General features: G+C 43.0%; 2 protein-coding genes across 3 annotated transcripts; one reads left to right on the top strand and one right to left on the bottom strand.

Annotated features, from left to right (window-relative positions):
• Positions 1–6,419: 6,419 nt before the first annotated feature.
• Positions 6,420–75,803, bottom strand: PLA2G4A (phospholipase A2 group IVA). 2 transcript variants are annotated; one of them, XM_069968965.1, is made up of 18 exons: positions 75,711–75,803; positions 57,699–57,803; positions 52,076–52,157; positions 49,097–49,245; positions 47,142–47,255; positions 41,650–41,687; positions 40,810–40,954; positions 39,351–39,487; positions 37,102–37,324; positions 31,131–31,245; positions 25,338–25,475; positions 23,634–23,723; positions 22,829–22,894; positions 21,596–21,838; positions 20,354–20,538; positions 18,817–19,012; positions 17,169–17,326; positions 6,420–6,699 (listed from the first exon to the last, which is right to left on the bottom strand). In XM_069968965.1, the coding sequence occupies exons 2-18, from the start codon at positions 57,729–57,731 to the stop codon at positions 6,577–6,579; spliced, it is 2,235 nt and encodes a 744-aa protein (XP_069825066.1). In that variant the 5' UTR covers positions 57,732–57,803; positions 75,711–75,803; the 3' UTR covers positions 6,420–6,576. The 2 variants fall into 2 exon arrangements, with proteins under 2 accessions (XP_069825066.1, XP_069825067.1); XM_069968966.1 differs by lacking the exon at positions 75,711–75,803 and adding an exon at positions 72,552–72,624.
• A 43,831-nt stretch (positions 75,804–119,634) lies between these two features.
• Positions 119,635–127,574, top strand: PTGS2 (prostaglandin-endoperoxide synthase 2). The gene is made up of 10 exons (XM_069967430.1): positions 119,635–119,768; positions 120,235–120,351; positions 120,450–120,593; positions 121,603–121,746; positions 122,117–122,298; positions 122,397–122,480; positions 123,314–123,560; positions 123,766–124,052; positions 124,663–124,810; positions 125,663–127,574. The coding sequence occupies exons 1-10, from the start codon at positions 119,717–119,719 to the stop codon at positions 126,067–126,069; spliced, it is 1,812 nt and encodes a 603-aa protein (XP_069823531.1). The 5' UTR covers positions 119,635–119,716; the 3' UTR covers positions 126,070–127,574.
• Positions 127,575–144,179: the final 16,605 nt, after the last annotated feature.

Below are 144,179 nucleotides of genomic sequence, written 5' to 3' on the forward strand. Positions count from 1 at the left end.
AGGATGGCAACATAATATGAACTTTAGTTTTATGGTTTAATAAGCTGATAAAAGAATGTGTTTGGCATCACTCAGCCTTTGAAGTCAGTCTTAACCTCAAACCCCTAATGAAGGACGCATCATTTGTGTAGTCTGCCAAGCAAGGGGGGGGAGGAAACATTTCATTTTTTTGCTATTAGTCATTGTAAACCGAGAATCCGAATCCGGGAGTCATAAACAGAGATTACGCTCTCTCTAAAATCTGATCTGAGGGAGCGCGTGGGTTCTAGGATCTCATTTAAACTTTGCACTAAAAGGATTTAAAACCATAAGTCTACGTAGATATCCAAAAATAGCCTGCGGCATGTCGGTAACGTCATCCCCCCGAAGAGAGCGATTAATCATACATAGTAAATCCACGTACAACGTCAACGTTTAGCAGTCATCTATATTACAATAAAGAAAACAGCTGTAAGGTGAAAGTTAAGAGCTCAACCACATACAAAAAGTTAATTACCCCATATTATACACTTACACAGTGACACCCTGAGAGTGGAGTGCATAGATAGGAGCTTTACTTGATCCTGATTTGGTTGATTTCTACGTTTACCGTTCTATGGAGTTACGTGTAGGTACAGAAGCCCATGAGTCCATGATCGAGCCTGGTGGAAAAGTCGTCGGCTGGAAGAGGAAGACAGGAAGAAGGGATCGGGGAAAGGAGATGCCGAAAACTTTGCAACCTCCTCTAAATATATAAATGTGGGTGAACATTTTAAAATTATTCATGGCTTTAAAGGGGAACTCCAGGTGGAGGTTAAAAAAAAAAAAAAAAAACTTCTGCAGAAGCATATACCATTACTTTCCTGTCTATCCCATTTTTGAAACTACCAAAAATCCATTTGTTTGGGGGGGGGGGGGTTGTTCTGTATTGTGTTTCTGTCCTTCCTGGTTTGGCATTTCCCAGAATGCAATGCTTTCCCTCAGCTGACCATCACAGCCCCCACCCATTACAATCAGTAAAATTAGTGCAGCACCTGCTTCTGGTCGGTCAGAGATGGTGAATCAGTCAGGGGATTGGTTTATCCAGCCAAGCCTCCTGTGACATCACGCCCTGCCACCTGTCTGTATCATCAGCAAACACACACAATGTGAGACAGAGGCATGGAAGATTTGTCTCCTAAGGGTGGATAGCAGAGGGAGCAGGAGACAATGTGGATTGGCACAGGGGACATTTTTTTCACTTTTTGGATTTCTATCAGCTACCAGTGTGGCAGAACCACACAGATATGGTAATACATTGTATAGACACATCTATATAACTTTTAATGTACTTTTAATAGAAAACAAGTTTTTCTTTAAGTTCCCCTTTAAGTGTTCTTGTCACTTTAAAAAAAAAAGTTTTGACATCCAGTTTTGATTGGTTGGGTTTTAAATGTTTAGCCCCCCACTGATGCCATGATTATCAGATTTAGTGTTGGGAGGCTTGCTGTGATCTTGCTGTGTCTGGTTGCAGGGGACGACCTCCATAGACATATAAAAATACAGTCTGGGCAGGGGGTGGGGGGAATATAATAAAGAGTGTATACTTACCGATCCCAGTGCCCCCACAGTTCCGCATCACCGTTCCTGGATCCCCACCGGCATCCTCCTGCTCAACCTCCTGCAACATCACAACATGGCTGATGGACGCAACGCTGGGACGGGACACCGCTGAAGTCACTGATTGGCTGAGCAGGCAATCCATCAGCCGGCGGGTTTTTTCCTTCAGGCCATGACGTTTTCAGGAAGCTGGGCAAAAATTACTTCCGGCAGGGGTTTAAGAGCTGGTTGACTTGGCGCTGCTGGGACATTCTTTATTATGTTACCCCCTGCCCGCACTGAATTTTTTTTTGTTTTGGCCCAGAGTACCTCTTTAAGACACTGGACTGCAACAAGACAGTAAAGACATGTAAGTAAGCTAGGGAGTAAAGCACTTAGCCTAGTGCTTTTCCCAGCTCAGTTGGTGGGAGTCTGCAAAACAAGATCCTGACCAATCGAAACTTTTGACTAGAGAAATGTAGTGTCAGACATGGACCAGACTGAACCAGAGAAAGTTAAAGGAGAAGTCTGGTGAAAAGTATTGTATTGCCACTCAAACGTTATACAAATCATCCATATACACTTATTACGGGAAATGCTTATAAAGTGCTTTTTTTCCCTTGCACTTACTACTGCATCAAGGCTTCACTTCCTGGATAACATGGTGATGTCACTTCCTAGATAACATGGTGATGTCACTTCCTGGATAACATGGTGATGTCACTTCCTGAATAAAATGGTGATGTCACTTCCTGGATAACATGGTGATGTCACTTCCTGGATAACATGGTGATGTCACTTCCTGGATAACATGGTGATGTCACTTCCTGGATAACATGGCAATGTCACGGCCCTGACTCCCAGAGCTGTGCGGACTGTGGCTGCAGGAGAGGATGATGGCAGGGGGATACTGAGGGACACAGGGCACTGGAGGGATACTGAGCATCCCCCTGCCATCATCCTCTACAGCAGCCACAGCCCACACAATACTTTAACCCTGCTGCTGAATATGCTGGGAGGGGCTGCATAATGATGCCACTGAGCCACCAACATTACATAAAAAGACATTTTATTATTACAGACTCCTGATATATAGATCTGATAATTTCCACGTGCTAATAATGTAAAAAATAAAAAAAGTAACCTTATCTCTCTTGTATAGGGCCACATCTGTTATGAGGCGAGATACAGGAAGCATCTTGCCTCAGGCAGTAGTTTGCAAGGTCCCTGCAGCGCTCACCCCTACACACACCTACACACAGACAGTACACTCACAGCTAGAAGAATTACAAGCACTCACAGTGCCCCTGGTGATGACATTATATATTTGTGACCATAGAGTGGTATTATTATTTGACCTTTATATAATATTGGTTTCAGTAGATTTTAAGTAACACAAAGACATGCAAACTATTACTTTTGATTGGCACCATCTCAATTTTTGCCCAGGCCCAGAAAAGCTAGAATAGCCTTATTCTTCTAAACCGGTTGTAGGGAACCTTGGCTCTCTCTGGCTGTTGCAAAACTACAACTCCCATCATGCCTGATAGATGTTCCCTACCCCTGTTCTAACCAATAGAGTCATAAACAAAATGGCGACCATCAACAGGTTCCATCAAAATGATCAAATTTTAATAACTTTATATTCAAAATACATGTTAAAGTTTAAATAGTCAGTACAAACATGTTTCTATTACACCAAGAACTTATAAAACATTCTCAGGTTATTACATAGTAACAGGTAATGTAAAACAGTAGAAAAGTAGGGGAGGTTACCGCCACTCATTGGAATGTGCAAAAACCGTACGCTTATCCGGTCATTTATCTGTAAATACAGCCGATAGGGTACGTAGGGGATATGTTGTAAAGTACAGCTGTAAATATATAACTGGGACTACATACAGTATATCACTATTCAGTTTTATGACTTCACTACATTATTTTATTTTATATTATTATTATTTTTTTTTACTATAAACTTCATTTTCTCCAGAGGGAGAAAAAAGTCTTCAAATCTACTGGTGTCAGAAAGTTATACAGATTTAAAGATTACTTGTATGTAAAAATCTTAAGTCTTCCAGAACTTATCAGTTGCTGTATGTTCTGCAGGAAGTGGTGTATTCTTTCCAGTCTGAGGGCGGGTTCAGACTACGGAATTCTCAGATAAATTCCGCTGAATTCCGTTGCCTGTACGCACTCACGGCCGTGCGCCTCTCCTCCCGCGCCATAGACACCATTCTATGCACAAGCGGATTCCGCATTCCGCCAAAATAATTGATACGTCAATTCTTTCGGCGGATAGTGAAATCAGCCAGTGTCTATGGAGCTGCCGGAAAGGCGCAAGGCCGTGAGCGCGTTCTAGCGACGGAATTTATCCGCGAGAATTCAGTAGTCTGAACCCACCCTAAAACAGTGCTCTCTGCTGCCACCTCTGTCCAGAGCAGGAAAGGTTTTCTATGGGGATTTGCTACCACTATGGACAGTTCCTGACATGGACAGAGGTGGTAGCAGACAACCTGGAAAGAATACACCACTTCCTTCAGGACATACGGCAGCTGATAAGTACTGGAAGACTTAGAATGAATTTACAAATCTGTATAATTTTGTGATACCTATTGATTTGAAAGCAACTGTTTTTTTTCTGTGGAGTACATCTTTTAGGCTGGGTTCACACTACGTATATTTCAGTCAGTATTGTGGTCCTCATATTGCAACCAAAACCAGGAGTGGATTAAAAACACAGAAAGGCTCTGTTCACACAATGTTGAAATTGAGTGGATGGCCGCCATTTAATGGCAAATATTTGCTGCTATTTTAAAACAACGGCTGTTATATTGAAATAATGGCCGTTATTTACTGTTATTTGGCGGCCATCCACTCAATTTCAACATTGTGTGAACAGAGCCTTTCTGTGTTTTCAACCCACTCCTGGTTTTGGCTGCAATATGAGGACCACAATACTGAGTGAAATATACGTAGTGTGAACCCAGCCTTAGACTGTAATATTTAGTAACATTTTTATTGTAGCATTTCACCTTTCAAGAGTCAGGTTCCGTCCACACTTACGATGCTTCTTTTATGTCAGGTTTCAAATGTTTTCTAATTGGTCAGAATAGTAGAGTGTAGAAAACCTGATCTATGACGGAAACTGAGAAGGATCAATCAAACTGATGATAACTGATCTCTCATAGCGTCTATAAAAATGGAAATAACGACAGAAAGCCTTAGTGTAGTAATATGATCCCTGTATCTAGTATTATAAGCAATGCTGCCTTGTGTATGATTTGCATCCTCCTTGTCTTTCAGATACCTGTGTTTCCACTTTCCCTTTCTACAAGGGCCTGTGACCAATCTATATCCTTAAGGGGTTATCCAGGCTCCATGGCTGCTTTCTTCCAGAAACAGTACCTCTCTGGTCCTCAGTTTGGGTGTGGATTTTGCGGCTCAGTTCTATTTAAGTGAATGGAGCTCAATTGTAATACCACCTACAACCGAAGGACAGGGGGTGGCGCTGTTTTTGCAAGAAAGTAGCTGTGTTTTTTCTAATTTTGCATAATAACCATTAAACCGAGGGGGAGGGGCAACGCCATTGATCACTAGATCTGGGGTCCTATGCTGGGAAGGAACTAGGAAGACACTCAAATATGCTCACAGCCACTCTATTTAAAGGGAATCTGTCACTAGGTTTATGCCACCTTAAATGAGGGCAGCAAAAACTAGTGACAGGAATGCTGAACAGATTGGTGTATTACTTACATCATTCTGTACAGCTGTTCTCCTAATATGCAGGAGAATGAGATTCGTACCACATCCCTCCCCGCGCCCTCCAGCTGCTGATTGACAGCTATCTGCCTATAGACAGCATGGATAGACAATCGCAAATCAGCAGCCGGTGGGTAGAGTGTGCTGGTGCTCATGAATATCAAGGACTACTGGGCTAATACACATAATGGAGAGAACCACTTATTTTCCTTGTTATTCAGGAGGAGATCTCTGAATCACATGCAAAGAACAATATAAGTGATACATCATTCTGTTCAGCTTCTCTGTCACTAGTTTATGGTACCCTGAGATAGGACACCATAAAGTGTTTAAAGTGTTTTTAAAGTGTTTAAAGTGTTTTTAAAGTGAATGTATCATTGGGTCTAGGCTGAAGCACTGGAAGCGGGCAGACCCACCCCCAGTGGGAAGAAACCCCCGCCCCTCTATGACGCAGCTCCATTAAAATGAATAGAGCCATATCATAGTGTGGTGGGGGTTTCCTCCCACTGGGGGAGGATCGGCCAGCCTCCAGTGCTTCAGCCCAGGCCTGATGGTAGATTCACTTTAAACTCTATGGGACTAACCAGAGATAGATGTCTGCTGTATTTGGTTATCTTCAGCTATACCACAGATTTTTCATAGAGAAATAGCATGCATGCTAGACCGCCACTCCGTTTAACGACTCCCAATATTGCAATTGGCGGGAGCCCCACTGGTTGCACCCCATATTAAACTCTATTCAGTGGATAAGTGACGACTGGTCATGGGATGCTGAATCTGTAAATTTTATCTATGTAGCAGAAGAGAGTCCTTGCTAGGAGTCCTGGCGATGCATTAGAATGCAGAACATGGACTGTTTGCCGGCTTACCCAGCCCAATGCATGTGAATGCACAGATAAGAATCTTATCGCCTATCCTGTCATCTCAGGGTTTTTCTGTGGTTGCAGATTGTCTTTATTCTCATGCTATGATTCAGCACGATCAGGATATCAGAGACAGATAGTATTAGTGGTGAGACTTGTGCAGGAAATGCTCTAGGTACAGTACATGGGTACAGCATCAGTCCTTCTATCATGAGACAAGATTTACTGCACGGGGAAAACGGGGGATTCGTCTTTTAATATTCACTTATTTTCAATACAAAAACAAAGAAAGTAACAAGAGTATACATATATATGATAAATAATATTCCATGTTTATACATCTGTGGGACATGTGACTCTCATCCACATACAGCACAATCCGTCTCCCATCACATTAGCTCTGGGGTTTGCTCTTGTTAAAGTATTTCCGAGCTTCAATGTTGCTGAGGGAAACCGAACACCGGGACGGATGCTGCCTCCTGTACTCAATGCTTTCCTTAATGGCTTCCTTTATCACCTGCAAAATAATAAGGCAGTTGACATTAAAAGGGTTATCTGGGTAACAAAAACCATATTCTAAACAATCCCCTTCCCAATTACCACCCTATGTTTAATATGCATGTATAACCTAACTTCCATCCTTTCCCTGTTTTTTTCTCATCCTTATCTGCTCTGAATGTCTAAAATCTTCTACTCTGGGTCCATTCTGACCACGCTCAGCTCCCTCTCCCCCCCCTGCCTTTGTAATCACAGGACATGTGGTCTCCTCTCTCCCGGGGGGGGGGCGGGTTAGCTGTCAATTGACTTGGTAACCAACCCCAAGGAGACATTATCATCTCTATGCACCTGTGCTGCTTCCATAAACTTACACGTGTCCCTGAGACTAGGTTTCTGTAATATGACAAGTTATAGTTCTATCTCTGCTTGCTGTGAATGCAGGCATATGTACCTGTCTGTGTGTCTTAGCTCTGTATATTGTAAGTGTTATGGATGAAAATAAAATGTTTTCATGCACTCATTTCATTCAGCAAGCAGAAATCTTAAACTACACTACACCCCCACCCCTAGTAAACAGATGTCTGTTATGCAGCACGTATATCTATAAATACATAACCATATACAAAAAAGATAAACTACATGGCTAAGCCTAAAGTGCGTCATATAACAAATAAAGTGCAAGTGCAACAGATCCACAAGGCAAGCCAACTGGGTCAACAAAGATTAAACAGGTAAAAAGGCAAAATGGCTGGTGTTCCTCGGAGTGAGTGAAGGAGAGGAAATGCCCACGCATTTCGTTCTACAGGAAAACTTCCTCAGGGATGCCGGTCTGGACTTTTGGTGTTAGGTACCTGACCAGTATAAGTGAATGGCACCATCATGGAGAGTGGGAGGAGAAGCTGCATGCTTTCTTCCTCTCCAGGCTCATTCAGTTGGGATCCCGACTAAAGATGACTGAAGCTCGAGCACACTCATGTTCTTCCAAACCCATACAACCTTGGATAGGGTGGATACAACCTTGAGGACCACCTGGAAAACTGGGATACAGCCATAGCCATAGGCTGTATCCCAGTTTTCTAGGCGGTCCTCAGGCTGTATCCACCAACTCCACGGAGCGGGCAGACAGCGGGAATTAGAAGCCGATAGTTCAGGTTCATACGGACACGAACCTCAGCCGGTTTGCTCATCTCTACTGATAAGTACTGGGAGACTTAAGATTTTTGAATAGAAGTAATCTGTATAATTTTCTTTTACGATTTAATTTCTCTGGAGTATCCCTTTAATGCACCAGGCACATCACAGGGATCACTAGGAAGATGCTAGCATCTGTCTATCAATGCCTGTATGTGCTTTCAACACTCACGTGAATTATTTATGCTTTTTGTATATATTCAGGAAGAAAGGAGGTCCAGCACCAATGGTAAGATATAAACTGATAAATCCGGGACAGTCACAGAAAGCAACAATGGGGTCGAACAAGGCTATATGCTGATAGGCATAAACATTGTATCTGTCTGTGACTGTCCCGGATTTATAATAAAGTATTGTGGTGTCCCACTAGGGGTGTTACTATTATTCACACCCTTCGCAAAAGTCTGTACTTTTTGTGGTCGTTTTACAGTAAAAGTAGTATTTAGAGTTGACCACTAGATGTCGCTGTATTATATACTATGTAAGGAAGCTGCACAGCTGAAGGATTGCAAAGGGTAATTTTATTTGTGTGTACCAGAATCTGTGAACCAGTAGGATTTCTGCTTTCTTCTCTCCATTCTTCTATTTGCACTGTTTTCACCCAATCACAGTGCACCCTACACGCTGTAGAGGAAGTTAGTCCCTTGGGTGGGGGAGAAGCAAGAGCTTTCTGTTCGGAAGAGTGTGGAGAGAGGACGAAAACTAGAGAGCTCTCCACAGTGGTCATGTCTGGGCCCTGGCCCTCTGCCAGGTCCCTGAAGTTCAGTCTTAGCCAGTGCCCCGCATGGGTAGGACACAGGACAGCACACTGTCATCAACTTTCCCTTACGTACCCACACCAAGAACTTTGCAGTGTTAAACCTCTTAGGAGAGGACCAGCCAACAGATAACCTCAACTCATGCCATGGACAAGGAGAAGTCACAGTGCAGGACAGTATCCACTATAGAGCCACAGAGCCAGGAACTGATCCGGGTGGAGCAAAGTTGCAGTAAGCCTATGAACTCCATCTCGCAGCGCAGGTGTCAGCAGGGAACCCTCAGCATTCCGCTCAGCCCAGGTAACAGGGTCTGGGACCTGTGTCACCAATTAGTACGGTTCGGCCAACGCTAGTGGGCATAAGGTGGTGTGAAGACTGAAATCAAAGGACAATACACAGGCACAGGTGTTCTTCTACAAGCATTCTTCTTTATCCTCCAACATCTCGGCAGAGCACATTTCTACATGGGTTGAGACTCTCACGGCATCCTCCTCTCTGCTACTCTACCTCAGCACAACTCTATCAACACAACTATCTCCTACTCAGCACTTACAGTATCTCACAGATCTAGTTGTCTTATGTTCAAGTCTGTATTGGAAATTTTGTCAAGTGTATATCGAAGTCCTCCTGTATTACGTGCTGCACATTTACAAGTAGTAAACCAACTCAACGCTATCTCAAGAGTCTGTGGTCATTCGTCACCACCTGCACAGCATATACACAGAAACCTTGGGACAATTCCCCTTTCTGTGGATGGCGGGTCCTGCTATCTGGGAGGGTCATTTTACCACTCAGGCCATCCGTGACTACATCATCAGTGACACTATCACAAGGGACCCAGTAGCAACCCAGCAGGACACTGACCACAGGGGAAAGGGTACAACCGGCCTTATCAACTGAAAGCAGGCGTGCCATCACACCTGTGTGCCTCTACTGTCTCTCACAACTTCCTAACGTGCAATGTCTATTCTATTGCTAACATGGATTATAAAGACATCAGGGAAGGCAGGCTACTGCTAACGCTGCATGTATAAGACAAGGGATTGATGGGCCCTGCAGTTCCTGCCACTGCCATTGGGGACAGCAGAGGGCTTTCTCACCAATTACTGCTGCCCCTTCATGACAAAAATGGTAAAAAAAAATCAACTTACATTACAAAGTTACATAACTTTATTAAAGAAATGTAAAAAAAAATATTTGTCGGACTACCCCTTTAAACACAGATCTAAATCAATCGTTTTTCCCAAATTCCTTGCATGTTATTGAAGGAGAAAAAAGATCCCTCAAGTATAATATTTACAAGGTTTATACACCAAACCGTGGATTTTGTTAATAAGTCATCGCTCGGTTTGGGCGACGTTCAGATATTACAACAACACACAAACCACAAGCAGCACAAATATTCCAGAACTATTATAAAGTAATCTGCTTATATAACCTTCTAATAAAACCGCATATGTGATGGATCTGCTTGGGATTGGAGCCCAGTGCTGATATATACACCGTGTTATTATATAATACTGGAGAAGCATTGATAAGGCGTGCATATAAACGAATGACACAAAGCAAAGCGGGGTATCCCATTACCCCAGCCACCCGGAGGATTAGGTGCACGTGCAGTATAACACATAATAAAGATTTATAACTGAGACTGGACTAAGGGAGCATTAACATGTATTCAGAGTCTGTGAGATAAAAAAAAATAAAAATAAAAAATAAAAATTTAATTTTTTTTTTTTTAATTGCAAAGATGCATTGGTTTTGTAGTCAATATACTATATGACTGATGTTATGGAGATTTATAGAAAATCAGGACATTACAGTACATACATAAATTAAAATATTTATATCTATATCATAAAAATCTCCTCACTGCAAACACAGGTGATATAATTAGCTGCAGCAGAAACGGCAGTTGGAGCCTAGGCAACCAATAGGATTACTGCTTTCATTGTCACAGGGAGCAATGGTTGCTAGGGCAGCTGCCTCACAACATCCACAGTAATAATTGGTAGACCCCCTACTCCATCTATACAGTACTTGTATATACAGGACCCCCTACTCCATCTATACAGTACATGTATATACAGGACCCCCTACTCCATCTATACAGTACATGTATATACAGGACCCCCTACTCCATCTATACAGTACATGTATATACAGTGCACCTCTACTACATCTATACAGTACATGTATATACAGGACCCCCTACTCCATCTATACAGTACATATATATACAGGACCCCTACTCCATCTATACAGTACATGTATATACAGGGCACTACAGGTATACAGGACCCCCTACTCCATCTATACAGTACAGGTACATACAGGACACTGCAGGTATACCAAACTGACTGGGTAACACTGCCACACCAGACCTGACCAATACCGCCATACTGTGACTGGATAACACCTCCATACCAGACCTGACCAATACCGCCATACTGTGACTGGGTAACACCGCCACACCAGACCTGACCAATACCGCCATACTGTGACTGGATAACACTGCCACACCAGACCTGACCAATACCGCCATACTGTGACTGGATAACACTGCCACACCAGACCTGACCAATACCGCCATACTGTGACTGGATAACACTGTCATATAAGACCTGACCAATACCGCCATACTGTGAATGGATAACACCGCCACACCAGACCCGACCAATACCGCTATACTGTGCTGGATAACACTGCCATATCAGACCTGACCAATACCGCCATATTGTGCTGGATAACACTGTCATACCAGACCTGACCAATACCGCCATACTGTGACTGGATAACTCCATCATATCAGACCTGACCAATACCGCCATACTGTGACTGGATAACACTGTCATATAAGACCTGACCAATACCGCCATACTGTGAATGGATAACACCGCCACACCAGACCTGACCAATACCGCCATACTGTGACTGGATAACTCCATCATATCAGACCTGACCAATACCGCCATACTGTGACTGGATAACACCGCCATACCAGACATGACCAATACCGACACACTGTGACTGAATAACACTGCCATACGGGTAAATACAACCCTGCAGGTATACAGGACACTACAGGTATACAGGACCCCAAAACTATACACTACAGGTGCACGGGACCTCCACAAAACTATATACTACAGGTATACAGGACCCCAAAACTATATACTACAGGTATACAGGACCTCCACCAACTATATACTTTAGGTATACAGGACCTCCACCAACTATATACTACAGGTATACAGAACCCCAAACTATACACTACAGGTATACAGGACCTCAAAACTATACACTACAGGTATACAGGAACTCCACCAACTATATACTACAGGTATATAGGACCCCAAACTATACACTACAGGTATACAGGACCTCAAAACTATACACTACAGGTATACAGGACCTACACCAACTCTATAATACAGGTATACAGCACCTTCACCAACTCTATACTACAAGTATACAGGACCCCAAATATACTACAGGTATACAGGAACTCCACCAACTCTATACTATAGTTATACAGGACCCTCAAACTATTTACTACAGGTATACAGGACCCCCGAACTATATACTACAGGTATACAAGACCTCCACCAATTATACACTACAGGTATCCAGGACCCTCAAACTATAAACTACAGGTATACAAGACCTCCACCAACTATACAATACAGGTATACAGCACCAACTATATACTACAGGTATACAGGACCCCCAAACTATACAGTGTAGGTATACAGGACCTTCACCAACTGTACACTGCATGTATACAGGACCTCCCTCAACTATACACTACAGGTATACAGCCCCCCCAAATACACACTACTGGTATACAGGACCCCCCCAACTATACACTATAGGTATACAGCCCCCCCAACTATGCACTACAGATATGCGAGACCCCTAAAAACTATACATTGTGGGTATACAGAACCTCTCCAACTATGCACTACAGGTATACACTAATTCCACTGATTAACTTAGATGAAACAATACCTTTAGCTTGGCCTCCTGGGCACCTTAGAACAAATCTAATTAACACACTGACACTTTATACCCAGGCAGCGCCGGGTACATTTTCTAGTCTATATCATAAATATCAAAGTCTGTCTGTCTGTCTGTCCCAAATAGCCTGAACCGTTTGACCCCAAATTTGGCACACAGATACATTGGGTGCCCGGGAAGGTTTTAGCGAAGGTCCCGTCCCCGTCAGATGTACAGGAGAGGAGGGGGAGGGGGAAGAGCGGTGCCCCATAGAGATGAATTGAAAAATCTCCTCACTGCTCACACATAATTAGCTGCAGCTGCCCAGAGAAAATGGCAGTTGGGAGCCTTAGCAACCAATAGGATTACTGCTTTCATTTTCACATGGAGTTTTGGTTGCTAGGGAAGCTGCCTCACAATAGATCCACAGAAATAACTGGTAGACCCCCTACTCCATCTATACAGTACATGTATACAGGACATTACAGGTATACAGGACCCCCTACTCCTACTATACTGTACATGTATACAGGGCAGTATTCCCAGCTGCTGCTGCCCTAAGCACTAAACCTTAAGACGCCCCATCCTCACTCACCAATTAGCATCAGGATAGGTAGGTAATAGCTCCACACGTCACATTTAACACCGCCACACCAGGCCTGACCAATACCGCCATACTGTGACTGGATAATACTGCCACACCAGACCTGACCAATACCGCCATACTGTGACTGGATAACACTGTCATAACACACCTGACCAATACCACCATACTGTGACTGGATGACACTGCCATACCAGACCTGACCAATACCGTCATACTGTGTCTGGATAACACCTCCATACCAGACCTGACCAATACCACCATACTGTGTCTGGATAACACCGTCATACCATACCTGACCAATACTGACACATTGTGACTGAATAACACTGCCATACCAGACCTGACCAATACCGCCATAGTGTGAATGGATAACACCGCCACACCAGACCTGACCAATACCGCCATACTGTGAATGGATAACACCGCCATACCAGACCTGACCAATACTGACACACTGTGACTGGATAATACTGCCATACCACACCCGACCAATACGGCCACACTGTGACTGGATAACACTGCTATACCAGACCTGACCAATACCGCCATACTGTGACTAGATAACACCACCACACCAGACCTGACCAATACCTCCATACTGTGACTGGATAACTCTGCCATACCAGACGTGACCAATACGGCCACACTGTGACTGGATGAATCTGCCATAACACACCTGACTAATACCACCATACTGTGACTGGATAACACTGCCATACCAGACCTGACCAATACCACCATACTGTGACTGGATAACACTGCCACACCAGACCTGACCAATACCACCATACTGTGACTGGATAACTCTGCCATACCAGACGTGACCAATACGGCCACACTGTGACTGGATAATACTGCTATACCACACCCGACCAATACGGCCACACTGTGACTGGATAACACTGCTATACCAGACCTGACCAATACCGCCATACTGTGACTTGATAACATCGCCATACCAGACCTGACCAATACTGACACACTGTGACTGGATAACACCGCCATACCAGACCTGACCAATATCGCCATATTGTGACTGGATAACACCACCACACCAGACCTGACCAATACCTCCATACTGTGACTGGATAACACCGCCATACCAGACCTGACCAATACTGACACACTGTGACTGGATAACACCGCTATACCAGACCTTACCAATACCACTATACTGTGACTGGATGAATCTGCCATAACACACCTGACCAATACCCCCATACTGTGACTGGATAACACTGCCATACCAGACCTGACCAATACCACCATACTGTGACTGGATAACACTGCCACACCAGACCTGACCAATACCGCCATACTGTGACTTGATAACACTGTCATACCAGACCTGACCAATACCACCATACTGTGACTGGATAACAGTGCCATACCAGACCTGACCAATACCGCCATACTGTGACTGGATAACACTGCCACACCAGACCTGACCAATACCATCATACTGTGACTGGATAACACTGCCACAGCACCTCCACCAACTCTATACTACAGGTATACAGAACCCCAAACTATACACTACAGGTATACAGGAACCTCACCAACTATATACTACAGGTATACAGGACCCCCGAACTATATACTTCAGGTATACAAGACCTCCACCAACTCTATACTACAGGTATACAGCACCTCCACCAACTCTATACTACAGGTATACAGGACCCCCTATACACACTGACACTTTATACCCGGGCAGCGCCGGGTACATTTTCTAGTATATACTATATATACTGTATAAAAAAAAAAATATATATAATATGTAATAGAGGTGACATGGCCTCTCTGCTGTCACCAAAGTCTATGCTGGGAACTGCAGGGTTGCACGAGCTCTAAGCCTGGCACAGTTACATATTAGTAGAGCTACTGGACAAATATCTATACTAATTTTATCCAGAATGTTTTTTGCATGTGTCTCCGTACCAAAACCTCATTGGTGAAAAATTCTCATTTTATCAATAGCCAAAAGACAAAAGCATCCAGCTGGGATATATAAAAAATGCAAACAATTGTTAATCCCTCCATAATATATGCTACACATTAAGGCTACGTTCACACTACGTAAATTCCATAGTAATCATGGCCATTGTAACAATGGCCGTGATTTCTACGGTATTTATGTAGTGCTGCAGGCTGAAGGGATCCCGGTCGGAGTGTATACACACGGTATACACTCTGGCCGGAGTCCCTAGCGGCGCCACGAGAAACTGATATATCTGTTTTCTGTGGCCGCTATTCAGTGAATAGCAGCTGCAGAAAACCCTGTCAGTTCACACAATGGAGCGTCAAGCTCCGGCCGCACGCTCCATAGTGTGCAGTGGGGAGTTCTGATGATCAGTCAGTGATCAGTCAGTGGCGCTAAAGATCATCCGGCCGGTACTGCAGTACCGGCCGGGATGATCCTCTCTGAGACCGGTCGTTCTGTGACCCGGCCAGGTCATGGAACGGCGGCTCTCATACTACATGTGAACATAGCCTAACACTACAAAAGGTTCTTTAACAAGCTTGACAAAGACCCAAAAGGACACATTTTTAATAGATCAATAAAACTATTTTTGCACCTACTATACCCCATTGGATGCTTTAAAAAAAAATAATCTTAATTTTTTTTCAACATACAATAAAAATAAAATAAGTTTGCAACAAATATTCGTATATAAAAAGTTAGCACCCAAATAACCATAATGACTTAGGGCCCTATTCCACCAGCAGATTATCGTTCGCATAATCGTTAACGATTAACGATCTCAAACGACCGCTATTGCGAAAGACCTGAAAACGTTCACTCATTTCCATGGAACGATAATCGTTACTTATGATCGTATTTGCAATAGTTTCTTCTTCGCTATTTCTTCGCTATTGCGTTTGTATCAACTGCGAACGACTGAACGACGTCTTATTCAATGCGAATGATTTGCGAACGTTTTGGGAACGAGCAACGATAAAAATAGATCCAGGTATTATAAAGCAATCAACGATTTCTCGTTCGGTCATTAATCGTTAAATGCATTTCAACCGAATGATTATCGTTTAGATTCGAACGATTTAACGATAATCTTAACGATAATCGTCTGGTGGAATAGGGCCCTAAAACACTGAACCAGTGAGTTCCTAGGCCAGACTACTGTGCTTACGTCCATGGGGTTTGCTGTAAAGCATATCTCTAAATGCTGTTAAAAACAAATCAGGCAAGTTGGATGTCTCTATAATATTGTACTAAATTAGTCAGAAAATAGAAACAGAATGAAAGAAACAACTTGTTTTAGTATCTGATCAGTAAAAAAAAAAAAAAAAAAAAAAAAATCTACATTCACTTTAAGTACATTACTTGTGAAGTATGTAGACCTCTTAAAGGAAATTTGTCAATAGAACCCACTGTTTAGCCATTACTATAGCATCATATTTGGGTGAATGGAAAAAGATTTGTGCTATTAAGGGGGTGGCCGCCTGAGGTTTGCCTCAGGCGGCAGAGACGCCAGAATCGGCCCTGGTTAGAGAGGTTAACCAAGATTAAAACATAGCTGCTTTCTTCCAAAAACAGCGCCAGGAGAGGAGGGGGGACCTGGAGAAAGTCTTTTTGAATGCAGATAATGGCATATTTGCCTAATAAACTTAATTACAAAGTTTCTTAAAAACATCTGTACTATTGATTTCTGGAAAAAAAATAAAAATAAAAATGACAGTGACTCTTTAAAGAAAGCAGCTATATTTTTCTACTTCTAGGCAGAAGTCTATAGGTGCAGGGCCCCAGGCTATTATTTCCTTCTAGCACAGGACAGTGCAGCTGGACCTTATCACACTGCGACCCTCCCACCCACATTCATCTCCTCTCACTATAAATATTAGCAGAAGCATACCATAGATTTAACAGAGTGAAGAAAACTAATAAATCACATGTCCAAATAGTATACATACATCTATGTTGTTGAGGGTATTGAACTCCATGAGATCGTGCAGCCTCTTAAATGCTTCGTTTGGGTATTGGAAATTGAAGGTGGAGAACGGACTTTCAGGGTCATCGAAAATGTCAAAGTCAGCAAAATCCTTTTCTTCTGCAGTTTCTCTGGGGACACCTATAAGAAATCATAGTAGTATAATACACACAGTATCCACCGCAGTAACACTACATAATAAAAAAGACAGTGACACTCAAGGATGGGGAGAGTAGTAATTTGTTTTCATATGAAAATATGCATTGTGATTGGTGTATTGTAACATACATATAGTGTAAGGTGGAAAAAGCTCAGTATCTAAGAGCCAAAAAGTTTTTGTATGCAATATGGCTAAATACATGGAGTCGCTATGAAGAGATGCTGCCCCCAATGCTTTTTAACTTGTCAGCAGCTAAGAGTTACAGGTACCATTGGAAAGCTGTCAGGGTATAAAAGCAAACTGTACCTTTAATGGTGCGGATGGTGGTTGCAAAACTTATAAAATCACTTTTTTAATTTAAGTGTCAAGAGGGTGGAGCCAAGGTGCCTAAGTGCCACAGCCTGGCAGGCCTCCTCACTCACCCCTATATCCCAGAAGTGCCTTGACTGATGTGAAGAACCCTGTACATCACTCATGGACGGCCTGGGAGGTAAGGGTAAGGAGCAAAGAGTTGTGCCAGGCTGGGGCACTTAGGCGGCTTGGCTCCATCTCCCTGACGCTTGACTAATAAGTAAAAAAGTCGACAGTGCAAAGATACAGTTTACCTTTAATGAGCTTACACATAGTTTTTATATGTTATTTAGAACATATAAAAAGTTCTTTTTTTTGTCAACTTTTTGTTTGACTTAAAGTGACTCTGTACCCACAATCTGACTCCCCAAACCGCTTCTACCTTCAGATAGCTGCTTTTAATCCAAGATCTGTCCTGGGGTCCGTTCGGCAGGGGATGCAGTTATTGTCCTAAACAACTTTTCAACTGGAAGCCCTGTGCCCAACGTCGGGGCTTAGATTGTGTATGCATTAGGCTGGCACAACCTCGCTGTCCCTCCTCCCCGCCCTCCTCATCATTAGGAATGCTCCAGGCAAATTGCCTTATATTCATCAGCTGTGTCAGCCCAGCACATGGGCTGAATCACTAAAGCACCTGTGCAATGTTCAGACAGGAGAAAATGTTCCAGTGGCATTCCTAATGATGAAAAGGAGGAGGGACGGAGGGGTGGTGCAAAGTTAGGGCACAGATACTCCCGTAGGGCACGGGGCTGCAAGTTTAAAAGTTGTTTTTTAGGACAATAAGTGCATCACCTGCCGAACGGACCCCAGGACAGATCTTGGATTAAAAGCAGCTATCCGAAGGTACAAGTGGTTTGGGGGGGGGGGTCAGATTGTGGGTACAGAGTAGCTTTAAATTCTATCAAATAGTGTCATGTTAGCATAGATTTACACGGGTACAAATAGATGATATTACAAGTCTTGACTTATGGGATATAGACAGACGGCAGACGGACTGTATAACTGACCTACTACCTAAAAAATAAGCGGCACCTGTGCAAACAAACAACAATGACAAGGCAAAAAGAGAAAAAGCACACGCAAAACGAGGGCTGCCCTTCTATGATCTGTGGGAACATACCTGGAGCTTTGTACTTTCTAAACTTAATATTAGCCAAAACAAAATGAATCACGGTGGGACAGTCTTTTTCCACTGACGGGTTCTTAGGTCGAAATACGTAACATTCCTTTAACCCTTCCCTGTCGAAGACGTGTGTGTCTATCTTTGGAAACGGCAGCTTATTCATGCGTGCCCACTTTTCAGCGAGTAGGAGTTCCTGCAGCGGAAGTAAACAGTTCAGATGTTTAAAATTCTTCGAAGAAGTCAAAAGTTCCTTATCATAAAGATGACTTATCCCGTGTACAATATGCTGCACCGGCTCGGGAAAGTTGTTCATTGCACTTAAAATATTTATCTTTAGCGATGAGCATGTAAAGTAACGCCAATCCGGACACGGAGGAAAGGAGCTGAATCCTCTCTGTTAAAGGGACCCAAAGTATGATTTATTGTATACACCGGTAATTGGTAAAATAGATGAAGAGTAGAGATGAGCGAACCTGGAGCATGCTCGAGTCCATCCGAACCCGGTTATTCGGCATTTGATTAGCGGTGGCTGCTGAACTTGGATAAAGCCCTAAGGCTATGTGGAAAACATGGATATAGTCATTGGCTGTATCCATGTTTTCCAGACAACCTTAGAGCTTTATCCAAGTTCAGCAGCCCCAGATAATCAAATACCGAACATTCGGGTTCGGATGGACTCGAACCCGAACCCGGTTTGCTCATCTCTAATGTAGAGTATAACATTATTATTTATTATTATTTATTTATAGAGCACCCTTAATTCCAAAGCGCTATATAAGTAATGGAGGTAACAAACAGGAACAATACAAGATTAAAAACACATTACATGAAGGCAAATGGCAAACTGGTACATGGGGGAAGCGGACCCTGTCCGCGAGGGCTAACAACCTATAAGATAACCTGGTGACAATGGCGACCGTCAAGGAGTAAAATATATTAGGTAGCAAGTAAATGGTAGCGGTAGCAAATAAATGGTTAAAAATTTTAAATAAAACTTGACCACAAAAAATATTTTTTGACGTCAGAGGAAGTGCTATGATTAGCACGAAACAGCTGTAACGATCAGTGGAGGGTGCTGGCGTGCCATGCCGTTGTCTGCTATGGATTGCGATTTTTAAAGGACTCAATAAAGAAAGTTTTTATGGTGAGTGCACTCTCAATTTTTCTTCTATGACAAGTATTGGATGGACTATGTTTATTCGAGTAGTTTGCACCACCTGAACTGTGGCCACAATCCGTTCCCCTTATTACCTGCACAACCTAATAAGAATCCCGTCCTTATTATCCCGTAGTGCCGACTACTCTATCTACATTCTTGCTGTATGCAAATTAGCTCTCCTTTAGAAGAACCCTGAAGTAGCTGTCTACAGAGAGATGACTTTTCCTGCTGGAGGACATCTTTCTTCCTCCTGGAGGAGACGTCATTTGCATACTTATACCAACGGACAAAGAAAACATCACACCTTGTGCTATAAATAGTAAAATGTGTTCATCCAAGTGAAACGGCGACATTTAAAGCAAACATTCCTATTACCTTGAAAGGGGGGCTCGAATCACTGGGTCTTGCAGAAAAATCAAAGGAAATGATCAGATCAACTCCTCGCTGAGGCCGGAGGATAAGAGGATATGGGAGATTGAATGTCAAACCACTGTCCACAATGTGGATTTTCTTGCTTTTCACATCCAGCGGTTCATAGATCTGTTCAAACTCATCTGGGTCTGTAATAAAATTGAAACTGACATTTAGTTTTATAAATTTAGCTAAAGAGGTAGTCCCAAGATTACACATTATATTTCATAACTACCACAGTAGCAGCCATAGAGGCTGCTATGGGGCCTTCCACAACAGGGGGGCCCACTCATGCAATACACTAGGTCCCCTGAGCCATCATCATTTGCAGCATCAGGTGGCCGGGCGGGCCGTCAGGGTGCTGCATATGTCCCTTAAACTGCAAGCGCTCCCAAAAAGTATTTGCAGTTAAATGGTAAAGGCTATGCCTACATTTAACGGGTGTGTGGTCAGTCGGGGGGAGGTGTCAGCCACTTCTAGTTACGCCTCTGTACACAACTAAACACATTTTTCTTAAAGGAGAACTATCAGCAGGTTAGATAAATCTAACCTGCTGATAGCCCCCTACAGCGCATGGGGTGCCGAGGAGGTAGGTATGTCTCTTACTTTCCTCCTCAGCGCCGTTTCCGTGCAGTCAGTAGTTGAATCAACGGCCCAGAGCACCATTAAGAGCACTGCCCCGCCCTCATCAGCAGGTTAGATTAGTCTAACCTGCTGATAGTTCCTCTTTAATTGGAATCATATATAATATGCTCCAGGGTCTAAATATTGCTGTTACACACTTGTTATGTTGCCCCCTGCTGTTCTTTTTATTCCCTCTTAGAATGTCAACTTAAAAGGTTCAGTGCTGGTGGTCACACATGCTCAGTAGCTCAATTTCAAACAGGTAGCAGGATGATTGCTGCTATTGTGCAGGTCAGATAATAATAAGAAGGGGCTTCCCCTCATCAGCACTGGACACAGTAGGTGGACGATCTGGAACAGGGGGTGCGTACCATATGCAGCAATATTCAGACACATGTGAAATTGTTTTATTTCAACTGATTTTTTAAAATGTTTTTGTTTATTATTTAACAAAGAATTAAAAAAAAAATACATACACACACACACACACACACATATATATATATCACACACACACAGTATATAGATAGATAGATAGATAGATAGATAGATAGATAGATAGAGATATATATGAATGGTTACCTGCAACTGCAAGATCAGTCTCGTCCTCATCCACAGATTCCTGGGTAGAGAGAAGTGCTAAAGGCGACATTGGATATGATGTATTTAAGTTTAAGCCCAGCATAAAGTTGTGCACTTTCCCCGCTCTTCCTTCACGAGTGTTGAATAGAGCGGTGTCGCTAACTAAGGCCATCAGCATGCGCTGCACCCAGCTGGCTTGACTGTTTCTTTGATATTCCTCTTCAGCTTCTTTATTTTCACTACCTGAATGTGATCAAGAAAAAGTCATGCAATAGAATACAGTCCAAGCTGTAATGGCAAAGACCCAAGGGAAATGCTTATAAGCCCCAACACAAGGAACCCTGATTAGAGATTAGAGAACATTTCAAAAGTTCAGTTCGGCATGTTCCCCAAACTTCAACATAAAGTTCGGGTTCGTTCGAACTGAACCCTAAATAAACTGCACTGAAATAGCTAAACAATTGTAGGGGTTTAGCTGTTTTAGTGTGGTTCCAATTTGCATATCTATACTTACCTGTCTCCCACCTCCCTCCCTCCACGCGCGTCTTTCTTCTCCAATCCTATCAAAAATCCTGTGACGCCAATCCCTGACTGAGACAGGACAGTGCCGTAGTCAGTAACTGGCTGAGCGGGCTGTTGCTTTTGTCTCAAGAGTGACAGCCTGCTCAGCCTCTTACTGGTCGTGACACTGTCCCGTCTTAGTCAGTGATTGGCTGGGAGGGTTTTTTAATTTTTTTTTAAATTTTTTAGATTCCCAAACTTCTGTTCTGTATTCCAAACGTGTTCCGGACTCTGCAAAAAGTTTGGTACTGTATCAAATTTTTTGCAAGGTTCGAAACCAATCTCGGTTTGAGAAGTTCGGTTCGCTCGTCTCTAATCCTGGTGTCTTGATGATTGTCAACAATAAAACATTGTATATTGAAATTTCCTATAATAAGACTACAATGGCAACCAAGTAATGTTAGTTTTTTTTCCTATTTTGAACCATGACAACACATCAACAACATTCCCATAGGCTTTAATGGAGTCTTACCATCATAGACCATGAATAAAATAATAACAATAAATTGGAACCAATAAAAGCTGAATGTTTAGTGATAAGCGGGTACTTAAAAACATTGACCCCATAAAGGTAATTTTCAGTAGACAACACATCACTGGTGCCTCTTAAAGCTACAGTGCCTACAGGTCATCTGCAGAAATTTTGTTTCAAGAGAATAGAAGATGCTTTACCTTTAGGTTCTTGCTGTTCGTCGTCACTGTCATCGTTGTCCACTATGTGCTTAGGTTTTAGGTTTTCTAAATGGAAAAGAAAACTTTATTATTTTTATCCCAAATAACAATCTTTTGGCCTCCATTTGTGTGGGTTACATTGGTTTTTAAGTTTATTTGATGTACGGAATAGAGCAGTATACATGTTTTTTGGGAGCCTATGTATATCGGATGCGCCTTAACAGCATTCATTGTACACTAGGTATACAATGGAGGTGTACATCTGGGAAATTTCTTGATGTAGATCTTCATCAGACACTGCATGAATTCTAGAATGTGTAAATTCTACGCAGCAGATCCGCAGCAGATTTTATCTAAATAACTTAACACAGCAAATCTGCACCATCAAATCTGCTGCGGATCCTGTACGTGTGAACGCACCCTAAGGCTATGTTCACACTACGTATGAGACCGGCCGTTCCATGACCCGTACCGTCCGGATGATTTTTCCAGCCACAGGGTTCTGATGCGGGCGCAGCACACAATAAAGCAAGCGGCCGGAGCCGCTCGCTTCATTGTGTGAACTGACAGGGTTTCCTACGGCCACAATTTATTGAATTGAGACAGCAGAAAACTGACATGTCAGTTATTTGCGGTGCCGCACGGGATCCAGGCCATACATCAATAGGCAGTGTTCCCAGGAGAACAAAGTACGGCTGTTGTTGTTGATGGCAACAACGGCCGTACTTTTACGTAGTGTGAACATAGCCTAAAACTGATTGCCACTATTTTACTTTTTCGGCATGACCTAAAGCACTGTGGTTACCTATTTCTTCTTCCATTGTGGCACCTTTGCTTTGGTTGGAAACACCAAGAACTCTGTTGAACAATATTGAAAAGGCACTGCCCCAGACGCCTAAAGAAATCCAAAAAGAAAACAAAATACATGGGAAATTTTTTTTATTTTTGACTGCAGGGTAGAATTTACGGCACAGCACCAGAGGCAACTATTACAGGTTTCTTACAGTAAACCACTTATAAAGTGCTTGGAAATTACAGTATGTAGGATAAGATAGACAAAGTCTATGTCAGTCTATTTTTCAGGAAGAAATTCTACATTTTAAAAAAAAAAAATGATATCATACATTCCAACCATTTCCTATACAGCTGCGGTCATATAGAAAATAATGAACATCCTATGCTTACCTCTCCACGCTCCCCCAGTGTACCCCACTGACTGATGCTAACTTCACTTCCGAGACTCATCTTGGGAGTCACAGCTGCCTCAGCCAATCACAGGCCGCAGTGCTGTCCCATCTCAGTCAGTAGTTGCCTATGTGGTACATCGGAGAAACCACCAGCAGGACATCGAGGGAGCACAGACAGGTAAGCATAGGATGTTTATTTTTGTTCAATATGGTTTTGCTAACGTCAGACAATCCCTTTAAGGTAGACAAACACTTTCAATAACTGTTGGCCAAACACTTGTTTGGCTGACAATTATCTCTCCCAATCTCCCGAAAACACATAGATGGTCAGCATGGCTGTAAATCCATGTGTCTTTTATGGGAAAGGTTAAAGGGGCACTCCAGCGGGGGGGCTATTTTGGGATCTGGCCGGGGAGGAGGTGGCTGAGAGAAAGGACGTCCACTCACCTCCCCGGATACAGCGGCGTGGCATCTCAAGTCCGCTGAGCCAGTCCGTGACAGAGCCGGGATCTGAGCGGACTTTAAACGGATCCCGCCTCTGTTACTGACAGGCTGAGCGGACTTGAGACGTCACGTCTTGGGCCCGCGTCAGACATCAGAAAGCGCCCGGGAACCGGGGACGGGAGCGCCGCGATACGGGACCCGCCGGCCAGATCCAAAAATAGCCCCCAGCCCCCCCCCCGGGGGTGTAACCCCTTTAAGCTACAACTCTGGCGGCAGCTTACCTCTCCTAGAACAAAATGGTCGGGCATTAAAAATCCAACATGCCCAGCGTTTTACTCCACCAACATCATCTGTCGGTGGAAAGTCGGATAACCACCATATACTCTAGAAAGACAGCTGACCCTGCCGAATTCAGTGGATTCGGACAACTGAGAAGTTTGGGCACCTTTAGAAATCTAATGAAAATACTCTTCTCAATCAACTATTCCATTCATTCTCTTCAACCGGTGCAGAGTATTAGAGAGAGTCCAACCTCTTTTAGCGTCACTTTACAGCAAGAGATGACTGGAACCTGGGATGGTGAGTAACATTTCATTCACTGCCCTAGGCCACCAGGTATTATAGTAGTAATCCCACAACTTTCTTGTCAATGGTGTTAACCTTCACTAATCTACACCCACACAGGTTATTACCCAATCTTTGTTTGATCTTAGTTTAGGGCTCTAATTCAAAAGGTGTCATATATTTCAAATAACTTCAATGGGAATGTCAGACATCATGTTTTAAGTACACCTTTATAATAGTAAGTTTGACAACTAAAATGTGAGTATAGTAATAATTACCCAAAGTAACCATTGTTTGCCGAATGGCTTACATACCCATTAGAAAGTGTAGTGGATATTCCTCATATTTCTTGATGACAGTACCCATATAGAACTTGCTTCCGAAAAGCTCTGGAGACATGAAGGTGCCATACTTTGCCATCCCTATCTCATAGGGGGTAAATTCTACCCAATCTGCGAGAAAAGAAAGAAGAGTCTTTGTACTTGAATGTGTACTTACAAGGGTATTACCATCTCAACATAACAAGCTCTGACCATTAGGAGACCCCCCCCCCCCCCCAACTAATCCAGAGAATGGGACACAGTCAGCACCAGAATGAATGGAAGTCTTACTACACCTGCGCTTCATTCATTCACTATGGGGCCAATGAACATTTCATGGCCCCACAGGGGGTGTGAATGAAGCTCCAGAAAAGTTGAAGTGTGAAGGTTCTAGCAAAGAAATCCCCACCAATCAGCCTGGATAAGGCAAAACAAGGTGAGATGAGAATACCACTTTAGGGCGGGTTCACAAACTATGGATCCGCAGCGGATTTAAAGCTGCAAATTTGCAGCAAAATCCACTGCAGATCCTTAACTGTCATTTTCAAAGAGATTCCATACTCGTAGGAGGATTGTCCCCTGGCTGCGATTATGTATTAGTCAGGTTGTAATAGTGAGGCTGTGCAATGACAAGATGTCCCCCAAGAGCAGGGGTGTCAAACTTGTGACCCATTGTGAAACATTGTCTGAATCACTTTTTTCATGGTTTTTAACGGCTTAAAACATAAACAAATTTCCACATTGAATCAACGGTTAAAACCGTCTGCATATTCTCTGAGGGAATTCTCACCACAGGATTGGTAGGTAATAGCTCCAGGCGTCACATTAAACACCGCCACACCAGACCTGACCAATACCGCCATACTGTGACTGGATAACACCGCCACACCAGACCTGATCAATACCACCATACTGTAACGTGATAACACCGCTATACCAGACCTGACCAATACCCCCATACTGTGACTGGATAACACCGCCACACCAGACCTGACCAATACCGCCATACTGTGACTGGATAAGACCGCCACACCAGACCTGACCAATACCCCCATACTGTGACTGGATAACACTGCCATACCAGACCTGACCAATACCGCCATACTGTGACTGAATAACACCGCCACACCAAACCTGACCAATACCACCATACTGTGACTGGATAACACTGCCATACCAGACCTGAACAATACCGCCATACTGTGACTGGATAACACTGCCATACCAGACCTGAACAATACCGCCATACTGTGACTGGATAACACTGCCATACCAGACCTGAACAATACCGCCATACTGTGACTGGATAACACTGCCATACCAGACCTGAACAATACCGCCATACTGTGACTGGATAACACTGCCATACCAGACCTGAACAATACCACCATACTGTGACTGGATAACACTGCCATACCAGACCTGAGCAATACCGCCATACTGTGACTAGATAACACCGCCATACCAGACCTGAACAATACCACCATACTGTGACTGGATAACACTGCCATACCAGACCTGAACAATACCGCCATACTGTGACTAGATAACACCGCCATACCAGACGTGACCAATACTTTGTAGCAACTTTCCTCCACTCCAATCACTGGGTAAATAGGGCGCAGGTCCAAGAACGTTACAGGATAGGTAAAAAGATTTTCTATTTTTAAAACACAACGCGTTTCGAAGTCGTGCTGACTTCTTTCTCAAGTGTATAATACCAAATGTTTTTTTCAACGTCTATAAAAAGGTAGTTTGCACATGCCCAGTAGCAGCAAAGAAAACAGGTGCATTGCATGCTTAATGGATCACACCTCCCTTTTGGGGGTGGATCACATAACAAATACATCTGTTAACCATTTAATACAAAAGGGCAGTGATAAAAGCAAAAAACAAAGGACATAAAATACATATAAACATAAAAGAACCTATCTTGTATTCTCAATCGTTTCGTTTAATCCCTGAGGTGTAAGTGTGGATAATTTAAAAATCCAAAAGGATTCTCGATTTATCAATTGTCTATATCTGTTTGGATGGTTTTCTGGGATTTGTTCTATTATAGTTAGGGTTAAATCTGTAGGGTCACTCTGGTGATGAGTTAAAAAATGTTTAGATACACTATGGAGAAGAAATGCATTTTTTATGTTGGATCTGTGTTTATTCATACGTGACCACACTGTCTGAATAGTGCGGCCCACGTACTGCACCCCACAGCTGCACTCCAATAGGTATACAACAAACTGAGTGGCACAATTAAGCTTACTACGAATAGAAAACAATTCCCCTGTAATATAGGATTTAAATGAGGTAACCAGAGTCGGGGGCATCCATTCACAGCATAGACAGCGGTTTAACCCGCATCTTCTGGAACCCAACTCAGTAGATACATTCTGTGTTTGTTCCGAAGTCCTATCCTGGATGCTTCTAAGTCTACTGGGGGCAATATGACCCCGCATGGTTTTAGTCCTACGAAAAATAATATTGGGCCTCTTTGGAATTACCGATCTTAATATTGGATCATTACACAGAATGGACCAATTTTTTTGTAACCGATTTTTAATTACTGACACTCCACAATTGTACTCTGTAACAAAGGCATAATTAAATGGGTTATTTCAAGGGGGGTTTCTATCCGTTTTTTATTAAGACTCTTTTCTTTCATATTATTTAGGATCTTACTTTGGGTAGTCTTCATATTTAAATTGTATGCATTTTTTAGGATATTTTCGGGGTAACCCTTACTTAAAAATCTATTTTGTAATATTTTAGCCTGCGTCACAAAATCTTCTTTGGTGCTACAGTTTTTCCTTATTCTTTGATACTGCCCAAAGGGCACATTTTTTAACCATTGGGGTAAATGGCAACTGTTATACTCCAAGAAGCTGTTTAAATCCACAGATTTAAAGTGCGTTTTAGTAATAATACTGTCCATATTTTTCATTACTGTTAGATCCAAAAAGTCTATTTGATCAAAACTAAAATTTAATGTAAACTTGATTCCCCAACTGTTGTTGTTAATCTCATCCACAAATAATTGTGCCTGCTCCTCTGTTCCCGTCCAAATCACAAATAAATCATCTATAAAATGATGTGAGAGTCTTCCTTTACTCCCCTGCATTTGTCTATGCTTTTGCAGACCTCACACATTGGAGCGCTGTTCACATTTATTCCTACAGTAATCGTGACCAATACTTTGGCTGTCCAGGCATGATGGGAATTGTAGTTTTGGGACAGCTAGAGAGACGCAAGTTTGACACCCCTGTCCTAGAGGATGTCAGGCAACAGGTGACCACCCAGTTATAAACCAAAACCTATCCTACGTTTCCATCCCCTTGCATCATCAACCCATACCATACTCCATAGTGGAGTTATACTGAACTCTCCCACTTCTACATTTCTATGCATTTGGCTTCTGGGTATACCATTGTTCTAAATGTATGCATATAAATGCTTTATGGCGTAACACCAAACACTTTATACTACGAATGCTAACACCTTTTAGCTTTTATTGCACCCATTAGAAACCATGCGTCTGGTAGCGGAGGTGTGCGGCTATACCCAGCAGCACGTATACAACTCCTTTAGCAGCCAATCACTACATACGGCTACATTAGATCTGTTTATTAGGTGTTTAGTCAGACACTTCCTCCAAGATTTGCAATCATTGGCTTCCTACGTCAGAACAAAGTGTTTTCATTCTATAACAGCTCCTACCTTATAATGATGATGGGGCCTCCCGCTGACGTCTTAAGAGTCAATTAAGTTAAAGTAAATGCAGTCAAGGACTAATAGCCTGGGTCAGATCCCCGACAGACATTTATGGGATAATAGATTTTTAATGGAAATTGTTCAAACGCTTGAATACGTAACAGGGTGGCAAGGCGAGACCATGCCTTTAACTCTTTCCGCAATTTAGGAAAGTACGAGCGTCATGCCGTCAAGTCATAAAGAGTTGTATGTGTAAGAGCAGGACGTTATGGTAAGATGATAGGTCTACTGGAATCATGTGATTATACATCATACGTCTTGTAAATCAATGCAAGTGGAAGACGAGGAACAAGTATGTCATACATGGAACCAATAAAAAAAAAAGATTTCATGCAAATAAGTAGCTTTGAACATGGTTTTGGTTGCAAAAATACTGTGAACATAGCCTTATACTGAAGTTTTGCCCTGTGTTTGTGTGATTTGTATTGTATAATACTGGTGTCCAATCTTAGGCCCTATTTACATGTTCCCAATTTTCTGTCCACAATCCGCAAAAAAATCATCCGTAGTTTCATCCGTATGGTCTATATTTTTTAACAGATTCAGTGGAAAGTACTTGTAAAAAGAAGGAATGGTCAAAATGATGATGTATTTGTTACAAAGTTAACGTCTGCAAAATATACGGATCTCATAGGTTTCTTTTAGGGTTTCCGTGACGCAATTACAGTCTGCACTAGGATTTGTCTTTGTTTTTGGGGCAAGGATCACAGATTTTGCAGATAAGTGAATAGGCACATAGATACCAATGGCAAATACATTTTGCGGACATGTGAATGAGGCCTAATACTTAGTTATCATGGTTCACGGCCGGGTCCTGTACCAGATTGGAGCCATGGGCTGTTCACATGGAAGTGTACATTAGTGTTTGCATTTTGTCCAGGGACAATGACTGATCTTAGGAAGAAGCCAGTATGTGTGACGGGCAGGGTCATGGCTGGGAGGAGTCTTGGGAGACAAGAGAGTATAAGACATATGAGAAGCCTCTAGCGCACGAGAGGCCTGTTGCTTCTGAGGTCTCTGCTAAAGGTCCATGTGAGATCAATCAGGATTGCCAATTAGCTAAGCAGCCAAAAGGAAACTTCTTTGGTAAGTAAGCGCTGCAGTAAAGTTTACCAATGATGATGTGTGTGCCTCCCATATGGGAAGTCTACTCGCTGTTCAGGTTGTGACATTACACAATAAAACTGGCCGATGGTCCGGAAAGTTATACCAACCTGCACCTCCGCCCAGCGTGCCTGCTCACCAGCCTGCCCAGCACCCCTACACCGCTACTAGGGAAGCATTCTGTATACAGATCCCATTAACAAGTGTAATATAGTGATGTGCAACCTGTAATCTCTACTTCTTGTGAAACTCGAGTGTTACGAAATCTGGAGTGTCACATTGTAGTGTGTCTTGTAGTTTCACAACAGCTGGAGCACCGCAGACACAGTTAAGAAATGTATGTGATGTATAAGACATACAGTGAGTAAAATACAAACAGCTAGGCATGCTGGACAACAGAGGCGTAACTATCACTGTAGCAGCCATAGCAGCTGCTATTGGGCCCACCGCATCAGGGGCCCTGTTGCCTGCTCCTGCAATAAACTGCCCCCCCCCCCCGAGCTATCATTATTTGCAGCCTCAGGTCCTCCCAGGTTCTCCAAATGTCCCTTTAACTGCAAGCACTCCTGACCAGCCTTTGCAGTTATGACTAGACTTGACGGCCTAGTGGTCATTCGGGAACGGGGGGCCCGGATCAAAAATTTGCTATGGGGCCCATCCATTTCTATTTACGCCCCTGCTGGACAATATAATTCAGCCATGATAACTAATGGGGGAAAAGTATTTGCCACTAGGCACCTAAAGGCCTGTGCCTGGGGCGGCAGTGTTGGGGGGGGGGCACTTTAGTGATGTACATATTAGTAGATTTTAATATGGATGATACAAGGCTGCTATGTGTATACATATAGGTATACTGGGTGAATTATGAAAACCTATGACATAGTACCAGTATATTCAGGTACTTAGAAAGCTCACCAGCAAACATAAGCTCTGACACATCCGGCTTGACATGAAGACAGGTGAATAGCGGCATCGGACATTGACCTTCGCTTATTTTTTCCTGCATGTGACTTAACTTGCTGTGCATTCTCTGTTATAAGATAAAATAAAAATCATCATAAAAAAAGGTCAATACAAACAAAAGTCAAGTAGTGATAGAGCAGGTTAAGGAACTAACTTTTTTTTTTTAAATATGCAGGGGGGATCCTGCAGGGCTCTGGGATCTTCTCCCAGCTGACCTCACAACCTGGTTGAGTGACTGCTGGCTCAGCCAATCAGTGACTGGAGCGGGACACTGCTGCAGTCATTGGTTGGCTGAGCGGGCAATCCATCAACCGGGAAGGCAAATGCCTTCTGGTGGGGGTCCTGGAACTGGTGTAGCGGCCCCGGCATGTGGAGAGGTAAGTTAGCATTTTGTAATAACTTCCCCACTGTCCCTGCCAGCTGCCCAAAGATAAAAATGGATGGACTTCTCCTTTAAGAGATTTATACTAAATAATCCCCAATGTGGCTTCTTTATTTTCGTAAGTTGCCCTTAGTTCTGACCATCTTAGGGCACTAACTGAGGTGGTCGAACATGGCCAGTTCAATCTGCGATCTCTTGGTTTCTCCAGAAAGTATTTGGAGTTAGGGTACTATTACATGGCCCGATAATAATCTGCTAGATCGTTGCTCGTTTACTGGGCCTATTACACGGCCCGATAATCGTTTAACAAGGGCTGCATGGACATTGTTGCCGATGTCCTTGCAGCCCTTGCTTAAACTGCATATATTACCTGTCCATGGTCCAGGGCTCCTTTTGCAGTCTGCTTCTCCCCGGGTCCAGCGCGCTGCATCTTCAGAGCGGCCTGTCTCAGCAACCAGGCCGCTCAGCCAATCACTGGCCAGTGATTGGCTGAACAGCCTGTCAGCTCTGACAGGCCGCTCTTAAGCTGCAGCGTGTGGGATCCAGGGAGAAGCAGACTGCAAGAGGAGCCCTGGACCATGGATGGGTAATGTATACACTTTGCAAATCGTCGGCCGTGCATCGCTGTTAGACATAGCCAAACTATCAATACTATAAATACTCAGCTACTGATTTCCCTGCAGAGCCACTACGGGAGAAAGCATTACACAGTGCCTGTTCAAATCAATGGTTTGATTTTATAATGCAGCACGGGTCCTCCAGAGCAAGAAACACTGTTTGTAATTGCTCTCCTACTATGATGAAGAGATGAGTATCCTGAACAGAGGACCCTCTCTATTCGCTCACAATTTCCCTAATAGGGTGCATGACAATAAGTCTTCTAAAATAGAAGCAACATAGTAACAAGACGTCCAATAGAGCATTCATTCATGCAGAAGTCATTTTACAGCTGTTTTATTGTACTCGTCATACTTTACATGAAGGTTTATTTGCATAGAGATGTTATAATTTTAGACTCTATTAATGCGAAAGGACATTTGATCTCTGTACACCGTGTAACTCAGGCCATTTCGTTTGTTTAGCTTCCTGCCTCATTTGCCCATGCCCAAGGCTTTGGTTGAGTATCACCCGTTTAACGGCCATTGTTGTCACTAAAATGAATCATTAACCATGTGATTTGCTTTATACAAAGAGCTGGTACTGGTACATGATCAAGTGTATTGCTTCGACTTCCTCTTCTTGTTCATCTAATAGACCTCTAGTCATGGAATGTCCCAAAGTTTGGCTGTGTAAGAGCACAAGTTTGGCCCAGGATAGTTAAAGGATAACTCCGGTTAAAACAATGAGTATTCAGCTATAGGTCAAAAACATGGAAATCTAGCGACCACTTACAGGTGTTATTCAGATAGAGAAAAGCAGAGATCGCAGAGAGAACAGGAGCACAGAAGACAACTACTCGCCTACTCCCCAAGTGCCGGCCGGCTCATATGTTCACCGGTACCCAGAGGACGACACCAGGGAAACGCGGAAAGGTAAGTATAGTTTCTTTATATGCACTTCTTCTCATCCGGATAACCCCTTTAAATTTAATTATTTCTCCATGACTACAACACTGATTGAAGGGGCAGGGGCAGTCCCATTGGCCAAACTCCTGCCGACCATACAAATAATTATATACTCTAAATTGCTAAAAGTTCTAGGGCCTAGCACTTGCAGGTTGCCGTTGCACTTTCCTGATTATGTCAAATTATTTGATACGTCAAAATTCTGTAAATGTTGCTCATAACTTTTTTTTTTTTCTAATTCCAAAAAGTTAAAAAGGATTTAATGAGAGTTAAAGGAACTGCCCACGTCCCCCACACTATAAATCCTTCTTATTACCTTATAGCTGTCGAATAAAGCATTAACATACTGTGCCTGGTAGTCTGCAGTGAGGCATCATTTTAAATTACAAGCTTTAATCCTTACACTTGGTGGCCAATACATAGGCATAGGGGCAAAGCCGCATGTAGTCACGCTGCCTTCATCCTCCTCCCGGCCACACAGGTTTGATTGGCAGCCTCATGTGTCAATCAAGTCTGAGTGTCTGGGAGGAGGGCGGGGCAGCGTGTTACATGCTGCTCTGGCTCCACCCTTTACCCACTTACTAAGTGTAGGCCTAAAAACTAATCATATCGAAAATACAGTAGACTATTGGGTACAGCGTCAAACATTGTGCCCGATAGCTATAAGTTACTGGGAAGGGTTTACACAGTGGGAGAGTCGAGACCTGATTCCCTTTAACAAATGTATCCTCCAATGCAAATGAACATAACTTAGCATTTTATGGTCTAATTTTTCACCCGCTTCTTATATTGCTAGCAGCAGGGACTACAATGGTGACAGTATGAAATAGGATACTGACTTACAGAAGGTACTTAAAGGAGAAGTCCGGCGAAAATTTTTATTAAAGAATTGTATTGCCCCCCAAAAGTTATGCAAATCACCAATATACACTTATTATGGGGAATGCTTATAAAGTGCTTTTTTTCCCTGCACTTACTACTACATCAAGGCTTCACTTCCTGGGTAACATGGTGATGTCACTTCCTGGATAACATGGTGATGTCACTTCCTGTATAACATGGTGATGTCACTTCCTGGATAACATGGTGATGAAAGGGGGAAACTGAGGGACACAGGGCACTGGAGGAACACTGAGCATCCCTCTGCCATGATCCTCTCCAGCAGCCTCAGCCCGCACAGCTCTGGGAGTCGGGGCGTGACATCACCATGTTATCCAGGAAGTGACATCACCATGTTATCCAGGAAGTGACATCACCATGTTATCCAGGAAGTGACATCACCATGTTATCCAGGAAGTGACATCACCATTCTATCCAGGAAGTGAAGCCTTGATGCAGTAGTAAGTGCAGGGGAAAAAAAGCCCTTTATGCGCATTTCCCGTAATAAGTGTATATTGGTGATTTGTATAACTTTTGGGGGGGCAATACAATACTTTAATAAAAATTCTCACCGGACTTCTCCTTTAAACGTGTCCCATTCACTTATATGTGCTGTTAGGTGAATTGAAGCATCTCAACGGTTTTCCTTTCTATTATTGTTATTATTATTAATTTTAAATTCCTAATAATTCAAACCATGAGATTTTTAATTTTTTTTAAATTATTTTATCCTTTTATTTTATAGTTTGATGCATTATTTACTACGGCTATAGCTTCAGGCTAGGTCATGTTTTAATCCTTTTCATGTTTCACTACGTCCCTTTGACTCTTATTTCCTTTTAATTCTTGTTTGTTTTTACACCTACACACACTCGAGCGCTATGGTTCTCTTGTTTTTTGTTTTTTTTGGAATAATATAGTAAACGCAGCTATGACACATTCACGATGACTGGGCAAAATCTCCAGAACCCCAACTGACTCTGCAGCTACACGTGTCAGGAGGAAATCTTAAAAGGTTAGAGCTCTACGAAAATGGAATCAATAATACTTTTAATCTAGCACACAATGTCCATAGAGGACACAAAACTCGTTCCAAAACCACTTTTATTCCAAAACCAGTGGATTGTGTTGTATAAAATAGATTTTAGATAAATTAGTTATAAAGGGGATATACAGCGTAAAAATGCTAAATGCATGGATACTACACAGCACCACACCTGCCCTCAGGTTGTTTGTGGTATTACAACTTCATTGACTTCAATGGCTGAAATCCCACACCCAAACTGAGGACAAGAGAGGCGCTGTTTCTGAACGAGAGCAACTATGGTTTTTCTAATCCAGGCTAAACCCTACATATTTTTACAGTCTGGGACTGGGCTATAACATAAAGACCTTTTAATGATAAATTTGGCACTGATCTGGTGTCTTCTGCCAGAAGCGCTGCAATGATGTCACATGTATTGTTTACATGATGCAGTCAGTCACTTGATTCAGTGCAGTACAAGCAGGAAGAGACCTCTGAGGCTACTGATTGGCTGCAGCTAGCATTGAGTGAGCATGCTCAGACACGCATAGTGCTCGATCGAGGTTGATTCTAGACCGAGCACCTTGTGGTGCTTTTTAAATATTGGCAAAACTGTGTGTCAGTACAGTAGCACAGGTATTTAAACACTGGTATCACCATTCATTATGATGCCGGGAGCTCCAAAACGGTTTAAGGGTGCCTTTAAGGCCTGTTCACAGTTCTAATTCTGTAGTGTGAACAGGCCCTTACAGTGAAGAACAAGAAGCCATACTTAACTATCCACACTCCTCCTGATGCCCTCCGGGGACGGCTCCAGTCCTCCACTAAGTGACAGCCCACTCAGCCAATCACTGGCTGCGGCGGGACAGCACAGTGATTGACTGAATGGGCTGTCACAGAGCGGGGACGAGTCGGCCCCAGAGGGGAACAAGAGGAGGGTGGACAGGTACAGCTGCTTTATTGTTTTTCACTATAGCATCTGCATAACATCTTAGGTTTTACAAAACGCTGCGCAACACACATTAGAATTCTGGTGGTATGCCGTCAATTGCAATAATCCTGCTGGAGTTCTAATGTGTCTTGCAGAAACCTATTACTTTTTTTGCTCACATTTTTGTATATTTTATTTAAACATCCCTTCAAGGGACAAAACATTAAAAAATTAGAATGAAAAAAAATAAATAAATAAATAAAAAAAATTTAATAGGCTAACCAGGCACCCTCCACCTTAACCAGGCTTTGAGTCTACCATTGATGCCAATGGGGTTTGGTACTCGAGTCAAAAAATGGTTAACTCAAGTAACGAGTACTTAAGCACTCCACAATCCGTTGGGGCCGTTAGGAGCACTGACTGCCCCCATAGTGCCAATCCGCCTCTGGCCTGATGATGGTGATGAATGGGGTGGGCCGGATTGGCCCTATGGGGGCGGGCAGTGCTTATAACGGTCTCACTGAACCTTGGAGCAAAATACTAACTGCACTTGGACGGCACAGAGGAGGAAGGTAAGAGACATACCTTCCTCTTTGGTGTCTCCTGGGCAGTAGGTACATACTGTATCAGCAGGTCAGATTCAGCTAACCTGCTGATAGTTCCCCTTTAAGTTTCCTAATTTCTAAATTCCCTGCAGCCACACTGGTCTGGTGTTGTCAGTTGACCATTTCTCTCCTGTATTCTTTTGGGGATTTAGAGGGCAAATGTCACAGATTTGGCCGTTTTTTTTTTTTGTTTGTTTTTTTCTCCCCTTAACTTAATTTCCGTGTACACTGAATAATACGGGTGAGCCTAGAATGAGACGTCGCTTTTATAAATCTATGATAAATGTTTCAAAGACTAAGACTAAACTGTTACAGCTCAGCAATACGTCACCATGCACCTGGCCATATCGGAGAAGAAATTCCTGGAAAGCAAAAGGCTAGATGGAAGTCTTCCTGCCAATACCATTACAGGCGTCTTTGTCATTGGTGAGCCGAGGCGGGATAGAACATTTCCCTCCTCATCCGTCAACTGCAAATGTACAAACTGACAACTTAACTATATTAAATGGGAAACAGACACAAAAAAAGAAATCTTACATTCTGGATGAGCGTCTCCCCAATCAGCATGGAAAAAACATCGGTGAATGTAACGGGCTGGCCGGCGCTCTTCTTCTTCCATAACGCTTCAACATAGCGCTTGACCTTCTGGGGTGTCAGTAAGAGAAGGGGGCTGTAGCTGACATTGTACATCACCTCTTGGTTAATTTCTTTTGGACCTTTCTTTGGGAATTCGGGGTGAGAGTAAAGTGTAGACATGTACCTGTAATACAGGGGGACAGATCAGAAATATAAACACCTCATGTGCATTGCAGCAAAGCACCACTATAATAAAGAAAGATAAGCTGCAATACCAGAGACGGCCACTGAACGAGAGTGGTGCTGTTTCTAATCTCATGCATCTACAACTTTTAAAGGGGTACGCTGGCAACATTTATTTTCTTTCAAATCAACTGTTTTTAGAAAGTTACTTAGATTTGTAATTTAAAAATCTCAAGTTTTACAGTACTTATCAGCTGCTATATGCCCTGCAGGAAGTGATGTATTCTTTCCAGTCTTACACAGTGCTCTCTGCTGCCATCTCGGCCATGTCAGGAACTGTCCAGAGCAGCAGCAAACCCTAATAGAAAACCTCTCCTGCTCTGGACAGTTCCTGACATGTAGGACATACAGCAGCTAATAAGTACTGCAAGATGGAAGACTTAAGATTTTTCAATCGAAGTAAATGATAAACTTATAACTTTCTGAAACCAGTTAATTTAAAAAGAAAAAAAATGGCCGGAGTACCCCTTTAATGCTTTATTTCTTGTGCACACTATAGTATCTGACAACTACCACCAGACTGGCTGGGAATCAAATGTGTTTGGGGGTCTTCTAACTGTTCCTCAATAGGAGATATCAGGGTCAGGATGGTTCAGCAAATAGGGATTTCAGCATACTCGATTCTTAAAGGGGTATTCTACTCAAACATAACTTTTTATATGTTGTCCATGGTGAGACTAACAATTCCTTCCATACTTGTTATTATCTATTCACTCTCCTTCCGTCAGTTCTGAGCTGCTGCTTTCTGCTAAAGACCCAAAAATTTGGATGTGAGCTTTTTTCTCCATCTCCCTCTGCTCCCCCTCCCCTCTGAGGCTGCTGATGTAAACAAGTGCCTGGCTGGCTTTATCTGCAACATTTTAGCTTCTTTGTAATGCTGGAAGGGTTATACTGAGGTCAAGATGCTGATGAACTCTATGATTCACCCTGCCAGCATTATAAAAAAGCTACAAAGTTGCAGATAAAGCCTGCTAGAGACTTGTTTACATGAGCTGTCTCAGAAGGGAGGGGGGAGGAGGGAGAATGAGCGAATGAGCGGGAGCTGGGCGGCAGCTGAAGGGGTTAAGCGGCCGGCAGAATTACATACACGCAGCGGTCGTTCAGACCGCTGTGTGTATGTAGTGAAAGTGATCTGCCAGGACCTAGCCGACTCGCAGCGTTATTACCGCTGCGAGTCGGTACGTGTGAAGCTACCCTTATTTTGAAAGGGTTTATAAGGGTTTTTTTAATACTTTTAAAACTTTTTTTTATAAACATTTTTTTTTTACACTTTTATTCACTGTAAAATATGCAATCATTAGATTGCATATACTGATAAATGCTATGCCTTAGCATAGCATAGATCAGTGTTATCAGCGATCTATGTATAGAGCCTGCCTGAGAGCAGACTCTACACATAGACTGCCGATCCGACAGGACGGAGCTTACCCCCGCCTGTCGGCACATGCAATTGGGACCCCCGTACTCCCGATCACTCAGTGACAGATGTTTGATCTGTCACTGAGTACCTTAAACGCCGCGATCGCTGTAGACCACGGCGTTTAAGGGGTAATGAGAGTCAGCTGCGGGATCACAGCTGCCTCTCATTACCTCCGGCCCTGAACACTGCTGCGGTCCCGCTCACATTAGGAAGCCATGTCAGTGCAGGAACGTATATATACATTCTTACTGCACGGGGTATGTGCAGTAGGAACGTACATATACAGATTACTAACGGGAAGGGGTTAAAACAATAGAGAAAAAAAACCCTGACCCTGAATACGTGAACCTTCTTCAGAGTATAGTTACTATAACGTGAGTTAACACAAGTATGACTATGAGTTCACCATGACCACTTCCTTTGGCAGAGTAAGTAGTCTCACTGCTCTTACAGTAAAGAATCCTTTACTATGTTGGTATAAAACCCTATTTTCTCTAGACATTGAAACCATAACTAGAATATATATTTATTAAACACATATGTTTACCATGTGGATCCAGATAAGCCAGCAAGGTACGTGACACAGTCCAGAACTCCTGATTCAAACAAAGCCTTCATCACCCCAGAAAAGCCAACCATGGCTCGGAACCCGCCTCCAGAGCCAAGAACTGCAATGACCGGGACCTAAAACACAGTAGTAATAATAGATTTCAGAGAAAACCTAGGGCTGGTTTCACACTATCATAATTATATCTGATGCCTGAATTGTTTTTTTTTTCCCTTCTGAAGAAAAGTGAATTTGCATATTTTTCCCATAAAGCATTGCACAAAAATAAGTCACTTCAATGAGAATCAAACTACATCAAAGCCATGTCTCGAACTTTTCAGCACCCTGCTCTGTACTGATAAGGAGCAGCAACCCTTAAAGAGTGGTCTACAGATGGATGACTCTTCCTTAAAGGGGTGTTCCACTCAATCATAACTTTTCATATGTTGCTGCCCATGGCGAGACTAACAATTCCTTCCATACTTGTTATTTTCTATTCAGTCTCCTTCCTCCAGTTCTGAGCTGCTGTTTTCTGCCAAAGACACAAAAATCTGTGTGTAAGCTTTACTCTCTGTCTCCCCCTCCTCCCCCCTCCCTTCTGAGACAGCTGATGTAAACAAGTTCTTAGAAGGCTTTATCTGCAACATTGTAGCTTCTTTGTAATGCTGGAAGATTAATCAAAGTGAGTTTATTAGCAACTTGACCTCATATTAACCCTCCCAGCATTATAAAGAAGCTATAGGCTGGGTTAACACTACGTATATTTCAGTCAGTATTGTGGTCCTCATATTGCAACCAAAACCAGGAGTGGATTAAAAAAACAGAAAGCATATGTTCACACAATGTTGAAATTGAGTGGATGGCCGCCATATAACGGTAAATAACGGCCATTATTTCAATATAACAGCCGTTGTTTTAAAATAACAGCAAATATTTGCCATTATATGGCGGCCATACACTCAATTTCATCATTGTGTGAACAGAGCCTTTCTGTGTTTTTAATCCACTCCTGGTTTTGGTTGCAATATGAGGACCACAATACTGACTGAAATATACGTAGTGTGAACCCAGCCATAATGTTGCAGTTAAAGCCTGTCAGGAAGTTGTCTTGGAAGGGAGGGGAAGCAAGGGAGAGAAAAGCTCACACACAGATTTTTGTGTCTTCAGCAGAAAGCAGCAGCTCAGAACTGGGGGGAGGAGACTGAATAAATAATAAGAAAGAAATTGTTCATTTCACCATGGGCAGCAACATATAAAAAGTTATGTTTAAGTGGGATACCCCTTTAAGGAGGTGACTCAGCTTAGTATAGGATAGTGTAGTTTGGTTTGTACGTTCTAATTTGCACAAAGAAATCCTAAAATAGAACTTTATATATGATCATATTGTACTCTGAGCTCTAGTGTACTCTACTAAGTACAGCAGGAATACAATTCTGGACTGTTGTGAATGACAACCTACATCTCTGGAAGTAGAATACAAGTCTTTGCTCTGTTCGGGTCCCAGTAGCTTCTTTATTCCATCGATAACCTTTTGTTTCCGTTTCTGCCGGTAGATTTTTTCTTGGTCGCACAGAGCCATGCTGAACCTCAGATCGCAGGACGAACTGCAAACAAAAGAGAAAAAGAGAACGTCCATTTCCAATTAACATGTAGGCAATGGGAGACAACATACTAGCAGCAACATGCAAGTACGACACTGTATATATACAAAGACAAACAGGAGAGGACTGGGAAAGTCACAATGGAGACATTTACATTTCTATTAGGTGTTATACACAGTGGCCAGGTTTGGACAAGTTGATCAATTTCTCAGTATTCAGCCAATGAATTGTAAAACCTTTGAAGGGGTACTCCATCAAAAAAAATTCTTTCAAATCAACAAAAAGTTAAATAGATTTGTTATGTACTTTTTCCAAATCTCAAGCCTTCCAGTACTTATCAGATGCTGTATGTCCTACAGGAAGGGGTGTATTCTTTCCAGTCGACACAGTGCTCTCTACTGCCACCTCTGTCCATGTTAGGAACTGTCCAGAACAGTAGCAAATCCCCATAGACAACCTCTCCTGCTCTGGAAAGTTTCTGACATGGACAGAGGTGGCAGCAGAGAGCACTGTGTCAGACTGGAAAGAATACACCACTTCCTGCAGGACATACAGCAGCTGACAAGTACTGGGATTTTTAAAAAGAAGTAAAAGGGAATAACTAAATAACACGGGATATATGCAAAAAAGTTACAACACTACAAAAAAAGGATAAGTATATGTACATTGAAAAAGCACTAGACTATTATGATGCATACCATTCTTCTAGAGAGAATCCTAGGAAAACTTCTGTAACCTAATGGAGGACAAAGGTAAGTAGAATATATATTCACATATGATTGGACACAAGCAAAAAAAAAAAATAATAATAATATATATTTATTGACAGGGTGGTGGACAGTATGTGTAATAGGGTTATGAAGGGGAAGATTTATTAAACATGGTGAAAAGTGAAACTGGCTCAGTTGCCCCTAGCAACCAATCAGATTCCACCTTTCATTCCTCACAGACTCTTTGGAAAATGAAAGGTGGAATCTGATTGGTTGCTAGGGGCAACTGAGCCAGTTTCACTTTACACCATGTTAGATAAATTTCCCCATTCATAAACCTATTACACATACTGTAACCTATATTATATATATATATATATATATATATATATATATATATATATATATATATATAAATATACTAGAAAATGTACCCGGCGCTGCCCGGGTATAAAGTGTCAGTGTGTTAATTAGATTTGTTCTAAGGTGGCCAGGAGGCCAAGCTAAAGGTATTGTTTCATCTGAGTTAATCAGTGGAATTAGTGTATACCTGTAGTGCATAGTTGGAGGGGTTCTGTATACCCACAATGTATAGTTTTTAGGGGTCTCGCATATCTGTAGTGCATAGTTGGGGGGGCTGTATACCTATAGTGTATAGTTGAGGGAGCTCCTGTATACCTGCAGTGTACAGTTGGTGAAGGTCCTGTATACCTGTACTGTATAGTTCGGGGGTCCTGTATACCTGTAGTATATAGTTGGTGCTGTATACCTGTAATGTATAGTTGGTGGAGGTCTTGTATACCTGTAGTTTATAGTTTGAGGGTCCTGGATACCTGTAGTGTATAATTGGTGGAGGTCTTGTATACCTGTAGTATATAGTTCGGGGGTCCTGTATACCTGTAGTAAATAGTTTGAGGGTCCTGTATAACTATAGTATAGAGTTGGTGGAGGTCCTGTATACCTGTAGTGTATAGTTTGGGGTCCTATATACCTGTAGTATATAGCTGGTGGAGTTCCTGTATACCTGTAGTATATTTGGGGTCCTGTATACTTGTAGTATAGAGTTGGTGAAGGTGCTGTATACCTGTATTATAGAGTTGGTGTAGGTCCTGTATACCTGTAGTGTATGGTTTTGAGGTCCTGTATACCTGTAGTGTATAGTTTGGGGTCCTATATACCTGTAGTATATAGTTGGTGGAGTTCCTGTATACCTGTAGTGTATAGTTTTGGGGTCCTGTATACCTGTAGTGTATAGTTTGGGGTCCTGTATACCTGTAGTATATAGTTGGTGGAGGTCCTGTATACCTGAAGTATATAGTTGGTGGAGGTCCTGTATACCTGTAGTATATAGTTTTGGGGTCCTGTATACCTGTAGTGTAAAGTTTGGGGTCCTGTATACCTGTAGTATATAGTTTTGTGGAGGTCCCGTGCACTTGTAGTGTATAGTTTTGGGGTCCTGTATACCTGTAGTGTCCTGTATACCTGCAGGGTTGTATTTACCCGTATGGCAGTGTTATTCAGTCACAGTGTGTCGGTATTGGTCATGTCTGGTATGGGGGTGTTATCCAGTCACAGTATGGCGGTATTGGTCAGGTCTGGTGTGGCGGTGTTATCCAGTCACGGTATGGTGGTATTGGTTAGGTCTGGTGTGGCGGTGTTACCCAGTCACAGTTTGGTATACCTGTTGTGCCCTGTATATACATGTACTGTATAGATGGAGTAGGGGGTCCTGTATATACATGTACTGTATAGATGGAGTAGTGGGCCCTGTATATACATGTACTGTATGGATGGAGTAGGGGGTCCTGTATATACATGTACTGTATGGATGGAGTAGGGGGTCCTGTATATACATGTACTGTATGGATGGAGTAGGGGGTCCTGTATATACATGTACTGTATGGATGGAGTAGGGGGTCCTGTATATACATGTACTGTATAGATGGAGTAGGGGGCCCTGTATATACATGTACTGTATAGATGGAGTAGGGGGCTCCTGTATATACATGTACTGTATAGATGGAGTAGGGGGTCCTGTATATACATGTACAGTATAGATGGAGTAGCGGGTCCTGTATATACATGTACTGTATAGATGGAGTAGGGGGTTCTGTATATACATGTACTGTATAGATGGAGTAGGGGGTCCTGTATATACATGTACTGTATAGATGGAGTAGGGGTCCTGTATATACATGTACTGTATAGATGGAGTAGGGGGTCCTGTATATATATGTACTGTATAGATGGAGTAGGGGGTCCTGTATATACATGTACTGTATAGATGGAGTAGGGGGTCCTGTATATACATGTACTGTATAGATGGAGTAGGGGGTCCTGTATATACATGCACTGTATGGATGGAGTAGGGGGTCCTGTATATACATGTACTGTATAGATGGAGTAGGGGGTCCTGTATATACATGTACTGTATAGATGGAGTAGGGGGTCCTGTATATACATGTACTGTATAGATGGAGTAGGGGGTCCTGTATATACATGTACTGCATACCTCCCAACCGTCCCGGATCCAGCGGGACAGTCCCGGTTTTGGGGTCATGTCCCGCTGTCCCGGAACGGCCCCCATGTGTCCCGCTGTCCCCCATCCCTGCCCCGGCGTTCGTACCGGCAGCTGCAGCCCTTACACTGTGAGCGCTCCTAATGAGCGCTCACAGCGACACCTACTGGCCGGGCGTATGTCCCTCCTGACGCTGAGGAGGTGATGCACAGGCTTCTGGTGCAGGCTTTCTCTTCCAGCCCCGCGGCGCCCGCACTCCTTTCCTGATTGGCTCAGATGATGTGAGAAGAGTGCAGGCGCCGTGGAGCTGGAAGAGGAAGCCCATAGCTGCCAACAGGTATGACCCGGTAAGCCCCGCCCCCATCGCGATAAGCCCCGCCCCCTGCACCCACCCCACGGCTAACTAACCAGCAGAATACAACGGGCCAGAGGAGGAGAGACGCCATGGACAACAGGAAATATGGTAAGTACAATGGGTCAGTCTCTTACCATATTTCCAGTTGTCCATGGCGTCTCTCCTCCTCTGGCCCTGTGTACTCTGCTGGTTAATTAGCCCTGCGGTGGGTGCCGGGGGCGGGGCTTACTGCGCCGGGGGCGGGGCTTACTGGGTCATACTGTTGGCAGCTATGGAAGCCTGCACCAGAAGCTCCACGAGATTGAGTAGTAAGGGGCATACTAAGGGGGTACTTAAGGGCATACTAAGGGGGTACTAAGGGGCATACTAAGAAGGTACTAAGGGACATACTAAGGGGGTACTAAGGAGCATACTAAGGGGGTACTAAAGGGCATACTAAGGGGGTACTTAAGGGCATACTAAGGGGGTACTAAGAAGGTACTAAGGGGCATACTAAGGGGGTACTTAAGGGCATACTAAGGGGGTACTAAGGGGCATACTAAGAAGGTACTAAGGGACATACTAAGGGGGTACTAAGGGGGTACTAAGGAGCATACTAAGGGGGTACTAAAGGGCATACTAAGGGGGTACTTAAGGGCATACTAAGGGGGTACTAAGAAGGTACTAAGGGGCATACTAAGGGGGTACTAAGAGGGGTACTAAGGAGCATACTAAGGGGGTACTAAAGGGCATACTAAGGGGGGTACTAAGAAGGTACTAAGGGGCATAATAAGGGGGCAATAAGAAGGTACTAAGGGGCATACTAAGAGGGTACTAAAGGGCATACTAAGGGGGTACTAAGAGGATACTAAGGGGCATACTAAGAGGGTACTGAGGGGCATACTAAGAGGGTACTGAGGGGCATACTAAGAGGGTACTGAGGGGCATACTAAAGGGATACTAAGAGGCATACAACATAGGGGCCTTCTAAGGGACATACTGTGTCCCTTAGTCCCCTGTGAGTCACCGAATACCTGCAATACAATCACCTATAAGGTCAGCAGGTGCACAGCCTCATCTACCGCTATATGGTCAGTGCTGAGGGAGAGGACTGCTCTGTGTATAGTGGATGTTATGTAGTAATGGTATAAGGGGGGGATAAGTCCCTATGTGGTGAAGATCTGGTGATATTATTTGTTTATTTAATGGTAACAGGTGATGCGGTTATGAGGGGCGTGGCTACAGGGGGCGTGGCTATGGGGCGTGGCACATTGCCGTGACTGTCCCTCTTTCCTCTGCGCAAAAGTTGGGAGGTATGGTACTGTATAGATGGAGTAGGGGGTCCTGTATATACATGTACTGTATAGATGGAGTAGGGGGCCCTGTATATACATGTACTGTATAGATGGAGTAGGGGGTCCTGTATATACATGTACTGTATAGATGGAGTAGGGGGTCCTGTATATACATGTACTGTATAGATGGAGTAGGGGGTCTACCAGTTATTACTGTGGATGTTGTGAGGCAGCTTCCCTAGCAACCATTGCTCCCTGTGAAAATGAAAGCAGTAATCCTATTGGTTGCTAAGGCTCCAACTGCCGTGTCTGCTGCAGCTAATTATATCACCTGTGTTTGCAGTGAGGAGATTTTCCCATTCATCTCTATGGGGCGCCGCTCTTTCCCCTCCCCCTCCCCTCCTGTACATCTGGCGGGGACGGGACCTTCGCAATAACCTTCCCGGGCACCCAATGTATCTGTGTGCCAAATTTGGGGTCAAACGGCTCAGGCGTTTGGAAGTCTATAGAGGACAGACAGACAGACAGAAGGACAGACAGACAGACAGACAGACTTTGATTTTTATGATATAGATATATATTTATTTTTTTAGAGAGAGAGGGAGGAATCAATATCGTATATAATAGTGATTCTTTACTATTACTGTTACTATACCTCTCCTGTCCTCAGTTTGGGTGTGGTATTGCATCTCAGTGACTGGAAATGAATTGTAATACTAACACCCAAACTGAGGGCAGGGGTGGTGGTGTTCTTGCAATGAAATTAGCTGGGCCTTTTCTAATCCCGGATAAGCTCTTTCATTTCAAATTTCATGTCAGGAAATGTACGTTGCCCACATGACAGGCTTTCCTATTTCAAACTGCTCTGTTTTACTGTAAAACATTACAGTATTTCAGAGTAAACAGGCGGTATGGGATGAGGCGCCATCTTGGCGGTGTACCCAACCACTGTTCCTATCCGTGTATAGGGAGAAACCAGCCAATCAGGCTAAGGTGGAGTGGGGACCAGCAATCAGGGACTTCTAGATGGTACTTCACCCTTTAGCTCCGACTCATAGAAACATAAAAGATTGTTGCAGAAAAAGACCACTGGGTCCGTCTAGTCCGCCCTTTTAGTATTTACCTTCTTATTATCTTAGGATAGATATATGTATACACCAGGCATACACTGTTGTTATAGATTTTTCAACCACATCTGCTTGAAGTTTGTTCCAAGTATCTACTACTCTTTCAGTATAGTAATATTTGCTCATGTTGATTTGGATCTTTCCCCCAACTAACTTAGCTGCAAGAATATTTGCATTTTGAACTATAACCTTGTCCCATCCGTTACCTTATTGAAGGTAAATGGGACTTCTCGTTTCTCTCCGGGCTTTAGTGATGAGATCTTGAATGTTGTTGTGCCCAGTGTTTCATCCATCACATAATTCGCATCCATTAGGGTCACCTAGGAAGAACAAATTCATCCTCAAGTAGATGATGTGATGAGAATGGAGTGAGAAACTCAATGGGGGACATTTAATATTGGAGTGTAAACCGTGAGATCTCTCTACAGAATATTTATCTGTTTTTTACCCAGTAGGACTAATTTAAAGGAGAGGTCTGGCGATTTTTAAAAAGCAGCCGGCAGGGGGGAAATTGATTACAAGTACGGACTTACCTCTCCCTGCGCCCACAGAGAGCAGCGGAACCGGCCTTGCGAACCCCACCGGAAGGCATTTTTCCCCAAATTGTGATGACATCACGACTCGGGGGGGGAAAGGCCTGACCTGGCTAATGGACTGGCCACTAAGCCAATCAATAACTGTAGCGGAGTCCTAGCCCAGTCACTGACTGGAGATCCCGGAGCCCGACGGGAATCCTGCAGCAGGTCCTGCCTCCCACCGCAGGCATAGGGAGAGGTAAGTCCATACTTGTAATCATTCCCCCCCCCCCTGCCGGCTGCCTGATTTTATAAACCACCAGACTTCTGCTTAAACAAACGTTTCAAAAATCCATGAATAGAATAAAATTGCGCAAACATATTCGCCTGGCACTTACTAGACCCCAGCCTATAGTTTGTGCGACTTTTTTTTTTTTAAAGTCGCAAATGTTAAATTTGGTGCAAATCCCAGATTATGCAAATTCATTTTAGGTGAATACTCACAAAATATTAGTCTGTCGAATACTGTTTCATAAATAGAACTTGGACCAAAAATGGGTGAAAAATCCAAGTATTTACCTCAAAATAGGCACAAAGCCCTTGATAAATGTCCCTTAATGTGAATTTAAAGGGAATCTGTGAGCAGTATGTCATGCTCAGAGATCTAGGGGGAGATTTATCAAACATGGTGTAAAGTAGAAGTGGCTCAGTCGCCCCTAGCAACCAATCAGATTCCACCTTTCATTCCTCACAGACTCTTTGGAAAATGAAGGGTGGAATCTGATTGGTTGCTAGGGGCATGTTTGGTAAATCTCCCCCCTAGTGTCAAGAAGGCGGTGCCAAGTTGCAGCATGCCTGCCTCCTCCCTTGTCCCAGTCATTTATATAATGCGGGAGGGTATGGAAAACATGAGAACTTAGACTGTTGATATACATTGCAGCCTTCAGTCTTATAAATATAAGTTAAGGGTCTCCAGTGTTGTGCTGGCCCACCCAACGGAGGACTGGAGAATCCTCCGGTGGGCCCCCAGCTTTAGAACCTGCACTAACACTGACTGACATGCTGTTTCTCACTGGTTCTTCATTGGTGGGCCCCAGAATCATTTCCTCTGGTGGGCCCCAGATATCCCAGTCTGACACTGAGGGTCTCCCAATGTATAACTCCGACTAAAGGCCAAACCATAACTTGAGCAGGGTTTGATGCATACAGCCAGTGTCGAACTGGCCCACCGGAGGACCGGAGGATCCTCCAGCGGGCCCCCAGCTCAGAACCTGCAGTAACACTGACTGGCATGTCATTTCTCACTGGTTCTTCATTGGTGGGCCCCCCCAGGATCATTTTCTCTGGTGGGCCCCAGAAACCCCAGTCCAACACTGAGTACAGCCAGCGTTCTCCTGTTCTTCTATCACACATATAGATATAGAACTTGTCCTCTTTATATATTATCGTTGGATGTTGTTATATGAAAACAAATGCCCTGGGGCGGGGGTTCAGTTACTAAGTAGTGTTAATCACGGCTCCTACTGACAGAGACGGAGAAATCTACAGGTTTCATGCAGGAACATGCCGATGCCAGCAGAAAGCAGCTCAGCCACGTGTGGCCTCTTTATCTGGTATTATCTGCTAAGACATAACGTTCACCGTACCTCCAAAACATTGTCCTGGTTGGGATCCAAGATAAATTCAAAAGACTCGTTCCACACGGGATTAATGTCATTGTTTATGTGTTTTGTTCTCTTCCTGCCATCTGGTGCTAATGCTATATAGAGTTCCACATAAGGGTCAGGTGTGTCAACTGCGAAAGAAAAGAATCAAGATCAAAGGATTCATGTAAGTAAATGTAGATCTACAGTCTTAGGTTATATTCACACACAGCATAACAACAGCCGTTGTTTAGCAGCAGCCTTTGTTGTACTTGCCGAACACCGTCCGGTGTTAGTAGGTTCCTGCGGCCGTCAGAGCTCTGACAGCATCAGGAAAATTTATTTCAAAATGGGCCATTCGGGAGGTGTCTGGAAATTGTTGTTGGTGCGGCCTGTGCATGGGTGAGGGTGGACCTCAATCATTTCCATAGAAGTGGTTGTGTTTCTTTTATGCTGATCAGTTTGGGTCAATTGTACAAAATAAATAAACAAACAAAAAAACAAATTTTATTGAGATTTTGGGGCTGATTGTTCCTGTGAGAAAATTGTCAACTTTTTGTCCATTTGCCTTGCCAGTTTGGTGTGCCAAAATATTTACTAAAGGTGTGCGACACAATTTTTTAAAAAACCCAACAAACCTGTCATTTTTGTCCAAAAACTTGCCAATTGGGTGTGTCCTCAAAACCCTGCCACAACTGACGGATTTACTGAGCAAAATTTCATTTTTTTTTTTTGTCAAAATCTACATTTTTCAAAAAAACCGACAAACCTGTCATTTTGGTCCAAAAACTTGCCAATTTGGTGTGTCATGGGTGTGTCCTCCAAAACCTGCCACATCTGACAGATTTACTAAGCAAAACATCATTTTTTGTGTGGGTTTTCTATTCTAAAAACCAGGTCACTTATAAAGTGGCGGAATGGTCGGGTTTTAGTTTTGTCCAGTTAAAAACTTTCTAGATTTACATAGGGCCACATTGATTAATTTTTACACAACAAGTGCCGCATTGTTAGTAAATGAGGCCCAATGTGTTGATTTAAAGTGTCACTGTTGTTATAACTTTCAAAATCTAAATCAGCAGTAGATGTGATATAAAGCAAGTTTGCAATTTACATTTATTATTTATTCTGTAGTTATCATGGAAAACATGTCACTTCCTGTTTTCTGACTCTTTTTTTCTTAAAAAACAAGAAACAGTCAGAAAACAGGGAGTCCTGTGTATCCCAGGCCATCTGAGCGCTTACAGAGAGAAGGCAGTCATGTGACTGATGGACACATTGAGCTGTGACTCTCTGTACTGGCCGGAATTTCTGTGGTTAGTCTGTTTTTTTCTCAACCAGCACAAGTCAGAAAAGCTGCCTTCAAGAGACTGGACCTGGATACAGTAAGTATATAAAGCTGTCTTCAGGAGACTGGACCTGGATACAGTAAGTATAGTTGTTATATAGCAGCCTTCAGGAGACTGGACCTGGATACAGTAAGTATAGCTGTTATATAGCTGCCTTCAGGAGACTGGACCTGGATACAGTAAGTATATAAAGCTGTCTTCAGGAGACTGGACCTGGATACAGTAAGTATAGTTGTTATATAGCAGCCTTCAGGAGACTGGACCTGGATACAGTAAGTATAGCTGTTATATAGCTGCCTTCAGGAGACTGGACCTGGATACAGTAAGTATATAAAGCTGTCTTCAGGAGACTGGACCTGGATACAGTAAGTATAGTTGTTATATAGCAGCCTTCAGGAGACTGGACCTGGATACAGTAAGTATATAAAGCTGCCTTCAGGAGACTGGACCTGGATACAGTAAGTATAGTTGTTATATAGCAGCCTTCAGGAGACTGGACCTGGATACAGTAAGTATAGCTGTTATATAGCTGCCTTCAGGAGACTGGACCTGGATACAGTAAGTATATAAAGCTGTCTTCAGGAGACTGGACCTGGATACAGTAAGTATAGTTGTTATATAGCAGCCTTCAGGAGACTGGACCTGGATACAGTAAGTATATAAAGCTGCCTTCAGGAGACTGGACCTGGATACAGTAAGTATAGCTGTTATATAGCAGCCTTCAGGAGACTGGACCTGGATACAGTAAGTATAGCTGGTATATAGCTGCCTTCAGGAGACTGGGCCTGGATACAGTAAGTATAGCTGTTATATAGCTGCCTTCAGGAGACTGGACCTGGATACAGTAAGTATAGCTGGTATATAGCTGCCTTCAGGAGACTGGACCTGGATACAGTAAGTATAGCTGTTATATAGCTGCCTTCAGGAGACTGGGCCTGGATACAGTAAGTATAGCTGTTATATAGCTGCCTTTAGGAGACTGGACCTGGATACAGTAAGTATAGCTGTTATATAGCTGCCTTCAGGAGACTGGACCTGGATACAGTAAGTATAGCTGTTATATAGCAGCCTTCAGGAAACTGGACCTGGATACAGTAAGTATAGCTGTTATATAGCTGCCTTCAGGAGACTGGACCTGAATACAGTAAGTATAGCTGGTATATAGCTGCCTTCAGGAGACCTGGATTTCTGGTAAGTTCAGCTTTGTGTTACAGCATGATAACAACAAAATAAATAATGTATACTGCAAACTTGCTTTATATCACATCTACTGTTGTTTTAGATTTTGAAAGTTATGACAGGGACACTTTATGTATAAAAAATGGATATAACATCTGTAAGGGTAGGTTCACACTGCATTTTTGCATTCCATCAACCCTGTTTTAGTGTACGCTAAAGACTGGGGAGGAAAAAAATCCTTTTTGGAAGTCAGTAGAAGAACGGATTCAAAAGGATTGCACACAATTGCATCCATTTTTACCACCCCCATAAAACCAATATGTTAAGCGGACTTCAAAAACGCAGCGTGAACCCAGCCTAAAACATTTCATTAATCACAATGACTGTATGCCAAGCTGTAGTGCCTATTGTTTGCTAGGCACACTCAGTGGGTAGCAAAGAGCATAACGTCACTTACGCATATCGCCGAAGGTTCCTTTGGTAACATTCTTAGCTCTCAGCACAGTGACTGTAAATCTGTGTGAATATTGATGTTCAACCTGCGGGAGGAAAAAAGTTCCGATAAATGACATATAATACTTCAGGTTTTTTTCACACCAGATACTGTACTATGGGCAGATTTATTATGTCCCAGTGTCTCATGCTGACCGTGCGTTATACTATGAGACTGGCCTCATAGTATATTGCGTATTTTTATCTTTTTAAGTATTATATGTAATCTTTATCACTGTCACACAAAGAATCACCTAGTACAATATAGTACTGAAACAACATCTATGCATTAAGCTTAAAGGGAATATAAAAAATTGCAGGAGAAAAATCACAGGAGAAAACTAGCTTGGTGGGGGTCCGACTGCAGGGACCCCACCAATCAAAAGGTAAAATTTTAGTGGTAATGACGGCCACAACTCATGATCATAAACAGAATTTGCGGCTGTGATTACCCATAGATGGCCGTTTTTTGGTGCTAACATGTCGTTTGTTGTGGGAACAGGGCCTTATACTGCACAATACTATGATTATAGGGTTTATGATGCGGCTTTATGGAGGGTCGGCTATAAATAGCACATTGTTTGTCTATGGAAAACTTTCTCAGGGTGTTAGGCAAATATTACACTGATCCAATTAGTCAGCGTGTATTCTATGCCTACTTTATGTATATTGTAGGAAGGAGAATCAGGGGAGTGATAGACAGTAGGGGGCCATGGCTGGACTACTCCACATTTATCTCACAAAGAGGAATCGTCTATGACATATTTCTGTTTCCAATTTTCTCTTTAGAACGTACACTGTGTGTGTGTGTGTGTATATGTGTGTGCGTGTGTGTGCGTGTTGGTTCAGCAAGACTGTGCATATGTGGGTATGACAAAGCTGCATTTGTATATGGGTACAGCAAAATTGTGTCAGTATATATTTTGGTGCAGCAGAGCTGCGTTTATGTTGTTGCAATACATCAGTGTGTAAGTATATGCTGGTACAGCAGAGCTATTTGTTTACGTAGGTATATTAGAGCTATGTATGTATAAGAAGCCTCTGTGTGTCTGCAGCATAGCTGTGTGTGAATGTGTAGAAGAGCTGTGTATATTTGTATATGTGCAGCAGTGTGTGTGTGTGTGTGTGTGTGTGTGTGTGTGTGTGTGGTGTCCCCCTAGGGGTGTTACTGTTGTTTACACCCTTCGCCAAAGTCTGTACTTTTTGTGGTCTTATTGCAGCCAAAGTAGTATTTAGAGTCAACTAGATGTCGCTATATTATGTATTGAAGAGTAGAAGCTGCACAGCTGAAGTGTCTCAAAGGGTTATTGTGTTTGTGTATACCAGAATCTATGAGCCAGTAGGATCTTTTCTTTCTTCTGTCCTATCACCTCTTCTCTGCTCTTCACTTGCATTCTTTCCACCTAACCACAGTGCGCCTTACACGCTAGATAGGAAGTTAGTCCCTTGGGTGAAGGAAGAGTCTTAGTTGAAATTCTGTAAAGGAAGGACGCAGACCAGATAGCTCTCCACAGTGGTCCTACCTGGGCCCTGGCCCTCTACCAGGTCCCCCCGTAAGGAAGAGGAGAAGTCTTAGTAAGTGCCCCAAATGGGTAGGACTCAGGACAGTGCTCTGTCACAAACTTCTCCCTCAGTACCTACACCCTGCATGATGCAGTGTTAAACCCCTCGGGAGAGGACTAGCCAACAGATTATGTCAACCCACGCCGTGCACTAGGAGAACATCAGTGCAGGACATTATCCACCACAAAGCCAAAGAGCTAGGAAGTGATCTGTGTGGAGCAAAGTTACTGTAAAAGTCTATGAACTCCATCTCGCAGCGCGAGTGTCAGCCAGGGGACCGTCAGCACTCTGCTCATCCCAGGTAACAAAGTCTGGGGCCTATGTCACCTATTAGTACGGTTCAGCCAACGCTATTGGGCATATGGTGGTGTGAAGACTCTAGAAAGGTCAATACCCAGGCACAGGTTTTTCTCATTCTTCTTCTTCTAAAAGTATTCTTCTATATACTTCAACATCCCGGCAGAGCACATTACTAATTGGGTTAAGATTCTCACGGCACCCTCCTCTCTACTACGCTACCTCAGTACAACTCTACCAACACTACTAAATCCAGCTCAGCACTTATCACACAGATCTGGTGGTTCTATGTACAAGTAATCATTTGAACTCTATCAAGTGTATTTCCGAGCTCATCTATATCACCTGTTGTACATTTGCCAATAGTAAAGCAAGTCAACGTTATCCACGGAGTCTGTGATTATTCCCCACCACCTGCACAGCATGTACACCACAACCTTGGGACATCTCCCCTTTCTGTGGGTTGCGGGTCCTACTATTATTCGGGAGGGTCATTACACCGCTCTGGCCACCTGTGACGACATCATCCGTGACTTTACTATCCCAAGGGACCCAGTAGCAACCCAACAGGACACCGACCACAGGGGAAAAGGGTACAACCGGCCTTACACCTTAAAAGCAGGGGTGCCATGACACCTGTGTGCCCACCTGGTACTGGTGTCACGTGACAAAACCCTAAGGTTCGGCTGTATCTCGGCCATCCACCACAGGAGGGCGTCACACTTCCACCTAGCAAGTGACCGTCCGTCCCACCGCTATAACACCATCCCGGGGCTTCGTGCAGCAGTGTGTGTGTGTGTAGCAGTGCTGTGTGTAAAATGTGCTTGCTGCAAATCTGTGTGTGGGTATACTATACTGACACAGAGTGCTAAAAAATACAGAAAATCATAAAAACACAACATAAACTGACTAATGCAGGACAGACAAAGCAATAAGGGGGAAATCACACGATAGAAGAAACTTTTAAAGGAGACCTGTCATCCCCCGTGCCGGGGTGAAGGCCGCCCCACCCCCCGCTAGAGACCCTTATACTTACCCCTTCTCTCCAAGTCCCGGGACGGGAATGAAGCCGTCATTCTCTATGGGCGTCGGACTAATCTCAGAAGCGCGCGCCGGGCTTTCGACGGGAATATCTCCGTCACGGGACTGGCTCCAGGCACGGGACTTGGAGAGAAGGGGTAAGTATAAGGGTCTCTAGCGGGGGGTCGGGTGGCCTTTACCCCGGCACGGGGGGTGACAGGTTCCCTTTAAGACCAGTTTTATCATGAGAGTGTATTTCAGTATGTCCCAGCACAACTGTACGTCCAATGACCTGAAGTGAAAGCATTACAGGGATCTATAGAGTACTATGATGATGTCAGCTCGGGTCGGTAAGGCCATAATACAGACTTAGTAATGCAATTATATTACATTTGTATGGAAACACCCTAGCCTGGATAGCTAAATGTCATACACACACCGGAGTCTATATCAGTGGTCAGAAGATGACACACTAAACTAACAGGATCTGGCTATTGACACCCAACCCAAGACCACCAAAGTCTAGTACGATTTTTTTTTTTTATTGTCTAAACCAGGGTTGTTTCTCATAGTCAGATGCATCTCATTGTCTGAACAATATGGTGTGCGTGTGTGTGTATATATATATATATAAATATGTATAGTATAGGTCTGTAGGGATTGTTACTACAACAGCAAAGAACATAGAAGGAGATTCTTTACTGTAAGAGCAGTGAGAGTATAGAACTCACTACAAGAGGAAATGATCATGTGAACTCAATGAAGGCGGCCTGGAGTATAATAATATTACGGGATAGTTACTAGATTGGGGAGAGGAGTCAGTGATCCAGGGATTTATTCTGATCACCTGGTTTGGAATCAGGAAATCAGGAAGGATTTAATATTATATGGAGAATTGGCTTCTGCCATATGGGTTTTGCCTTTCTTAGGATCCACTGGCAGAATAGGCAGAACTGGGAGGACTTGTGTATTTCTTAAGATTAATATCTCACTGTTACTATATAAGCTTCCTCTATATTATTTCATAATTTTGGAACATGCCTCTGCAGGCTATCGGTATCTGAAAATGCTGATATAGTGTGATATGATCAACACAAAGGCATGAAAACAGGAAGATTTGATGGAACTGAGTGGTGCAATAAAATCCCTCGGAGCAGTATAAAAAAAAATGCAATTACAAAATAAAACATTTGCATTGGAGTCTGTTTGCATTATGTTTGCCCATCCTGTTAAAGTGCCTGCTGCTCCCCGAAATAGATCTGTTTATAGATCCATTGGTTTTTAATAGGGAATACATCATGGTAGGTTTGTGTATTTGCTTTGGCAGCAAATCTACTAAAACTAAAAACAGAAAGAAGATCGGTATGATTCCTGCACAAAAAGTACAACATTTTCTGAAATGCACAAAAGAGGATCTTGACAGATCAGGGTTTTTTTTTTAAAGTTACAGTGCAAATCTATTGCAGCAAGGTGATGCATTCTAAGCATTATGTTGATTGAAGTACTAGGCTGGAGGAATTCTGTGGCAGTCTATGGGAGGCTCGCACGCCTCCTCTCTCTCTGGACATGTTCATTCTTCAGTGCGGAGAGAGGAGGCATACGAGCCTCCCATAGACTGCCATTATGAAACGGAGGCTGGCGGAATTCCGCCAGTTTTTCCCTGTGTGAACAGAGCCTTACCCAAGTAGAAGTGGTGGAGGGGGGAGGTATGCATGCTGCAGCTCAGCCTCTATCATTTTGTAACCTTGCAAACAGTCTGTGTCTGCAGCTTTCATCATCATCATATAGAGATTATAGATTGCCTATAAATAAAATTTAAGCTGCTTCCAGTAAAAAAATAAATAAATAAATGATTTTTTTTTTTTTTTAAGGATAAAAAAATAAACAGGAGGCTTTAAATGGGTTATCCAGCGCTACAAAAATATGGCCACTTTTGCCCCACTCTTGTCTCCAGTTCAGGTGTGGTTTCCATTTACTTCAATGGAACTGAGTTTCTAACCCCACCCAATCTGGAGACAAGAGAGGGGAAAAGTGGCCATGTTTTTGTAGCACTGGAAAACCCCTTTAACAGGATGTGAAAATGTGTTGCTAAAAATAATTGCATTCAGCAACACCTACATATAAGAGTGGAAACATGGTCAATGAAAAAGGGAAAATGAAGCTTTTAAGACTTCAAATGCACCACAATCTAGCTGCCAAGGATTGTTTGTATTCCTTAAAGGGGTTGCTAACACATGGCACCCCTGCCGATCAGCTGTCCAGCACCCCATTACACTGTGAAAAGGGCTGGAAGCAGTTTGTCTCTATTTACTGTGTAGTGGCCAGACCTGGTTACTGCAGCTCAGCTCCTCCCATTCAAGTGAATTGTATATGAGCTACAGTTACCAGGTCCGGCCACTACACAGTGAGCGACAATTGCTTTGCACCCTGATCACAGTGTCAAATATCGGATGGGTGGGGGTGCTGGGTGTCAGGACCGCGGTGATCAGTGACTGATAAAGTTATTTTGTGAATACTATGGATAACGTCTCTAGATAAGAATACTCCACAAAGAATCCATCTGCCCCATCTACAAACAATGATTTCCTAGTATTTTTCTTGTGTTCCTGTACCTTTTTGTTTCCTTTACATGGTTTTCTTTCATCAAAGTTCGGCATAATTGCATAATAAAATATTAAATGCAAAAACAAAAAGGGAGCTATACTTACTATAATATACTGATAGGGATCGATGGATGCCATGAGAAGGAACTTGTGACCACAGCGTTACTCAGCGTTTTTTCTCTCTCCCTAAATAGCACTAGATTGAGAAACCTAAATAAAAAAAGACGACACAGAAAGTTAAAATCTTAGTTCTTGTGGCCCCTACAGAAACTGTGACAATGAGAACATCAGAACATAGTATATTTATATATACAAGGCTGCAGCATGCATAACCTAACAAGCTTATTGTGGGAAATTAGGCAACTTCTGATCATAGGTCATTCGTGAAAAACAGAGTGAATCAGCTGGATAACATTTGCCAGAATAGGTCACTATAGGCCGGAGACGCATTGGCAAACGCTCAGGCAGATACTGAGAGGAAATGAATACTTCTCACAGCGTCAATTCAACCTGAAAGGTAAAACCAGTTCAGCGGCATGGAAATCAGAAATTCTGCAACTGGATGAACTCAAGAAACACCTAAGGGTACATTCACACGGCAAGTGTTCGGATGAAGTTCACATGAAATACAAGTCTCGATGTCAATGAGAATCTCCGCCATTATTCATAGGTCATGGAATCTGTGTGGAAACCACGCCTGGTAAGCATGAAACGGGGTTAATCCGCATGTTAAGGGCAAATCTGGGGCAGAAAACTTAAAGGGGTTATCCAGCACTACAAAAACATGGTCACTTTTGCCCCACTCTTGTCTCCATTTCAGGTGTGGTTTGCAATTAAGCTCCATTTACTTCAATGGAACTCAGTTTCAAACCCCACCCAATCTGGAGACAAGAATGGTGCAAAAGTGGCCATGTTTTTGTAGCACTGGAAAACCCATTTAAGGATTTGTCTTGGAGTTCCGTTGCCGATTTTCTTCCAAGTCCATTGCAAGAACATAAAATTAACATGCATTTGTACAACAGACAGGTTCATGGGAAGCCTATAGTGATGAGCGAATACTGTTCGATCGAATAATTATTCGATCAAATAGTAAGGTATTCAATCTATCGAATATTATCGAATAGGTCACCGAATATTTGAGAAAATATTCCATAAGCGTTCAAATCCCCCAGCTTCCAGTTTTTACCTCCACGTGGTCGAATAGATGTTTTTCAATAATCGAATACTTGTTCCCATAGACTTTAATGGGATCGAATATTCGATCGATTATTTGAATATTCAGGAGATATTCGTATGAATATTGAATATTCGACTATTTCACTAGAAGCCTATCATTACTACGACTATGTCCACACCATGGCGTAAGTGTTGGCAACCTGTCAAAAAGGGTTGCCAAGGTATAACATGACGTGTTCCCACTGGGCCCATTGAGTTTAGTGGACCAACGTAATGACTATGACTACTTTTAGTCAATTTTCTGATTGTATATTGTATGTCAATTTAGGATGGTCTGCTTTTTTTCGACAGTTTGCCTTAGCATATACTGGTTGTATGAGGAATACATGATGAGCACATAGCCTTAGGTTTCCCATGAACCTGTCTGTTTATTAAAGGGGTACTACAGCAAACAAAAAAATCTTTCAAATCAACTGGTGCCGGAAAGCACCAGAGATTTGTAATTTACTTCTATTAAAAAAATCTTAAGTCCGGTACTTATCAGCTGCTGTACGTCCTGCAGGAAGTGGTGTGTTCTTCTATGTCTGACACAGTGCTATTTGCTGCCACCTCTGTCCATGTCAGGAACTGTCTAGAGCAGGAGAGGTTTTCTATGGGGATTTGCTGCTACTCTGGACAGTTCCTGACATGAACAGAGGTGGCAGCAGAGAGCACTGTGTCAGACTGGAGAGAATACACCACTTCCTGCAAGACATACAGCAGCTGATATGTACTAGAAGACTTGAGATTTATTAGTAGAAGTAATATACAAATTTGTATAACTTTCATTATTTTTTCTCCGGAGTACCCCTTTAAGTATGCATTACCAACTAAGGTATCATCAATTCTGATAATTTAGGTTACTCATACAGAGATCCCATTCTGCTAGGATCTACAATTGTATATATTGGGGCCAGTTTGGGTGTGGAGCTTTTCAGCTCAGTTCCATTGAAGTGATTAGAGGTAAATTGTAATACCGCACACAACCTGAGGACAGGGGTGGCGCTGTTTTGGCATGAAAGTAGCTGTGTTTTTTCTAACCCTGGATAATCCCTTTAATAAAGTACATGGACATAAAGGAATAATGGGAGGTCATAACCAATGCCATATTTCACAATTATGACTTCTGGTGCTTTCTCCATTTCCATTACGTCCCATGCCTTATTTAGATGGACGCTCCTATATATCACTCATGTATGTTGCAATGATTTTTCACTCTGCTTACACAATGTCTATAATGCCCCACTTGGGAAACACTACAAGGTATTTCAACTATGTCAGATACTTTTTCAAACTGATGGATCAAATGTCTGGAATCTGAAGAAAAAGAAAACCTTCTGAAACTGTACCGACTGCCACGTGAAGTGCTTGAGGTGGAATAGCTGAGGTCCGGATATCACTCTCAGGCTGGGTTCACATGCATAGTAGTATCTGGTCAGTATTTTTAGCCATAACCAGTGGTGGAACTGACATAAAAGAAAGGAGTTGTCTTTTTGGATCTACTACTGGTTTCAGCAAAGATTTTAAATTAAAATATTAACTAAAGTATGGTGATCAAGGAGAAAGAAAGGTATTACAGTTCTTTGCTTCCCAGCATCTGTAACACTAGCAGCATTGTGCTGCCATTGGTCGATGCATGTGGGCATGGTGTGGCCCATATGTGATGACGGCCGTCAGTTATTGGACACCTTTACCCGAGCACCATGAGTGCTTGGTCAAGCATTGAGCTTGATTTAGCACCCCTATGCTCAACATCAAGCATCAACATCAAGCTCACCACTAGTATCCACAAGGGGCGGATTAACTTTACCATAGGCCCTGGACTCCAAAAGTAACAGGCTCGTAGCACTCCGTTCCCAACAATAACGATCCTTTATTTGGTGCAAGTACATATAAATCCACTTAAAAGCGTTTTAACGCTCTCGTCTTTATCACAAACCTGTTACTTTTGGATGTTTGATTTACGCCCAGCAAGCTCCTGGGTTTCGCCGGCACCCTCCCCGATCCCATATTGGACATATCGAAGGACAGGTACGAACAGACACTGGTATTTAGCATTAATATGGTTGAGCAGTGAACCCACTCAAGTTACTTTTACATAGGCCCTGGGCTGTTCACCAAGCCTGGGCCCCCCACCCCACTGTAACTATGGCAGCACTAGTGTGGTGCTCATACTACAGGATAGATAATGTCATGATGCTTTGATTTGTGCAAAAGTGCGGTAAAAAAGCAGCAATTTTTTTTTAAATCATGGCAGAACTGTAGCCAGGAGACAGTACATCACTGAAAGTTTAAGTCTTTTGGGTAGCCATGGGCCCCCCAGGAGCTCAGGGCCCCGGGCTAGTGCCCAAAATGGACCTATTATAATCCACTACTGGTATCCACCCTATAATTCCAAGATGATACCAAGTGGAACTTTCCTGCTCCCCAGATAACCCCTTTAAGCTATGTTCACACAAAGCATTTTGGTCAGTATTTTGCAACCAAAACCAGGAGTGGATTGAAAACACAGAAAGGGCCATTGTTGAAATTGATTGGATGGCCGTCATTTAATGGCAAATAACGGCCGTTGTTAAAAAATAACGGTAATTATTTGTCATTAAATGGCAGCCATCCACTTGATTTCAACAGTCCGTGAACAGAGCCTTTCTGTGTTTTCTATCCACTCCTGGTTTTGGTTGCAAAATACTGACCAAAATACTGTGGGAACATAGCTTAACACGTACAGGATCCACAACAGATTTAATGCTGTGTTCAGTTATTTAGATCAAATATGCTGCGGATCCGTACCATCAAATCCGCTGCGATAAGGTACATGTGAAGCTACCCTAAGGCTATGTTCCCACACAGTGGCCCAGATTTACTTTTCCCATCCAGACAGTTTAGTGCCCGATTTTGGAACACAATCTTGGTGCAAAAATTTCAGCATGTAGCAATACTTTACAAACCACACAATTTCATTTTTAGGCTATGTACCCACTACAGGATCATAACAGGCAAAGGCGGCTGTCTTGTAATATTGGTGATCATTATTTGCGACGATCTATATTATGAGATGGCCGCTTTTCGATGCTGTGATGCCATAGTGGGAACATGGCCTTGACCTGATTGATAAAGTGAGCAAGCCCATGGATGTTTCTCAAAATCCTACACATTTACTATTGAAACTTACACAAAAAGGCTATGTTCACAGATAGTATTTCTTTCAGTCTTTTGGTCAGTATTTATTTCTACCAAAACCAGCAGTGGGTTGAAAACACAGAAACTGGGCAAATCTTTCTATTATAATTAGCCCTGTCAGTTGTATTCCTGATTTTGGTTGTAAAAAGACTGATCAAAATACTATGTGTGAACATAGCCAAACATGGTTTTTTTTTATTTTTTCCTTATAAACCTTAAGTGGTCAGAAAAATCAAATAGAATTGTGTACATATTGTGTAAAATTAGTGTTGGGGGGGGGATTGCACCAAAAATCACAACTCCAATATGTGCCGATTTGTGGCAGATTTGCTACTGTGAATTTTGGTGCAAAAATATGCTCAGTAAGTAAACAAATGCCAATGCATTTACAATTGATAGAATAACAGGAGTGATCAAAGAATACAATGGACTCATCGGAATATTATAGACTTGAATCTTTGAAATCAAACTCCTGACATCTGATTATTCAGGGAAAAATGCTGGGGGGGGGGGGGGTGTCAATCAAATAGTAAAATCCCTATATTTCTGGAAACAGAGGGTGTAGGCACAAAATAAAAAAAAATAGCTGTGCACCCAGAGCATCAATAAAATGATAACTTCTTTAAAGGAGAAGTCCAGCACCCCCCAAAAAGTTATCCAAATCACCAATATACACTTATTATGGGAAATGCACATAAAGTGCTTTTTTCCCTGCACTTACTACTGCATCAAGGCTTCACTTCCTGGATAAAATGATGATGTCACGACCCGACTCCCAGAGCTGTGCGGGCTGTGGCTGCTGGAGAGGATGATGGCAGGGGGACACTGAGGGACACAGGGCACTGGAGGGACACTGAGCATCCCCCTGCTATCATCCTCTCCAGCAGCCACAGCCTGCACAGCTCTGGGAGTTGGGTCGTGACATCACCATGTTATCTAGGAAGTGACATCACCATTTTATCCAGAAAGTGAAACCTTGATGCAGTAGTAAGTGCAGGAAAAAAGCACTTTATAAGCATTTCCCGCAATAAGTGTATATTGGTGATTTGTATAACTTTTGGGGGGGCAATACAATACTTTAATAAACATTTTTGCCGGACTTCTCCTTTAAGGCTATATTCCCAGTACAGGAAGGGCCCGTTCACACTGAGCAAAAGAGGGGACACCGTTTGAAATTCTGCCTGTCCCGTTGTTCCAATGGGATTTCTCGTGTGCCTTCACTCTCCACTCAAAGAAATGACATGTCAATCATTTCAATCATGTCAAGCAAATCAGACATATCAGGCCTTCCTTATGACCGACAACCATAAGTGATCATAGCACGACCTTCTAGCACCATCCTCAACAAGTAGTCACAGCAGATGACATGTATGGACTGTGCAGGATTCATATGTCCACAAATAAGAAGAGTCATTTTATAGATGAAATATTATTTTGCATTGATTCTCATATGGGAACCACTTTGAACCCTTCCGATTCCTGGTTAATCCTTGAAATGATCAATATTGCTATCTGTACAGATGACTAAATCTCTAAGAACTCTACTCTCTGTTGATACTCTAAACGTGAATAACACTGAACTTTTCTGATTCATTGTGAATCTTGAACCGAGTCAATTATACCATGTCACCAGATGACTGAATCGTCTTCTCCATTGAGTCTCCAAACGTGAAACCATCTGAATTACTCAGACTCCCCACAAATCTCAAACTTGGTTCACTTTAATGAGTAACCGATGATTCTCAAATTATACAACATTTCATTAGTCTCCATTATTTCTGCAATTCAATTGGTAAAATTAGGTCCTTTAAAGTGTCAATTAATCTTCCCCCACTTTGCTATACAGATTTAGGACCCTACTGCACAATAAGATAACTGCGCTAAAAATTGTAAAATCTTTCCGTGTGTATGCAGGCAACAATCAAACGACTAAGGAAAACTCGTTCATATGTCGTTGATCACATGCTTTTGAGCTGACCATAAAATCATTGGCAATCGCTTGCTAATGTTTCAATGTATATAATTAAGAACTTTTGTAGACTAGAGTGTACGAATGATGGCTATTGCAATCGTAACTACCCACTACAGTTCTGTGTATTATGGTGAATGATATTAGGTTGTTCCCAAAAGCGACCGTTTGCAATCATTTATCGTTAATCGGTGGTAACAAAAAATTGCTTAATCTAAAAGGACCCTTAGATCCTTAAAGTGTCACTGTCGTTATGACTTTCAAAATCTAAAGCAAAAGTAGATTTTATACTTTTTATTATTTTTTTTTAGTTATCATGGATAACTCTCACAAAACAGGAAACAGTCAGAAAACAGGAAGTCCTGTGTATCCCAGGCCATCTGAGCGCTCACAGAGAGAAGGCAGTCTTGTGACTGATGGACACATTGAGTCCTGACTCTCTGTACTGGCCGGAATTCATGTGTTAAGTCTGTTTTGTTTTTTTTCAACCAGCACAAGTCAGAAAATCTGCCTTTAGGAGACTGGACCTGGATTTCTGGTAAGTACAGCTTTGTTTTACAGCATGATAAAAAAAAAATGAATTTATACTGCAAACTTTCTTTATATCACATCTACTGTAGATTTAGATTTTGCAAGTTATCACGACAGTGACACTTTAAGTCTTTCCAGATAGATTTTAAGCTTCAGATTGTCCACCATTTTTGTTGCCTGTCTATGGGCCCGCTCTATTTTGTCAATATCTTTTTGTAGGTGAGATCTCCAGAACTGGACACCGTATTCCAGATGTGGTCTCACCAGAGCTCTATACAGCGGGATCACAATCTCCCTCTTCCTACTGGTTATACCTCCACCTATACAGCCCAGCATACCATTATATATATACAGCCCAGCATACCATTATATATATACACAGCCCAGCATACCATTATATATATACAGCCCAGCATACTATTATATACAGTATATACAGCCCAGCATACCATTATATATATACAGCCCAGCATACGATTAGCTCTCTCTACCAAATGGCTGCACTGGTGATTCATTGTGAGATGACTAACAATATAATACTTATATAGAGGATTCCTTCTCCCTAAGTGCTTTATTTTTACATATGGAAAAACTAAACTACAGTTTCCATTGTTTTGATATTCACAGCACCACCTTCATCCAGCACTTTTGTGAAATAGTCAAAGAAATGAATGAGATTAGTCTAACATAATTTGCCCCCAGTAAAGCCATGCTGATCTAGGTCCATCAGGTTGTTGTCATGTCATGCCAACTGATGACTGGTAGGGGTACAATCATTAAGATCACCACTAATTCATAGACAATATCCCTGGGAACGTTCCCCGGGAGCACTGGCTGCACATGCTGACAGGGGATAACTTGGTAAGATAGCAATACTTCTTTTAGTAGTTTGTTTGATGAGGTATATAGACACTGGGGGAGATTTATCAAACATGGTGTAAAGTGAAACTGGCTCAGTTGCCCCTAGCAACCAATCAGATTCCACCTTTCATTTTACGAAGAGTCTGTGAGGAATGAAAAGTGGAATCAGGTTGGTTACTAGGGGCAACTGAGCCAGTTTTACTTTACACCATGTGGGAGATTTATCAAACATGGTGTAAAGTGAAACTGGCTCAGTTGCCCCTAGCGACCAATCAGATTCCACCTTTCATTTTCTAAAGAGTCTGTGAGGAATGAAAGGTGGAATCTGATTGGTTGCTAGGGGCAACTGAGCCAGTTTCACTTTACACCAGGTTTCATAAATCTCCCCCTGTATATATGAGTATGTTAGTGTGTTCATTTAGTGTAAAAATCCAAGTTATCCAAGATCATTTTTATGACTCCTACCACTGTAGAAATGCTATGAGCATCTGTTTCAGCTTGACAATACGGTTTACATTATTCTCAGGTCACTTTTTGAAGTTTTCTTTAGAATTAAGACAAAAATACAAAGAATTTTTCACATTTAAAGGGGATAGTGCATGTCAAAAAAAGCTGAGGCGTGCCAAGGTTAGGGTAAAAGGTTTATGTAAAGCCATGAGAAAGGTTAATAAAATTCTGAAAATTCCTCAGTTCATCTATGTGGACATTGTGTTAACTTGTTAAAACTCGTAAACTGACCTGTATGATTATTTTTACACTTTCAGTGTGCCGAATATAAACAATTTTACAAGAAGTGCAGGTACAGAATATCTCACACATAGCATCTGTGTAAAAGGTTGTAAGACTAATGTAAAATGGGATAAGAAAACCAACAGTCAGTCACTGGAGCAGAACCCTCACAATGAGGAGAAATATTAAAAAAAAAAAAACTATAAATGACAATAAAAAGAAAAAAAACTAAGGATAAAGCAGAAGCTAAAGTTTAGTAAATAAAGTTTTAAGGCGACTCTGTACCCACAATCTGCCCTCCCCAAACTACTTGTACCTTCGGATAGCTGCTTTTAATCCAAGATCCTGGGGTCCGTTCGGCAGGTGATGCAGTTATTGTCCTAAAAAACTACTTTTAAACTTGCAGCCCTGTGCCAGACTGGCATGGCCTAGAGTGTCTATGCATTAGGCTGGCACACCCTCTCTGTCCCTCCTCCCCGCCCTCTTCATCATTAGAAATGCCACTGGCAGATTGCCTCCTATTCATCAGCTGTGAGAACATGGCACATGGGCTGGATCGTTAAAGGGGTTGTCCGGCGATAAAAAAATATTCACAGAATAACACACATTACAAAGTTATACAACTTTGTAATGTATGTTATGTCTGTGAATGGCCCCCTTCCCCGTGTTTCCCCCCACCCACGCTAGACCCGGAAGTGTGGTGCATTATACTCACCGCATCTCGTGTCGTCCACGGTCTCCGATCGTCAGCAGTGACGTCTTCTTCGGGAGGCCAGCGGATCTTCCCGAGTGCCGGCCGCCCTCTGTAGCGTCATCCGAAGCTCAGCCGCGATTGGCTGAGCATAACTGTGCTCAGCCAATCGCGGCTGAGCGGCTGATGACGCGGCCACGTCATCAGCTGCTCAGCCGCGATTGGCTGAGCACAGTTATGCTCAGCCAATCGCGGCTGAGCTTCGGATGACGCTGCAGAGGGCGGCCGGCACTCGGGAAGATCCGCTGGCCTCCCGAAGAAGACGTCACTGCTGAGGATCGGAGACCGTGGTCGGCACGTGACAGGTAATGTATAGCGCACCACACTTCCGGGTACACTACATAACATACATTAAAAAGTTGTATAACTTTGTAATGTGTGTTATTCTGTGAATAATTTTTTATCGCCGGACAACCCCTTTAAGGCACTTGTGCAGTGTTCATTGCAGAGGAATAGGAAACATCCTGCCAGTGGTATTCCTAATGATGAGGAGGGTGGGGAGGAGGGACGGAGGGGTGGTGAAAGGTTAGGGCACAGATACTCTAGGCCACGGTTGTTTGGCACGGGGCTGCAGGTTTAAAAGTAGTTTTTTAGGACAATAACTGCATCACCTGCCGAAAGGATCCCAGGACAGATCTTGGATTAAAAGCAGCTATCTGACAGTACAAGTGGTTTGGGGGGACAGATTGTGGGTACAGAGTCGCTTTATGAGATCAAGGTATAAAAAAAGAAGGAAAAAAAAAAAAAAAAAAAAAAAAAGGTCAATGGTGCCCACATAAAACTATTAGGGTAAGTTCACACCGAGGAGATATTCAGGCGAATTCCGCTGCAAAATGTGCGTGAAATCTGCCCGTAAAGAATGAACATTGTGAATGTACATTGGTTTTAATGAGCTTTCCGCTTATTTGTTCACACAGCAGAATTTCCGCTTGGAAAATTCAGCTTGAATTCCGCCTAAATTCCGCTCCTATTCTACCAGAGCTGAATAGGCAAGGAATTTCAAGCAGAAATCTTTCCTCTACAATTCCTCAGTGTGAACCTACCCTCAATGTGGGCAAAAAGTACTGTCTAAGGGTACTATTTCCCGGGCTAAGGAGGGCCCGATCAACGATGTAAACGAGCGCCGATCTGCTAGATCGCTGCTCGTTTACTGGGCCTATTCCACGGCCCGATGATCGTTGAGCGAGGGCTGCAGGGACATCGTTACCAATGTCCTTGCAGCCCTTGCAGCATACAGACCTGTCAGGTCTTCTGCTCAGCTCCGTCCTCCTCCCCAGGTCCGGCGCGCTCTAGCTTCAGAATGGCCTGTCAGCTCACAGGCCACTCAGCCAATCACAAGCCGCGGGGGTCCCGGCCTGTGATTGGCTGAGCACTCCGTCAGCTGACAGGCCATTCTGAAGCCAGAGCGCGCGGGACCCGGGGAGGAGGACGGAGCGCAGCAGAAGACCTGACAGGTAATGTATGCTGCTGCTTCTCAAATCATCGGTCGCCCGCCATGCACCGCTATTCACGGTGGGGGACCGATGATTTTAGGTCTGGCCCTAAATAAACGATCAGCTGATGACACGATCATCGGCTGATCGTTCTCTCTATTTCACAGAGCGATAATCGTCCGAATCGGGCCGAATGGGGCCGATTATCGTTACTGTGGAATAGGGCCCTAAGAGTTACAAGTAGAGATGAGTGAACCTGGAGCATGCTCGAGTCGATCCGAACCAGAACTTTCGGCATTTGATTAGCGGTGGCTGCTGAAGTTGGATAAAGCCCTAAGGGCCCTATTCCACCGGACGATTATCGTTTGAATAATCGTTAATGATTAACGATCTCAAACGATCGCTATTGCGAAAGACCTGAAAACGTTCACTCGTTTCCATGGAACGATAATCGTTACTTATGATCGTAATTGCGATCGTTTTTCTTCGCTATTTATTCGCTATTGCGTTCGTATCTATTGCGAACGACCGAACGATGTCTTATTCAATGCGATTTGCGAACGTTTTGCGAACGAGCAACGATAAAAATAGGTCCAGGTCTTATAAAGCAATCAACGATTTCTCGTTCGGTCGTTAATCGTTAACTGCATTTCAACCGAACGATTATCGTTTAGATTCGAACGATTTAACGATAATCTGAACGATAATCGTCCGGTGGAATAGGGCCCTAAGGCTATGTGGAAAACATGAATATAGTCATTGGCTGTATCCATGTTTTTCAGACAACCTTAGAGCTTTATCCAAGTTCGACTCGAACCCGAACCCGGTTCGCTCATCTCTAGCACAAGCAACGTTCCTAATTAATTCTCATAGTACGGAGTGCACAGTGACAGTAACTATAGAAAAACTGAGGGAAAAGAGAGAATAGAAGCTATAGGTGGATAGAGAAAATGGTCCAATGCTTATACGCTAACTGGTCGAGTGCATCAGGCAAAAAATTTGAGCAAGGCAAAATAGGTTTACTGAAACAATGAGACATATCTCACAATTAGTGCACAGGTTCAATGAACTTGTACAAAAACATCTACTGATTATATGTCATAAAAGGGTAGGAGGACATTCCACCGCTGGGAGCATTGAGGTGTAAATGCATTGCAAAACCCATCTGTGTTTCAACATGGGCCTCTTAAAGGGGTATTCCTCTCAACTAATATAGTTATACTTGTAGGACTTGTTAAGTTTAATATTTTTGCAAAAATAATCATTTAGCAAACATGTTTCCTTCTCCTGCTCTTTCCCTCCCATTGTTGCACAGATAGACAGGTCATTGTCTAAGTTACCGTTACCAACAAGCGGGTGCCTAAGGGAGGGAAAGAGTGGGAATATCAGGAGAAGGAGTCAAGTTTGTTAAATGTGGCCATATACTCTGTGTGAACATACCCACAGGATAGGCAATCAATGTCTGTGGGAGTGCCAATACCCATCATTCCTGCCAATCATCTGGACAATAAAGATGATCGAACAGTGCCGAAGTTCAGGTTCGAACGAACCGAAACCTTCCGCATTTGACTCCCGCTGCCTTCCCATTCTGTTATATTGAAATAATGGCCGTTATTTACTGTTATATGACGGCCATCCACTCAATTTCAACATTGTGTGAACAGATCCTTTCTGTGTTTTTAATCCACTCCTGGTTTTGGTTGCCATATGAGGACCACAATACTGACTGAAATATACGTAGTGTGAACCCAGCCTCACTGTGTATTGTTTGGAGGCAAGCATGGAGGCAAGCAAAGGATTCTTTCCCTAAGGAGACTCTCTTAAATTCTGTAAAGATCCAGTCCACACATATAGTATATAAGAAAAGAAAGCCAACTCACCTTAAAGGGGTACTCATGGGAAAATAATTATTTACAACAGTGTCAGAAAGGTATACAAATTGTTATACGACTTCTATTAAATAAAAAACTTAAGCCTTTTATTATTTAGCTGCTGCATGTCCTGCAGGAAGTTGCATATTCTGTCCAGTCTGACACAGTGCTCTCTGCTGCCACCTCTGTTAATGTCAGGAACTGTCCAGAGCAGTAGTAAATCCCCATAGAAAACCTCTCCTACTCTGGACAGTTTCTGATATGGACAGAGGTGGCAGCATAGAGTGCTGTGCCAAAACTGGGAAGTATGCACCACTTCCTGCAGGACATTCAGATTTAACATGAAAAAAATCTGAGAAAGAAAATACTTGCTCCAACAAGCCATGCCGTGCTCCTGCCTACAAGTGCAGGCCTATAACTATTTCATTATGCGTTTTATTCATAGAAAAGAGAATTATACAATGTACCAAATCTAATGACTTGCTAGCAAAACCCTCAACAGGATGCAACTCAAACCACATCCACCAGGTGGCTACAAACTCGTTCAAAACACCACTAAAAAAATCTTAAAATTAGGGGGGGGTTTTAAGCGTACCTGTCATCATAAAAAACTTTTGACATGTCATAAGTTTTAATTGATCGGGTCTGAATGTCCAGACCTGTACCGATCAGGAGATAGAGCTGGGAGAGGACCACACTGCAGCACTTCCTCTCCCCGCTCTGAGTTAAAAAAAAAAAACTTCATAGGAGCCCATTATAAGTCTGTCTCTTTTATTTAAATTCCGAGTGGAGAGAGGACGCTCTACAACTGCGGTCTTCTCCCCAGTCTATCTCCCAATCGTTTCATGTCTGAACACTTAGACTCCACTCCTCCAGGTTGTGCTGTCCTGCTCTGTGGTGAGTCTGTCCAAAAGATGGCCGACATGGAGGGGCATGCGACCATGCCCCCCCCCCCCCCCCCAGTGTCCACCATAGAAATGTACAGGCTCAGTGGCGGGGCGGGGCATGGTCACATGCTCCTCCATGTCAGCCATCTCATGGACAGAATCACTACAGAGCAGGGCAGCACGAAGTAGGGAAGTCTGATTTTAGCTCTATGAGGCACACAGGGAGCTGCTGTCAGTGTATACTGTGAGTACATTTACTAATACTGTACTGTATATTGTACTTTAAAGTGGCCAACCCCTTAAAGACCAGTTATCTGTGGATATATGGAGCCAAAAGGAATTGTAAAGCCAGACATACCTCGGCCATATCTGCTAATCAGCTACATGAAGATCAATTTCAAAAGGTTCTTAATACAACACATTTCGAGAGACTGAATGCCTTCTTCATCGGAACTGGAATTGATCTTTGTGCAGTGCTCCAGTTATTGGCTTTCCTTATGCTGCGTTTACACGGAACGATAATCACTCGAATTTTCGCAACAACGATCGCATTTGAGCGATAATCGTTCTGTGTAAACACAGCAAACGATCAAGCAATGAGTGAAAAATCGTTCATTTTGATCTTTCAACATGTTCTCAAAACGTCGTTCGTCGTTCGCTAAAAATTCGCAGATCGCTTAGTGTAAACAGTCTTTCAAAGATTCACCCTATGTAAAAGATAGGCTTAAGCGATCTCAAAAACGATCGCAATACGGTTTTTTTTACGAATCTTCTAACGATTTTTCTCCATCTAAACGCTGATCGTTACAAAAACCAAATTGTTGCTTCAAAATCGTTAATCGTTCGATTGGGCGAATTATCGTTCTGTATAAACCCAGCATTACCTTCCAATACATATCCGGCTCTGTGCACACTACGCACAAGTTAGGCCTCCAATAGAGGACTCTGGTGTACGGCACTCTATAAACATACATTGTCCATTGACTTCTATTGGATATGTGGGACATAAATGCCAGGACCTTGAATGCTGCGTGTACAGAGCTTTACATCATAACTTGAAAAATAATAAAATCAGATTCTGGCTATAGCTACACGGATGTATTTTATCACCTTCTATATATATATATATATATATATATATATATATATATATATATATATATATATATATATATATATATATATATACACACAGTATTTATATGTCTCCTATATTACCCAATATGCTTATGATCTATGTAAACACATGCAAAAGACAACGTTCCTGAGAAAAAGTTCACAAAGGTGCAGCAGGTGTGGAAAGATCCCCAACCACGAGAGAGCATGATGGCACTGAAGTCACCAGAATGGTATTACAGATATATATACAAATATCTTCCATTATGGCCACATTGGCCTCAAAGCAGCGAGGATCAGAAACACTAAAGAGAGCTAAAAATAGAGGTAAAACTAAAAACTATATCACATCCTTATGTGACGGCCGCTCAGAAGTGCTTCACACAGTGACATCATGTGCCCATGTGAACATTACCTTAAGGTAGGCTAATTTTCTGTGTATATACAATATGGGGGAGATTTATCAAACATGGTGTAAAGTGAAACTGGCTCAGTTGCCCCTAGCAACCAATCAGATTCCACCTTTCATTCCTCACAGACTCTTTGGAAAAATTAAAAGTGGAATCTGATTGGTTGCTAGGGGCAACTGAGCCAGTTTCACTTTACACCATGTTTGATAAATCAATCCGTCGCAGTTTTGCAGCGTGTGAACATACTGTATGGTTATTAACATTCGCTCTGTCGCCCATAGCAACCGATCACAGCTCTGCTTTCATTTTACCAGAGCAATATGGGAAATGAAAGCAGAGCTCTGGTTGGTCGCTATAGGCAACAAATACAATCTTACTGTAAGACAGCACTATAAATCTCCTCCATGATATTTAGATAAGAGAATGCCTCATGCATATCAATATATCTGTACATACAATGCCCAGCAGAACCTAAAAGCAGAACATGGAAGCTGTACGGATCTGTAGGGTGGAGCTCTACAGCCTCTAAGCCAGGGATGGGGAACCTTCGGCCCTCCAGCTGTTTCAAAACTACAATTCCCATCATGCCTGGACAGCCGAAGCTTTAGCTTTGGCTGCCCAGGCATGATGGGAATAATAGTTTTGCAACAGCTGGAGGGCCAAAGGTTCCCCATCCCTGCTGTAAGCACATGGCTCTGCCAACATACATCTTATATGTGGGCTCAATGTTTGTTTGGCCAAGTTCCGTTGGAATCATAACTGTTGTTACAACAACCGTGATTCCCACGGAACTCACGTAGTTCTGCCTTCTGAGGGAATCCCTAGCGGATTTCAGTTTTCTGTGGCCACTATTCATTGAATAGCGGCCGCAGAAAACCCTGTCAGTGCACACTATGGAGCGAACGGCTCCAGCCACACGCTCCATTGTTTGCTGAGGGAAGTTCTGATGCGGGCCCGCACGGATGCGCACACGTCAGAAGTCTGTGGCGCTAAAGATCATCACTGGAGTACCGACCAGGATGATTTTTTCAGAGACCGGCCGTTCCGTTCTTTTTAAATTAATATTATTAATATTTTTTACCAAATTAAGACTGCAGTCATATGTTATGAAAACACTATGCGTCAATACTTTTTTTATGGTGTTTTTTTTCTATGGTATTCTTTGGGTCAGCAGAAGAACAACAGCTTTCGTTTCAGCTAGTTTGTTGTGTTTTTACTCCCATAGACCTCCACAGTTAAAAAAAACACCAAACAAACTAAAAAAAAACACAAAAAAACGTAATATTGCTATCATCAAGCATGTCAGAAGTTACTGAACGTATAAGGTCTCCTTATGCTGCGTTTACACGGAACGATTATCGTTCGAATTTTCACAATAACGATCGCATTTTAACATTTTCTCAAATCGTCGTTCGCTAAAAATTCACAGATCGTTTCGTGTAAACAGTCTTTCAAAGATTGACCCTATGTGTGAGATGGGCTTAAAGAGGATGTACCACCCGGTACATCCTCTTTAACCTGAACCCACAGATTGATCGGCGCCGACACGGGGAAGCCGGTGCCGCGGTCCGTTTTTCAGACCGCCACCCGGTTTCCGTGCACGGCGCCGTTTGATCCAGCGGTATCGGCCGGTGCTGAAGCACTGGAGGTCGGACAGGCCGCCCCCAGTGGGAGAGAATTCCCTCCCCTGTATGACGCGGCTCGCTTATAATGAATGGAGCCGTGTCATACAGGGGAGGGAATTGAGGGCGGCCCGGCCGACCTCCAGTGCTTCAGCACTGGCCGGTACCGCTGGATCAAACGGCGCCGTGCACGGAAACCGGGTGGCGGTCTGAAAAACGGACCGCGGCACCGGCTTCCCCGTGCTGGCGCCGATCAATCTGTGGGTTCAGGTTAAAGAGGATGTACCGGGTGGTACATCCTCTTTAAGCGATCTTAAAAACTATCGCAATAACAATTTCTCTAACGATTTATTCGTCTGAACGCTGATCGTTATTAAAACCAAATTGTTGCTTCAAAATCGTTAAACGATCGATTGGTCGAATTATCGCTTTGTGTAAACGCAGCATTAGATGCATCCAGGGGTAGTACACAGCAGTGCCCCCCCAGCCTTCAAAACATCTGACTCATTCACTCCATAGCTCCATAGACAGTAATGAAAAGAAGAAGGAGTCGTCACATTTGACTGACAGGAGATTTGAGTGACAGGCACTGCCACGCACTCCCCCTGACTGTTTCCCAGGATTGCTAAAGGGTCTCAGCAGTGACACCCAGTGCAACCAGTTTGACACGTCTGATGACCTGTAAAAAATTACTTGAAATAACAGTAACACTTTAAAATATGCATGTGTACATTAGGTTTTTTTTACTCTTTTTTCTTATATTCTTCAATAGAAATCTTTGTATATATCAACAAATCACGTGACTTATTTGAAAAAAAAAAAAGCTAAAAAGCCACAAAAAACATCTACACAATGCAGATAAAAAAGGTTCGAACGGTCATGTTTTTGTTTTTTTTTCCGCGTCACCTGCACCATTTATTCGCCACATATCCCACTTCTCTGCAGCAATTACAATAAACGCCTAAATAGGCAACACAACAGCGCACAGCTAGAGCAGCGTACACACTATACAGTCACAATACTATATACTCGGAGCTGACTTTCTTCTTCTTTTAGGTTTATGTTATAGATAACATTTGCCCCGCTTTGTTTAGTTTTGTAACATTTATAATAACGACACAACAAGCGACTATAATAGTTCTCGGATATATAAAGTAGCAGGAAAAGCAGAAGCTGGGGCATGAATGGTGGCTAGTGGTGGCTGAACACCCGGCTACACAGACAGGAAACTTTGCAATGAACATTCAGCTACAAGAAGCCTGAAGTGTACAGTGTATATAATAAGTAGCAATATCCGCCAGCCATCCTGCTCTCACCTAATAAAGGAAACAACAATCACCTAATAAATAGACACATTGTGAAGGAAGTGCAGCTCCTGGGCTGGTGAATGCTGCCTGCTACTACAGCACCAACACTTCCTAAGCACACACTGTACTCCTGGCAGTGCTCAAAGGGTTAAGCTGAAGCAGACAAGCACTTCATACAATACACAGCCCTACATATAAATCAATGATGGGAGACAATACCCTTAAATACACTCACCTGCAGTCTCCTCTCTCTCTCTGCGTATAAGAGCCAGGCAGGGAAGTTAGTCTTCAAACTACAACTCCCAGCATACTTTGCAACCACTTAAGGAAAACTTTCAACAACTTTATCTGTCGACTTTTTTTTTTTTTTTGTCTTGTGGTGTGTGGTTTTGAAAGTTGTTAGTGTCAGTAGGCAAGAGCTCCCCTTAGTGGCAGCTATGTGCTCTGCAATAGAGTGCTGGTAGGAGGCTTGTGTGTGCCAAGGAAGAAGTGCAAGAGACTGAGGAGAGGTGTGGTGGTGTACAGTAGTGATTTACAGAGGACACCTGGCAGCAAGTCTCTTTTATTTGTGATAGAGTTTTATTTTCTGTTTGTTTATATAGAATCACCCTATTACATTGTAAATCATTGCTTTTTTTCTTTTGCATTTGTTATGTGTATATATATATAATATATATATATATATATACAGGGGCTGGCTGGCAAATTTTAGCCTGGGGGGCAAGCACACAGCACTGGCCCATGAGTAGCCGGCTAGCGGCCCATCCTTCAAGTACCACTCTGGCCCTTACCTATTATTACGCTCCCTACATTAGTGCGAGGAAGGTAGATGCCACTCAGACCTATACTTCCTCCAGCGGAATTGTTCTGACAGTTCGGATAACACATCCGGCCCTTCCAGTCATTTGTGACCAGGGAATTCCTACTACTCACTGTAAAGGGGTCGGAAGTCACTTTCCTGTATAAGTATATGGGACGGCTCAGCACTGACACTGAACCATAGTCCCATAGACTTACATTGAGAAAGTGACTTCTGGCCCCTTCCCACAGAGCAGTAGGAATTCCCTGGTCACAAATGACCAGAAGGGCTGGAGACATTATTTGAACTGTTGGAACATCGCCGCTGGCAGAAGTACAGGCCGGGAGTACCATCTACCATCCATGCACTGATATGGGAAGCGCAATAATAGGTAATGGCCGGAGTGCTTCTTTAAAGGGAACCAATTAGCACAATTGTGCTAATATGGTTTTCAGCTGCACAGTATAGATTTACTGTGCAGCTCCCTGAGGCATGGTGGGATGGTGAGAAAGCTGGGTGACCACATCATACTGAGTATAAGAAGCTGGGAAATCTGGGTGACCACATCATACTGAGTATAAGATGGGCAGAAAGCTGAGTGACCTTCATCATACTGAATATAGAATCCAGGGAAAGCTGGGTGACCTCCATCATACTGAATATAGGATGCTGGGAAAGCTGGGTGACCACATCATACTGAGTATAAGATGCTGGGAAAGCTGGGTGACCACATCATACTGAGTATAAAATGGTGGGAAAGCTGGGTGACCACATCATATTACGTATAAGATGCTGGGAAAGCTGGGTGACCACATAATACTTAGTATAAGAAGGGTAGAAAGCTGGGTGACCACATCACACTGAGTATAAGGTGGTGGGAAAGCTGGGTGACCTTCATTATACTAAGTACTAGATGCTGGGAAAGCTGGGTGACCTCCATCATACTGAGTATAAGATGGTGAGAAAGCTGGGTGACCTCCATCATACTGATTACAATACAAGATGCTGAGAAACTGGGTTTTCTGTATTTTCACCATAGTTCACTTTTCCCTCCACATGATCACCTTTTCTGTCAATGCCTCCCCCCCCCAAGCAATACCCCTGTGGGTATGGGCAATTTCTACTGGGCCAGCCATAGTTCAATTCTCCTTCCCCTCATGTGCACACCCCCTATTAGTAAAAATCATAGTAAACAAAGCAACATACACACATACTGTAGTTCTACCAAAGCATCAGAGGATCATGCTGGGAGATGTAGTTGTACAGCCTACCCTATACACCAGTGCTTCTCAATTCCAGTCGTCAGGCCTCACCAACAGGTCATGTTTTGAGGATTTCCTTAGTATATCACAGGTGATATAATCATACTCGGCGCATCAGGTATTATCACAGGTGTCCTTTGTTCGGGATATCCTTAAAAACATGACCTGTTGGTGAGGCCTGACGACTGGAATTGAGAAGCACTGCTATACACCATGCTGGGGGATGTAGTACTACTGTGCCACTGCTCCCCCCTCCTATACTGTGTCAACCTCTAATCTGTTGCAGAACTTCAACTCCCTTTATGATTTGCCAATAGGGCTTGATGGGGGTTGTAGTCCTGCACCTGAATGTCCACAGACTGCAAAACTACAACTCCCACCATGAACTGTTAGGAGGACATGGTGGGGGTTGTAGTTCTCATCTGTCCTGGTTCCTGCTTTGTCCTCCTCTGATCCTGTGTGGCTGCTTCCCTTGGTTGGTGGGGGGAAGGGAGTGGATGGCCCTGGGATACTGTGGAGTGGGGATGGGGGGGGAGGGGGCTGCAGGGGATGCTGTGGGGGGAATGGGGGAGCTGCAGGGGATGCTCTGTGTGGGGGGGATATGGGGGCTGCTATTTGTGTGTGTGGGAATGGGGGGCTGCAGGGGATGCTGTGTGTGTGGGGATGGGGGTCAGCAGGGGATGCTGTGTGTGTGTGGGGGGGGAGGCTGCAGGGGATGCTGTGTGTGGGGGGATGGGGGGGCTGCAGGGGATGCTGTGTGTGGGGGGAATGCGGGAGCTGCAGGGGATGCTCTGTGTGTGGGGGGGATATGGGGGCTGCTATTTGTGTGTGTGGGAATGGGGGGCTGCAGGGGATGCTGTGGGGGGGCTGCAGGGGATGCTGTGTGTGTGGGGATGGGGGTCAGCAGGGGATGCTGTGTGTGTGGGGGGAGGCTGCAGGGGATGTTGTGTGGGGGGGATGGGGGGCTGCAGGGGATGCTGTATGGGGGGGGGGGATGGGGAGGCTGCAGGGGATGCTGTGTGTGGGGATGGGGGGCTGCAGGGGATGCTGTGTTTGGGGATGGGGGGCTGCAGGGGATGCTGTGTTTGGGGAGGCTGCAGGGGATGCTGTGGGGGGAGGGATGGGGGAGCTTCAGGGGATACTGTGTGGGGGGGGATGGGGGCTGCAGGGGATGCTGTGGGGGGGATGGGGGGCTGCAGGGGATGCTGTGTGTGTGGGGATAGGGGGGATGCAGGAGAGGCTGTCTGTGGGGGGGAATGGGGGGCTGCAGGGGATGCTGTGTATGGGGGGATTTCAGGAGATACTGTGTATGGGGGGGCTGCAGGGGATACTGGGGATAGGGGGGCTGCAGGGGATACTGTGTGGGGGGTTGGGGGGGCTGCAGGGGATACTGTGTATGGGGGGGCTGCAGGGGATACTGTGTATGGGGGGCTGCAGGGGATGCTGTGGGGGGGATGGGGGGCTGCAGGGGATGCTGTGTATGGGGGGATTTCAGGGGATACTGTGTATGGGGGGGGCTGCAGGGGATACTGGGGATGGGGGGCTGCAGGGGATACTGTGTGGGGGGTTGGGGGGGCTGCAGGGGATACTGTGTATGGGGGGCTGCAGGGGATACTGTGTATGGGGGGGCTGCAGGGGATACTGTGTATGGGGGGGCTGCAGGGGATACTGTGTATGGGGGGCTGCAGGGGATACTGTGTATGGGGGGCTGCAGGGGATGCTGTGTGTGTGGGGATAGGGGGGATGCAGGAGAGGCTGTCTGTGGGGGGGAATGGGGGGGAGGCTGTGTGTGAGGGGATGGGGGGCTGCAGGGGATGCTGTGTATGGGGGGATTTCAGGGGATACTGTGTATGGGGGGGCTGCAGGGGATACTGTGTATGGGGGGGCTGCAGGGGATACTGTGTGGGGGGTTGGGGGGGCTGCAGGGTATACTGTGTATGGGGGGCTGCAGGGGATACTGTGTATGGGGGGCTGCAGGGGATACTGTGTATGGGGGGCTGCAGGGGATGCTGTGTAGGTCTCCCCTGTACAGATGTTACCTGGCTCCCTGCAGAGTGCAGACCACCATCTTCTATGTCTTCCGGCTGCTCTATCCAGGCTGTAGGAGTGACAGCTGGGGGGACAGAGCGGCCTCTAGTGGCCGAGGGAAAAAGAGCAGCAGTTTGCTTTTAACTATAAGCCTCATAGGCTTTAGTTAAAAGCATAGGGGTCTGCTGAGGGGGCGGGGCTTGACGGCGTGGTGGGGCGGAGCTTCAGCGGTAGCCCGCAGCACAGACCGCCCCTCCAGCACTCTTAGGTGTCAGAGAAAAGAGCGCTGGGGCGGTTAGAAGCTGCAGGGCGGCCCTGAGACCTTCAACGAGCTGTCAGTGAGTGGCAGCTGTGCGGCCCCATACTGTCTTGAGGAAGACTGGCCCGGGGGGCAGATGCCACCCTGCCCCCCGGCCCAGCCCGCCCCTGTATATATATATATATATATATATTGTTAGTCTATTTATCATTGCCCCAGTAGCCAGAATCCTGCTCCACACTGACGAGGGGCAAATACCCCGAAACTGCAGTCTGTGGATGGATGCCTAGCCTTGGTAACCCTTGTCTTATGTCGTTATACTCGCCACAGAGTTAGACTTTGACTCACAGGGGCCACCCTGGTGTTTCCCTATTTAGGTCCCAAAGCTCGCTACAGAGTGAGGACCTGAGGGACTACGTATCAGGGTGGTTTGGTGCTCTCTCCACTAGGAGGCACCCCTTGGCAATGGGCTTCCTTCTCTGGAGAGAGGGATATCTGGCTATTCCCGTGTTTTGAGACTCGTAACTGAGGCTCCACGGACCCCTTTTTTGCATATTCAAATTTTGTATGGGACAATCAATGGAGACTCGTAAATGAGTACTCCATTGGAATTTTTCACTGTTCTCCCTGAGTTCAGTGATTGTTGTGTATTGTTGGTCTATTTATCATTGCCCCAGTAGCCAGAATCCTGCTCCACACTGACGAGGGGCAAATACCCCGAAACTGCAGTCTGTGGATGGATGCCTAGCCTTGGTAACCCTTGTCTTATGACGTTATACTCGCCACAGAGTTAGACTTTGACTCACAGGGGCCACCCTAGTGTTTCCCTATTTAGGTCCCAAAGCTCGCTACAGAGTGAGGGCCTGAGGGACTACGTATCAGGGTGGTTTGGTGCTCTCCCAAGTAGGAGGCACCCCATGGCAATGGGCTTCCTTCTCTGGAGAGAGGGATATCTGGCTATTCCCGTGTTTTGAGACTTGTAACTGAGGCTCCACGGACCCCTTTTTTGCATATATATATATATATATATATATATATATATATATATATATATCTTGCATCCTGTTTAAGGTGCCTATTCCACGGAGCGATAATCTGTTGAATCGGCCCGATTGGGATGATTATCGCTCCGTGGAATAGAGGCAATGATCAACCGATGATCGTGTCATCGGCTGATCGTTTATTTAGGTGCAAACCTAAAATCATCGGGCTCCGACGTAGAATATGTGGAATAGCGATGTGCGCCGGGCGACCGACGATTTCACAAATAGCATACATTACCTAAGCATGTTGCAGGGCTTCTCCTGCGCTCGTTCTCCCTCCCGGTCCCGCACGCAGCATCAGCTTCGGTGCGGCCTGTCTTAGCTGACAGACCGTTCAGCCAATCACTGGCCAGGACCGCCGCGGCTAATTTCCATGAAACGATAATCGTTACTTATGATCGTATTTGCAAAAATTTTTTCGCTATTACGTTCGTATCTAATGCGAACGACGTCTTATTCAATGCGAACGATTTGCGAACGTTTTGTAAATGAGCAACGATAAAGTTAGGTCCAGGTCTTAGGGCCCTATTCCACCGGACAATTATCGTTCGCATAATCGTTAACGATTAATGATCTCAAACGACCGCTATTGCGAAAGATCTGAAAACGTTTGCTCATTTCCATGGAACGATAATTGTTACTTATGATCGTATTTGCGATAATTTTTTCTTCGCTATTGCGTTCGTATCCACTGCGAACGACCAAACGACGTCTTATTCAATGTGAACGATTTGCGTACATTTTGCGAACGAGTAACGATAAAAATAGGTCCAGGTCTTATAAAGCGATCAACGATTTCTCGTTCGGTCGTTAATCATTAACTGCATTTCAACCGAACGATTATCGTTTAGATTTGAACGATTTAACGATAATCGTCCGGTGGAATAGGGCCCTTGGTGGCAGGAAACCCCCGCCCTCTATAATAGAGTTCTATTGATTCTAATGGAGTCACATCATGGAGGGGCGGGGGTTTCTTCCCACAGGGGGTGGGTCGGCCCACCTCCTGTGCTTCAGCCTGGGCCTGGTGGTACAGTCACTTTAAATAAGGGCTGCAAGGACATCAGTAACAATGTCCCTGCAGACTTCGCTAAATGATTATCGGCGCGTGGAATAAGACCATTATTGAAACAGGAAGCATTTATAGGAGTAAAAAATTATATTTTTAAATCAACTGATATCAGAAAGTTATATAGATTTAAAAACTCAAGCCTAAGAGTACTTATCAGCTGCTGTATGTCCTGCAGGAAGTGGTGTATTCTTTCCAGTCTGACACAGTGCTCTCTGCTGCCACCTCTGGCCATGTCAGGAACTGTCCAGTGCAGTAGCAAATACCCATAGAAAACCTCTCCTGCTCTGGACAGTTTCTGACATGGACAGAAGTGGCAGCAGAGAGCACTGTGTCAGACTGGAAAGAATACTTTGATACATGCAGGACATACAGCAGCTGATAAGTACTGGAAAACTTGCCATTTTTAAACAGAAGTAAATAACAAATCTATACAACTTCCTCCAGAGTACCCTTTACACCTGACACTAGATGATAGGGGTCAGTTACCAAAGATCACTAAGTAAATCCCCTCCCCCAAAATGTAAGAAAAAGTGACATCAACAGGGTACTTTTCCTGTAACATCCTGCTGCCATAGACTTGCACTGTATAATGGTGCTCTTAGACGGAACGATTATCGTTCGAATTTGCGCGATAACGATCGGATTCGAACGATAATTGTACGTGTAAACGCTGCGAACGATCAAGTGACGAGCGAGAAATCGTTCATTTTGATCTTTCAACATGTTTTTAAGTTGTCATTCATCGTTCGCAAAAATTCTCAGATCGTTCCGTCTAAACAGTCGTTTACCGATTTAACCTATGTGTGAGATAGGCTTAAGCGATCGCAAAACGATTTTTCCGTACGATGTATCGTTCCGTCTAAACGCTGATCGTTGTAAAAAACACATTGTTCATTCAAAATCGTTAATCGTGTGATCAGGCGAATTATCGCTCCGTCTAAAAGGACCATAAAAAATGGATCTGTCCGGATAAGGATTTTTTATATTATGTGCTGGTGAATGCGGAGATGCCTTGAAAATGAATCTCTATGCCGGCACATCTTCCAGATAATAGAAGATAGGCATGTAACCTTGACTTTCATCCATGTTTATTAAAGGGAACCTGTCACCCCCCCATGCCGGGGTGACAGGCTCCCGACCTCCAGCTACAGCCCCCTATACTCACCTGATCCCGCCAGGTCCCACTTCTGGATCCGGTTGGGTCATGGAGATATCAGCTGCTGCAGCCCGGCGCGCGCGCTGAGAGATGAGTCCAACACCCATAGAGAATGACGGAGAGTCCAGCGCTCTGTCATTCTCTATGAGTGTTGGACTCATCTCTCAGCGCGTGCACCGGGCTGCAGCAGCTGAGATCGGGACCCGGTGGGATCAGGAGAGTATAGGGGGCTGTAGCGGGGGGTCGGGAGCCTGTCACCCCGGCATGGGGGGTGACAGGTTCCCTTCAAAGTAGAGCTCTCTAATCAATGTGTTTTGGGACATTATCAGCAGCTTGACCAGGATCTTGCTTTTTAACAGGACAGAAAATGGAGATAATCTCAGTTTGTCCTGGCAGTCTCCGTGATGGAAGCCTCATTGAAAACCTTCCTAGTGCATAGCCTGGGCCTGGTGTTCACGGGTGTAGACGGAGTTCCCCAATAGTTATGAGCTCTATAGGGAAGTATAGTGTACATTGTAGCAGAATATAGAATCTATGGGGGGAGATCTATCAAACATGGTATAAAGTGAAACTGGCTCAGCTGCCCCTAGCAACCAATCAGATTCCACCTTTAATTTTCCAAAGAGTCTGTGAGGAATGAAAGGTGGAATCTGATTGGTTGCTAGGGGCAACTGAGCCAGTTTCACTTTACACCATGTTTGATAAATCTCCCCCTGTATATGTAAATTAGCTGTACCGACAAATGATAATAAAGACAGTGCCCTATATTACCACCATGCGATGGCTACATAACACCACCAAGCAGTGACTGTATGGGACTATAGCATTACCAAACTCACCACTATACTTAGTATCATATTGAGGAGTATTATGATCATTTAGTGGTCAGATACCACCCAGGTGGTCTGCGGAGTATCTATCACCACATCACAGCCGGAACAAGTCAATAAAATACCGATCAGACATAGTCAAAGGCAGAATAAACAATGAAACCCAGTGACTCACAGGTAACATCCTTTATAATGGGAATCCTCTCCCTATCTTCCATATCTAGCTCCAACCATCATGACAACCTCTTGCAGATGACTCACATTTGTGGAGGTTGCCAGGCAGACAAGCCTGCCAGACACAAGACTCTTTACAAGCCCGCCATCCTGCCGCCTCCTTATATAGTACCATCTTACTATTATACATCCCCAAATACTGTACTGACAGTGCCCCACAGTAAACAGTACCAGTGCGCCATAATTATTATTGCCATATATATAGCATTTCTATCCCACAGTAGATAGTGCCCTACAGATATACATATGCCCTATATATAACAGTTCCCCATATAATATAACAGCGTAAATAGTGTCCCATGTGAAATTGTGCCATGGTTCATGGCCCATACAGAGAGTGCCCCTAATAAAAAGTGACCAGTTTACATTTACCTATACTAATTTACACAAGGAATCTACTAGCTCTACTTGTCCTCTATCTGGTACTAAGAAGCCTCATGCAGGCATAACAACAGCCAACTTATGGCAACAGAGGGCACCAAGTCTAGTGATGAGCGAATAGTGAGATATTCGAATATTCGATCCCATTAAAGTCTCTGGGAACAAGTATTCGATTAGTGAAAAACATCTATTTTAACATTTGGAGGGTGAAACCGGAAGCTGGGGGATTTGAACGCTTATCGAATATTTATCGAATATGCGCGGGATATTCGTACGAATATCGAATATTCGAATATCTCACTATACGATCAAATATCTATTCGATCGAACAGTATTCGCTCATCACTAACCAAGTCATATCCCATATCAGAAGCCTAAATAAACTCAAACTCCAGACCAGACATATCAGACCTCAGATCAAAGCCCAAAAATTCAAACCCGTCTTCTCCAGAGGCCTCTTCTGCTGTGCACTGGGTCTTTACAGATCTGATGCATCTGGTCCGGAGCTGAAAAGGACTTAAAAATTAGGAGTGAAAGTATAGCATTCATTATCTATATAGTAAATACTAAATACCTGTATATGAGTGTTGTCACCATACAGTAGCTAAGTTCTAGTTATTTAAAATTTTGTTGCCCGGTTCTGTATAGCACCTTTGTTTTGATGCTGCCAGGGCTTGTTTTAGCTACAGCAACTAAAGACCATGATTCCTCTTCGCTCTAACAGCCATTGCCTCTATTTACAGCCGCTATTCAACAAAACGTATTCTCCTCTGGCCTTCAGCTTACCAACTGTTAGGATAGGGACAGGATGACACAAGGACAGGTGAGCCTTGAAGCTGGCACTCGCCCCGCTGTCCCTGTCTACTTGCCTGAGGAGTCCTAGGCAGCAACGGACAACTGGACAACAAACTCTGATCTTACCTAAGTGCAACGCAGAACAAAGAAATACAATGCAGGATATAACGCTAGGTCAAGATACACTAGTAAACTAGGCACTATCGCAGGCTAGGACTGAGGCAGAGGGGAAGATACTTATGGAGCCCCAGGCGTGATTGGGTCTGAGGCTGCAGGTCCAGAAACCCTCTGACAGGTGACTGGTGGTGTCAGCTGTCAGTCAAAATCACCACAACACACAACACCTAATGCCGATTGGGCGTGGCTGCTATGGACGCCCCTAGAAACCGGCAGGGCTGGTCACCAGGGACGCTGTCAGCACTGTCAGAGCTCTGGCAGTGCAGGGAGCCGAGCGTGTGGCCCGGTTCCTGACACCAACATGCTCATGGTAGATAAGCTGCTTCAGCTTCTACCCCATTGATACCCTCAAGATAAACCAGCCCTTTAATCTTCTAACAAGATATCTATAGACTTCATAAGGTCGGCGTACACTCTTTTACCACTCCCTTATATACACTCATTTTGCCCCATCATACCACCTCTGCACCCCTGTGCTCAAGTGCCACAAAGCACACATCACTATCGGTGTCAGGGTCGGTGTTTGGACCTCCTTCTGTCTTCTGGGCATCCAGAAAACCAGAATTCCTGCGGCCAGCTACCATGACTGCACCACCCGCTCATTAAACTTCAGACATCAAGATGCACAGACAATAAAGAGGCAATAAAAAAGGACGTGGAATAACTTCAAGTCAATGAACCATTTTATGAACCTCAATAGGGATATATAGAGCCAGGCGGATTCCAGAGACTGGCAAAACTTCCTTGTATCTTGAAGGATGGGTGAGGCCGCCTTAAGTTTTGCTAGTTCTGTGCCTACCAGTCTAAACTTGCTCACATCTGGCAATTCCAGCCCATAGCAGATTTCTTCCAAGGAGAAGTTACTTATATAAAATTAAATCTTATGTTTTATAATGTTTCATATGATTCAGGTCCTTGGTTATCTGTACAATACATATACAATGGTCATGCCAAAATTCCTGCTTTATGGAAGTATTAGTAACCCATTACTAAAACGTTTTAATATGCGAATGACTATTGTTTGCGACTAAGGAACATGTCCGAACATCCAGAAAACATGATCTCAGGGGAAAGTGACGCATCTCCATTATTGGTAATTATTAATGTAAATCTATGAACCATTTGGATGAATAAGAAGATGAAAATGTTTATTTAGATGTTTTAGAGTTTAAAACGAATTGCCCCTTTTTGGAAAACAAAAGTATGGACATTAGATTATAGAGAGTTTAGATTATGATCCTATATATATTTGCCATGGGACCTTTTCAATTTACCCCAGCAAAAAATATTGATATTTGATACCACATATACCACACAGTGTAAGTTTATGAACTATGTGTCGTAACTTAAAGGAGAACTCCAGATTGGGATGATTTTTGGCAGAGTGCTAGGGGATGGGGAGGATGAAAGTAGGATGAAAGATAGCGACCGAGGCAGGACCCTGCTTGACTTGCTGAACAGGCCTGGCACGTCACATCTCAGGTCCCCACTCAGACGCAGAAGCGGACGGGACTGGAGCTGCGGGATACCTGCATCATGCTCCCCTGCATCAGCTAGCATGTCTGTGATGGGGACCATGAAAGATATAGTGACACTCAATTATATGGCATTTGTTACATGATCATAAAAAAAGTTTTACAAAATTATATATATATATATATATATATATATATATATATATATATATATATATATTCCCATTAGTGGGCTCTGGACTCTAGTAAGACAGCCACAGGGCGAAAGTAACAAAATAATCTTATTGCACATAAATATTAGTGTGAAGGAGTTTTTATAACCATCTTTTTTTTCTGAGCTTAAGTTTATTTTAGTCACTATTCCTTTTTTTTTTTTTTAAACAAACTTTTACATACTCAGCATGGATGTCACATTCTTATAAGAAATAGGGGGGGGGGGGATAATTTTTATAGTCTCACAGATGTATCCATTCTTATCTTATCTCAATATATTTAGTGATTAGTGTTGTGAGATTACTGTATAAGTCTAGGAGAGGAGACACAGAGATTGTTATCTAAATTAGGCCATTTGGGTCCTTTGATAAAAGTTTCAATGTTGTGGCGAAATGCCTTAAAAAATTCCTTTCTTAACTTATCTAATGAAAAGGTAAGGCTGGACACATCTATATTATATAAAATACCAACATTTTGCAATGTGTGTTTGCAATGTGTTTAACCCTATGATGTTTATATGTATCATAGACTTCTGAAGTCCGGTCCATTGCACATCGTCCATAATTACAGACCGGGAGCAGAACGCTTGAATGCCCACCTATTCAGGCAGGAATCACACATTCATTTTTTGGTGCAGTTTTTTTTAGCCATAGCCAGGAATGGATTTAAAGGGAACTTAAGAGGTAAGGAAGCACTTATACTTCATCCTGTCAGATCCACTTATGGAATTGACTCAAGTAATTCAAGTGTTTTTCAAGTCTAATAGTGGAGAAAAAAACTAAAGAAAGTGATAATATTCCGCAATAAATATAGAAATCTTTTCCTTCCTTTGTGTCTTAGTTAGGAAATCTCCCTTGAAAAGCAGTGGCCTTCGGGATTGTTGTAATGTGGTCATGACTGCAGCTATAGATCCACACAGTAACAGCTCTGACATGACTAATGGTGAATCTCTGTGGATTCATTCTGTGTTGCAATACTTTCCCTATATACAACCGCTCGCTGGGGCTTTACATGTGTATAATCAGATAAACCAAGTTGTATGACTTGAAGGAGAAGGAATTCCTGACATTTGTGATCCCATCATAAGCTTTGTAATAGTAGCATCATGCAGGCCATTGCTGTGACATATTGACCTCATTAAGTATTTCTCCTTATTGATGCTTTATACAGTGTTACTTATTAACTGTAGATTAAATTCTATTCTGCATTTCTTTTTACAATATTTACAGATGTACTAGGTTTTACGAAATCTGTCAGCTGCAAAAGATAGATGTTAGGTAGCTGTTAGGGCAAGGAGACACATGGTACCTTTCATACATCTGTCTGGGCTTCCAGAACATATAAAAATTTCTTACCTTCAGCCCTGCAGGGTGACTTGTCACTCCATACTCCCGCTCCTCTCCTCCGCTGCTGGCATGCGCATCCGAACCCTAGGGCGTGTGCATGCTGGCTGTTAAATTTAAACTGGCAGTATGCCCTTAATTGGTCCCAGCTCTATGCCCTTCCCCTATAACTACCTGACCCTGTCATGACCTCCCTGTTAGTGCCTGTGCAAGTGAACCCCTAGTGCTGCAGTCCCCAGCTCTCCTGTCCGTGATTGCTGCCCATGGTTCCTGCCTATGGTTCCTGCCCATGGTTCCTGCCTATGGTTCCTGCCAGTGGTTCCTGCCTATGGTTCCTGCCCTGTTGTTCCTGTCCATGTTTCCAGCCCATCATTCTCAGCGCCCTGTGTGCTATAGGGGCATAGTTAGATACTAATAACCTGCTGATAGTTTCCCTTTAGAACTAATAATAGAAATAATAATAATAATCAGATTCATTACAATTAGTAATGAGTGAATAGTATTCGATCGAATAGCTATTCGATAGAATACTGCGCTATTTGATCTATTCATTTTCATTTGAATATTCGAACGAAAATGCTGTACAAAATTCGATTCGCCCGCCCCCCCCCCCCCCTGGCGCTTTTTTCCAGTGAATAAACATGAAGGGGGAGGGACAGGCACTAGAAATAGGCAGGACTTTTAAAAAAAAGCTTTAACTGTGATTGGCTGGCTAAACCATGTGACCTCCTGAATATAAGAATAGTGATTTCAGATTCATGTCACTTGCTGGTTGGAGCTAGAGAGGGACAGGCTGTTCACCAGGGAGAATTAGCTTTTAAGTGAAGTTAGGTAGGAAGGGACCCCCGAAAGCCCTTGTTGGGGCTAAAAGTATAGAAAGCAGAGATTTAGATGGTGTTTTGAGACAGTGTGTTCAGGCTCCTATTACACGGATCGTTTTTTAACGTTTATCGACAAACGATAAACGATTGCAAACAAGATTGTTTATTGTTAACCTGAAATTGTTCTCCATATTACACAGAACTATAGTCGTTAGTTACTAGGATCGTTTACTCCATCTGATCCCAGCAAAACAATGGACAATGTGCAATTACACTGAACGATTAGTGAACAAATTTGGAACTTGAGTGAACGAATGTGGAATTACAGCGAACGATTAGCGAACAATTAGCAAACAATAGTTATCAAACGATTATACTCCCATGTAGTAGGACCCTTGGGTAGGAAGGGACCCCCAAAAGTTAAATGCACCCAGGCATGCTTCCTCTGCTGTCCCATATGCATTCCAGAGGTGTTGGCATCATTTCCTGAGGTGTCATTATGGACTTGGTGACCTCCAAGAGGTCAAATATATATTTCAAAGTCCTGAGTATTTTTCTCACATAGACTATAATGGACAATATTTGATCGAATATATGAATATCGGGGGCTATTCGAATCAAATTTCTCATTTTCGAATATTTCACTATTCACTCATCTCTATTCATAAGGTAATGGTTGTACCTGATGGTAAATAGGACTGGCTAGTATTGAAGGAACTCATTTACTTGCTAGGAGCCCCTACATTAGAGATGAGGGCAACACGAGCATGCTCAAGCCTGATCTTTCGGCATTTCAATACTGGTGGCTGAAGAAGTTGGATGCAGCCCTAGGAAGCCCGGGAAAGCAAAAATACAGCCCTCTCTAGAGCTGCATCCAACTTCTTCAGTCACTGGTATTCAAATGCCGAACGATTGGACTAGATCATGTTCCAGTTGGGCTCATCTCTACCCTACGTGCTTAGCTTGGCTATCCAAGTAGAGACCAGCAAAACCATTCACAGCTGAGGGGGCACAGGGCTCAGTGGGGGTCTCAGGAGCCAAACCTTCATTGAGGTATCTCTACGACAGCATATTATGGAACAATAGTTGCACTGTAAACACCTTCTAACCTACGTGCTGTTGACTTTGTTTATCTCTATTACATGTGACAAAGCTTAGAGCTGACTCTAGTTCCATGTACACCGTCAGATCAGGGCTGTCCAGGGATTTGCTGCTGGTACTTCAAACTTTGTAACATATATAAGAACAGTAATCGTTTTTTTACTTTTCAGGCAAGGAAAGAAAACAGCATTGAATACTAGAGGTATATGACATCTGGTTCAGGGCAGACAGCACAGCCTTTACACCATCCCAGGAGGAGCACGTCTACCCAGGAAACGTGGAGGAAAATAATTACACTTATATATATATGAACAGTTAAAAATATGCAGGTTAGACACAACATATCTGTACATGGAAAGTGCATCTAAGGAATGGTTGTGTAGGGTCTAGATTAGAGATTAGATAGACTCTTGTTACAAGGCGAGGACTGAGGTTTCATATATCTTTTCTTTTTTGCAGAGTGAGAAAAATGATACGTGTCACTGCCAAATCTTACGTCTAGAGATGAGCGAACTTTTCAAAATTTCAGTTCAGCAGATTGGCCAAACTTTGACTTAAAGTTTGGATTAGTCCATATTGGACCTCAACCGATCTGCACTAAAACAGCTAAACGATTGTAGGGGTTAAACTGTTTTAGTGCGCTTTACAAAGTTCACTCATCTGTCCTACATGTCCATGCTCCCCTGGTGTCCTTCTCCGGGTTTCCTCTGCAAGTGCCAAAATCCTGCTCAGCCAATCACTGACTGAGGCAGGACAGCTCCATGAGTGACAGTCTACTCAGCCAATCCCTGACTGAGACCAGACAGCTCCATAAGTTACATCCCGCTCAGCCAATCACTGACTGAGACAGGTCAGCTCCAAGAGTGACAGCCCGCTCAGCTAATCACTGACTGAGACAAGACAGCTCCAAGAGTGACAGCCCGCTCAGCCAATCACTGACTGAGACAGGACAGCTCCAAGAGTGACAGCCCGCTCAGGCAATCACTTACTGAGGCAGGTCAGCTCCAAGAGTAACAGCCCGCTTGGCCAATGATTGACTGAGACAGGAAAGCTCAAAGAGTTACAGCCCGTTTGGACAATGACTGAGTGAGGCAGGACAGCTCCAAGAGTGACAGCCCACTCAGCCAATCCCTGACTGAGACAGGACAGCTCCAAGAGTGACAGCCCGCTCAGCCAATCCCTGACTGAGACAGGACAGCTCCAAGAGTGACAGCCCGCTCAGCCAATCTCTGACTGAGACAGGTCCGCTCCAAGAGTGACAGCCCACTCAGCCAATCACTGACTGACACAAAACAGCTCCAAGAGTGACAGCCCACTCAGCCAATCACTGACTGACATAAAACAGCTCCAAGAGTGACAGCCCTCTAAACCAATCACTAACTGAGACAGGACAGCTCCAAGAGTAACAGCCAATCACTGAAGACTGATTAAGACGGGACAGTGACCAGCGATTGGCTGAGCAGGCTGTCAATCATGAGACAATAGTGACAGACTGGAGATGGCTGAAGCCAACAGGGAAGCCGGAATGGATAAGCAATTTTTTTTTTTTTTTTTAGAATCTCGGTTTATAAGATTTGGTTTGATACTTCTGCTACTGGTTTCGGCAATCATTGATCGTACCGTGGACCCATGTACTATTGGAATTGATTATTGATCTGAGTACTGATGGAAATCTTCAGTGTGCCTGCTTTAGTGAGATGTTGCAATGATTACCGTGAACTTTGTAGAAAATCAAGTTTAACGGAGTTCCTGGCACTATGGTGTAAGAAGGGTTTGGCTGGAAAGTATTTGTGATTGAACTGGAATGGAAGTCAGTCCATCGATTTCCTCTCCAGTAGGCTATGCTCACTTGGCAACAGTCCTGTCAGCTTTTTGCACCAATATTCAAAGACAAAACGAGGAGAGGGTTGAAAACAGGGAAGAAGTGGAAATCTTTGGGTACACTCATGGTTTTGGTTTAAAAATACTGATGTAAAGTTCTGAGCCAACTACTGCCGCAGGGTAGTGGCCTTGGAATGACATTCTCAGTGACATTCTAGAAATGTTTCACCCAAATTTTGAACCCCATTGCACGGATCTAATTTGTTAAGTTGAAAGTTACGTCCAATACAGTATCTTGTTAGCCTGGTTAAACCTTTAAAGCGACTCTGTACTCACGATGAGAGACGAGCGAACTTTTCAAAAGTTCGTTCCGACCGGACTTTCAAATTTTTTTGAAAAGTTCGGTTCGATAGTTTAAAGCATGGTTCTCCAAACTGCGGCCCTCCACCTGTTGCAAAACTACATTTCCCATTATACCTGGACAGCCAAATCCAAAGCTTTATCTGTCCAGGCATGATGGGAGTTGTGGTTTTGCAACAGCTGGAGGGCTGCAGTTTGGAGACCCATGTTTAAAGCATCTATATGATATGGGGGTAGTGTATTTGGTTGAATTTAGGGCTCTACATGTCAGTAACATCATTATCTTTTCAATATCTCAGGGTCAATTTTTTTTTTTTTTAGACTTCAATATTCGCCATTTGCAGGGTCTATGCAGGAAATTCACCATTACAGGGTCTATGCAGGAAAAAGGTAAAAAATGCAGTGAAGGAGCAGCAGTAGTCATTGGAGGCCAGTGGAGGTCCAGCAATAGTTTTTAGAGTTTTATTCTACACACATGAACAAGGTATATATTTGTGCCTCAGAAAAACACCTATGTCATATACAGTACGTTTTGTTCTGTGCACCATTTGCTCTCCTATGCCTAATCTATCTACCTTTCTATTTTCTCTCTCAATCACTATATGTTTCTCCTCTCCACTTTCCTAATAATCTTTTTGTCTTTGCTTTTGTACAATATCTTCTCAGTGCAGCAGCAGCAGCGTTTTGTCACGAGCGAGCTCTGTGCACTGCTAACAGTCTCCTTCCTATCTCTCTGCAGACTGCGTCCTCTTAAAGCAATACCGATGTCACACAGGGGGTGGCTAGTACAACATCCCTGCTGATTGGATGTGTTCCGGGTATCATGGGAAAGCGTTTTTTCCTCCCAGAACACTTCCTGCTTTCTAAAATGGCGGCTGCTATTTTTGAAAGCAAGAAAAAAAAAATTTGGAACGGACTTCCAAAATCCGAACCCGACCGGATCCATACCGTTTCACTCATCTCTACCCACGCTCCCCCCCCCCCCCCCCTTCCTCAACTGCTTGTACCTTCGGATAGCTGCTTTTAATCCAAGATCTGTCCTGGGATCTGTTTGGCAGGGGATGCACCGCCTCTCCTTTCTTTCTCCCTGCCCTCTTCATCATTAGGAATACCCCCGGCAGGATTTCTCCTATTCACCACTTGTCTGAACACTGCACATGTATCGGATCATTAGGGAACATGTGCAGTGTTGAATGCCGACCTTTTGGACAAATGTTGCCAAACCTGAAATTTCGGCACATTCACTTCAAAATTGTATTTAAGTCAAAAAAGAGATTAAAAAAAATAAATAAAAAAAATTAGAAATAAAAATTAAAAACTGTTTTTTTTTTCTAAATTACAAATACATAATAATAAGATGCAATGTCCTGGTAGGAAAATGTGGGAGAACCAGTGTACTTAAAATAGCCATGGCCCCTGCATAGCTGAGCACACCTACACAGAGTTGCACAAATAGTTTGTTTTATACTTGGCTTGGCCTACCTTTTATCTACATCGTGGTGACGTCATGATCTTGGCCCTTCCCCAGTAAACTCATATAACCCTTAAATCCAGCAATCATACCACTGCCTATGCGCCCATCCATTACTCCTCGGTCTATTTGCCTTGTACCAGTTTACAGATGAGGGTCATGCAATCCAATGGGCGACTATACACATAAACTTTGAAGTTTTTCTTACTTGTGCAGCTGAAAACAAATAATTTTATATGATGATTTACACAGATATATGTTATGTTTTTGAACTTCAGCTGGACAATGACTATGTCAATAACAACGCACACCGGGTAGGACAGCTATCAGCACTTTTTCATCACCTGCCTAAGACTTTTGCACAGTACTGTACATTTACAAAACTTTAAAACTGATAACTTTTAATTAAAAAAAAGTGTGTTGGTGAGTCTATCAACAAAAAAAGTCATTGGTATGTACGAGGGTAAGTCAATATTTATCCTTAAAGGGGATATCCAGCGCTACAAAAACATGGCCACTTTCTTTCAGAGACAACACGACTCTTGTCTCCAGTTCAGGTGCAGTTTGCAATTAAGCTCCATTCACTTTAATGAAACTGAGCAGCAAAACCCCACCCAAGCTGGAGACAGGAGTGGTGCTGTCTCTGGAGGAAAGTGGCCTTGTTTTTGTAGCGCTGGATAACCCCTTTAAGGCAGTTATGTCTGTGTTTCTGTTGGCAGCACTGTCGTTTTCACACTCATCCCTGGGTGTGGTTTCCATCTTATTACTGCTGCACAGGTTAGAAGGCGTTAGGTCACATCCATTGTCCCAGCCATGACATTTACCATGGCGGCTCAGCTTTCCCTTTATACCACAGAAGAGCAGCATTCAGTGTATGTGAATCTCAACCCATCCACTCAATTTTAACATTGTGTGGACAGATCCTTTCTGTGTTTTTAATCCACTCCTGGTTTTGGTTGCAATATGAGGACCACAATACTGACTGAAATATACTAAGGGTGTATCAGGGGCCAAAATCCATCAGAGGTTTTCAATTTTTTTTTCAACTGGATTTTTCAAGAGGATTTTTTTTTCAACTGGATAAAGTCATACTGATTGGTAAATTACTTCTATTTTAAAATCCCATCTTCCAGTACTTATCAACTGCTGTATGCTGTATGTAGTGCATGCTCGAGTTGTTCTCATCTTTAAAGGTAGAACAGAGCAATGAATGTCTCTATACACTATTCCTAATTAATGTTGAGCGAACATGTTCGTAAATGTTCGTATGTTCCTACAAACGTGACGCTAATTGTTCATGTTCGCCAATCACAAACAATTTGTTAGATGATTGGGAGGGTCATAACAATCATTTTTGAACATATTCAAACCTCATCTGTAGGCATGTGCTTAACTCTATACCGAAATGTACGCAGTCTTTACGCAATTTGTAAACAAATGAATGCAAATGAATTTACCCTTTGCACCTAATAATCTGTATGTATGTGTGTAGACCGAAACATGCGCTTCTACTGTATGTTTGTTATTTGTTCGTGAATGTTTGCCGAACATGAACCCGAACCGATCCTGATAATTTTTTTAAGTTCGTGTTCAGGATCCGAACCGAACATCAGGAAGTTCGCTCATGACTAATTCCTAATCATTGGTTTCCTTGCTGTGTTGAAACGTGATGCAAAGGATGCTAAGGTTTTATGTTGTTGAAAGGCTTTGTTGTATAGGATAATAAAACCAACGTTACTCCACAGTATGAGTATAAGTCCCAGAGACCTTTGGTTCCATGATCTCTATTACTCATAGTCTCAGATTCGTTATATATCTCAATAAGACGACTTCTATTATGAAAACATTTCATCACTCGCCCTTGGCCTGTGACGTCTTGGGAGCAGTGTAATTGAATGGTAGAATACCCTGTTAATATCCCCTGATAATATTATAGTATATTATAAATCGTCTAATTTCCTGTCTTGAGTTTTAAGCCAGTAACTGAGCCTCCCAGCATCCCCCATACTTACATGGGACATGTTCAGCCATATCTTTAAAGCAACATATCCCTGTAAAATTTACAATATTTAACCCCTTACTGCATAATCACGTACCGACACGTCCATTTCTGCACACCGTTCCGGCAGATGGACATGCCGGTATGTGATAGGGATGACACGGGTGCAGGAGCTGCACCCGTGTCATCTGCAGGGGGGCTAGGCTGTCAGTGATAGCTGGGCACCTGCCGCAACTGCCAAGAACTGGGCCAATCCAGTACGATCGCAGCACCTATAGTTTTGCAAGAAAGGAGAATCCTATCACTTCTAAGGATTATTTTTGTAGTTACTTTTTTGCATATAGGTTTGCACGTGTATGCGCTGATGTTTATATTATTGGTGTTGTACGCCAGTATCACCTGCATATATATTCTTACTGTTTTTAGCACAATATTTTACACTGAAATTTCTGCTGACTTCCTGTAAAAGTATACAGGTATTTGTAAGGCCCTGTTATATATAGTTCCGGAAATATATTTGTGGTTATTGAATTATTGAAAAATAAAGACACAAGTTATGACACCACATTAAGCCAAGAGGGCTGTAGAATGGTTAGGGTTTCCTAATGTAAACAAGTTTAGACTTAAGTGTCCATTGGACATTTAACCCCTTAGTGACCCATGACGTATCTAATACGTCATGGCGCCGCGGGGGGTGTTCAGAGCGGGGTCCCGCCGGGACCCCGCTCTGAATGGCGCTGATCCCGGCTGACACGTGCAGCCGGGCAGTGCCTCTGTTAGCCGGCGCGGGTCCCGTTGCCGCGCCGGCTAATTAAGGACTTCAATGCAGCTGTCAAACCTGACAGCTGCATTGAAGGGCTTCAGACATCACATCCCTGGTGTCTAGTGGGTCGGATCTCCCCCCCGCGATGCGATTGCGGGGGGGGGGGATCCGTTCTTCTGCCCATGCCGGGCCTCAGCGTCGGAATGACGCTGATCCCGGCTCGGCAGTAGATTGCTATGGCCTGCAGCAGGCCATAGCAATCTATGACCGATCTCATGGATCTTTGCTGTGTATATACACAGCATTGATCTCTATGAGAGATCAGTGCTATGTATATACAAGCCCCCCAGGGGGGCTTCTAGTCCATGTAAAAAAAAAAGTAAAAAAGTGTTTTTATTAATAAAAAATCCCCTCCCCTAATAAAAGTCCAAATCACCCCCCTTTTCCCATTTTATAAATATAAATTAATAAATAAATAAATAAAAAAACATATTTAGTATCGCCGCACGCGTAATCGCCCGAACTATTAATTAATCACATTCCTGATCTCGCACGGTAAACGGCGTAAGCGCAAAAAAATCCCAAAGTGCAAAATTGCGCATTTTTGGTCGCATCAAATCCAGAAAAAATGTAATAAAAAGCGATCAAAAAGTCGCATATGCGCAATCAAGGTACCGGTAGAAAGAACGCATCATGGCGCAAAAACTGACACCTCACACAGCCCCATAGACCAAAGGATAAAAGCGCTATAAGCCTGGGAATGGAGCGATTTTAAGTGACATATATTTGTTAACAATGGTTTGAATTTTTTACAGGCCATCAGATACAATATAAGTTATACATGTTATATATCATAGTAATCGTAACGACTTGAGGAACATGCATAACAAGTCAGTTTTACCATAGGGCGAACGGCGTAAATGCAAAACTCCCCGAAATCAAAACAAATTCGTTTTTTTTTCAATTTGACAGCGCAAATGATTTTTTTCCGATTTCACAACATATTTTATGGAAAAATTATGCCTGTAATTGCAAAGTACAATTGGTTTCGCAAAAAATAAGCGCTCATATACGTCTCTAGGTGAAAAAATGCAAGCGCTATGGACTTTTAAACATAAAATGGAAAAAGCAAAAGCGCAAAAACGAAAATTGGCTTTGACCTTAAGGGGTTAAAGAGGTTATCCAGCGAAAATCTGGATAAATCAACTGGTTTCATAAAGTTATATAGATTTGTAATTAACTTTTTTTAAAAACTCAAGTATTCCCATACTTATCAGCTGCTGTATGTCCTGCAGGAAGTGGTGTATTCTCTCCAGTCTGACACAGTGCTCTCTGCTGCCACCTCTGTCCATGTCAGGAACCGAACAGCACAGTAGCCAATCCCCATAGAAAACCTCTCCTGCTCTGGACAGTTCCTGTCTCGGACAGAGGTGGCAGCAGAGAGCACCATGTCAGACTAAAAAGAAAACATTTCCTGCAGGACATACAGCAGCTGATAAGTATGGGAAGACTTGAGATTTTTAAATAGAAGTAAATTACAAATCTATATACCTTTCTGAAACCAGTTAATTTGAAAGAAAAAGATTTTCACTGGACAACCCCTTTAAAGTTTTACAAACTAAGAAGAAACAAACTAAGCACTGCATGGAGTGGACTGCCCCAAGGTAGGTATTGCATACAATATCTTCTCACCGGGACAGTAAAGCAAACACATCACATGTTAAAGCTTAATATAAATGCATAAAGTGAATATAGATGGTGATGTTACAGGATGCTGGGAGTGATCTACGTGAAGTGGCAGCTCAGAAATAATAGTGACAGTTCAGGGATGATGCACAAAGTGATATCACAAAACAGCAATAAAAACAAGGATGTATATAGATAATAAACGCTGGGAAATAATAAACATAGTGACATCACGGCTGACAACAATGGACCACAGTGATGTCACCACACAGGGACATTAAAGCCTTATGTCACAGTGTAAGGATAGTAAAGTCACAGAGCACACTTCTAGTATCAGGGTCCATGGGATTTCCTTGTTTTGTGTGGAGTCTAAATAGCCTTCTGCCTTATGAAAGTTGTTATTTTTTACTCAGATACTGAATCTTTTTCTCATCTTTTCCTACTTTTTCATTGAATTTTTTTGTATGCATTATAGAGACAGCCATCTTGTTTGAACTGTTGCTTGCTTGCTGGAAAGCATATCTTTAAAAGCTGTAATGTGAGTATAGGTAACAATACATAGGAGGGGTCCCATTGATATAAATGGGTGTGCTATGTGAACTTTGAAAGGGTATTGCCACAAGGAGGAGGAGACTGAGCTGTGAGATTCATCATCTATTGCACCCCCATAGCCTAGAAACCAGAGTACTAGCTAGTCTCTACCAACCATTTGTTCTCCACAGTACCTGCCAAAAAAGCATTGTAAGCCCCTTACTTTTCCAGCACCCTCCTTACCTTTACCCCATCTATAATGTTTCAAACAGTAATAATGGCCACTTGGTGTCTTGCAGAGTGTCCCCAATAGATAATATCCTCCATTAGGTAGGTGTCCTCTACAGATAATGTCCCCCATTAGGTAGTGTACCCTGCAGATAATGTCCCCATTAGGTAGGTGTCCTCTGCAGATAATATCCCCCATTAGATAGGTGTCCCCTGCAGATAATGGCCCCCATTAGGTAGGTGTGCCCTGCAGATAATGACCCCCATTAGGTAGGTGTCCTCTGCAGATAATGACCATTATTTGGTAGATGCCCTCTGTAGATAATGTCCCCCATTAGGTAGATGTCCCCTGCATTGCAGATAATGTCTCCAATTAGGTTAATGTCCCCTGCAGATAATTTCCCTTATAAGGTAGATGCCCTCTGCAGATAATGTCCCCATTAGGTAAATGTCCCCTGCAGATAATGACCCCATTAAGTCGATGTCCCTTGAGATAATGGCCACATTATGTAGATGTCCCCTGCAGATAATGGCCCCATTAGGTAAATGTCCCCTGCAGATAATGACCCCATTAAGTAGATGTCCCTTACAGATAATGGCCCCATTATGAAGATGTCCACTGCAGATAATGTCCCCATTACGTAAATGTCCCCTGCAGATAATGACCCCATTAGCTGGATGTCCCCTGCCTTGAAGATAATGTCTCCATGAGGTAGATGTCCCCTGCAGATAATGTCCCCATTAGGTAGATGTCCTCTGCAGAGAATGCTCCTATTAAGTAGGTGTCCTCTGCAGATAATGTCCCCCATTAGATAGGTGTCCCCTGCAGATATTGACCCCATTAGGTAGATATCCCCTGTAGATAATGTCCCCTATTAAGTAGGTGTCCCCTGACTTGCAGATAATGCCCCCATTTGGTAGATGTCCCCTGCAGATAATGTTCCCCATTAGGTAGATGTCCCCAGTAGGTAGTATCCCCCATTACTTAGGTCCCCTAATAGGCAGTTTTGCAAGACCGGGAACATGTTGAGTGATGTTATTGTGTGCCTCAGGGCATAGAAGGAAGATGTATGCTCCTGTCCTCTAGTGGCTGCAGTGAAGTGCAGCTTTGAACTATAAGTGCATACTATGTGCATATCCACTGGTGTAAACTGCCCACAACAACCAATGGCAAGAGGCGCTGTGATTGGTTGCTGTGGGTATTTTGCACCAGTGTATATTTTACACCCTTTGATAACTCTGGGCTGCTTATTAACATGTTTTTGACTTTTAGATACATAAAAATTCAAGAAAAACTTAGTGAAAATTAAGCTAATAAAATGTGACTATCATTGTTGTAAATATAGACAAACACAATCTAACTAAATTAATAACACAAACAATAGTAGTATTTTAGTATGTATTTTACTTAGCACAAACAGTAAAGTAAACATCCACAGTGTAAGGAGCAAATGTAAGTGAACCTCTGCACTAATGACTTCAAATGTTTATTGGTAAAAGATGTTCCAGTTAGGGAGTTGACATGTGAAATGTGGGGTTTACAGATGCACGACCCGTTACAAAAAGTCGTCCAAAGCCTGACTGACAAATCTGTTCTTCAGGCTGATGTGAACCATGCCTTAATCTAAACACCTTTCAGAGGACCTCAGAAGATGTGATATAGAGATAATTGCATGACCATTGTTCTGCTAAGAGTACAATGGTTAGTCCAAAAAGAGGTGAGACAGAAGCAAACAGCAAAAGACAGAGGACTCTTATTTGGAATTTTGAACAATTTTTTGAGCGTTTACGCCGTTGGAGGATCAGAATTGTTATAAAGTTTGGACCATTCCACATGTGGCCATATCTTCATTTTCGTTTATTTTATTTTATTAGGGGGGGCAATGGGAAAAGGGCTGATTTGTTTATAATGGAACGGATTTAAAAAATATATATTTAAAAAAAGTTTTTTGTTTCTTTTTAAATACTTTTTAGGTTCCGTTAGGGGTCTGTTATAGGTAATCATGTGATTGATCTGCATTACTCTGATCAGATACCTTGGCACTTTGCTGGTATAGATTGTCACAGGCTGATTTTACAAGCAGATCATTCACAACAGGCCCAAGGCCTAGCAGAGGCCTCAGGCAGCCATGAAAACCAGTTCACAGTCCCTGGACCACCTATGATACAGGCAGGGCCGGCCTTAGGGTAGATTGCACCCTGTGCGGAATTTGGTTTTGCCAAAATGACAACATACAGGATATTGCTAAATCAAAATATGTTACATGAATAAGGTAAGTCACTGACTGGTACGTGGGGATAGAGGACCCTGCCCGAGAGAGCTTACATTCTACAGAGTAAGAAGAGACAGATAGTTAAAGGTAGACAGTCAAAGTGTGGTGCCACAGACCACAGCTGGTATAACTTATGTTCAGTAATAGAAAAAACACTGAACAAGATTGTTCAGATTGAGTTCATGGATATCATAAGGAGAATGTAAGGGCAGAGGTCCGCGACCTCAAGCTGAAGACGACAGGTGCTGCAACAAAACAATCACCCAAAGCGTTCACGTAAATCACGTGAAGAATGGTTAAAATGATTTGTTGTGCCCTGACCTGAAGAAGGACGCGTACGCAAGACAACCCAGAAATATTTCTGCACTGAAACACATTTGCAAGGAGGAATAGTCTGAAACCTCATTGTTGAGCAAAGTCTCTTTTGCAGTTTCATGAAACAGTCGGAGAAGGCGATTGCTGCTAAAGGGGATTTACAGGTCATTACATTTTAGGGTTCACTTACTTTTTTCCCTGCAGTATGGATATTTACACAATGGGCTCAATAAACAACATGAATGGTATGACTGGTTGTGTGTTATTAGTTCAGTTACATTGTTGGCCTGTATTGTCCAACTCTTTTTGTGAATAATACCTCATTCTTACAGACAAAAAGCCATTGAGGGCTTACATCTAGCTGGCGGCTACATGTGGACATGCAAAGTGAAAAATAGTAATAGCTTTAATTGCAATAATAAAGAATTCAGGCCTAGGGCGGGAAGAATACAAAGGATGTGTCAATCTTAATCAGTCGGAAAGGAGAAAGGCCCATATTTTTAGCTATTTTCCTTTTTAATCCTCAATACACCCACTAAAGACCCATTTATCCAGGCGTCTCATTATATAATATTGGCTGAATCTCAATATGTGTCTATTCTTGCCTCCATAAATAGACCGTCATTGCCATCTTTTTTTGTGCTGCCTGGGTAGTTTGCTGCAATATGACACCTAGTAGATTGAGACAATTGTTCCCGCTCTCATTTACACACTGTTCCCATACCTCTCTCTCACAGACTGCTCCCCTTGTCACCCTCTCTAACAGACTGCTTCCATACCTCTCTCACAGACTGCTCCCCTTGTCACCCTCACTAACAGACTGCTCCCATGCCTTTCTCCCACAGACTGCTCCTCTTGTCACCCCCACTAACAGACTGCTTCCACGTCACTTTCTCACAGACTGCTCCCCTTGTCATCCTCACTAACAGATGGCTCGCATGCCTCTCTCTCACAGACTGCTCCTTTTGTCACCCTCATTAACAGACTGCTCCCATGTCTCACTCTCACAGACTGCTCCCCTTGTCACCCTTGCTAACAGACTGCTCCCATGCCTTCCCCTCACAGGGTGTGCTTCTTGTCACCCTGGCTAACACACTGCTCCCTTCCCCTTACAGGGTGCACCCCTTGTTGTTCACTCTTAAAGACTGTTGCCCATTTCTCTCACTCACAGACAGCTCCCATGCCTCTCCTTCCCAGACTATTTGGTGCAGGGATTGTCTGGCTCCTATGTCACGATCCTTGCTCCTCCCTCTGCAACATCACACCCTGGTTCCTATTTCTCTCACTCAAAGACTGCTTCCCTTGCCTATCCCTCACAGACTACTTCCTGTGTTGTCCTCCCTAACTGCTCCCCATTTCACTGAGTGTTTTAACCCCCTCCTGTTGCTGCAGTGTAAATTAACGTTGCTGCAGCCTATGCCATTTACGATGGAGGATGACACAGGCACAGAAGCTGTAAATGTTATGACAGAATAAATGTTAGGCGTCATGTCACGCGTCTTGAAGACAATTGCTCTTCAGCTGACGGAGGGTTAAAGGTCCATATCTTACATTCGTATAATTACCGTTAATAGGTAAGATGGAAATAGTTGTGTATACTGCTGCGGTCACAGGAGGTTTTCGACACCTTTGTGGGAGTCACAATGATAACTACTAAGAACGTGTCCCGAGGCGTCCTTAGGGGAATCCAATGACAACGCACCGGGATTTGTTTTCGGTGTATCGGCACGATTAAGTATGAGGTATGATCTCATTATTTTTTAACAGAAAGAACAAGGAACACAATGAAACAGGAATTCAGACCCTGATAATAGAAATCTTCTTCTTAGATCAGATGTAATTCTTTCCATGGAAAAAGGACTAGTATGCTCTGCGGAATTACTGTTATCTCGTATGGGAGCGGAGTAGGAAATCGCGTTCTGTTCCCAAAACATTTACAGGTTTTTTTTATTTCATTTTTTTCTTTAATGATGTGAGATGATGATAACTTTTTGACCGTTATGTTCAGCCTACGAAATGGTGTTGATGTTTAGAGTAGCACAGGGCTTAACCCCTTAAGGACCGGCCTGAAATGGCCTTAAGAACCGGGCCAATTGTCACGTTTGCGTTTTTTCCTCCTCGCTTTCTAAGACCCATAACTCTTTTATTTTTCCACCTCCAGGGCCATGTGGGGGCTTGTTTTTTTTAGGAGCAGGTGTACCTTGTAATGCAGCTTTTCAATTTGCCATAAAATGAATGACGGAACCCCCAAAATATGACTTATGCGGTGAATATGGGTCAAAAAATGCGATTCTGCTATTTTTTTATTTTTTTTTTGGAGGGGGGTTCCATGTTTACATAATGCAACTTTACAGTAAAACTGACATTTTTTCTTTATTCTATAGGTCAGTCTGAACACAGCTATATGCAGGTTTTCTAGGTTTTCTAACATTTTACTATTTTTATTAGCAGTAAAACTTTTTTTTTGCAAATAGGCATATTTAAAATGGTCCTATTGTGACTCTTATAGTGCTTTTATATTTTTTACCTAGGCAGTCTTATTGGGTGTCATTTTTGGCACCATTGATTGCTTTTTATACATTTTTTTATACATAAAATGTAATTTAAAAAAAGCAATCTCTGCATTTTTTTACCGCTTTTTGTTCACGCCGTTAACTGTGCAGGAACACTTGTTTTATTAGATCGGACGATTACACACGCTACGTCATATTATATGTAAATTAACTTTATTATTTTTATGCGTTTTATGTATAAAATGGGAAGGGGGGGTGATTTAGACTTTTATTGGGGGAGGGGCTTTGGGGCATTTTTAAAAACTATTATTTAATTTTTTTTTTTACACATTTTTAGTCCCCTTAGGGTACTTTCACATTGATACATTACATTACATGCACTGATCCTTGCTATGCCATAGCATAGCAGGGATCCGTGTTATCGGTGATCTTCTGATAGAGCCTGCCTGTGGCCTGTGGCAGACTCTATCAGAAGAGTGAAGACCTGACTGCACGGAAGAAAAGTAAGAGACCTCCGGCAGTCAGGCCATGCGATCGGTACTCCTGCAGTCACGCTGCAAGGGTCCTGATTGGTAAGTGACGGGAGATGCTCCGGCCACTTACAGTTAAACGCCGTGGTTGTGGTGCGATCGCAGCGTTTAAGGGTTTAATGCCAGTCGGCCGCGCGATCGCAGCAGCCCGCCATTGAGGGTGAGGGCCTGGCTGCAGATGGGGCGTGCTCAGCCCGTGAACCTGCTCCATAGACCGGTACCCTGGCGGGGCGTACATTTGCCCCTGTTTGCGCCAAGGCCCAGGCTGCGGAGGCGTAAATGAACGGCCTGTGTTGTTAATGGGTTAAAGGGGTACTCCTGAGAAAAAAATATATATTTTTTTTAATCAGCTGTTGGTGTCAAAAAAAGTTATACAGTTTTGTAATTCTATGAAAAAATATTGTCTTCCAGTACATATCAGCTGCTGTATCTTCTGCAGGAAGTGGTGTATTCTTTCCAGTCTGACACAGTGCTCTCTTCTACCACCTCTGTCCATGTCAGGAACTGTCCAGACCGCTAACAAATCCCCATAAAAAACCTCTCCTGCTTTCTAGACTGGAAAGAGTACACCCCTTCCTGCAGGACATACAGCAGCAGATAAGTACTGTAAGATGAGAATTTTTTTCTGTACTCTACTACTCTAAACATCAACACCATTTTGTATGAAGAATTATTATCATCATCATCATCATCATCATCATCTCATATTAGTGAAAAAGTATAATAAATCTGTGGTCCACTTGCACCCATTTACCCCCATTTGACTGACAAAAGATACAGAGCAGAACTTATTGGGCTCTTGCCATGCAGTATAACACCCCCTGGGTACTTGAGCTTTATTTGCATAATAACTAAAGGGCTTATAGCTCAGCAATGGGATGGACTATAGAGATTTAAGAAAAAAAAAAAAAAGGTGTGCCCAGAATCCTGGGAGAATTGTGCAGTACGGACACACAGGGACATCCGTGCATGTACAGTACACAGCCCTTATATTAGGGTTGAGTAGACGCTGCTGCTATGTAGAACTCCCAAGGGGTTAACCAGACTTTATTTTGAAGACTTTAAACTTTTACCGTTTCCTATTCTTCTCTCCCGGGAGCTTTGAGGCCAAGTTTCAAGCTTCCATAGTGTTATATTTGAGACAACTCCCTTCCTTTATGAGAAATTGTAAGGCAGTAGGAAATCATGAGTGAATGTGCCAAATGACGTTATACACAAACTACAATAGTGCTATCTGGTGAGCGGGGATCCCTGAGGCGGCCCCCTCACTGCTATCCCCCGCACAGCCCTGCTTCCAGACAGATGGCAGACGGACCCAGTCACCTGAACGGGACAGTGGGGGAGAATTACTAGAGACCACTGTAAGACTGAAGAAATAAGTCATCACTGCAGCCCCCTCAGGCTAAGTGGCCGGGTGGGTCCCACAGGTTGCAGGTTTCAGCACCATACCATCACTTTATGAGCTGGTTATATCCCTTTATAAGTCCTGGGGTAGTAGGAGATTGCCTTTAGACTTGTCTCTCTCCATAGCCATCAAAGACTTCAGTAGAGAGGGCACAAGTGTAGCCAGCTCTCAATTAAAGGGGTACTCCGGGGGGTTCCCGGCTGCTTCCGGGTGTCTGACGCGGGCCCGAGACGTGACGTCTCAGGTCCGCTCAGCCACTCAGTGAAGGAGGCGGGATCCGTTTCACATCACGTCTCGGGCTCGCGTCAGACACCCGGAAGCGGCCGGGTACCGGAGCACCGCGATGCGGGACCCGCTGCTGGAACCGGGGAGGTGAGGGGACGTCTTTTCCCTCAGCCACCTCCTCCCCAGTCCCAGCAAAAAAGTCCCTCCCCCCCCCCCCCGCTGGAGTACCCCTTTAGGCTGGGTTCACACACAGTATATTTCAGGCTGTATATTTGAGGCTGTATAGCAACCAAAACCAGGAGTGGATTGAAAACACAGAAAGGCTCTGTTCACACACTGTTGTAATCAAGTGGATGGCCGCCATTTAATGGCAAATATTTTCTGTTATCTTAATACAATGGCTTTTGTATTGAAATAATGGCCGTTATTTACCGTTATATGACGGCCATACACTCAATTTCACCATTGTGTGGACAGAGCCTTTCTGTGTTTTCAATCCACTCCTGGTTTTGGTTGCTATGAGGACCTGACATGAGGACCAAATACAGCCTGAAATATACTGTGTGTGAACCCAGCCTTAAAGTGTATGTGGAGTGTGGAAACAAGGAAGCTGGAGTCAGCGGTTGCCCAATTGCCCTCTGAAACCCCCATCTATCCGACAATTATAACCTATTTTACTATTTTATGAAAATAATAATAATAATAATAATAATAATAATGATCTGTAGATTTGAAGAATTGACCAGTTGGGCAAAAAGATGACAAATACTTAAAAATTTGGAAACTGTGGTCGGACTCTAAGGGTACTATTACACGGAACGATAATCGGCCGAATTGGCCCGATTCGGCCGATTATCGCTCCATGTAATAAATGCAACAATCAGCCGATGACAACGATCATCGGCTGATCGTTGATATAGGTTAGACCCTATTTTTGTCGGGCGCCGACCGCGCACCGCTGCATGTAATAGCGGTGCGTGGCCAGCGACTAACAATATACATTACCCATCCACGTTCCAGGGCTGCTCCTGCCGTCCGCTTCTCCCGGGGTCCCACGCGCGCTCTAGCTTCACAGCGGCCTGTCAGCTGAAAGGCCGCTCAGCCAATCACAGGCCGCGGCCTACCAGCTAACAGGCTGCTGTGAAGCTGGAGCGCGTACGGGACCCCGGGAGAAGCGGACAGCAGGAGCAGCCCTGGAACGTGGATGGGTAATGTATGCCAGTTTAGCAAGGGCTGCAAGGACATCGGTAACGATGTCCTTGCAGCTCTTGTCAAACGATTATCGGGCCGTGTAATAGGCCCAGTAAACGAGCAACGATCTAGCAGATCGGCGCTCGTTTACAGGTATTATCGGGCCCTGCTCGGCCCTTGTAATACCATCCTAAGTACTCACTCACTCAGTTTATAGTTACTGACCCCACCTAGCAGCCCACAGCAACCCACTAAGAACTAGAGAGATATGACCCTGGGCTTGCTCTATCCAGGGACCACCCCCCCCTTCACCAGTACTGCCCTCCCCCCATCTACTGTTTGATCAATTTTTGTTATGTAGGTTAGTGTCGTTTTGTGATTCTCCACCTGTGCTGAATATCAACCGACATTATTGTATCATCAGCTAGGAGTGTCGTGGATGACTTGGTATTTTATCCAACTTTGGATAATTGATTAAAATTCATATTTACATAGAGCGAGCAGTGTAGACTTCCAGCATTGTCTCTCTCCCTGCTGAGCATGCTCACGAGTGACGTCACTTGTACACTGCATTGCCGGTGGAGAGAGCGGCCTCTTGTGGCCGAAGGAAGAAATGGTCTCAAGAATTATCATTATGCTGAACCCTGAACAGGCTGTCAGTGCAGCAAGAAGGAGTGCAGCCGGGAACCCTGTGAGGTGAGGCAGGTGAGGCAGGACGGGGGAGTCAGGGAGTCATAGGCCCCTAATAACCAGAGGAGACTTTTTGCTCCTGATCACCTACTGCCCCATATAACCCACCACTGACAGGGGCCATTGTCCCCAGATAATCCATGTCATCATTTTACCTGTTGGTGGTTTAAATGGCTGTTTGTGCATATTCTTAAAGGGGTAGTTCAGCAAAAAAAAAAAAAAAAAAGTATTCTTTGAAATCAACTGGTGCCAGAAAGTGCTAGAGATTTGTAATTTACTTCTAATAAAAAATCTCAAGTCTTCCAGTACTTATCAGCTGCTGTATGTCCTGCAGGAAGTGGTGTATTCTTTCCAGTCTGACACAGTGCTCTTTGCTGCCACCTCTGTCCATGTCAGGAAGTGTCCAGAGCAGGAGAGGTTTTCTATAGGGATTTGCTACTGCTCTGGACAGTTCCTGTCATGGACAGAGGTGGCAGCAGAGAGCACTGTGTCAGGATGGGAAGAAAACACCACTTCCTGCATGACATACAGCAGCTGGTAAGTACGGGAAGCATTTTTTTTTTAATGGAAGTACAAGTCTCTGGCACTTTCTAATTTGAAAGAAAAACATTTTTGGTGAACAACCCCTTTTACAAACCGAGAAACTTCCCATCTATTGAGTGAATTGACATGGTGTGATTGTTGCTGGTGATGACAATTCTGTATAACAAGGAGCTTTATGAGCCAAATATTTATGAGGTAATAAAAGCAGCAGTCGTCAGTCTATGACATCACAGTCACATTAATAAGACAGCTCCATATTACAGTATATAGTAATTATACTCTTTCTGCCGCTTTTCTGTCTATTCAGATAATATTTACATACCGTAATAAAAACATAAAGGAAATAAAAATGCTATAAAATCAGCCAGGAGGGAAAAAACTATCGCTGACAAATCTACAGAATCCCTCAGAAAAAGAAAATTCTACCACTGATAAATCTTATATAGGGGGAGATTTATCAAACACGCTGTAAAGTGAAACTGGCTCAGTCGCCCCTAGCAACCAATCAGATTCAACCTTTCATTTTCCAAAGAGTCTGTGAGGAATGAAAGGTGGAATCTGATTGGTTGCTAGGGGCGACTGAGCCAGTTTCACTTTACACCATGTTTGATAAATCTCCCCTATATGAGTTTATATTCTACACATTAAATTCACTTCAAAAGATTTTAACTTTCGTCCCTTGGAATATGATGGTTGTGTATCCACCTCATGCATTACATGGATTATACACCCCCCTACTGTAAAGAACATGTAATAACGTTTAATCGAGTGACTAAAACCATTCAGTAAATGATGTCGTGTTTTCATCTCATCGTTACTCACTGCTATAGTGATATCCCATACTGTCTCATTAGGGGGTCTTCTCAGGATTGCTTTATTTCTGTATCTTAAAGGGGGTCAGAAAGTTATACAGAATTGTAAATTATTTCTGTTTAAAAATCTCAAGCCTTCCAGTACTTATCAGCTGCTGTATGTCCTACAGGAAGTGGTGTATTCTTTCCAGTCTGTCCAGATCAGTAGCAAATCCCAATAGAAAACCTCTCTTGCTCTGGACAGTTCCTGACATGGACAGAGGTGCCAGCAGAGAACGCTGTGTCAAAACTGGGAAGAATGCACCTCTTCCTGCAGGGCATACATCAGCTGATAAGTACTGGAAGGTTTACAATTTTTAAATAGAAGTAATTTACAAATGTATATTACTTTCTGACTCCAGTTGATCTGAAAACACCTTTTTTCCTTACCCCTTTAACCCCTAGAAGACCAAGGACGTACCTGTACGCTTTGGATGCCTGTCCCCAGACGACCCTGGGCGTACAGGTACATCCTGTGTTAAGAAGCGAGCTCCAGAGCGGAGCACGCTTCATAGCTGCAATCAGTAGCCGGGCCCTCAGCGTTAATGGCAGGCTGCAGCAATCACGCTGCAGCCTGATATTAACCCCTTAAACGCCGTGATCGCGCCATATAAGTGACAGGGGCAGTTCCTGTCTCTTACCGATCGGGACCAGTCCCGATTGCTGTGTCGGACTGCCGTAGGTCTCTTACCTGCCTCCGTGTGGTCCGATCGGCGATCTGCTCATTGAGTCTGTCACAGGCAGGCTCAATGAGCAGAGCGCCTATTACACTGATAAATGCCTTGCCTATGGAATAGCATTGTACAGTGTATGCAATCTGATGATTGCAGGTAAAAGTCCCCCAAGGGGACTTAAAATGTGTAAAAAAAAAAATAAAAAAAAAAGTAAAAATGTTGTTTACACTACCCTAAAGCTCCTCCCCCAATAAAGATTAAAATCACCCCCCCATCCCATTATATCAATAAAACATATAAAAATAAATAAAAAAATAAACATATAATATACCGTAGCGTGCGTAATTGTCCGATCTTTTAAAATATAAGAATCGCCATCCTGTACGGTGAACGGCGTAAACGAAAAGAGGGAAAAAAGGATTGCCGATTTTTTGTTACATTATATATATATAAAAAAAATTAATAAATGGTGACAAAACGTCTGAGCTACACAAATATGGTATTAATAAAAACTAGAGATCATGGCATAAAAAATGACACCCCATACAGCCCCATAGGTGAAAAGGTAAAACCGTTATAAGAGTCACAATAGGCCCATTTTATTAATAATTAATTGCAAAAAAAAAAAAAAAAAGGATTTCATAAAAAAAAAAAAATCTGATAATCTGTGTAACCTGCATATGGTTGTGTTCGGACTGACCTATAGAATAATGGTATCATGTCCCTTTTACCATATAGTGCATTACGTAGACACAGGAACCCCCCAAATGTTACCATATTGCATTCTTTTTTACGATTTCACCAATTTATATCTTCATAAATAATATATTTGGGATTCCGTCATACATGTTATGGTAGAATGAAAGACGCCATTACACAGTACAACTATTACTGTAACAAACAAGCACTTACATGGCTTGTAGATAGAAAACTGAGAGTGCTGGAGCTCTTAGAAGGGGAGGAGGGAAAAAATGAAAGAGCAAAAATGAAAATTGGCGCGGTCCACTGGGTCATTTTGGGCCTGGTCCTTAAAGGGTTAAGGTGAAACTGTTTGTTTGTTTTTTTTATGAAAAGTCCATTAAGATTACACATGACTGATAACATACACCTTCTATCGCTATAATAAATGTCCTATCATCTACAATAAAGCTAGGGTTTGTTCTAGATAGAAATCCCAGACTTCAGAACTATCAGCAATCGTTCTACAGTTCTCACATTTACAGCTCATTGGCAGAGATAGAATCCCAGGCCCCCTATAATGGTCATAATTCACATGATCAGGTTTGTAGCTCCAGTGGCCCTGCCCTCTCTGTAACCAGCTAGTGGTCCCTGCAGGGGTCACAACCCCCAAACGCCACCTACAGATGGGTAACTTTTCCTTCTGGGCAGTTTCTTGCTTATTAAATCCCTAGTTATGTTCTAAGGCTTCTTAAAGGTTTTTCCTGGCAAGACAGAATAAAGAGTTATCCGCAATCACTGGCACCCTCATTGATTTACCGTTTGGCACCCGCACTACACAAAGAAGGGGTCTCCGTTTGTCTCCGTTCACTGGGTACCAGTGGCGACCTGCCATTCAACTGGATAGCAGCTGAGATGTGACCAGATCTGTCCAGTATAGTGTGAACTGAATCAACTTCTTCTGGTTCCATTTACTGTGTAGTGCAGGTGGTGAACAGCTGATGGGAAGGGGTGTCGGGTGTCAGCACCCTATTGATCATTGACTGATGACCTATCCAGTGGATAGCTAATCAGTTTATTTTGCCCCCTTTAAAGGAGTCAGACATGGACTTAAAGGGATAGCTACCACTCGCATCCTTCTTCCCAGGATTCTCTGTGGAGCATGAATGGCTAAAAGCCACCCACATGTCTTCACAAGGAGATAGGTTACCTTCATCCCATCTTAGTCAGTGATTGGCTGAACGGGCTGGAGGCGGCTGTGATCAGCAGGAAACACCGGAGACCTGAAGGAGGACAGTGGGGAGCAAAGTCAAGTAACCATAGGCTCTTTTTTGTTTTCTATTTCTAATAAAGTGTATTAAAATGTGCGCTTACTATCTTGGACGGGTTCATTCTGAACTTTGCGGAGAATTTGGTCCTGTAAGGAACCAAACCTTTAGCAAAGTTCTTAACGAATCTCGGTTTGTGTAGTTCGCTTGGCTCATCTCTATATTTAACATTTGCTACCTTTGCTCTCTATAAATGAAGTACTGAGTAGCTGTGAATCAAGGAGCAATCTCTCTGCATTCATCTCACCTTCAACTGCAAGCACGCCTCCTGCATGAATGCCAATCATCAGACAGGAGGCGTGCTTGCAGCAGAGTGAGAAATGAATGCAGAGAGAGGACCACCTAAATAAAGCCAGATAAATATGGCACTCAACCCGAAAAGCCATTTTTGTCAATACAAATGCACCAGTAGCATTACATTGATAAGGATTGTGTAATATACTCAGTGTCATTGATCCCAGTTTTATGTCGCAATCATTTCAGGATACGGTGCAAACCACAAATGGGAATGTTTACCTTCTGCATTATAGCATCGCCTTGGTTACAGGAAAATACCTTAGTAACAACTGTGTTATATAGGTTGCCCTAATGACTAATGTCAGGGATGAGGCGTGATTTTATATAGGTTTTCCTTGATTCATAGGTTCCTGTGAGCTCAAAATATGATGTAAGGAGTGAAATTACAAGGCAATTAGATCACCCTATTGTTCCACCCACTATTGTTAAACTTTCCCTAAGGATTGTGGTGTTTCATGTGGGATATTGTGGAGCACCAGGATATCAGATGCACAGTCGTTTCTTCTTTGCCAAATGCAACCGGAACTAGAAAACAGATGGCAGAAAAATTGTCCATATGGTCCATAGTTTTAGTATTTTGCGTCCATTGGTCTAAGTAGTAAACATGAAGAAGCTTTTTGATACGCAGTGGTACCTTGGTTTAAGAGTAACTTGGATTGAGAGCGTTTTGCTAGAAGTGCTCACACTTTTTAAAAATTGTGACTTGGTTTAAGAGCATTGCTTTGGTTTAAGAGCTCCCTGTGCTGGGTGGGAGAAGGGCCTTGGTTTGCATAGCGGGGTTTACAGCCCTGTACTCTGACCCAGGAGGTCTCCCTCACCTTCCAAATCATAGCAGATCCACTTCGGGCTGGGGCTTGCATCAGGGGACAGGCCTGTGGAGGTAATCTCTCCATAGCTGTAACCCCCCGGACAGAGATTGCTGCATGTATGTGCCCACATCTGCCCTGCTCATTCCTTCATGCTCCCTGCAGTCTCTGTCAGCCCTTGTGTTTCCCATCCTCTCCATTCCTCCTATAATGTGCCTGCACTTACACTCAGCTATACACACTACTGCTATAATGTGCCTGCACTCACACTCAGCTATAAACACTGCTGCTATATTGTGCCTGCACTTACACTTAGCTATTCACACTACTGTATAGAAAAATTCTGTCACGGTCCTCCTGTACGGCTCTGTGACTCTCACTTCCTGATTGGTCCATGCTGAACACACACCCCTACCCCACTGCAGTCATGTGACCACACAGACCTCTAATAGCAACCCTGCTTCTCTATTCTAGCCTGTATCTACAAACTGCTGCTGTTTTTCCAGGCTTATGCACTTACTATACATTATACACCACATGCTGATTGCTATACTGTACAGTACCTTATAATATCACATATTTAGCTGTTTTCAACTGTTTGTTTAATTTGTTTTTAAATTATTCAGAATAAAAAATTATTATTTTTAAAGTGTGGGACCAATTGTCTGCATTTTAATGATTTCTTATGGTAAAAATTGCTTTGGTTTAAGAGTGGATTTGGATTACAACCAGGCCGTTCTGTTCATATGCAACACACTTGAACAAAATGTTAGTCATGTATGTGTTAGGCTAAGTTCACATAAATAAACTACCCTATGATTGTGGCATATGTCGGCAAATTGGTGGTCTAATGCCCCTATTCCACAGGTCGTTTAGAGGAGCAAACGAGCGCTCACAGCGCTCGTTTGCTCCTCGTTCCCCGCTCGCTGCTGCCGCTATTCAACGCAGCTGCAGCGAGCGGGTGAGTGCGGGAGGGGGCGGCGGGGAGCTGCGGGGGGGCTGCCCGGGGGATCGCTGATCGTCCGGGCAGCCCATAGGATATAGCAGCGTCTGCTGCCGATGCTCCCATTCAACGGAGCAACGGCAGCAGATCGCTGCTATATCAGTCGCTTGTTTTTGAACGATGTCGGCTGATCGTTGCACTCTATTCCACCGGACGATTATCGTCCGTAGCGGCCGATATCGGCCGAATACGAACGATAATCGTTCCGTGGAATAGGGCCTTAAGGGTATGCTGCTGTATACTGGCTCATACCCAGACCAGATCCATTGTTCTCAACATAGAGAACATAGAGAACTTCAAAAAAGTTTAAGCATCCTAAAGTTTAGTCCAGTTATTCCTGTGGTAGCACCACCAGGCATTGATCTTCTGTATGGATGTATGGTCCAACCTGCTGGACCTGAATAACTTTCCTTTACCTGCAACTGGGTTAAAGTTACAGACGGTCATATTTCACTAGCAGGTATCTCACATTTTGGTCTATTTTTACTGAAATGTAAGTAAGGCTGGGTTCACACTGCTTTTTTGCAGTCTGTTTTTTTATTTTCATCCGTTTTATGCAAAAAACGGATGAAGAAAAGATGAAAAAAAACCATGCATTTTTGTGCATCCGTTTTTAACTGTTTTTCCATTGACTTTCATTGTAAAAAAAAAAAAAAACGGATCCTTTTTTAACGGACACAAAAGTCTGGTCAGCTAAGTTTTTGTGTACGTTTAAAAAAAAAACCCGATACGTTTTGATCCGTTATTTTTAATTTTTTTTTATAATGGAGGTCAATGGAAAAACGGATCAAAACAGACACACACAAATGCATCCATTTTTTTTCCATCCATTTGTTGCAAAAAAACGGATAAAAAAAATGGATTGCAAAAAACGTAGTGTGAACCCAGCCTAAAACGGATGCTTTTTTATCTGTATTTTAATAATGTAAGCAAAGGAAAAACATATCGAAATGTCTGCGCAAAAATGCTACTTTTTTTTTCCGTTTCTTCGTAAAGTGGATGAAAAAAAACGAACTGCACAAACGCGAACGTGTGAAACTAACCTAACCTGCACGATGACAGACAGAACAGATACAGTTCTAGCAAAAAGCATGTGAGGAATTTAGACAAGGATTCGATGACTCTTGTTACTTCAGTCCGGCCGCCGTGAACGGAGCAGCCGTGAGGATCTCGCACCATGGCTACGTTAAAGAAGAGCTGGAAATGAACTCAATGCCCCCTTGTCTTGTTTGGCCTTAGTAACTATGTGACAACAAGCCTAAAGACACCGACATTGTGCTCCCGAATGCCTGCACGGAGGAACCTGAGCTCAATACAGTCATTTTCCCGAAAAACGACCACTAGAGGAACGCCAGAGCTTTCCTGCAGGAAATTAAAAGCATAACAAAAAAATCCTCCAGATTACTGTATAAGATCTTACATCAAGTCTTACATTACGTCTCCTTTCGTTTCCTTTGTCACGTTTGTTAGACGGACGCGGCATTTTATGTTTCCTATGATTATATAAGAGTAGAAAAATATATGTATAGTCACTGGGGGAGATTTATCAAACATGGGGGAAGATTTATAAAGCATGGTGTAAATTAAAACTGTCTCAGTTGCCCCTAGCAACCAATCAGATTCCACCATTTGTTTCCCAAAGAGTCTGTGAGGAATGAAAGGTGGAATCTGATTGGTTGCTAGGGGCAACTGAGTCAGTTTCACTTTACACCATGGGGGAGATTTATCAAACATGGTGTAAAGTGAAACTGGCTCAGTTGCCCCTAGCAACCAATCAGATTCCACCTTTCATTTTCCAAAGAATCTGTGAGGAATGAAAGGTGGAATCTGATTGGTTGCTAGGGGCGACTGAGCCAATTTCACTTTACACCATGTTTGATAAATCTCCCCCATAGTGTGTATATACTTTTGGATTGATTTTGTATGGTTTTTGCTGTATAGTCAGTAGATTTAGGTGGAGGATGTGGGAAAATAAATGATTACATGACTCGAATTTCTTATACTTGCAAAATATGTTTGTGCAACTGGATGTAACAATAATTGTACAACGGTACAGCCTGACACAATATCTGGGCGGACGGTGTTAGATCTGAATTTCTAATGTTATTCTATAGATGGTAAAGTGGATTGTCACTTTTTGAGCATGTAAATGATGTTTGCTCTGTAATTCTATCCGATGGGGGGAATACTCTATGTTAGCAGTGTAATAGATGCAGCGAGTGATCCCTGACAGGCACATCCTGAGGTTTGCGGCTCATCATTTCCACAGCTGTATTAGCTCTGAACTTCCTATCGTCTGCTCTTGCGTCATCATGGTATAGTAATACTACACTAATAGGGAGGAGTGGCTCGCAGTAATACATCAAAATCATGCCTAGGTAAAAACAACCAAATAAATAGTGTTTTATCTGCTTACATTCCTCTGCCGCCCCTTACTCACTAAAAAAAAACCACAATATTTATACCAAAATGTGTTACCCCTGTATGTGACCTTTCAGACTGTAGTATAATCACCACTTATATACAATATTTGTTGCCAGTTCAACTCAGTATCTACCAGTGCTACCCAGAACCTACTATTGGGACCCAGTACCTACCAGTGTTACCCCTGTACCTAATAGTGATACCCAGTACCTACCAGTGCTACCCTGTACCTACCAGCACTACCAAACACCTACCAGTGCTACCCTGTACCTACCAGTACTACCAAACACCTACCAGTGCTACCCTTTACCTACTAGTGGTTCCCAAGACCTACCATTACTTAGCCATTACCTACTAGTGCTGCCTAATACCTACCATTGTTACCTTGTACCTACCAGCGCTACCCTGTACCTACCAGTGCTATCCTGTACCTACCAGTACGACCCAATACCTACCAGTGCTACCAAATACCTACCAGTGCTATCCACTGCCTACCAGTGCTACGCAATGCCTTCTAGTGCTACTGAGTACCTACCAGTGCTACCCAGTGCCTACCAGTGCTACCAAATACCTACCAGTGCTATCCAGTGCCTACCAGCGCTACGCATGCCTTCTAGTGCTTGCCTGTACTTATCAGTGCTACCAAGTACCTACCAGTGCTACCCTTTATCTACCAGTGCTACCCAGTGCCTACCAGTGCTACCCTGTATCTACCAGTGCTACCCAGTGCCTACCAGTGCTACCCTGTATCTACCAATGCTACCTAGTACCTACCACTTCTATCTTGTACCTACCAGTGCTGCCCAGTACCTACCAGTGCTTCCCTGTACCTACCAGTGCTATCCAGTACCTACCAGATGTTGCACATCTAGGTATCCCAGCCTGCTGAGAGTTGTAGTTATGCAGCAGCTGGAGAGCCACAGGTTGGGGATCACTGACCTACAGCTATCACATGGACTGAAGAATGCAGTTATGGCAAGCAGGAACAAGTTTAGAAAAGACACTAGATAGCCCCAGGGATTGGAACAATGGAATTCACAACATAAAAGCTACTAAAAATATATAAGGAAATATAATACGTTAATATAATTCTCAGGACAAGTGTTATCATACTAATAATGTGTGGAAAGAGGAGGGTGATGTATCAGATGATTTGGGTTGAGAACCTAAAGGATGCAACAGCCGAGCAAGAAAACCTAAAAGGTCTTGTGAATTGTGTCCATCAATGACAGGTCCAGCTGGGAATAGCCTGGGGGCAGAATGCATCTTTAGCAGAGGGTGTGTAGAGGCATCTGCATTATTGTTGTACATTCTTCTAAAATGGCCACATTTCCCTATAGAGAATGAATGAACCCCTAGCTGTACATACATGATACCAATCCACCCACCCAAAGGACATAAGCCCATCTGTCAGACCCCCAACAATCCAATAGTTACCCTCTATCCAGTGGACAGGTGATAACTTTTAATTTTGACAATACCTCTTTAGAAAAAGTTCACCCCCCCCCCTCGCAACTAATAAAAATTATAAATATATATGTGTATATATATATATATATATATATATATATATATATATATAGATATATTCGATAGTACCTCAGTTATAACAACCCCATAAAATAAATAAAAAAGTTATGAAAAAAGTTTAAAACAAAAAAAAACAATAAACCATAAAAATAGAAGTTTGATGCTACATTGATCATAAGTTTCATTTAAAAAGTTAAATACTTATACTGCCTTGATCATAACAATCCCACAAAATATTGATGACAATACCCCTAAAACGAAAACTTTGACGAAAACTTATTACTTGCTATATTTTTAGCCTTCTCCTTAAGCTTTTATAAAAATGATACTAAATCTTGTAAAAAAAAAAATGTGTATGGCTTTCATTGACATTGACCAAAAAAATATACTTTTTTCACCCATAAAGCACTAAAACATAAAAATAATCTATATATCTCGATGTAATTCTCCTAGTTAGTTTGTGCCAACTCCTCTCCAAGCCTCTATCCAGGGATGACACTTTCCTTATCCCAAACTATTTTATCAATATTACATTGGCCGAAAGGATAAAGGAGAAGCAAATATTAGAAGCTAAAAAGTCTGACTTGTAATACATAACTAATACAGAGACCAGCCGCCCGCTTCATTCCTCCTCTAAGGATCACACAGATCAATAGAACTTTTTGCTTTTCCTTCTTCCTTTAAAAGTAAAAAGAGCGAATTGCAAAGTCAAAAAAACTTTTCATTTCCAGTTTACAATTTCTACTTCTTAGTACAGCTACAGGTCTCGAATAACAGAGAGAATCATTGCCACTTACTACTACTTATTACTTTTTCAATAACTTTTTGCCTTTTATAGGCTTGTTCCTTTTCTCTTCTATCCCTGTATATTCATCATCATTTACTATAAAGATAAAGCCATAGATCTCCGTCTACAGACAGTGAGCAGACCATCATGTAACCTGCTTACGTTACTTTCTGCCCATCCCATAAAGGGTGGGACCATGCTTCTCCTATAAGAGCCCTGCAATCTGCTTGTATTCTCAGAGAGCAACAGGCTAGAATAGCAGTATTGCTACAGGCGAGAATTCTAGCATTACTGCACTATTACTGCTACAGACTAGAGCCATCTGCTGCTGGAATGATTACCCTCGGATTTGTCTTCTGTTCCCTCCTTGTCACTTCTTATGCAGGTAAATGCACCCACCTTGTCTTTGTTTTAAGTGAAAATATTTACCATAATGTAACAAAGTGAATGTTGATGAAACGATCACAGGATTCGGCATATTTTTTTAAAATCTTTTTGTATTTTTTTTTTTTATAATTTTTACTGTTATAATTTTTACTGTGATCTAGAAGCCAGCAATGATTTATGTTATAGTAGAACTATACATGAGTGCCTTGTCCCCCATCCTGTGGCTCTCCCACTTTTGCATGCTGGGAGTTGTAGTTTTGCAACACCTAATATATAATTACAAGAGTCCATGTTATATATCTGATATACAATTTTTTTTTAATTTTATTTGGCACTGCTTATTGTAATATTATATTATATTGCAGCTCAATGTCTGTAAGCTGCTACTAAAGCTGAACATAGTATAGTTACAGAATAACTCAACATCTTGACTTCTTTGACCATAAATTGATCTCATTTTGCAGCCAACCCTTGCTGCTCCAACCCATGTCAGAATCGAGGTGTGTGCATGACTGTCGGCTACGACCGATATGAATGCGACTGCACAAGGACAGGATATTATGGCGAAAACTGCACCACACGTAAGTCCTGAAGCTCCACCACTCTTCCTCTATGTCACTGTAGTTTTTTTTTTTCTTAAGGTAGATGGTAATCTCTATTCTTTTCTCTCTTTCTGCAGCAGAATTTTTAACCTGGCTCAGAGTCACCTTAAAGCCTTCGCCCAACACGGTTCACTACATCTTATCTCACTTTAAAGGCGTCTGGAATATAATCAATAATATCTCATTCCTGCGTGACAGGATTATGCAATACGTGCTAACATGTGAGTACACCTTTTGTCTATGTTCTGCAGTTCCGGGGCTTAAAGTTAAATTCCATCTCTGGTTTCACAGGAAATTCCCTTCTACTTTATAGAGATAAAACCTGAGATAGGAATCTTTTATGTACCTGACTTCTTTTGTAAGGTAGATAGGAGGACATGGTGGCATTTCTCTACACAACATTAAAGGGGTTGTCCAGCATTGAAAAAAATCTAAAGTGGGGTTCAGATGCAATACCGGGCATAACCTGTGGACAGGTGGGGTGCTGTTTTTGGAAGAAAGCAGCCACTTTCTACACTTTGGACACTCCTTACTTGTTAGAATTGTCACTTCATCGTAAACCAATCACAAAATAGGACTCTACCTTGGTTGTTTATGGTGAAATCTAGTGTTCAGATTCCCTACAGCAGGAAATTAAATATTACACAGTATCCATTCACTTCAATGGATTTTCTGTGTAATTCAGGACAGGTCTTCAGGAGACAAGTTCTTTGTAACCATTTTACATTTTGGCCAAGAGATGAGGATCCTGAACAGAAGACCTCCTCAACCAGACCTTGTTAAAGCAGAATTCCCTATTACTGTAAATGGAAATAGATTTTCTAAAATGGACAACCCCTTTAAATCTAAATTATATAAAAAAAATGCAAAATGTAAGTTCAGGCTGGAATGCATATATGATTGCTAAGTCAATCAAGATGCTTAGTAATTTTAGAATTGTATGTTGGGTTTGCCAACGATCTTTATTATGCTACCGACCAACATCTCGATTTGTTGTCTCGTTCCAATGACTGAACAGTATCAGATAGTATCTATCGATAGCCCCCATTCCTTCCTCTATGGGTACAGCCTGCATGGTCATCTGGGCCAAATGTGTAGGTTAATGGAGCCGTAGGTGAATATTATTAGGGGTCCTGGCTGATAAAGTCGAAAGTCACTTCTAATCTTGACCAATAACCTGTACTGCCATGAATATTTTATTAATTATGTATTTTTTACCTCTGTTTACAGCTAGGTCTCACTTGATCGATAGCCCCCCTACCTACAACAGTCACTACAACTACAAAAACTGGGAAGCGTATTCCAACATTACATACTATACCCGGTCATTGCCACCAGTGGGAAAAGACTGCCCAACACCAATGGGAGTTACAGGTATGTTATCTGCCTAAAGTATTTAGATTGTAAGCCCTAGTGAGACTGGTTACTGTATGACATCATACCATAATAACACACCAGTGGAGATTCTATTATGACATGTATGCCAAAGTCTACTTTCGATACTCGATATCTGCTTTCAACAAATTGTCATGCTGATTATTTATGACGTGACTCCTATTGAAGACATGGCTGACCTTTACTTGGCATGCACTCGTCTCGTCATGGATTTTACAATTAGTCCTCTTTTATATTAAGTCCATCTCTACGTCTATAGGATTACAATGCTCACACCCAACCCAACCATTCCTGAGGCCAAGCTGATTGACAGTTATTTAATCTCCGATCCCTATCTCTTGCATTACAGGAAAAAAGGAACTTCCAAGTGTCAAGACGGTGGTAGAGAAATTTTTATTGAGAAGACAGTTCATCCCCGACCCTCAAGGAACCAATATCATGTTTGCCTTCTTTGCACAACACTTTACGCATCAGTTCTTCAAGACTGATGTCAAGAAAGGTGCCGCTTTCACCAAAGCCCTGGGTCATGGGGTAAGAGCATAGATTCCTTTGTACATTATTATTTTATCCATTACATCTAAATATGACTGTAAACTGAATCTAAACGTGATGGTAATTGTGTTCTACAGGTTGATTTATGTCACATCTATGGAGAAACCTTGGACAGACAACACAAGCTACGACTGATGAAGGATGGAAAGTTAAAGTACCAGGTGATTATCCTATTTCATGTTGTACCTACCAAAATCCAATGACTTATCTTGTCTGGTGCTCGCTGTTCCTCCCCTGCATTGTTGTGACCTGATGGAAGTTGCGCACTTGTGCAAACTTTGGGTTCCTGTCATCAACTTCTTCTGGTCCCAGCATGTATCTTTTTTGACCTTACCTTGATAGGGACATTCTTCATCATTTTGTAACATGGGGTCCATTTGGTGCTTATGTTCTGTCAAGGTGATATATTCTTGCTACATTGGTACTGATCCAGTTTGCTTATATATTGTCCACCATGTTCCTTAAAGGTGTTATCCAGGGCTACAAAAACATGACCACTTTCTTCCAGAGACAGCACAACTCTTGTCTCCATTTCAGGTGTAGTTTGTAATTACACTCCATTCACTTTAATGGAGCTGAGTTACCAAACCTGCACCCAAACTGGAGACAAGAGTGGTGTTGTCTCTGGAAGAAAGTGGTCATTTTTTTGTAGCATGGGATAATCCTTTTAAATTTAACTAGTCTATCATTGACTGTACATTACCTGCCACGACCCTTACTTCCCCTGCTCACTTTGTACCATAACTTGGTGTTGCCTACTCATTTTGCTAACTATGACAACTTCTGGGTAGCAACTTAAGGGTTCCCTATAGGAAAATCCATATCTCCTTCATATGGTGAAGAATGCAAAAACCCTTAAAATCTACTCGCAAGCCAAATTGTTAGCAACTTAAATCTCCTATTGGCCATGTTACAGTATCCAAAAAATCTTTCAGTTATCATTCATGTAAGTTGTGAAACACTAAATTAATCCTATACCTATGTTTTATTATAGATCATTGATGGTGAGATGTATCCTCCAACAGTGAATCAGTCTGGGGTTGAGATGATGTATCCTCCTAATGTGCCAGAACATCTTAGATTTGCTGTCGGGCAGGAAGTGTTTGGCCTTGTTCCTGGTCTGATGATGTATGCCACCATTTGGCTCAGAGAACACAACCGAGTCTGTGATATTCTTGTGCAGGAGCATCCCGAGTGGGACGATGAACATATATTCCAGACTGCAAGGCTTATTTTAATCGGTAAGTCCAGGAGAGGCTTATGTGGGGACAGAATAGAATGTGGAATGTATCAAAATTGACCATGGATGGAGCAGAGCCACTTGTTGACCAAAGTGCATGGACCATTTGATGGATTTTGGCATCTCGACTAGCATGAATGTGTTGTCTATTTTGTAAATTTGTTCACATTGGAGTATAATGCATCTACATCATTTTCTTACTAAAGGTGAAACCATCAAGATTGTCATTGAGGACTATGTGCAACATCTAAGCGGATATCACTTTAAACTTAAGTTTGACCCAGAGTTGCTCTTCAACCAGAGATTCCAATACCAGAACCGAATTGCTGCAGAGTTCAACACCTTGTACCATTGGCATCCTCTTCTGCCAGACACCTTCCAGATCAGCGACCGGGAGTACAACTACCAACAATTTCTCTATAATAATTCTGTCATGCTGGAACATGGAATATCACAGATGGTTGAATCTTTTAGCAAGCAGATCGCTGGAAGGGTAAGGAACCTTATATTGCACCTTCAGGTTGTTCTCCCATAATCAAAACCTATTACCTATCTACAGGATAGGTGAAGTATCTAATCGGCAAGGGTAAGATCACTGCAACCATGATCAATCATGAGATCAAGGGGTCAGTGTTTACCCAGGTTGAGGGGCAGTTGAGCATGCATGCTGTCCTACTCTATGGGGTTGCCAAAGATAGCCAGGCACTATATTTTACTATCTTTATCAATCCTGTTGAGTTTGAATGGAGCCACTCACTGACAGTGTTGGACTGGGGAGTCTTAGGCCCACTAGAGGAAATTATCTTAGGGGCCCACAAAGAAGAACCAGTAAGAAACAACATATCAGTCAGTGCTTGTGCAGGTTCTAAAGCTGGAAGCACACCTGGTGGGCCAGTCCATCACTGCTCACCAATGCTTTATTCAACCAATGGGTGATCTTGTGATCTGTAATGGTCCCAGCAATTGGAAACCCACCAATCAGATACTTATCGCCTATGCTCTGGTTTTAAATATAGCAAAAGCCCTTTAAATTATATATGTATCACCTCTTTCAATGCTTGATGGTCATTGTGCCTAACCTATTTGCTTTCTCTGTTACACAGGTGGCCGGTGGTAGAAACTTCCCCGCAGCTGTGTTTAGAGTGGCCATGGCTTCAATAGAGCAAAGCCGAGAGATGAGATATCAGTCCCTCAACGAATACAGGAAGCGTTTTAATCTGAAACCTTTCAAGTCCTTCGAGGAGCTGACTGGTAAGATGTTACAGCGTCTTTACTCACTATCACTGCAGACGGTGGGGTTAATTGTGTAGTTTTGTTGTATTTTCTTAAGTCACGAGGAGTCCTAGTTCTTCCTAAACATCATTGTTAAGAAGTGACAGCGCGTAGTGAAAACAATAACGCTGAAATCACAGGCACGCACATGAGATTACAGAGAACAGCTTCTGCCGGGTTAACCTTGTGTTCACCAATCAAATGATTCCTATAGGAATTCATACGCACTCAAGAACTCTAGGCCTTCAACGAAAGGAATGTAGAAGCTAGAGACATCATCTTGCATTGTCTCATGACAAATTCTTCTCTATGTAATAGAAATCAAGGATTTCCCTGATCCTTAGTCATCAGTAAATCCATATTGTGTTTGTAGTGATCAATAGTATCACAAAATTTTATGACTAACACAATTATGGAGATTAAGTCATATCATATGCAATTCCATTAATGCACTTGTTAGTGTAGATTGACATTTATTGCAGACATATCTGTCTATAAATTGCTGCCAAGTATATGGATTTCTGCAAACCCTATTCAATTGAACAGGACAGTGGCAGAAATTTCTGCAACTGATTTTACCGGCTTGTGAACTTGCCCATAAACATTATGTGTAGCATGTTGGAACTGTTACCTTCACGAGAAACCAGATTTACAAGGCTGGTTAATTATGGAACTGCTTCAGGGAAGAACATTATATTCCAGGTGGTTTTCAGTCCTGGGGAAAAAAAAATTCATAGAAAAATTTTGAAACTGTATCTTCCATGAGAAACCTGAAGAAATACAATGAGACAATTGGCTACGTTCCGAGCTAACAATTTATTTTTATTGTAGGAGAGAAAGAAATGTCTGCTGAACTCGAAAGCCTCTACGGAGACATTGACGCCATGGAGTTCTACCCAGGACTTTTGGTGGAAAAACCCCGTCCAGGTGCCATATTTGGAGAAACCATGGTTGAAATTGGAGCTCCATTTTCCTTGAAGGGTCTAATGGGTAATCCAATTTGCTCTCCCGAATACTGGAAGCCAAGCACTTTTGGTGGGAAGGTTGGCTTTGAAATAGTGAACACGGCTTCTTTACAAAAGCTCATCTGCCAGAATGTTAAAGACTGTCCGGTGGTCTCGTTTCACGTGCTAAAAGGGAAGATCAGTGAGTCGGCGACCATTAACGCAAGCTCAAACTCTGCACTGGAGGAAGTAAACCCTGCCGTACTACTGAAAGAGCGCTCTTCTGAACTGTAAGGTTTTGCAAGTATCGAGAGAGATTGATGCAAGTATAGAGAGAAGAGGAACAACCATCGGCACCGTAAAGGATTGCCAAGAACTGTTACAAAACTGTGGTCAAAAAAGTCCTGCTGACAGATCTACAACTGCTGTAGACTTAGGGTCAGAGTACTCTGTCGGCATCTCCTTATATATGTTGTGTGTGTGACCGTTCACATTATATTCTTAATTATTTATTACGTTTCAGATTATTTATTGCTACCAATAGATACAGACTTGAATGTATCTTTGGAAAAAAACCCAAGGCAGAATCGTTTCATGCTTCTTCCATGCCGGATTGAGGTTGATAAAGTAGAGTTATTGTGGAAGTCTGTACCCCCCCCCCCCCACCCCAGGCTGCCATTTTCCATATTTTATATGTCCACAACTTTTCCTAGCCCTATAACAATGGACATACATGACCACCTGGGCTACATTGTATCACAGTTATGGATACTCATCTCCATTGACCAGTCCCAAGGCTATGGAATAAGCATGAAGTATCAGTTATGCCTATATCACACTATGGTCATGCAGCTGATGCAATGACGATTGAATAATAAGACATGGGTGATACCCTATGTTCTTAACTGAGGACCATTGATATTAAATTTTTTTGCTGCTACATTACTTGAATCTTTTGCTGCTTTGGATTTTCTGGTGATGTGTTGGTTTTTTTAATGTGTTATGGGACACTGGCACTGTGTCTTTTATACTGTGCTTAATGTGAGGACAGAGAAATGTCGATACAAGGAATCATGTTAACGTTACTTGAATTTGCATTGCATAGCAATGCTCCATAGGCAGTATATATATATATATATATATATATATATATATATAGTAATATATAGTAATATAAGGGCTAAAATGTCTTCTGATAGGTCATATTTATTTCTATACCTTCTTCTTGCATTGTCCTTACATTTACCTTCCTTCGGTGCCCCACCTGCTGTCACCCCGTTGCCATTCTCATACGTGCCATCACTCTTTTTTAAATATATTTAAATGTTATATTTATTTAAAATGGAAATTGTTAATTTATGTGGGTTTTTTTTATAAGGAAGATTTTATTTATGTCTATAGACATTGCACTGACAAAGATGTTGCTCTTGACGCAGGGACAGTGGCCTCCTGGTAGTAGTCTACCGGGCTGGATGGCTTCTCCAGTGCTGGTCACTGTATTTCAAGCTCTGAAATTACATGGCAGAGAATACAGAGATTTATAGGGTTGAATTCAGACGCTGCCTATTATGTTGCAGATTCCATATTGCAATACAGTCCTGTAAAGTGCACAACAGATTTCACCCTGTTAAAGAATGGGGGAGAATCCGAGGCAAAGTCTCCAGGTGGCGTGTCTGAACGCTCCCTAAAACCTTTTGTGTAATTGCAGAGCTCGACAGAATACAAATAATTTTATATCTTTTCTATTCAGTTTTGTAATATGTTTCTGTGTATTGTGTGATATTTATGATAACTTATTTTGGTGTTTATTCTTTTATATGTTTTACATTTGTAAATTAAATTATTTAAATAATAAAATGAATTATATATTTCAATACAATGCCTTGATTGGTTCTTGTGTTTTTGCTCCCATGAGCGTATTGTTGACAACTTAAGGCGGTCATTCACTTCCGATAGTTGGTGGCTGACTACCTGTCTACCCCGTACATTTTTACACTTAGATCAACTAAGTACACGTGTTCTCAATGGATAAAGGGAAGAAGGTGCTGCCAGACACCACTTATCTCTCTTAGGGATAAATAGTTGGTAATGCTCAAACACAGCTTCTCCACCATTCTTTCTGATGATCTGCCATCAGGACAGATCTTGGAGGCCACCTTACAGAACTGATGGTCATGTATACACCGAGTGTACCTTGTATTGTGTTAGATTGGATTGTCCACCAGTCTCCTTGAAATCTGTAGGCTCAATGGAAAGTCCCCATATACCTTATACTTTAGTTAGTATAAGGTGTTTGGGGCTCTCCTGACCAACCATCGACAGTTGGAAGAGTTAGGAGTCAGGTATGATGAAAAAAAAAACTGCTTGACTCCTTTGTTCTAGGAGAGATAAGCTGAAATCAGGGCCTTCCCCTCCCCATAAGGAACACAGGATTGCTAAGCCATACAAAACATTCCTGTGCATGGGATGGACGGGGGCCGGACGTGAGAGATAACTGAAGTCTATTCGTTACTGAAGGTGGCCATACACTTAAGATAGATGGCAGCTGAATATCTGTCCACCTCGCACACTAAGGGGGGATTTACGAAGACCGCCCCCTTTTCCCCGTCAGGATACACTAAGAGGTGCCCGCCTCAAGTGAATCCGGACAGCCGGGCGCAGCTTCCAGCAGGTGTAGATTTTGATCATGATTTACACCTGCGAGCAGGCGTAAATCATGATAAATGAGGCTCCGCCAGCACACCCATCGGGCGAGCGGGGCGTACAGGAGGTGTACGCCAGGGAGAAGGGGCGAATCTGTACCTTCTCCCTGGCGTACGCCTCTAGCGGACGCTTCGTAAGTCGTAAGTGTACATGTGTTCTCTACTTTTGTTAGTATATGGTGTTTGGGGCTCTCCTGACTGACCACTGAGAGTTGGTAGAGCTAGGGGTCAGGTATGATGGAAAAAATCACTGTTTGACCTCTTTGTTATCTTTGAGAGATAAGAAGCAGTCAGAGCCACCTTAAAGGGAACCAATCATCCCAATTGGGCTCATGTCTCAGTATCTGGCTCTAATTGGTAAAAAAAAAAAAAAAAATCAATATATGTTTCTCAAACCATGTATCTATAATACACATACAGCATATGGAGTGTCATCCTTGGGCCTAGCGTGTCCATTCTTTTTGCAGTCTCTGAGCAAATCAAGCACGGTCATCATGTACATTGGCCCATCCAATACAATGGGTCTGGTTTTGTCTGCAATTGCGGACAGTGTGCGGTCCATATTGTTTGGCCGTGTGTAATGGGTCTAACTGTGAAAGCAAATAAAAACATTGGGGGAGATTTATCAAACATGGTGCAAAGTAAAACTGGCTCAGTTGCCCCTAGCAACCAATCAGATTCCACCTTTCATTTTCCAAAGAGTCATTGAGGAATGAAAGGTGGAATCTTACATAGTTACATAGTTACATAGTTAATACGGTTGAAAAAAGACACATGTCCATCAAGTTCAACCAAGGAGGGGATGGATACAGGGAAGGGGGAGGGGTTCTATACATATGCATTTATATTATTTTGCTCTAAGAACTTGTCTAGCCCTGTTTTGAAGCCCTCTACTGTTTTTGCTGTGACCAGATCCTGTGGTAGACTGTTCCACAGATTCACAGTTCTCATGGTAAAGAAGACTTGTCGCCTCCGGAGGTTGAACCTTTTTTTCTCCAGGCGGAGGCAGTGCCCCCTTGTCCTTTGAGGGGGTTTTACCTGGAAGATCTTTTCCCCATATGTCTTGTAGGGGCCATTTATATATTTAAATAAATTAATCAGATCTAGCCATTAGCGAAGCCATTAAGTAACTCAGCTTTCTCCTGATCCCCAGTTATTAACTCCCCATCGCCATTATTTAGGGGTCCTACATGCTCTGACCTTGGTTTTTTTGCATTAATATATTTGAAGAATTTTTTGGGGTTTCTTTTGCTTTCTATAGCTACCTGCCTTTCATTGTGGATTTTTGCTGCTTTTATTACATTTTTACAGGTTTTGTTGACTTCTTTGTAATGTTTAAATGCTACAGCTGACCCCTCTGATTTGTATTTTTTGAATGCCCCTTTTTTCTCATTTATAGCCCTTCTAACCTCGGTTGTAAGCCATGTGGGATTGGATTTTAACTGTTTATATTTGTTACCCATAGGAATATATTTGGCAGTACAGTTATTTAATGTGGATTTGAAGATTTCCCATTTATTAGCTGTATCCGTATGTGACAGCAGCCGCTCCCAGTCTATGCCCTGAAGTTCTGCCCTTAACCCAGGAAAATTGGCCCTTTTAAAATTAAGAGTTTTTGCCCTCCCAACATGTTTTTCTTTTCTACACTTTAAGCTAAAAGTCACTATATTGTGGTCACTATTCCCCAGGTGTTCATGGACAGTGACATCCCCAACCAGCTCAGCGTTGTTAGAAATAACCAGATCCAACAAGGCATCACTTCTAGTTGGCTCCTCCACAAACTGGCCCAGAAAATTATCCTGCAGGAGGTTAAGAAATTCCCTCCCCTTTGTGGTTTTAGCTGAACCGTGACCCCAATCTATATCTGGGTAGTTGAGGTCCCCCATTATCACTACTGTTCCCTCCCGGGCAGCCCGCTCTATTTGTCTATTCAACTGGCCATCTACCTCCTCAGTAATGTTGGGGGGTCTATAGATTACACCAAGAATAATTTTTTCACTCTTTACCTCCTTCTGTAGTTCTACCCATAATGCTTCCACATCATCACAGTCATCGCCCACTATTGCATCTTTTACACTCACTTTAATATCATTTCTGACATACAGACATACTCCTCCTCCCCTTCTGCCCACCCGGTCCCTTCTGAACAACGTAAATCCCTGAATATTGACAGCCCAGTCATGTGAGGAGTCCAGCCATGTCTCAGTCACACCAACCACATCAATGGACTCCTCCAGAACCAAGGCCTCTAGCTCCCCCATCTTGCTGGCTAGACTTCTGGCATTAGTAACCATACACTGTATATTACCATTGAGTTTAACCGCTACATTATAAGAACTAGGATTTATTACTGTCCAATCAGCTGCGGGGGACACCCTGTAAAGAAGTGGGGAATCCCATCATAATGATGGGATTCCCCACTTCTTTACAGGGTGTCCCCGGCAGCTGAGAGGAGCAGGAGCACGGCGGCAAGTTTAAATAGCCGCCCGCTCCTGCCTCTCACTGCGGGGACAGGCTGTAAAGAAGCCAGCTCCCAGCGCTGTCCTCCTGTCTCTCCCCACCAGCCCCCGCCGTCCCGGGGCGCTTCCGATAAACTTACCCAGCCTGTACACCCCTATAGACTGCGGCGCGCCCGCAGCCCCGCACACCAGCTTCTTGCTTCGCTGCTCCCCGCCGCCTCTGCAGGGTAAGAGAGAGTCTGCAGAGGCGGCGGGGAGCAGCGAGAGCAAGAAGCTGGTGAGCGGGGCTGCGGGCGCGCCGCAGTCTATAGGGGTGTACAGCGCTCCGGGCCGGCGGGGGGGCGGAGGGGCTGGTGGGGAGAGACAGGAGGACAGCGCTGGGAGCCGGCTTCTTTACAGCCTGTCCCCGCAGTGAGAGGCAGGAGCGGGCGGCTATTTAAACTTGCCGCTGTGCTCCTGCTCCTCTCAGCTGCCGGGGACACCCTGTAAAGAAGTGGGGAATCCCATCATTATGATGGGATTCCCCACTTCTTTACAGGGTGTCCCCCGCAGCTGATTGGAGCAGGAGCACGGCGGCAAGTTTAAATAGCCGCCCGCTCCTGCCTCTCAGTGTTCCGAACACCTCTAACTGTCAGCTGAACATCAGTTCAGCTGACAGTTATCCCCCTGGTTTTGTTCGGATACCGAGCAATGTTCGGATACCGAGCAAAACTTCAGGGGGAAATTTAGTTCGAAAACCAAATTGTTCGAACTCCGAGGTGTTCGGAAACCAAGGTTTTACTGTACTTGTGGACAGTAGTACTGATGTTCTCGCCTCACATGAACGCAAAGCAGGGAGCTGGCTGGCTAGAGAGAAGTCATCGATGTAGCTCAGGGGATGTACTGTATGGCTAATTTACATACTTTACATTGCCTAAAATAATAACATCTCTTTAAAGGGGTTATCCAGCGCTACAAAAACATGGACACTTTCTTCCAGAGACAGCACGACTCTTGTCTCCAGTTTGGGTGCAGGTTTTGCAACTCAGTTCCATTGAAGTGAATGGAGCTTAATTGCAAACTGCACCTGAACTGGAGACAAGAGTCGCGTTGTCTCTGAAAGAAAGTGGCTATGTTTTTGTAGCGCTGGATAACCCCTTTTATCAGAAACAGTACCTTTCTAAGTGTAGCCACAAGTGGCAGTGGATGCAAAAAAAAGGATGTACCGGTTCAAGTAGTGAAATCTTTTCAAAACGTCACCCAGTTCTTGCTGGTTTCTTCATGTGCACAGGCTCGTTCTATGCACTAGAGACAGGCCTGGTGCCCCCAGTGTTATGAAATCCCCTCCCCTTGAGGAGATATCAATACACTGGGAGCACCAGGCCCGTCTCCAGTGTATAGAGCGAGCCCGTGCACATGAAGAAACCAGTGCCGATCGTGGGAACCAGGCAGCATTTTGAAAAAAGGGAATCTCTGTGTCGGTACCGACTAGGTAGGGAAAACAAATAATTTCACTATTTGGACTGGTACATTCGCTTTAAATGACACTTTAATAAAACAAGACTTGTCCTAGAGCGACCCTACCCTTGCAGTGAGCCGAGGAGTACTTCTGCTGACTCCATCTAACAATCCGTGGAGGTCGGAACGCCCTGACCCAACCAATCAAAAGTAGGACATGTCAAAAGTTTCATATAACAAAGGACAAAATCCTACGTCACAAGTGTCAACATCCGTGAACATAATATAATATAATGTCATGAGACAAATTTATTGATGATTTGCTGACCGGCTCTGGGTTATAATGACATGTAATGGCCACGTAATGTCAAGATAACCCAGAGTACCACCCAGTCTCCATTTCTCCATTTAGTTACATATTCACCCAGGGGTGGACACAGACTGCAGAGGGCCCCTGTGCAAAAAATGTGTTTGGGCCCCCATAACCTGTTCCTTTCTCCACCGTTCTGCCTGGGAGGTGCACACATATGTATGCCCGGGTATCCGGTACATGTGTCCTGGTTTCTCGGGAGGGCCCTACAGCGCAGTACAGATGCCAGGGACCACTAAAGGACTGTACTGTAGCCTGTGCAGGCCCCAGTGTGGGATTGGGGTACCTGTGGCCCACTAATAGAACTGATCATGGGGGCACCCAAATAAAGAAAAAACGTCAGAAGGGACATGCTGAACTGGTCTCATCTTGTACTGATGTATCTATAACAACAACTCCCAAAATAATAACTACAACTCTCAGAATGCCTTACACTTATGAAGCTCTCAGAGAATGCTGGGAGTTGTAGTTTCGGAGGGGACAACCCCTTGAGTTGTCTGCTCATTGGTACTTCAAATCCAAGCACATCCTGAGGGCCACAGACTATCAGTAAATGCTGGGAGTGGGAGATGAGAATATATAGCTCAGAGTGTGACCCCAGAACAGCACTAATAGAGGATAGAAGAAATTGGCCCTTAATCACTGTTGGGGCACAGGTGGGAGACATGTACTGTATGTGGCTGCACAGGTGGGAGACATGAACTGTATGTGGCTGCACAGGTGGGGTACATGTTCTGTATGTGGCTGCACAGGTGGGATACATGTACTGTATGTGGCTGCACAAGTGGGAGACATGTACTGTATGTGGCTGCACAGATGGGAGACATGTACTGTATGTGGCTGCACAGGTGGGAGACATGTACTGTATGTGGCTGCACAGGTGGGAGACATGTACTGTATGTGGCTGTACAGGTGGGATACATGTACTGTATGTGGCTGCACAGGTGGGAGACATGTACATGTGGCTGAAAGAGAAAAACAACTATGCATCAGGGTAGAGGAGGGCACTGTTATTGGCAAAAAAGCATAAATTTACAATCAAACTTACAGCATCAATGAGGGGGGGGGGGGCTCTGTGCTTTCTCTTACACAGTCCACCCTCTATCTTACAACTTACAGCAGCCTGACAGACACACTGACAATAATCCCTCACTGTCAGTACAGGGGGAGAGAGGAGAAACAGCCCTGACCAGGCACAGTGACTACAGACATTTGCCATGCTGAGCTGACACTTAAGAGTCTAAGCCTGGCGGGCCCCTCTATTGGCCTGGGCCCCTGTGCAGCTGAACAGGCTGCACAAGTGAAAAGTCCGCCTCTGTATTCACCTATATCTCTCGCCGCCCTCTTTCACACCCACCCACAATAAGCTTTCCGGACGCTGGGTTCTGATGCGGGCGGGATCCCATAGATCAATAGGCAGTGTTCACAGGCGCATAAAGTACGGCCGTTGTTGCCGATGGCAACAACAGGCGTATTTTTACGTAGTGTGAACATAGCCTAAGTAAGTGTACTCATTGCAGTTATTGACAGCAGCTCCATGTGTACCACATAGAGCTAAAATCAGACAACCCTCCTCCAGGCTGTGCTGCCCTGCTCTATGATAAGTCTGTCCATAAAATGGCCGACATGGAGGAGCATGTGACCATTCCCCACCCGCAGGGTCCTCCATCAGCATATACAGGCTCAGAAGTGGACTCTGGGGGGGGGGGGGGTGCATGGTCACATGCTCCTCCATGTCAGCAAATTTATGGACAGACTCACCACAGAGCAGGAAAGCACAGCCTGGAGGAGGGGAGTCTGATTTTAGCTTTATGAGGTACACAGGGAGCTGCTGTCAATATATAGTGAGTACAATTACTAATACTGTACACTGAACAATTTTACTATAAAGTGGCCAACACCTTTAAGGATATGTTTAACATAAAACCTTAATTTATTTTCTGATGACATGTTACCTTTTAGGTTTTATTTTCCTTTTTTTGGCACAGAAAACATAACACAGTGAAAATAAAATTATATATATATATAAGGATTTTGTGCAATGTCATCACCAGCTTGTTCAGGCATGGACGCACTGGGTGTTGCATACAGCATGTTGAGTAATCACGTGGATGGCGGTTTATTGACTAATATACTGTACAAGTGAGGCTATAGTATATGTTATGAGACAGAAAAGAGGAACTCACTGAAAGGAGCATGGTCTACATCGAGGAACCCCTGATCTATCTGCATGATTGTTTTACTTCTGCGAGTATTGTGAGTGCAGGTTTGGTACTTGAGACGTGGTCCTCACTTGGGATCACAGATGTTGTGCATGGTTTCGGTGAAATGTTTTTTTGTTGTACTTTGCAGTTATTAACAGAGGCCTTGTAACTTTCAAATCTCTGCCCCATGCACTACATGATCTGTATCCAGATCTGAGCTCTGTGTATGTTTTCATGCTCTGTGAGCCAAAATAGAGCAATTACCCCTAAAAAAAATTTAACCTTAGAGGAAAAGACCAGAGCAATTTAAATAAGGGAGGAAGGGGGGGGGGGGGGGGGGGGCAGGGTGCGGGAAAATAATAAACACAAGGAAGGTGACCCATGCCCATGAATCTGTAGCTCCGCACCTGGGTCCTGCTGACTGCTGCCAGATGTCATTTTTGGACTGAACCCGGGTAAGTTACATATCGAGCTCTTCTACCTGCAACATCGCGGTCCAGCTGAGCGATTGCCTGCTCAGCCAGTCAGAAACTGGGGAAGTATCCTGTCCCAGTCATTGATTGGCTGAGAGAACAATCCATCACCCAGGTATATGATGTTGCAGCTGGAGGAGCTGGAGGTGGTCGGCAACTGTCAACAGGATCTGAGAGCGTTGCAACTGGTACGCGGACTGGTAAGAATACTTTATTATTTTCCCATTCTCTTTTTTTCAATTAGACGGCCTTCTTCTTTAAGGGGAATGGTAAGGTCTCAATGTATAACAAAATTGTTAATGTTGTGTCCCATTGCGGGTGTTGCTATCCTTTACACCCCTTGTAAAAGTCTGTACTTGTTTGTGATCTTGTCACAGCTGAAGTGTTACCAGAGATGACCACTAGATGTCGCTGTACAGCATAACTAAGGTCTAGAAGCTGCACGGCTGAAGTATGGTAGGGTTATTGTTTGTGTAAGTCCCAGATTCTGTTATCTAGTAGGATTTCTCCTTTATTCTCTCCTTTTCTCTCTTTTCTATCCCGTTTCTCTATTGCACTCTTTTCCACCCAACCACAGCGCATCTTACTCACTGGTTGGGAAGTTAGTCCCTTGGGTGAAGGAGGAGTCTTTGCTGAGCTTTAGTGGAGAAAGGACGCAGCTGAGATAGCTCTCCACAGTGGTTCTACCTGGGCCATGGCCCTCTTCCAGGTCCCCTCAACAAGTTCAGCCTAGTCAGTGCCCCGCACGGGTAGGACGCAGAACAGTCAGCTCTTACAAACCCTTTTCTTGAAGCACCCGCTGTGTGATGCACTGTGAAGCCCTTCAAGAGAGGACTAGCCAATATATAACCTCAACCCACACCGAGGACAAGGAGTAACTACAGTGCAGGACAGTATCTGCAAAAGAGCCAAAGAGCTAGGAACTGATCCAGGTGGAGCAAAGTTACATAAAGTCTATGAACGCCATCTTGCAACGCGGTTGTACTTAGGAAATCCTAACCATTCCGCTCATCCCAGGTAAAAGGGTCTGGGGCCTGTGTCACCCATTGGTACGGTTTCGCCAATGCTAGTGGGCATCAGGTGGTGTAAAGACTATAGGCAAAGTCAATACACAGGCACAGGTTGTTTCTTCTTCTTCTTCTACAAGTATTCTTCTCTACACTTCAACCTCGCGGAAGAGCACATTACTAATTGGGTTGAGACTCTCACAGCACTCTCCTCTCTACTACGCTACCTCAGTACGTCCCCCCCCCCCCCAGTGCACGGTCAGCCCACTGCCTCCTTTAGTCATGCCTACCTAAGCATATTCAATAATGCATAAGCAGGCCAGTCGTTAGGTAGGCTTGTATTAAGGAGGTGGCAGTAGGCCAGGTGGTGCACTGGAGTGGGGGTGGGGGGTGAGAAACAGTCCATTGCTTCTAAAAAGTTAATTTTCTGAAAGTTTAGCTAACTATAACTAACTTTACAACAGAAATATCTTGCTTTACAGCATTTTACAGCAAGGGGTCCAAACCAAGACTTCTATGTTACCATGTTGCAAGCATTGCCCTCGCAACTGGATCATCGCAAGAAGAACTGGTTCTCTCCAAAGCATATGTTACAGTGATGAATACATATGGGTGGCACAGTGGCTCCATAGCCCTGGGGTCCTGGGTTCAAATCCATCTAGCACCTGCATGGAGTTTGTAAGTTGTCATGTTTCCATGGGTTTCCTTCTGGGATTTCATCCCAAACTACAAGTTCATTGTGATAATATCTGTACAACCCTACAGAATTTGTTGGTGCTATATAAATGCATAAAATAATGTGCAAATTTAAATGTGAATGTCTACAATTATTGCTGATATTTGTGGAATATTGTATGTCCAGTTGTGGTTTCCCTTGGAGACATGCACTACACAATGCATCTTAAGGGGAACCTATCTTCACTTTCATGCTGCCAGAACCATGAGTCATTGATAGCTACTGCCCAGCATGCTGGCCCTGATTCGTAAGGTCCTATCATACGAAAAGATTATCGTCTGTATTCGTCCGATATCGGACATAACGGCTGATAATTATCTTGTGTAATAGAAGAATGATGCCGGATGATCCTTATCTGTTGAAAGACAAACGACTATGATGGGGATGATCTGCTGCCGCCGCTCCACGGGGTAATTGCGGCGGCAGCAGACCACTGTTATCTTCTATGGGCTACCCTGACAATCTAGCGATCACCAGGGCAGCCCCCTCAGCTCCCTGCTGCCCCCCCCCCCCCCAGCTATTACCTGCTAACTGCCGACACGTGTAATAGCGACGGCAGTGAGCAGGGAGCAAGAAGCAAACAAGCACTGACATCGCTCGTTTGCTCTTCTCCATCGTAATATGAGCTTTTTTGAAGCACAGGGAGAGATCTATCAGCCAAGGTTGGTGGAGCAGGGAGAAGCCATCATGGACTTCCCAAATGACTTGTGCTTTGGGCAGCATGAAAGTGATGACAGGTTTCCTTTAATTTCAGTAAAAGAGAAAGTGTATGTTAAAGGGGGAATCCGGAGAGATAGCCTGAATGTGAGGTCACCAAAAGAACCTACACACACAATAGTTCTTCTTGGTTATGACAGCAGCCTGAGGCATCTGCCCTGATGTCTCTGCTGATAGAGTCTGCCTGAGGTAAACTTTACGAGCAGAGCTCAAAACTAACACATTAACTGAACACTGAACAAATGTTTGTTTATAAGTCCCTGGGGGGGATGTTGGCTTAAAAATCCCGCCCACATTAATAATTCATAAATCTCCCCTATTCCTATTTTCAAAATTTGGAAAAAAAAATGTAAAGGAAAGAAAAAAAAAAAACATATATTAAAACTATTAAATTAAATACTAATTTTTGATCACATCCCAGGAATAAATGCGATTAAAAAATAATCCAAAAGTCACAAATTTGAAAATGCACCAACCAAAATGGCAAATTATTGTACAAAAATGTTGCAGGCAGCTTCATACATTGGAAAAAAAAAACTCAGATTACAGATTATTTTTTAATTTTTTTTTTTCCCCATATTGCCCAAGTTTGCAATAGTTGGATTCATAGTGACAATTTTACCATGTGGTTAACTAAAAAAATAAAGTATCCCACAAATTTGCATGATTTTATTTAAAAAAATGTTTATAATATATGGGATAATAAAGGGTGCCAATAAAAGGTGCAATGTGCCCCACAAAGAACAAGCCCCAAGTCTGTCAGTTAAAATGTTTTTATGATTTTATAAAGTAATGATGAAAAAGCATGAACCCAAAATCTAAATCTGAGAGTCAGGAAGGGGTTAAAATAACCAAATATCGGTGCAACCAAAGAAAAAAGCCCTGCAGCTACAATCACTTCTTCTTTATACCTTTGGGGGTTGAGTCACCCATCGCAGATTTTATAAAGTCAAGTCATCTAATTGTTTTTACAAAAGCCGTGAAATAAAGCGGACTATACCATAGGCATGAGAGGAAAGTCTGACAGCTAATAACACGCGTTCAGCCTACACCCCCGCTTATGTAAGCAAACTTTCTTCCCACTCTTGGCTGAAAACGCAGTCCACATATCATACTCTTAGGAAATACGTCTCGCACGCTTTTATTTCAGGTTGGTTTCTGTAGTCGTGTAGAATCCGCCTATGACTCAGGCGTGGAGGTCCCTGATGAAGTCATCACGCAGATAAAGAAAAGTGACGGTGTTACATCAGCACTATTAAGTCGGTGCTTACATTATACAGCTGGTGCTAGAACAGTGGCTCTATTATTTGCAGTATAACCCCAACGTACTTTTATTTTCATAATTGTATTTTTTTTTATAAATTATACATTTTTTAAAAATGTATAATTATTTTTTTATTATATATATATATATCTTTATTTTAAATAATTTACATTTATTCTATGAATCTACTGCGTCTCCTCCCGTCTATGTCATAGCATTCTCTATTTCTATGCACTGTTATTATACTAGAAATATAATCTCTATTACCATAAGAGTCCTTAATCTTTTAAACAGCGGGTTACTATACAAACGACTTGAAATCTGCTGTCTTGGAGGTAACGCAATGTGTGGTCCCCATTGAAGAACGCTGAGTCTCTTCAGGTTTGCAGGATATTACTAGATGCTAGAAACCATATGCTAAGCCCCACTGTCTGCAATAAAAGCTGGGGAAAAGTTCCCTGGAAAAGCACCAAGTACTGTATATTCTCAATGCTGGTTATGTTATATATGTAGGAACGTTGGAGTTTCCTGTTTTTCCGAACACCATTGATAAAATAATGAGTAATGTAAGTTATTTTAATGGTTCTCTTATCCTTTTGCCCTCTATTCCTCCTCTTCACTTTTCCGGAAATCATCTAGTCTGTATATATTGAGAATAACATCTATATTTGCATTTGTACTTTTGAGTATATTTGTTTTTTTTTTTTTGCAGCAATGTTAGTAGTAAGTAAAATCCAGCAGCTATTGACTTAACGTTACTATAGCATGGCCAGGAGAAATACAGAATGTAGCCCTATAGAGACTATTACTGATAAAAATATTGGCAATATATTATACTTACTGTATACATAGCACAACCAAAACCTTAAAGAAATAAAACAATTACAAATATAGTTGACTTGTAGCGTAGTGTAGCGTAGGTCAGCGCCTTACCTTTCCGAGTGCATTGTCTTCTACTCTGTGTACTGTAGTGACCAGAAAATCTGATAGTGACAGTAATCCCCGGTCATTGTGATGCGGGAAGGCTTAAGTCACGTTCATCTAGAGAAATGATAGGGTAGGTTTCCTGTGTGACAAAGGGTTAGGGTATTTCTGCCCCACAGCCAATACCTATGGAAATGCCTATGAAAAGGAGAGAAGAGGAGAGTGTTTGGGGTAGATGGACATTGCCATTCATGAATTGTATTGTATCAGAAGCCATGGTCCTAATGTTCTGTAAGACCATGATATACATGTAGGATATATATATATATATATATATATATATCCTACATAGGGTTTGATAAATTGATAACCCCTAGCAACCAATCAGATTCCACCTTTCATTCCTCACAGACTCTTTGGAAAATGAAAGGTGGAATCTGATTGGTTGCTAGGGACAACTGAGCCAGTTTCGCTTTACACCATGTTTGATAAATCTCCCCAATAATTTTTTTATATTTTTTTTCAAAATTTATATCATGTCTTAGAGAACATTAGTGGTGAATGTTTAGTGACAACGCACCAGCACCATGTTAGATGTTCTAGACCTGGCTCTGTGTTTTTTTTGTTTTTTTCCCCCCCAGATTAGCTAATAGCTTCTTTGTTGCATAAGTTTTGGTATTGTTTTTACTAAAAGTTGACTATACTGCTGCTCTATTGAAGTGAATAGGAGCTAAGGCTGCAGTACCCCGAGCCGCCACTACACTATGTAGTATGGAGCCAACTTTTTTCTGCATTCTCAGTGTAGTGCTATTTGTAGTGGAGATAAGTATCAGCATTTCACTGATCAACTGGACAACCACTTTAAAAGTTCATTACAGGAATAATAAGGGGTTTAAATTGCAATCTACAATAATCTCTAAACTCCCGTAATGTCTTGTCTACTCTCATCCAATCCGTTATCGATCAGATAACTCTCTTCTCGACCCCTTACAGTCCGCACTCTACATTCCACAGAAACTGCTCTTACAAAGATGTTAGATGACCTCCTGACAGCTATATCCCAAGGCAGCTCCTGTATACTGATCCTTCGAGATCTATCTGCAACATTGACACTATGGATCACCAGCTCCTCTCTATCGGCCTCAAGGACTCTGTCCTCCCCTGGTTTTCCCTCCTACTTTTTTGACCCCTGTTAGGGCAATATTACATGGGACGATTATCATTTGAAAAGTCGGTAGATTGTTTGGATTTGAACGATAATCGTTTTGTGTAATAACAGACAACGAGAAATCGAGTTGGCCGTTTGATAGAATTTGGACCTATTTTTATTGTTGATTGTTTGCCGATTGTTCGCATGTAATAAGCAGTCGTTCGGTCGTTCGCAGTAGCAACGAACGCAGTAGCGATGACAGGACAACCGCAAGAACGATCATAAGTAACGTTCATCATTCCGTGTAATTGGGTAAACGATTTCAGGTCGTTCGCCAAATCGGTCCTTTGAGATCGTTTATCGTTGATCGTTAGTGATGAGCGAATACTGTTTGATAGTAAGGTATTCGATCTATCGAATATTATCGAATAGTTCGCCGAATATTCGATAAATATTCCATAAGCGTTCAAATCCCCCAGCTTCCGGTTTTTACTTCCAAGTGGTCGAATAGATGTTTTTCAATAATCGAATACTTGTTCCCATAGACTTTAATGGGATCGAATATTAGATCGATTATTTGAATATTCGGGAGATATTCGTATGAATATCGAATATTCTAATATTTCACTATTCGCTCATCACTATTGATCGTCAAAAAATCGTTTTGTGGAATAGTACCCTTAGTGTATCATTTGTTGGTTTCACCTCGTCTTCTCCCCCCGCTTACTGTTGGGGTTCCTCAGGGTTCAGTCCTGGGTCCTTTCCCCTTTTCTCTTTACACAGCCCCTATTAGACAAACTATAAGCAGATTTGGCTTTCAGTCCCATCTCTATGCTGATGACAGCTATATACCTCTGGTCCATGAACAAAATTTATCATAAGGAGTGCAGGCCTTGCAGTTTTTTAGCTTTTTTTTTTTATTATTATTACTTGTATTATTACTATTGTATTAGTGTTAACAATAGCTAGAACCTAAAACCTTGGCTGCGGGCTCGGGTCCTTGCGGCCTGTTCCACACTCTAATTTTTTGGAAAAAGAAGCCTCTGCAGTTTTAAGAGCCAAATCTATAAATAAATAGTAATATAATGGGGAACATATAGAAAGAACTTCTTCTTTCCACTAAATTCACTTTCCGCTTTAGCTCAAAAACTGCAGTGGTGTTTTCCAAAACAAAAACTGTGTGTGACTTCCTTAACCCTTTCATGGCCAAAGGTCGTTGATGCACAGATGTCAAGGTCACATTGAAGCAATGTTCCTCCTCGCTTTCTAAGAGCCAAAACACTTTTATTTCTTCACCTACAGGGCTGGTTGGGGAGTCATTCCTTGTGCCATGATGATCTATAGTTTTTATTGGTATCATATTGATGTAAAAGCAAGATTTGATCAATTTTTATTCATTTGTTTTCTGATATATAAAAAACCCCAATAGAAAACATAATAGATCGGACAATTTTGCACACTACAATAGGAGTTTATTTTATTTTATTTTTTTTTACATATTTTTATTTGTATAATGGGAAAAGGGTTGATTTAAACTTTACTGGCAGAGGGCATTTTTTTAATATTTTTTTTAAAAAAAAAAAAACTAGTTTTCCTAGGGGCTGATCAGTTCCATGCCATTGCATAGCATTCATCAGTATTATTGGTGCTCTTCCCATAGAAGATATGAGAAGATAGCTGATCTGACAGGATGGAGGTAAGTATTAATTCTATCAAGGATTACTTCTATCAAGGAAAATGACCAGGACCCCCATAGTCACGCTGCTGGGGTCTCAATCAGTCAGTGACAGTGACACCTGTCACTGACTCCCCTAAATGGTGTCATCGCTATAGATCTTGGCATTAAGGGGTTAATGACAGGCAGCTTTGTGCTTGCAGCTGCCTGTCATTTTCCCCGGCTCCTGGCACATTAATGTGTGCTGGGCTGATCACATTGAAGCAGCCCTACACTCATTAAAACCCCCTTCACGTCAGGAACATTTATGCGCGTTCCTACTGCATGGGGCATTGTCAGAAGTAAGGATGGTATGAACCCGAACGCTCGGCATCAGATTCCGGCTGTCAGGCCGCTCCGTGCAGCTGGTGGATACAGCGGGAGGACCGCCTGCAAAACTGTGATTATGGCTATGGCTGTATCCCAGTTTTCCAGGCGGTCCTCCCGCTGTATCCACCCTCTCCACGGAGCGGGCAGACAGCGGGAATCGGCAGGTTCGGACCATCCCTAGTCAGAAGGAACATATATACAATACAATAGGGAAGGGGGGGCAGAAGGCTCATTAAAACATATTACAAAGTTATATCATTTTGCAATGTGTTTTAATTGCTAGAATCTGTACAGTGTACCAGCGACGCCTTCTGACAGATGGCAATAAAATATTTTATGCCATACCTGCCAAAGCTGTATATGTCTTTAGTTTCGTAGAAAATGCATTTATTTTTCCTGGGAGAGTATCAAAGAGGCGGGGCCTATGCTGCCATGTGACCCCAGCTCTTTTATTATGTATGCCATTCTAAAACTGGCCCTGCTCTGTTCTTGTACTCACCCCATGCGTCCTGATAGTGGCACAAGCCCGTTAAGTATTAGAAGTGTTGAGCTGCCTTCTCACCTCTCACATTCACTGTGCCAGTGCCGACAGTGATACTGGGGCTGCAATGTATTGGTGCTGTCAATCTGCTGCCAAAAACACAATGAATGCAAGATGGCAGACCAAGGCTTTAACAGATCACCACATCTGTGCCATAGTAGGTAAGTATGCAGGTACCAGAATAGAGCTTGTCACTCAAAAATATTTCCGAAGTAGGCCAGCGTAGGCCTTGCTTCCTTGACTCTCTCCTGGGCCAAATACATTTTTTAAAGGGATACTTTCATCAGATTTGTGTATACAAACCTGCTGATAGTTTTCAGTAGCCCCTCACCTCCTGCCATTCCTGCCATTTTTAAAAAATTTTTATCTGGTAACA

The sequence above is a fragment of the Dendropsophus ebraccatus genome, chromosome 4, assembly GCF_027789765.1.
Source record: "Dendropsophus ebraccatus isolate aDenEbr1 chromosome 4, aDenEbr1.pat, whole genome shotgun sequence".
NCBI classification, from domain to species: domain Eukaryota; kingdom Metazoa; phylum Chordata; class Amphibia; order Anura; family Hylidae; genus Dendropsophus; species Dendropsophus ebraccatus.

Excerpts from the sequence above, each read along its gene's own strand:
- PLA2G4A (XM_069968965.1), bottom strand. The coding sequence starts at position 57,731 with ATGGCATCCATCGATCCCTATCAGTATATTATA. Across the intron at positions 49,246-52,075 it reads AGGAACCTTCGGCGATATGC|TTGACACACCTGACCCTTAT; the intron begins GTAAGTGACGTT and ends TTTCTTTCGCAG. Across the intron at positions 17,327-18,816 it reads TAGAAAGTACAAAGCTCCAG|GTGTCCCCAGAGAAACTGCA; the intron begins GTATGTTCCCAC and ends GATTTCTTATAG.
- PTGS2 (XM_069967430.1), top strand. The coding sequence starts at position 119,717 with ATGATTACCCTCGGATTTGTCTTCTGTTCCCTCCTTGTCACTTCTTAT. Across the intron at positions 123,561-123,765 it reads TGCAAGGCTTATTTTAATCG|GTGAAACCATCAAGATTGTC; the intron begins GTAAGTCCAGGA and ends TTCTTACTAAAG. Across the intron at positions 124,811-125,662 it reads GTCCTTCGAGGAGCTGACTG|GAGAGAAAGAAATGTCTGCT; the intron begins GTAAGATGTTAC and ends TTTTTATTGTAG.